A 144,179-nucleotide genomic window follows, 5' to 3' on the forward strand; every position below is an offset into this window, starting at 1 on the left:
CTCCCCCGGTTCACTCACTCCCCCGCTTCACTCACTCCCCCGGTTCACTCACTGCCCCGGTTCACTCACTCCCCCGGTTCACTCACTCCCCCGGTTCACTCACTCCCCCGCTTCACTCACTCCCCCGCTTCACTCACTCCCCCGCTTCACTCACTCCCCCGGTTCACTCACTCCCCCGGTTCACTCACTCCCCCGGTTCACTCACTTCCCCGGTTCACTCACTCCCCTGGTTCACTCACTCTCCTGGTTCACTCACTCCCCTGGTTCACTCACTCTCCAGGTTCACTCACTCCCCTGATTTACTCACTCCCCTAATTTACTCACTCCCCTAATTTACTCACTCTCCTGGTTCACTCACTCTCCTGATTCACTCTCTCTCCTGGTTCACTCACTCCCCTGGTTTACTCACTCTCCTTGTTCACTAACTCCATTGGTTCACTCACTCTCCTGGTTCATTCACTCCTCTAGTTCACTCACTCCACTGGTTCACTCACTCCCCTGGTTCACTCACTCCCCTGGCTCACTCACTCCCCTGGCTCACTCACTCCCCTGGCTCACTCACTTTCCTGGTTCACTAACTCCCCTGGTTCACTCATTCTCCTGGTTCACTCACTCCCATGGTTCACTCACTCCCCTGGTTCACTCCCTCCCCTTGTTCACTCACTCTCCTGGTGCACTCACTCTCCTGGTTTACTCACTCCCCTGTTTTACTCACTCATCCTGGTTCTCTCACTCCCCTGATTTATTCACTCTCCTGGTTCACTCACTCTCCTGGTTCACTCACTCTCCTGGTTCACTCACTCTCCTGGTTCACCCACTCTCCTGGTTCACTCACTCTCCTGGTTCACTCACTCCCCTGGTTCACTCACTCCCCTGGTTCACTCACTCTCCTGGTTCGCTCACTCTCCTGGTTCACTCACTCCCCTGGTTCACTCACTCTCCTGGTTCACTCACTCTCCTGGTTCACTCACTCTCCTGTTTCACTCACTCCCCTGGTTTACACTCTCTCCTGGTTTACTCGCTCCCCTGGTTTACTCACTCTCCTGGTTTACTCGCTCCCCTGGTTTACTCACTCCCCCGGTTCACTCACTCCCCCGGTTCACTCACTTCCCCGGTTCACTCACTTCCCCGGTTCACTCACTCCCCTGGTTCACTCACTCCCCCGGTTCACTCACTCCCCCGGTTCACTCACTCCCCCGGTTCACTCCCTCCCCCGGTTCACTCACTCCCCCGGTTCACTCACTCCCCCGGTTCACTCACTTCCCCGGTTCACTCACTCTCCTGGTTCACTTACTCCCCTGGTTCACTCACTCTCCAGGTTCACTCACTCCCCTGATTTACTCACTCCCCTGATTTACTCACTCCCCTAATTTATTCACTCCCCTAATTTACTCACTCTCCTGGTTCACTCACTCTCCTGATTCACTCTCTCTCCTGGTTCACTCACTCCCCTGGTTTACTCACTCTCCTTGTTCACTAACTCCATTGGTTCACTCACTCTCCTGGTTCATTCACTCCTCTAGTTCACTCACTCCACTGGTTCACTCACTCCCCTGGTTCACTCACTCCCCTGGCTCACTCACTCCCCTGGTTCACTCACTCCTCTGGTTCACTCATTCTCCTGGTTCACTCACTCCCATGGTTCACTCACTCCCCTGGTTCACTCCCTCCCCTTGTTCACTCACTCTCCTGGTGCACTCACTCTCCTGGTTTACTCACTCCCCTGGTTTACTCACTCATCCTGGTTCTCTCACTCCCCAGGTTTATTCACACTCCTGGTTCACTCACTCTCCTGGTTCACTCACTCTCCTGGTTCACTCACTCTCCTGGTTCACTCACTGTCCTGGTTCACCCACTCTCCTGGTTCACCCACTCTCCTGGTTCACTCACTCCCCTGGTTCACTCACTCCCCTGGTTCACTCACTCTCCTGGTTTACTCACTCTCCTGGTTCACTCACTCCCCTGGTTCACTCACTCTCCTGGTTCACTCACTCTCCTGGTTCACTCACTCTCCTGGTTCACTCACTCTCCTGGTTCACTCACTCTCCTGTTTCACTCACTCCCCTGGTTTACACACTCTCCTGGTTTACTCGCTCCCCTGGTTTACTCACTCTCCTGGTTTACTCGCTCCCCTGGTTTTCTCACTCTCCTGGTTTGCTCACTCCGCTGGTTCGCTCACTCCCCTGATTCACTCACTCTCCTGGGTTACTCACTCCCCTGATTCACTCACTCTCCTGGGTTACTCACTCCACGGGTTTACTCACTCCCCTGGTTCACTCACTCCCCTGATTCACTCACTCTCCTGGTTCACTCACTCCCCTGGTTCACTCACTCCCCTGGTTCACTCACTCCCCTTGTTCACTCACTCCCCTGGTTCACTCACTCCCCTGGTTCACTCACACCCCTGGTTCACTCACTCCCCTGGTTCACTCACTCTCCTGGTTTACTCACTCTCCTGATTCACTCACTCCCCTGGTTCACTCACTCTCCTGGTTCACTCACTCTCCTGGTTCACTCACTCTGCTGGTTCACTCACTCTGCTGGTTCACTCACTCTCCTGGTTCACTCACTCCCCTGGTTTACTCACTCTCCTGGTTTACTCGCTCCCCTGGTTTACTCGCTCTCCTGGTTGTGAGGCAGCATGGTTTTGTGAAGGGGAGGCCATGTCTCACTAACTTGATAGAGTTTTTCGAAGAGTTCACAAAGATGATTGATGCAGGTAGAGCAGTGAATGTTGTCTATATGGACTTCAGTAAGGCCTTTGACAAGGTCTCTCATGGAAGACTGACACAAAAGTTGAAGTCACACGGGATCCGGCGTGAGCTGGCAAGGTGGATACAGAACTGGCAAGGTCATAGAAGGGAGAGAGTAGCAATGGAAGGGTGCTTTTCTAATTGGAGGACTGTGACTAGTTGTGTTCCACAGGGATCTGTGCTGGAACCTTTGCTGTTCATCGTATATATAAATGATTTGGAGGAAAATGTAACTGGTCTGATTAGTAAGTTTGCAGATGACACAATGGTTGGTGGAGTTGCAGATAGTTATGAGGACTGTCAGAGGATACAGAAGGAGTTAGATCGATTGGCAGCTTGGGCGGAGAGATGACAGTTGGAGTTTAATCCAGACAAATGTGAGGTAATGCATTTTGGAAGGACTAATGCAGGTCGGGAATATTCAGTGAATGGTAGAACCCTCAAGAGTATTGAAAGTCAAAGAGATCCAGCAGTACAGGTCCACAAGTCATTGAAAGGGGCAACACAGGTGGAGAGTTGTCAAGAAGGCATACGGCATGTCTGCGTTCATTGGCCGGGGCATTGAGTACAAGAATTGGTAAGTCATGTTGCAGTTGTAAAGAACCTTAGGCCACACTTGGAGTTCAGTGTTCAATTCTGGTCGCCACACTACCAGAAGTATGTGGAGGCTTTAGAGAGGGTGCAGTAGAGATTTACCAGGATGGTGCCTGGTATGGAGGACATTTGCAATGAGGAGCGGTTGAATAAACTCGGTTTGTTCTCACTGGAACGGCGGAGGTTGAGGGGCGACCTGTTAGAGGTCTATAAATTTATGAGGGGCATAGTCAGAGGCTTTTCCTCAGGGTAGAGGGGTCCATTACTAGAGGGCATAGGTTTAAGGTGCGAGGGTCAAAGTTTAGAGTCGATGTACGAGGCAAGTGTTTTTACACAGAGCACAGTGGGTGCCTGGAACTCGCTGTCGGAGGACGTGGTGGAAGCAGGTACGATATTGACATTTAAGGGGCATCTTGACAAATACATGAATAGGATGGGAATAGAGGTATACGGACCCAGGAAGTGTTGAAGGTTGTAGTTTAGTCGGGCAGCATGGTTGGCACGGGCTTGGAGGGCCGAAGGGCCTGTTACTGTGCTGTACTTTTCTTTGTTCTCCTTTCGATTGACACACTTCTCTGGTATCACCATTCTCATGATTCACACAATCTTCTGATGAATACACTCCCTGCTTTATACATTCCCCTGTTGTACACACTGCCCTGGTTTACACACTCTCTGGTTTACAAACTCTCAGGTTTACATAATTTTTAGTGTGCACATTCTCATGGTTTTGCACACTCTCCTGGTTTACACTCACTAATTTTAAACACTCTCCTGGATGGAAACTCCCCTGGTTGTAAACATTCCTCTGATTTCCTGGTGCCCGGATTGTGGAAGTGCCTCCCCTCCACACAGAAAGTCCAGCTCTATGAGTTCATCCTTATCCTTGTTTCTCTGTCACACTCTCTATTTTTCTTGTCTTTCTCTCTCATTTTCAATATGTCATCAGGAGTGTTGTGGACACAGTGATAACACGTGTAACACTGGTCCTCACTGTGAACACTGGACACAGTGATAACACGTGTAACACTGGCCCTCACTGTGAACACTGGACACAGCGATAACACGTGTAACACTGGCACTCACTGTGAACACTGGACACAGTGATAACACGTGTAACACTGGCCCTCACTGTGAACACAGCTGCCGTGTTGTGGGTGAGTCGGTCACTGTCCCACCTCCACACAGAAGGTTCGGCTCTGTGAGTCAATCTTTATTTTTAAAATTTGCTGTTGGGATCAGAATGGTCAGAATGTGTGTGTCTCTGTGAAAATCTCCACTCTCAGAGGGGGTGGGATTATGCTTTAACTGGGTGTCCCTGCTTGTTGAGTTTGGGGTTCAGTGTTACCCGGCAGTGCAGGAGGATCACATCAAGCAGGAAAATCTCCACTGATAGAGAGGAGATCAATTGTATTTTCACCTTCACGAAAGGTGGGCCATCAATGAATTTAGATTTTAAAATATGACTGGCTGCTGCCGGGTATTTAGGTAAACAGAAAACTCAGAGAATTGATCAGTAAGTGAGATGAAAATCTATAATTAAGACACGGATTGGGAACAAGTGTTGAGAAGAGGGAGAATTCTGCCCTGGGAAATGTCATTTCCAGACCTTGTGTGTGGATGTGAATATTGTGGAAGAGAGAGTGTGTGAAAGGGGCGGGCCAAACAGGAGAAACCAACTGTGTTTGTGTGTCCGCTCTGACCAGGAGATCTCCCAATCCCTCTGGGACTAAATGGAAATATTTTTCATTCCAACAATCCCCCTGTTCCCCTCCTACTTTTCCAAGTTGGATTTCAGGGCAGTTTCGATGCTGCTTTCCAGATTTCTGTGGAAAGGTTGGGAAAATGAGAGCGATCGGGTGAGAGAGCGGGAACAGTGCATCAGTAAAACGGGTTTAAATGCAAAATGGAGCCTTCAAATCGCGTGAAACCTTTTCGACAGCAAACATGAGAGTGTGAGAGACAGGAAGGAATTATCCTGGGACACTGTGGAGCTGGAATTTGAGTGGAATTGGAGAGTTTGGGACGAGAGAAAAACACAGAGAGGCAGCAGCAGCCTGGAGCTGAGAGCAGGTTGTCTCCGCCCCGTCCGCTCGCTGCCTTTAAGTTGCTCAGTGCCGCCACCAGAGGCTTCATTTCTCACCCACATTGACGGAGAGATTTTGTGCAGAGTCTCGGACATGAGCGATAGTGCAGCCGCCGAAACGGCTCCTCCAGCCGCCGCCCCAGTCAAGGCTGTCAAGAAGCAGAAGGCGGTTCCCCGGAAGAAACAAGAAGGTCCCGGGCTGGGCGAGCTGATCCTCCAGATTGTGGCGGAAAGCGGCGATCGCAAGGGGATTTCCTTACAGGCCATAAAGAAGGCGCTGCGGAGCAAAGGGGTCGATGTGGATAAACGGGGGGCCCAGATCAAGCAAAGTGTCAGGAGGAGTTTGGACAACGGCAGCTTGGCTCAGGTCAAGGGCACGGGCGCCTCCGGCTCCTTCAAGATCGTTAAGAAGACAACCGGGGGGAAAGTGAGAAAGACCGGAGCAGGCAAGAAACCTTCAGTGAAGAAAACAGCAGCCAAGAAATCTCCCAAGAAACCAGCAGCCAAGAAATCTCCCAAGAAACCAGCAGCCAAGAAATCTCCCAAGAAACCAGCAGCCAAGAAATCTCCCAAGAAACCAGCAGCCAAGAAATCTCCCAAGAAACCAGCAGCCAAGAAATCTCCCAAGAAACCAGCAGCCAAGAAGGCGGCAACTCCCAAAAAGAGCGCGAAGAAAGCAGCCCCGAAGAAAAAGTCAGCTGTGAAAAAGACCACGGGCAGAATAAATCCGACCCAATCGAGGGCCAAGCCCAAAGTCAAATCAGCAACGGCTAAGAAACCAGCAAAGAAGTGAAAGAAGGCGAGCAAATTGTAAACCTCTGAACCCAAAGGCTCTTCTCAGAGCCACCCACATCTCTCAGGAAAGAGCTGATCCCCCGACCAATGAATCGCTGTCCCGGTGCTGGGAGCAGATTTCAGACAGAAATGTCAATCCAGTATTGCCGCTCACTCGCTGACATGCTCTGCACCGGGCCTCTCCCCCCACTCTGCACTAAAACACAGGGATGTTGCTGCCTCTTCCTAACCGCGGATGTGTCCGGGGGAACAGTCACAGTTTGTGTTAGTTTCATCATTCACAGATTCAGGGGAGAGTCTGTAAAAGAGTTAACATGGCGAAGAAATCCCACCTCATAACTTAAACACTTTATATCAGCTGGAAGGAATGTTAGTAAATCCCCAACCCGTCTGGGAGAGGAGTTGTGTGGGGATGGAATAGGAGCTGGGGTTGAAATAGGAGCAGATAGTTGGGCTGGTTCTAGAAAGGAGTGAACTTAGGCGGGAATATTACTGACAAGTCTGGATTTAATAGATCTGCGTTTCTAACTAGCTGCTATCTGATGTTGCAGTTTGTACGTGTTGTTCAGCGCCCTCTTTTCACTTCTGTTTGGAATATAAAATGTGGGTTGGAGCAGGCAGGAGGCGGAGCTGGATGATCAAAGACATTTCACTGCTCTGTCTGTCACTCAGTCCGCTCCCGCCTCTCTCTCTCAGTCAGGTCGGGGCGGGCTGTATAATAAAGGAAAGAGCAGCAGCTCGTCTCATTCAGCAACGATTTGACTGAACAAGCATCATGTCTGGCAGAGGGAAAGGAGGCAAAGGACTGGGTAAAGGCGGAGCAAAGCGGCACCGCAAAGTGCTTCGTGATAACATCCAGGGCATCACCAAACCAGCAATCCGCCGCCTGGCTCGCCGTGGCGGCGTCAAGCGCATCTCGGGTTTGATCTAGGAGGAGACTCGCGGGGTGCTGAAGGTTTTCCTGGAGAATGTGATCAGGGACGCGGTCACCTACACTGAACACGCCAAGCGCAAGACCGTCACCGCCATGGATGTGGTTTACGCTCTCAAACGCCAGGGCCGCACTCTCTATGGATTCGGCGGCTGAGAAAATCAATTTGACAATTTAACAAAATCCAAAGGCTCTTTTAAGAGCCGCCCAAATCCTCACATTGAGACCACTGACCTGAGAATGGCAGCAGCATAACTCATCGAGCTGCTTTAGCGACTCATAGCTTGGAAACCTCGATTTCCTGTTAAAACGGGTGGCGTTAGAGCAGGAAATCCTTTCCGAGCATTGATTTCTGTTTTCACTCTTTTTAAGAGCCGGTGCAGATTCGATGGGCCGAATGGTCTGCAGTATAAATTTTATAATTCGGCGACATAGTTGTACAGTCTGAAACACGAAACCATTCTCCGAGGTCAAACCTGTAACCGCGCACAATGAACACTGACATTGATCAGAGACACTATTTACATAACTGATCTGTAAACACCGCCTCCTCCATCCATCTCCCCCAGAACAGTCGCTGAACGAATCAGCCAATTTTCCCTTTAATACCTATCGCTCTTTGCATTGAAAGAACCGATATCGCTGATCAGATAAAAATGAGACAGAATTCCGCCCCTCAATACGAGACAAAAATGGGGCCAGGAATCATTGAGACGTTTTTCACATTTACAACTTGAGATTGAGTTTTGATTTTTTTCGGTTTTGTCAAATATCCGTTCCTGGTCCCTGTGAAATTGGCGGGCTTTTTGAAATTGATGGGGTGTCAGTTGCTGGTCCACCAATCAGGGCCCTGATATTCTTCCCAATCATCGCTCTTTTCAAACTTGTCCACGGGATCGGGCTGCATCCAATGAGGAGAAGTGGGCGGTCACGATAATGTCTTAAATAGGCAGCGAGAGAGCGGCGCCAGCATTCTCAGCGTGTGCGTTTCCCCCAGTTTCACATCATGGCCAGGACCAAGCAGACAGCGCGCAAATCGACCGGAGGCAAAGCTCCTCGCAAACAGCTGGCTACCAAAGCGGCCCGCAAGAGCGCTCCAGCCACGGGCGGAGTGAAGAAGCCCCATCGCTACAGACCCGGCACTGTGGCTCTGAGGGAGATCCGCCGCTACCAGAAATCCACCGAGCTGCTGATCCGCAAACTGCCCTTCCAGCGCCTGGTGCGAGAGATCGCTCAGGACTTCAAGACAGACCTGCGCTTCCAGAGCTCCGCCGTCATGGCCCTGCAGGAGGCCAGCGAGGCTTACCTGGTGGGGCTCTTTGAGGACACCAACCTGTGCGCCATCCACGCCAAGCGAGTCACCATCATGCCCAAAGACATCCAGCTGGCCCGCCGCATCCGCGGGGAACGCGCCTAAAACTCGGCTTCAGCACCAACAGCAACAAAGGCTCTTTTAAGGGCCACCAAGTCTGTCAGGAAGGGAGCTTCACCCCCCAATACTCATTTGACGTGATTTCGAATATAAGCATGGGCTTTAGGAAGCTTTATTGAAATCACATACCAGAATTAATAGCATGGAATGAACATCGCTTATTGTCACTAGTAGGTTTCAAATAAAGTTACTGTGAAAAGACCACATTCCGCCGCCTGTTCGGGGACGCTGGAAGGGAAGCAGCAGAACAAAATCTATAGTGTCAAAAAATAATTCGCTCTTTTTCAGATCAAGTGAGTGGCTCTGAAAAGAGCCTTTGTGTTATTAGATTAAAGAATGGTCGCTTCACTTCTTGCCGGCGCCAGCGCTGGTTTTCTTGGGCAGCAGCACGGCCTGGATATTAGGCAGCACCCCGCCCTGAGCGATGGTCACCCCTCCCAGCAGCTTGTTGAGCTCCTCGTCGTTGCGGACGGCCAGCTGCAGGTGCCTGGGGATGATGCGGGTCTTCTTGTTGTCCCGGGCCGCGTTGCCGGCCAGCTCGAGGATTTCAGCGGTCAGATACTCGAGCACAGCAGCCAGATAGACCGGGGCTCCGGCCCCCACACGCTGGGCATAGTTGCCCTTTCTCAGGTGCCTGTGAACACGGCCTACCGGGAACTGCAGTCCAGCCCGGGAGGAGCGAGACTTGGCCTTGGCCCGAGCTTTCCCGCCGGTCTTTCCTCTTCCAGACATTGTCACAGTCTCACAAACACTTTCACACAGAATGAGGAAACCCGCCCACATTCACTTCTCTTATAGCTTCAGGAGGAGTGGCGGTGCACACATTGCTGATTGGTTATCTGAACAACATTGCGGAGTCTGCTTCAACGTGACCAATCAGATATCTGTTTGAAGCACCAATCAGGGGGATCCCGGGTAATGAGGTCGGAAAGTTTGGGCGCCAAATGTTCAGATTCCAACCGAAGATTGATTTCAAAGCTTAAAAGAGCGCGAAAAGATTTAGAAAAGAGAAAATTGAATAGGGACCGTAAAAAATGTGAATACATCGATGAATTTTGAGTGTAAGAATGTTGGATTCTCTCTCTATCCCTAGACCACAGTTTCTCTTCATCTGTCAGTTTCTGATTTCGTGCTTTCTCTGTAACTGACAACAAACCCAAAATAAATTAAAGCAAAATAATGCGTTGTTGCAAATGTGAATTAAGGAGAACGTGCTGGATAAACTCAGCATGTCCGGGGGCATCTTTGTAAACGTTTTGAATCTGCAGAACGTGGATTTAGATCCGAAACTGTCTTCAAAAATTTTTACAATTTGCAGTCCAGTCGGGTTTAATCTGGCTGCTGTTTAAAACGCTCTCAGTCGCCGACAGAATGTCAAATATACGGCCAAGTGAAAATTTTATAATTTGTTTCCATATTGTATACTGCTTCCTCAGTGGTAAAAGTGGAGTGAGCAATTTGGAGCTCGTGTCAGTATTGAAATGGAGTTTTCCCACACCACTGGTGTGCTCTCAATAAACTGATCGATTATTGAGTAAACCTGAACATAAATGGAAAGGGAGGTTTTTCGGAACCTGAACACAAATTGAAAGGGAGGTTTTGGCGTTCTATTGTCTCTCCAAATCTAGCGACAGGGACCGAATATGACCAAGTCAGAAACCAAAGACACACAGCGTCACCGAGCAGTCACAAAATGATGGGACTTTATTATCAAGGCACGAAGGATGTTATGTTCCAGTGAAACGGTATTTGAACGGATTTGGCTATTCTTAAACTGATACTTGAAAATATGATAGTTTGGCTGCTTTGCAGAAATTGTGGGTGGCTCTTAAAAGAGCCGTTGGGTTTTGATGAGTTTGAGAACAGTTTTACTTGGAGCTGGTGTACTTGGTCACCGCCTTTGTCCCTTCCGACACGGCGTGCTTGGCCAGTTCGCCGGGCAGCAGCAGGCGCACGGCGGTCTGGATCTCCCGGGAGCTGATGGTGCTGCGCTTGTTGTAATGGGCCAGGCGGGAAGCCTCACCCGCGATGCGCTCGAAAATATCGTTGACGAAGGAGTTCATGATGCTCATGGCCTTGGAGGAGATGCCGGTGTCGGGGTGAACCTGCTTCATCACTTTGTAGATGTAGATGGAGTAACTCTCCTTTCTGGCTCGTCTCCTCTTCTTGTTGCCCTTCACTGGTACCTTCTTCTGGGTTTTCTTAGCGCCCTTCTTGGGAGCTGGAGCTTTCTTGTCCTCAGCCATGGTCAGAGCAAACTGCAGACACACAATAACTGAGAATTGCCACACAACTGTTCTTTTCTCGACTAACTCAGTGAACTATGTTAATGAAGGATGGGTGAGAGACCAAGTCACCATTGGTGAATTTAGAATGCTGAGACATCTACGAGCATCTGATTGGTTGTTTCAGGTACCCTATTAGAGCAACTGCCCCGCCCATCCACAAACTTCTGTGGCCAGTCAGATTCCGCTAATTGACACATTGCTCTGACTCTGGGCCTCCCTCTGCCGGCAGCAGCACATTCTCTCTTCTGGTAATAACACGTCACTCTCCAGGGGCTGTCCCGGGTGCCGGCTATACCGCGCATGCGTGCCCACTCAGCCCGATCAGGCGGTGCGCATGCGCGGTACACAGCGGGCCGGACCGCCTCCTCCTGACGTCACCGGGCTGTCCAAGGGCAGCTTCTTTGAAGCAACAGCAGGTTGAAGCGGCGCCAGAGAGCAGATCCTCCATTTTGTAGCTGGCAGCTGTGAAGAATTGAAAATGGACGGTTTTGTAATAATGAAGAGAGGGTCAGAGACACAAACAGGCCCGGATCACACATCTAAATCTGTGGGAGAGAGTCGCTAAGGAGAGTCCACAGCAACACAAAGCAGAGCTGGGGTGAGCTCCACGGCCTCTGCTCAACAACCCATTAAGAAGAAGCTGGAAACAGGAACACAGCAGAATAAAGGTGATATTTGAAGGTATGTCTTTATAAATTGTGCCAATGCAAATCAGGATCTCCTCTGGCTGATTTGTTTGCTGATGAAACGTGGAAGCTCTCTATGTCTTACCTTGCAGACATCTTTTCAATTCTAAACACACTGAACCGCAAATTGTCAGGGAAGGAGGATGATTGCTTTTGGCGCTGTGAAGAATTTGATGCTTTCCAAAAGTCATTGAACGTTAGGCAACTGCGCGTAGAAAGCCAAACCTACTACATGTTCCCCACACTGCAATGACATCTCGAAGAAAACGGTTAGGATGGGAACTGTCGATAGACTGGCTGCGCTGAACAACAGTTTATATCGCTATTTTCCAGAGGAGAAGTTTCAGATTTTGAGAGAGAATTAGTTGGTGAAAACTCCCTTTGAGTTCGAGACCCCAGACTCAATTTACTGACTTATAGCTGACTCCAAATGTACAAACTGAGCTTCTGCACCTTACCTGTGACAGCACATTAAAAATAAGGCACAACTCCATGAGGTTTTCAGAGTTCCAGCGTAGCGTCTCCGAGGAGTACCCAGTACGGAGTAAAGCAAACATTCTTTTGCTATTCCACATCACAAGGATCTACATGTTCAAGGTTGGATTTTTCATCCTCAAAAGGATGAAGACAGCACACAGGAACCAGCTGAACTCTGCACCTGATACATGCACTGCCCTCTCCTCTAAACCTGATTGGAAAGAGATCATAAGGACCAAGCAAGTTCACCTACTGGATTAAAGGTAAGAGAACATAGTGGGTCACGGAGGTCAGCTGGTGTGGGTCCCAAAGGCTGGCCAGCATGGGTCCCAAGGGATAGCCGGTTGGTTAAAATGGGTCGCAGGTAAAAACGGTTTAAAAGTACTGCTCTGTAAAATTCTGCTGATTCAGTTCATCCACTTTTCCTTCATTTACCAGGACTAACTGATCTAATGTCATTGATGCAGTACATATGTTACAGATAAGAACATTTATAACTGAAGCAGAATGGAAAAGGCAGTTTCAGACATCAGGACAAGACCAGGTCTCATACTACAAGAAGAGACCTGAGCAATGAAACATTATAAGAATTATTATTGGTAAACATGCAGTTACTGAAGAAGAATTTTAAAATCCAGCTTTGTCAGTATGTCATGGTGCTCATTACAGAGAAAGTGCTGCAAACTGCTCCGAACTGTTTGTCAACAATTCAAGTGGAGACTGGAGAAGCTTTCAACTGGAGCTGGAGCTGAGTTCATAGATTTCACCGAGTCTACAGTGGCCATTCGGCCCATCAAGTCTGCAACGGCCCTTGGAAAGAGCATATTAATAATAATAGATTGTCACAAGTAGGCTTCAATGAAGTTACTGTGAAAAGCCCCAGTCGCCACATTCCGGCCCCTGTTCGGGGAGGCCGGCACGGGAATTGAACCCACGCTGCTGGACGTGTTCTGCATTACAAGCCAGCTGCTTAGCCCACTGTGCTAAACCAGCCCTCCCCAACTACCTAAGCTCACACCTGAACCCTAGCCCCACACCTCCACCCTCCCCGGAAATCTTCCGGTCAGGCCGTGTTTTTCCTGCGGGCCGAGCAAGCGGTCTACCGTGTCCTGGAAAGGGGGCTCACAGTGGGTGGGGCACACGTGGTGGTGGACCCACTGGAGGCCACCGCCGAATGTGTCGCTCCTTCAAACGTCCCGCTCTACCTCCCCACCGAGCTCCTCCTCCCCCATCTCAACTTCCTGCGGGAGGTCGGGTCCGGGGTGGCGCCGCTGACACTCGGCCTGCGGGACACTTCCCTCTGTCATGAATACTCCTTCCGGCATCAGGGTTTTGTCTGCCTGACCCGGGAGGAGGTCATGGAGGGAGGATTTGTGGCTCCCCACCAAGGGAAGGACCATAAAGTGATCTGGTCTGCGGATGGCATGCGGTGCCATGCCTGAAGTGGGCTGGGGCATATTCGCCGGAACTGCCCCACCCTAACGGCCACTGCCAACAACATCTCCACGGCGGCCATGGCAGGCACTGCCCCCCTCTCCTCTACCACCTCTGTCTGCCCAGCAGCCGGCCCCTGACAACACCTCGGCTGTTGGCGGCCTAAAAAGGCCAAACGGAAGACGGCGCGATGGTCGGACCGGGCCCACCCACACCTTGGCCCCATCACGAGTACTGACCCCGTGCCCGTCCCAACCAACACAGAGGCCGCAGCCTCACCTCGCGATGCCGCCGCCACCTCACAACAACATGAGGGGCCTGGAGAGACCAACACACGGGCTCCGGAGGGCGGTGGGGACCCTGTGTACAGTCCCGAGCTGGATGCTGTTCCGGCCCCACCACAGTCCCAGGGGCTCGGCGATGCGGAGGGGGGGGGGGCATTGCAGAGGGTGGGGGGGGTTGCTGCCGAGGGCCTTCCAGCAGTAGTGGCCCCGCAGCAACACCAGCTTGCCCACCGCAAGCGCCAGCGGCCTGGGTTGGAGGTGGTGGTGGATCTTGCTACCCCCTCCCCAGGCGAGCGGGGTTGGGTATCTCCTGTGTTTATTTCCATCACCCTGATGGGCAGCACGGTAGCATAGTGGTTAGCACAATTGCTTCACAGCTCCAGGGTCCCAGGTTCAATTCCCGGCTTGGGTCACTGTCTGTGTGGAGTCTGCACGTTCTCCCCGTGTGTGCGTGGGTTTCCTCCGGGTGCTCCGGTTTCCTCCCACAGTCCAAAGATGTGCAGGTTAGGTGGGTTGGCCGTGCTAAATTGCCCTTAGTGTCCAAAATTGCCCTTAGTGTTGGGTGGGGTTACTGGGTCATGGGGATAGGGTGGAGGTGTGAGCTTGGTAGGGTGCTCTTTCAAAGAGCCGGTGCAGACTCGATGGGCCGAATGGTCTCCTTCTGCACTGTAAAGTCTATGATAATCTATGATAATCTATGAAAAAGAAGGCCAAAGCAGCCGCTGATGTGACCGAGCTGCCGTCGTCCCCCGAGCAGGGAGGCCTGGGGGCGGGCGGAGACGTGACCCCCCAAATGATTGTTCTGCCCGGTGCAGTTTTACTCCCCGAATACCTTTTGTTCATCGCTGGGGACCTGCGGCAGTCATCAGAGCCCCTATATCTTCGGGTCGTGGGCGGGCGACGGCGAGGAAGGCTCCCTGCTCACAAGGCCCAAGCAGACGATGCGAAGGAGCCCAGGATCCATCCCGGAGCTGTTCCAGGGGGTCTTTCCGAGGGCCCGGCATCGATGGCGGGGTCGGTGTCGCCACGGACTCTGAATCGAGGGGGGGGGGGAGCCTGCGAGGAACCCGCCTGAGGGTGATCCTGGGGGTGGGATCGACTCGGACCATGGGGAGCAGCGACAGGCTGTTCTGTTCCTCGGGGGACTCCTAAGGGAGTAGAGGGGGCAACAACCCTCTACTCCCTCTGAGCAGAGTTATGGGTGATTGGTGAAGGACACACGCTACAACTGACTTGGAGGTAACCATAGCCAGTCTCAACATCCACGGCACATCACCGTTTCCAGTGCTTCTCTGTCCTCCGGGACGCAAAGTATGGGGTGTGCTTTCTGCAAGAAACCCACGCCATTCCGGAGGACAAAGCTAAGTGAACCCTGGAGTGGCAAGGGGGAGTCTTCATGGGTCACTTGGCCCCACGTTCGGGCGGGGTGGCTATCTTGATGATTTCCCATTTTCAGCCAGAGATCTTGAGGGTCAAGGAGCCAGTGCCAGGCCGTCTGTTGCATTTAACGGTCCTCGACGGGGACGTGGTGCGTCACTTTGTGAATGTATACGCTCCCTGGCCGGGCCGCAGCAAACGACTTTCTTTGACAAAGTGTCCACTCTTCTTGGCACCATTCCTGTGGGCGAGTGCATCATCCTTGGAGGGGATTTCAATTGCACCCTCCAGGACAAGGACCGTGGTAGAGTCCAGTGCAGCACGCAGGCGGTGATGAAGTTAAGGGACCTGGTCAGGTCCTTCGACTTGGTGGGCGCCTGGAGAACTCTCCATCCTGAATCGCAGGTGGACACATTTGTGGGCCCTCTGTTGGGAGCGTCCAGAATCGACCGTCTTTACATTTCTAGGAGGTTCTTGCCCAGTGTTCAGACGGCCTCTGTGGAGCAGGTGCTGTGCTCGGATGACCACCTGGTGTGGGCGGGGCTCGGCCAGCTCCGCGCTCAGGCACGGTCCGCGTACTGGCACTTTAACAACCTGCTGCTGGAGGACAAGAGGTTCCTGGAATCGCTTTGCCGTTTCTGGGCCGGCTGGAGAAAGAAGCAGGGTGGCTTCCCCTCCTTGAGGCTATGGTGGGACTTGGGCAAGACTCATGTCCGCGCCTTCTGTCAGGGGTACACGAAGCGGTCGATGCCGGGGCGGAAATACATGATCGCCAAATTGGCTGAAGAAGTCTTCCATCTGGAGTCACGTCTCCCTCAGCCGGATGAGGACCCGGCCCTGGGGCTGCTGTACAGGGAGAAGACGGGCGTGCTGCGGGGCCTGCAACTTGTCGGGTCCCACGGCGCGTATGTGAGGTCACGGATCAGTTTGTGACAGACATGGACCGTGGCTCCCCCTTCTACTCGCTGGAAAGAGGATGCAGGGCCAGTCGGCCGACGACGGTCCCTCGTCTCGGATCCGGAGGGGGTCAGGACCCTAATCAGGGACATTTATCCTGACCTCTATACTCCGGATCCGTGCAGCGAGGACGCTTGCAGAGTTCTGTGGGAGGACCTGCCGCAGGTCGGCCCGGAGGGCGTCGGGGTCTCGACCAAACCGTCAATCATCAAGACCGGCGCCCTCGACAGCAAGACCCCAGGGCTGGACGGGCTGACCGCGGAGTTCTTCAGTGCATGCTGGGACGTCCTGGGGAGCGACTATGCGGGGGTCCTGGGGAATGTATCGTGACCGGGGAGATGCCCCTTTCGTGGCGCAGGGCCGTTGTTGCCCTGCTGCCCAAGAAAGGGGATTTCCGCCGACCCAAACACAGGCGAGCGGTCTCCCTCCTCAGCACGGACTACAAAATAATTGCCACGGTCATGTCTTTGCGCCGTGGCCCTGTGCTGGACCACATGATCCACCCTGACAGTCCCACACCGTCCCGGACCGCACCATTTACCATGATCCACCCTGACAGTCCCACACCGTCACGGACCGCACCATTTACCATGATCCACCCTGACAGTCCCACACCGTCCCGGACCGCACCATTTACCATAATATCCATCTGGTCCGGGACATCCATCATTCCCAGATGACTGGGATGTTGAGCGCCTACCTGTCTCTTGACCAGGAGAGGGCGTTCGACAGGGTGGGGCACGATTATTTGCTCGGGCCTCTGCGAGCCTTCTGGTTCAGGACGCACTTTGTCGCCCGGATCCGATTACTGTACGCTGCCTCGGAGTGTCTGATTAAGGTTAACCTGTCCCTGACGGCGCCCCTTCGCTTTGGGAGAGGAGTGCGTCAGGGCTGCCCCTTGCCCGGCCAACTTTATTCTCTCTGCGTGGAGCCTTTCCTGCGCCTCCTGCGGAAGAGGTTGTCGGGGCTGGTTCTGCGTGAGCTGGGCATGGCGGTGGTCGTTTTGGCTTACGCTGATGATGTGCTGCTCATGTTCATTGACCCCGGTGACCTGCGAAGGATGCGAGAGTGCCAGGCTGTGTACTCCGCCGCATCTTCTGCTGGGATCAACCGGGCTAAATGTTCCGGACTCCTGGTCGGTCCGTGGCAGATGGACCCCTCCCAGAGGAGCTCAGGCCCTTCAGTTGGAGCCGGACCAACATCCTCTACTTGGACCAACATCCTCGACTTGAGAGTCTATCTTTGCCCAGCAAAGGAAGCCTGGCCGGCGAACTGGCAGGAGTTGGAGACCAAGGTCACCGCTCGCCTGGGTCGCTGGACAGGACTGCTCCGAGTGATGTCCTACAGGGGTCGAGTTCTCATCATAAACCAGCTGATAGCCTCCATGTTGTGGTACTGGCTGGTCACTTTGACCCCTCCCCCTGACTTTGTCACAGGCATCCAGAGAACTCTGATTCGGTTCTTCTGGGAAAATGTATTGCACTGGGTCGCTGCGGAGGTCTGGAGTCTCCCGCTTACGGAGGGCGGTCAGGCGCTGGTGTGCCTTCGCATCCAGATCACGACTTTACGCCTTCAGACTCTGCAGCGATACCTGTACATTGAGCCTCCTCCACGATGGTGTGCCTTGGCGACATATTTCTTCTGCCAGGTGCACGGCCTGAACTACGATGTTGACCAGCAAGGTCTTCAGAATTCTTTGTTGGCGCTGCCCGTCTTGTACCAGGACCGTCTCAAAGTCAGGAACAGGGTCCCCACGTGCCACAGCTCTCCGCTGTCAGGAGTAGTGGCTCTCATAAGGGAGCTGCTGCTCAGGAATCCGCACCTCAGCCAATATCCATTCCGGTGGCTGGCGGAGCGGAGGGCTGTGGATGCCGGGGTGACCAGGATCTGGGATGTGCAGGGTGGCAGAGGAGTGGACTGGATGACGCCCTACGAGCTCTCCGAGCGCGGTGCTGTGTCCATCCAGCACGCGGCCAAGCCCATCCGAGGCCTCAAAACGGTCGTGCTCGGCCCCTTGGACTCGAGACGGCGCAGTTGTGCGGTGGCATCCCGTCTGAGCGGACCCCTGCTCGGACGGAATGCCACGTTGGTCCCAGGCCCCGGAACCCCTTTCAGGCGCCGGTACCCCACAACCCCAGTCGCTTCATGTCGACACCCCCCGTGCCTTTTCGTACCGCGCAGATGTGTTTCCTGTCCGGCCTGCTGCTGCACACCTTCCACCTCCTTGCCCTCGCCCGCCATCCGGACACGGCTTGGCGTGCCTTGCTGCTGTCCGGCAGCGGAGGTCCCAACTGGAGGTCCCTCTACGGAGGCGTCTTCCCTATAAGACTTGGGGACCTGGGGTGGAGGGTGCTGCACAAGGCAGTGTCGTGCAACCATCGGTTAAATCGCCACACGGCCTCCCCAGAGACCTGCCACTTTTGCGGCCTGGTGGAGTCTGTGGAGCATGTGTTTGTTGTCTGTCTTAGGCTGCACTCCTTTTTCAGTTTTTTGACGATATTGTTGTTGAGGTTTTCTTTGCACTTAAGCCCCACGCTCCTGATCGATGGACATCTGGTGTGGGAAGGTGGGGAAGCGGGGAAGGCAGAGGACCCCCTTGTGAACCTGCTCCTGTTCCTGGCCACACTTGCCATTAATAGGTCCAGGCAGCGGGCGACCGAGGGGGTCGTCCGGCCTGACGGTCTGCCCCTCCTCCGCAGCCTCGTTCGCGGCCGGGTGTCCCTGGAGTGAGAGCTTGTGGTGACCACGAGCACACTTGAGGCCTTCCGTGCTCGGTGGCCGCCGTAGGGGTTGGACTGCCCCATCAACCCTGATTTTCACACTTTAATTTAACGGGTTTTGTTCCGTTTCCTTTCTGATTCCTTTTTGGGCTCTGCTCCAGTTGCTTTCTTTTTGGAGCACCCCCGGTTTGCTTTTGTCCCTCAGTTCATTTTTGTTCTTTTACTTTAGTTGTCTCGCCGTGCAGCACTACAGAATAGTCGGTGGATGCAGGGTTTTAATCCTGCTGCGTGGAGATAAATGCAGCAGGTCATCACTCAAGGGAAAAAAACACAAGAAAAAAAAAACCAACACAAAAATATTATGACAGTTGTTAAACCCGATAAAACCCCCACACACACTGCCCCCAACACGGGCTCGATAGGAGGTTTTGCTCTATATGTGATGACAGTGAAATGAGGAATATTCCCATTGGTTCTCAATGCGGAATTGCTGCGGGGATCTGCGCACGCCCGGCGTAACCCCGCCCCCTGCCTGTCGTCACTGAGGGTGAGAGCGCATGTGCAGCCCCTCCAGCCCAGGAACAGCGTTCTCATTGCAGCAGCACATCCATCTGGGAGTGTGAGCAAAGAGGCTCAGAGATCATTACTGACTCGGGGGGGAGTTCAGGGAGAATCGGGGGCTGTTTGCAAGAGGCGCAGCGGAGCACAATCTTGTTCCGGGACTTGGAGTGAGCGGGGGGGGGGAGGGAGAGCTCTTCCTGGGCCTGGCTTATTGTCTGATTCTGGGTTCGGATTTGGAGAGTATTTTCTTTATTTTACTGATTATCAATTTAAAGAATAGATTGATCTATCATTGGCCTCATCTGACCCTGATTTACAAGAGATATGTTATCTTCCGCCCAGTTCAACAGATGAAGAGATGAGTTCCAAGATGATGATTCCTCAGCAAAATGTATGTGTCGCCGTCTCCTTCTAACTGACTGTAAGTACAATATTAATCCAACATTGCAGAGACACAGACACATCAGCTCCACCGTCACAGAGAAAAGAAGCAGTCACACTCACATTGACCTCAAGTCCCAGATAAACATGCCCAATCCAACAGTGATACACGAGAGGGCAGGTGGGATAATTTTCCACAATTCACCCCCCCGCCATATCATGGAACGTTCGATCAACTTGTTGTGATAATAGCTTTTCGTAAAGTAATCAGTATAGAATTAATTAGGTACAGATTCAGCAATGTGTAAGTATCCATTTGCACTTTTTTGTAACTTTGTTGGATTAAAATGTATCAGAAGCACTTTAATCTCACAAGTTGTGAACCTTTGGTGCAAGTAAAAAGTCAGATAGTACAGCTGATTTAAAAATACAGAATTATTCGTAAGTTTCTACTGAGACAAGTCAGAAAACAAGATATTGGGGGAATGTCCAATTCACATAACGAGCATGTCTTTCGGGACTTGTGGGAGGAAACCGGAGCATCCGGAGGAAACCCACACAGACACAGGGAAAATGTGCAGACTCTGCACAGGCAGCGACCCAAGCGGGAATCAAACCTTGGAACCTGGCACTGTGAAGCAATCCCCTGATTTACACAATCCCCTGGTTTACACCACGCTAGTTTCACACACTCCCCTGGTTTACATGCTCTTCTGGTTTCACACTCATCTGGTTTGAGCACTCAACTGCTGTACACTCTCCTCATTTTACACACACTCTTGTTGTGCATCCTCCCCTGGTTCCATACACTCCCCTGGTTTATACACTCCATTGGGATACACACTCCCCGGCTTTACCCACTCCCCGGCTTTACCCACTCCCCGGCTTTACCCACTCCCCGGCTCGATACACCCCCCGGCTCGATACACCCCCCTGCTTGATACACCCCCCCCTGCTTGATACACCCCCCCCTGCTTGATACACCCCCCCCTGCTTGATACACCCCCCCCTGCTTGATACACCCCCCCTGCTTGATACACCCCCCCTGCTTGATACACCCCCCCTGCTTGATACACCCCCCCTGCTTGATACACCCCCCCTGCTTGATACACCCCCCCTGCTTGATACACCCCCCCCCTGCTTGATACCCCCCCCTGCTTGATACCCCCCCCCTGCTTGATACCCCCCCCCTGCTTGATACCCCCCCCCTGCTTGATACACCCCCCCTGCTTGATACACCCCCCCTGCTTGATACACCCCCCCTGCTTGATACACCCCCCCTGCTTGATACACCCCCCCTGCTTGATACACCCCCCCTGCTTGATACACCCCCCCTGCTTGATACACCCCCCCTGCTTGATACACCCCCCCTGCTTGATACACCCCCCCTGCTTGATACACCCCCCCTGCTTGATACACCCCCCCTGCTTGATACACCCCCCCTGCTTGATACACCCCCCCTGCTTGATACACCCCCCCTGCTTGATACACCCCCCCTGCTTGATACACCCCCCCTGCTTGATACACCCCCCCTGCTTGATACACCCCCCCTGCTTGATACACCCCCCCTGCTTGATACACCCCCCCTGCTTGATACACCCCCCCTGCTTGATACACCCCCCCTGCTTGATACACCCCCCCTGCTTGATACACCCCCCCTGCTTGATACACCCCCCCTGCTTGATACACCCCCCCTGCTTGATACACCCCCCCTGCTTGATACACCCCCCCTGCTTGATACACCCCCCCTGCTTGATACACCCCCCCTGCTTGATACACCCCCCCTGCTTGATACACCCCCCCTGCTTGATACACCCCCCCTGCTTGATACACCCCCCCTGCTTGATACACCCCCCCTGCTTGATACACCCCCCCTGCTTGATACACCCCCCCTGCTTGATACACCCCCCCTGCTTGATACACCCCCCCTGCTTGATACACCCCCCCTGCTTGATACACCCCCCCTGCTTGATACACCCCCCCTGCTTGATACACCCCCCCTGCTTGATACACCCCCCCTGCTTGATACACCCCCCCTGCTTGATACACCCCCCCTGCTTGATACACCCCCCCTGCTTGATACACCCCCCCTGCTTGATACACCCCCCCTGCTTGATACACCCCCCCTGCTTGATACACCCCCCCTGCTTGATACACCCCCCCTGCTTGATACATCCCCCCGGCTTGATACACCCCCCGGCTTTCTGCACTCCCCGGCGTTCTGTACTCCCCTGCTTCGTACACTCCCCTGCTTCGTACATCCCCCTGGTTGATACATCCCACTGCTTTGTACAGCCCCCTGCTTTGTACAGCCCCCTGCTTTGTACGCTCCCCTGCTTTGTACGCTCCCCTGCTTTGTACGCTCCCCTGCTTTGTACGCTCCCCTGCTTTACACCCCCCCCTGCTTTACACCCCCCCCCTGCTTTACACCCCCCCTGCTTTACACCCCCCCTGCTTTACACCCCCCCCTGCTTTACACCCCCCCCTGCTTTACACCCCCCCCTGCTTTACACCCCCCCCTGCTTTACACCCCCCCTGCTTTACACCCCCCCCCCTGCTTTACACCCCCCCCCCTGCTTTACACCCCCCCCCCTGCTTTACACCCCCCCCCCTGCTTTACACCCCCCCCCCTGCTTTACACCCCCCCCCCCTGCTTTACACCCCCCCCCCCGCTTTACACCCCCCCCCCGCTTTACACCCCCCCCCCCCGCTTTACACCCCCCCCTGCTTTACACCCCCCCCCCCTGCTTTACACCCCCCCCCCTGCTTTACACCCCCCCCCCTGCTTTACACCCCCCCCCCTGCTTTACACCCCCCCCCCTGCTTTACACCCCCCCCCCTGCTTTACACCCCCCCCCCTGCTTTACACCCCCCCCCCTGCTTTACACCCCCCCCCTGCTTTACACGCCCCCCCTGCTTTACACCCCCCCCCTGCTTTACACACTCCCCTGCTTTATACATCCCCCTGCTTTATACACTCCCCTGATTTATACACCCCCCTGCTTTATACATCCCCTGCTTTATACATCCCCCTGCTTTGTATATCATAGAATTTACAGTGCAGAAGGAGGCCATTCGGCCCATCGAGTCTGCACCGGCTCTTGGAAAGAGCACCCCACCCAAGGTCCACACCTCCACCCCATCCCCATAACCCAGTAACCCCACCCAACCCTAAGGGCACTTTTGAACACTAAGGGCGATTTATCATGGCCAATCCACTTAACCTGCACATCTTTGGACTGTGGGAGGAAACCGGAGCACCCGGAGGAAACCCACGCACACACGGGGAGGATGTGCAGACTCCGCACAGACAGTGACCCAAGCCGGAATCGAACCTGGGACCCTGGAGCTGTGAAGCAATTGTGCTATCCACAATGCTACCATGCTGCCCCCTGCTTTATGCACTCCCATGCTTCATGCTCTCCCCTGCGTGATACACTCCCCTGCGTGATACACTCCCCTGCGTGATACACTCCCCTGCGTGATACACTCCCCTGCGTGATACACTCCCCTGCGTGATACACTCCCCTGCGTGATACACTCCCCTGCGTGATACACTCCCCTGCGTGATACACTCCCCTGCGTGATACACTCCCCTGCGTGATACACTCCCCTGCGTGATACACTCCCCTGCGTGATACACTCCCCTGCGTGATACACTCCCCTGCGTGATACACTCCCCTGCGTGATACACTCCCCTGCGTGATACACTCCCCTGCGTGATACACTCCCCTGCGTGATACACTCCCCTGCGTGATACACTCCCCTGCGTGATACACTCCCCTGCGTGATACACTCCCCTGCGTGATACACTCCCCTGCGTGATACACTCCCCTGCGTGATACACTCCCCTGCGTGATACACTCCCCTGCGTGATACACTCCCCTGCGTGATACACTCCCCTGCGTGATACACTCCCCTGCGTGATACACTCCCCTGCGTGATACACTCCCCTGCGTGATACACTCCCCTGCGTGATACACTCCCCTGCGTGATACACTCCCCTGCGTGATACACTCCCCTGCGTGATACACTCCCCTGCGTGATACACTCCCCTGCGTGATACACTCCCCTGCGTGATACACTCCCCTGCGTGATACACTCCCCTGCGTGATACACTCCCCTGCGTGATACACTCCCCTGCGTGATACACTCCCCTGCGTGATACACTCCCCTGCGTGATACACTCCCCTGCGTGATACACTCCCCTGCGTGATACACTCCCCTGCGTGATACACTCCCCTGCGTGATACACTCCCCTGCGTGATACACTCCCCTGCGTGATACACTCCCCTGCGTGATACACTCCCCTGCGTGATACACTCCCCTGCGTGATACACTCCCCTGCGTGATACACTCCCCTGCGTGATACACTCCCCTGCGTGATACACTCCCCTGCGTGATACACTCCCCTGCGTGATACACTCCCCTGCGTGATACACTCCCCTGCGTGATACACTCCCCTGCGTGATACACTCCCCTGCGTGATACACTCCCCTGCGTGATACACTCCCCTGCGTGATACACTCCCCTGCGTGATACACTCCCCTGCGTGATACACTCCCCTGCGTGATACACTCCCCTGCGTGATACACTCCCCTGCGTGATACACTCCCCTGCGTGATACACTCCCCTGCGTGATACACTCCCCTGCGTGATACACTCCCCTGCGTGATACACTCCCCTGCGTGATACACTCCCCTGCGTGATACACTCCCCTGCGTGATACACTCCCCTGCGTGATACACTCCCCTGCGTGATACACTCCCCTGCGTGATACACTCCCCTGCGTGATACACTCCCCTGCGTGATACACTCCCCTGCGTGATACACTCCCCTGCGTGATACACTCCCCTGCGTGATACACTCCCCTGCGTGATACACTCCCCTGCGTGATACACTCCCCTGCGTGATACACTCCCCTGCGTGATACACTCCCCTGCGTGATACACTCCCCTGCGTGATACACTCCCCTGCGTGATACACTCCCCTGCGTGATACACTCCCCTGCGTGATACACTCCCCTGCGTGATACACTCCCCTGCGTGATACACTCCCCTGCGTGATACACTCCCCTGCGTGATACACTCCCCTGCGTGATACACTCCCCTGCGTGATACACTCCCCTGCGTGATACACTCCCCTGCGTGATACACTCCCCTGCGTGATACACTCCCCTGCGTGATACACTCCCCTGCGTGATACACTCCCCTGCGTGATACACTCCCCTGCGTGATACACTCCCCTGCGTGATACACTCCCCTGCGTGATACACTCCCCTGCGTGATACACTCCCCTGCGTGATACACTCCCCTGCGTGATACACTCCCCTGCGTGATACACTCCCCTGCGTGATACACTCCCCTGCGTGATACACTCCCCTGCGTGATACACTCCCCTGCGTGATACACTCCCCTGCGTGATACACTCCCCTGCGTGATACACTCCCCTGCGTGATACACTCCCCTGCGTGATACACTCCCCTGCGTGATACACTCCCCTGCGTGATACACTCCCCTGCGTGATACACTCCCCTGCGTGATACACTCCCCTGCGTGATACACTCCCCTGCGTGATACACTCCCCTGCGTGATACACTCCCCTGCGTGATACACTCCCCTGCGTGATACACTCCCCTGCGTGATACACTCCCCTGCGTGATACACTCCCCTGCGTGATACACTCCCCTGCGTGATACACTCCCCTGCGTGATACACTCCCCTGCGTGATACACTCCCCTGCGTGATACACTCCCCTGCGTGATACACTCCCCTGCGTGATACACTCCCCTGCGTGATACACTCCCCTGCGTGATACACTCCCCTGCGTGATACACTCCCCTGCGTGATACACTCCCCTGCGTGATACACTCCCCTGCGTGATACACTCCCCTGCGTGATACACTCCCCTGCGTGATACACTCCCCTGCGTGATACACTCCCCTGCGTGATACACTCCCCTGCGTGATACACTCCCCTGCGTGATACACTCCCCTGCGTGATACACTCCCCTGCGTGATACACTCCCCTGCGTGATACACTCCCCTGCGTGATACACTCCCCTGCGTGATACACTCCCCTGCGTGATACACTCCCCTGCGTGATACACTCCCCTGCGTGATACACTCCCCTGCGTGATACACTCCCCTGCGTGATACACTCCCCTGCGTGATACACTCCCCTGCGTGATACACTCCCCTGCGTGATACACTCCCCTGCGTGATACACTCCCCTGCGTGATACACTCCCCTGCGTGATACACTCCCCTGCGTGATACACTCCCCTGCGTGATACACTCCCCTGCGTGATACACTCCCCTGCGTGATACACTCCCCTGCGTGATACACTCCCCTGCGTGATACACTCCCCTGCGTGATACACTCCCCTGCGTGATACACTCCCCTGCGTGATACACTCCCCTGCGTGATACACTCCCCTGCGTGATACACTCCCCTGCGTGATACACTCCCCTGCGTGATACACTCCCCTGCGTGATACACTCCCCTGCGTGATACACTCCCCTGCGTGATACACTCCCCTGCGTGATACACTCCCCTGCGTGATACACTCCCCTGCGTGATACACTCCCCTGCGTGATACACTCCCCTGCGTGATACACTCCCCTGCGTGATACACTCCCCTGCGTGATACACTCCCCTGCGTGATACACTCCCCTGCGTGATACACTCCCCTGCGTGATACACTCCCCTGCGTGATACACTCCCCTGCGTGATACACTCCCCTGCGTGATACACTCCCCTGCGTGATACACTCCCCTGCGTGATACACTCCCCTGCGTGATACACTCCCCTGCGTGATACACTCCCCTGCGTGATACACTCCCCTGCGTGATACACTCCCCTGCGTGATACACTCCCCTGCGTGATACACTCCCCTGCGTGATACACTCCCCTGCGTGATACACTCCCCTGCGTGATACACTCCCCTGCGTGATACACTCCCCTGCGTGATACACTCCCCTGCGTGATACACTCCCCTGCGTGATACACTCCCCTGCGTGATACACTCCCCTGCGTGATACACTCCCCTGCGTGATACACTCCCCTGCGTGATACACTCCCCTGCGTGATACACTCCCCTGCGTGATACACTCCCCTGCGTGATACACTCCCCTGCGTGATACACTCCCCTGCGTGATACACTCCCCTGCGTGATACACTCCCCTGCGTGATACACTCCCCTGCGTGATACACTCCCCTGCGTGATACACTCCCCTGCGTGATACACTCCCCTGCGTGATACACTCCCCTGCGTGATACACTCCCCTGCGTGATACACTCCCCTGCGTGATACACTCCCCTGCGTGATACACTCCCCTGCGTGATACACTCCCCTGCGTGATACACTCCCCTGCGTGATACACTCCCCTGCGTGATACACTCCCCTGCGTGATACACTCCCCTGCGTGATACACTCCCCTGCGTGATACACTCCCCTGCGTGATACACTCCCCTGCGTGATACACTCCCCTGCGTGATACACTCCCCTGCGTGATACACTCCCCTGCGTGATACACTCCCCTGCGTGATACACTCCCCTGCGTGATACACTCCCCTGCGTGATACACTCCCCTGCGTGATACACTCCCCTGCGTGATACACTCCCCTGCGTGATACACTCCCCTGCGTGATACACTCCCCTGCGTGATACACTCCCCTGCGTGATACACTCCCCTGCGTGATACACTCCCCTGCGTGATACACTCCCCTGCGTGATACACTCCCCTGCGTGATACACTCCCCTGCGTGATACACTCCCCTGCGTGATACACTCCCCTGCGTGATACACTCCCCTGCGTGATACACTCCCCTGCGTGATACACTCCCCTGCGTGATACACTCCCCTGCGTGATACACTCCCCTGCGTGATACACTCCCCTGCGTGATACACTCCCCTGCGTGATACACTCCCCTGCGTGATACACTCCCCTGCGTGATACACTCCCCTGCGTGATACACTCCCCTGCGTGATACACTCCCCTGCGTGATACACTCCCCTGCGTGATACACTCCCCTGCGTGATACACTCCCCTGCGTGATACACTCCCCTGCGTGATACACTCCCCTGCGTGATACACTCCCCTGCGTGATACACTCCCCTGCGTGATACACTCCCCTGCGTGATACACTCCCCTGCGTGATACACTCCCCTGCGTGATACACTCCCCTGCGTGATACACTCCCCTGCGTGATACACTCCCCTGCGTGATACACTCCCCTGCGTGATACACTCCCCTGCGTGATACACTCCCCTGCGTGATACACTCCCCTGCGTGATACACTCCCCTGCGTGATACACTCCCCTGCGTGATACACTCCCCTGCGTGATACACTCCCCTGCGTGATACACTCCCCTGCGTGATACACTCCCCTGCGTGATACACTCCCCTGCGTGATACACTCCCCTGCGTGATACACTCCCCTGCGTGATACACTCCCCTGCGTGATACACTCCCCTGCGTGATACACTCCCCTGCGTGATACACTCCCCTGCGTGATACACTCCCCTGCGTGATACACTCCCCTGCGTGATACACTCCCCTGCGTGATACACTCCCCTGCGTGATACACTCCCCTGCGTGATACACTCCCCTGCGTGATACACTCCCCTGCGTGATACACTCCCCTGCGTGATACACTCCCCTGCGTGATACACTCCCCTGCGTGATACACTCCCCTGCGTGATACACTCCCCTGCGTGATACACTCCCCTGCGTGATACACTCCCCTGCGTGATACACTCCCCTGCGTGATACACTCCCCTGCGTGATACACTCCCCTGCGTGATACACTCCCCTGCGTGATACACTCCCCTGCGTGATACACTCCCCTGCGTGATACACTCCCCTGCGTGATACACTCCCCTGCGTGATACACTCCCCTGCGTGATACACTCCCCTGCGTGATACACTCCCCTGCGTGATACACTCCCCTGCGTGATACACTCCCCTGCGTGATACACTCCCCTGCGTGATACACTCCCCTGCGTGATACACTCCCCTGCGTGATACACTCCCCTGCGTGATACACTCCCCTGCGTGATACACTCCCCTGCGTGATACACTCCCCTGCGTGATACACTCCCCTGCGTGATACACTCCCCTGCGTGATACACTCCCCTGCGTGATACACTCCCCTGCGTGATACACTCCCCTGCGTGATACACTCCCCTGCGTGATACACTCCCCTGCGTGATACACTCCCCTGCGTGATACACTCCCCTGCGTGATACACTCCCCTGCGTGATACACTCCCCTGCGTGATACACTCCCCTGCGTGATACACTCCCCTGCGTGATACACTCCCCTGCGTGATACACTCCCCTGCGTGATACTGCGTGATACACTCCCCTGCGTGATACACTCCCCTGCGTGATACACTCCCCTGCGTGATACACTCCCCTGCGTGATACACTCCCCTGCGTGATACACTCCCCTGCGTGATACACTCCCCTGCGTGATACACTCCCCTGCGTGATACACTCCCCTGCGTGATACACTCCCCTGCGTGATACACTCCCCTGCGTGATACACTCCCCTGCGTGATACACTCCCCTGCGTGATACACTCCCCTGCGTGATACACTCCCCTGCGTGATACACTCCCCTGCGTGATACACTCCCCTGCGTGATACACTCCCCTGCGTGATACACTCCCCTGCGTGATACACTCCCCTGCGTGATACACTCCCCTGCGTGATACACTCCCCTGCGTGATACACTCCCCTGCGTGATACACTCCCCTGCGTGATACACTCCCCTGCGTGATACACTCCCCTGCGTGATACACTCCCCTGCGTGATACACTCCCCTGCGTGATACACTCCCCTGCGTGATACACTCCCCTGCGTGATACACTCCCCTGCGTGATACACTCCCCTGCGTGATACACTCCCCTGCGTGATACACTCCCCTGCGTGATACACTCCCCTGCGTGATACACTCCCCTGCGTGATACACTCCCCTGCGTGATACACTCCCCTGCGTGATACACTCCCCTGCGTGATACACTCCCCTGCGTGATACACTCCCCTGCGTGATACACTCCCCTGCGTGATACACTCCCCTGCGTGATACACTCCCCTGCGTGATACACTCCCCTGCGTGATACACTCCCCTGCGTGATACACTCCCCTGCGTGATACACTCCCCTGCGTGATACACTCCCCTGCGTGATACACTCCCCTGCGTGATACACTCCCCTGCGTGATACACTCCCCTGCGTGATACACTCCCCTGCGTGATACACTCCCCTGCGTGATACACTCCCCTGCGTGATACACTCCCCTGCGTGATACACTCCCCTGCGTGATACACTCCCCTGCGTGATACACTCCCCTGCGTGATACACTCCCCTGCGTGATACACTCCCCTGCGTGATACACTCCCCTGCGTGATACACTCCCCTGCGTGATACACTCCCCTGCGTGATACACTCCCCTGCGTGATACACTCCCCTGCGTGATACACTCCCCTGCGTGATACACTCCCCTGCGTGATACACTCCCCTGCGTGATACACTCCCCTGCGTGATACACTCCCCTGCGTGATACACTCCCCTGCGTGATACACTCCCCTGCGTGATACACTCCCCTGCGTGATACACTCCCCTGCGTGATACACTCCCCTGCGTGATACACTCCCCTGCGTGATACACTCCCCTGCGTGATACACTCCCCTGCGTGATACACTCCCCTGCGTGATACACTCCCCTGCGTGATACACTCCCCTGCGTGATACACTCCCCTGCGTGATACACTCCCCTGCGTGATACACTCCCCTGCGTGATACACTCCCCTGCGTGATACACTCCCCTGCGTGATACACTCCCCTGCGTGATACACTCCCCTGCGTGATACACTCCCCTGCGTGATACACTCCCCTGCGTGATACACTCCCCTGCGTGATACACTCCCCTGCGTGATACACTCCCCTGCGTGATACACTCCCCTGCGTGATACACTCCCCTGCGTGATACACTCCCCTGCGTGATACACTCCCCTGCGTGATACACTCCCCTGCGTGATACACTCCCCTGCGTGATACACTCCCCTGCGTGATACACTCCCCTGCGTGATACACTCCCCTGCGTGATACACTCCCCTGCGTGATACACTCCCCTGCGTGATACACTCCCCTGCGTGATACACTCCCCTGCGTGATACACTCCCCTGCGTGATACACTCCCCTGCGTGATACACTCCCCTGCGTGATACACTCCCCTGCGTGATACACTCCCCTGCGTGATACACTCCCCTGCGTGATACACTCCCCTGCGTGATACACTCCCCTGCGTGATACACTCCCCTGCGTGATACACTCCCCTGCGTGATACACTCCCCTGCGTGATACACTCCCCTGCGTGATACACTCCCCTGCGTGATACACTCCCCTGCGTGATACACTCCCCTGCGTGATACACTCCCCTGCGTGATACACTCCCCTGCGTGATACACTCCCCTGCGTGATACACTCCCCTGCGTGATACACTCCCCTGCGTGATACACTCCCCTGCGTGATACACTCCCCTGCGTGATACACTCCCCTGCGTGATACACTCCCCTGCGTGATACACTCCCCTGCGTGATACACTCCCCTGCGTGATACACTCCCCTGCGTGATACACTCCCCTGCGTGATACACTCCCCTGCGTGATACACTCCCCTGCGTGATACACTCCCCTGCGTGATACACTCCCCTGCGTGATACACTCCCCTGCGTGATACACTCCCCTGCGTGATACACTCCCCTGCGTGATACACTCCCCTGCGTGATACACTCCCCTGCGTGATACACTCCCCTGCGTGATACACTCCCCTGCGTGATACACTCCCCTGCGTGATACACTCCCCTGCGTGATACACTCCCCTGCGTGATACACTCCCCTGCGTGATACACTCCCCTGCGTGATACACTCCCCTGCGTGATACACTCCCCTGCGTGATACACTCCCCTGCGTGATACACTCCCCTGCGTGATACACTCCCCTGCGTGATACACTCCCCTGCGTGATACACTCCCCTGCGTGATACACTCCCCTGCGTGATACACTCCCCTGCGTGATACACTCCCCTGCGTGATACACTCCCCTGCGTGATACACTCCCCTGCGTGATACACTCCCCTGCGTGATACACTCCCCTGCGTGATACACTCCCCTGCGTGATACACTCCCCTGCGTGATACACTCCCCTGCGTGATACACTCCCCTGCGTGATACACTCCCCTGCGTGATACACTCCCCTGCGTGATACACTCCCCTGCGTGATACACTCCCCTGCGTGATACACTCCCCTGCGTGATACACTCCCCTGCGTGATACACTCCCCTGCGTGATACACTCCCCTGCGTGATACACTCCCCTGCGTGATACACTCCCCTGCGTGATACACTCCCCTGCGTGATACACTCCCCTGCGTGATACACTCCCCTGCGTGATACACTCCCCTGCGTGATACACTCCCCTGCGTGATACACTCCCCTGCGTGATACACTCCCCTGCGTGATACACTCCCCTGCGTGATACACTCCCCTGCGTGATACACTCCCCTGCGTGATACACTCCCCTGCGTGATACACTCCCCTGCGTGATACACTCCCCTGCGTGATACACTCCCCTGCGTGATACACTCCCCTGCGTGATACACTCCCCTGCGTGATACACTCCCCTGCGTGATACACTCCCCTGCGTGATACACTCCCCTGCGTGATACACTCCCCTGCGTGATACACTCCCCTGCGTGATACACTCCCCTGCGTGATACACTCCCCTGCGTGATACACTCCCCTGCGTGATACACTCCCCTGCGTGATACACTCCCCTGCGTGATACACTCCCCTGCGTGATACACTCCCCTGCGTGATACACTCCCCTGCGTGATACACTCCCCTGCGTGATACACTCCCCTGCGTGATACACTCCCCTGCGTGATACACTCCCCTGCGTGATACACTCCCCTGCGTGATACACTCCCCTGCGTGATACACTCCCCTGCGTGATACACTCCCCTGCGTGATACACTCCCCTGCGTGATACACTCCCCTGCGTGATACACTCCCCTGCGTGATACACTCCCCTGCGTGATACACTCCCCTGCGTGATACACTCCCCTGCGTGATACACTCCCCTGCGTGATACACTCCCCTGCGTGATACACTCCCCTGCGTGATACACTCCCCTGCGTGATACACTCCCCTGCGTGATACACTCCCCTGCGTGATACACTCCCCTGCGTGATACACTCCCCTGCGTGATACACTCCCCTGCGTGATACACTCCCCTGCGTGATACACTCCCCTGCGTGATACACTCCCCTGCGTGATACACTCCCCTGCGTGATACACTCCCCTGCGTGATACACTCCCCTGCGTGATACACTCCCCTGCGTGATACACTCCCCTGCGTGATACACTCCCCTGCGTGATACACTCCCCTGCGTGATACACTCCCCTGCGTGATACACTCCCCTGCGTGATACACTCCCCTGCGTGATACACTCCCCTGCGTGATACACTCCCCTGCGTGATACACTCCCCTGCGTGATACACTCCCCTGCGTGATACACTCCCCTGCGTGATACACTCCCCTGCGTGATACACTCCCCTGCGTGATACACTCCCCTGCGTGATACACTCCCCTGCGTGATACACTCCCCTGCGTGATACACTCCCCTGCGTGATACACTCCCCTGCGTGATACACTCCCCTGCGTGATACACTCCCCTGCGTGATACACTCCCCTGCGTGATACACTCCCCTGCGTGATACACTCCCCTGCGTGATACACTCCCCTGCGTGATACACTCCCCTGCGTGATACACTCCCCTGCGTGATACACTCCCCTGCGTGATACACTCCCCTGCGTGATACACTCCCCTGCGTGATACACTCCCCTGCGTGATACACTCCCCTGCGTGATACACTCCCCTGCGTGATACACTCCCCTGCGTGATACACTCCCCTGCGTGATACACTCCCCTGCGTGATACACTCCCCTGCGTGATACACTCCCCTGCGTGATACACTCCCCTGCGTGATACACTCCCCTGCGTGATACACTCCCCTGCGTGATACACTCCCCTGCGTGATACACTCCCCTGCGTGATACACTCCCCTGCGTGATACACTCCCCTGCGTGATACACTCCCCTGCGTGATACACTCCCCTGCGTGATACACTCCCCTGCGTGATACACTCCCCTGCGTGATACACTCCCCTGCGTGATACACTCCCCTGCGTGATACACTCCCCTGCGTGATACACTCCCCTGCGTGATACACTCCCCTGCGTGATACACTCCCCTGCGTGATACACTCCCCTGCGTGATACACTCCCCTGCGTGATACACTCCCCTGCGTGATACACTCCCCTGCGTGATACACTCCCCTGCGTGATACACTCCCCTGCGTGATACACTCCCCTGCGTGATACACTCCCCTGCGTGATACACTCCCCTGCGTGATACACTCCCCTGCGTGATACACTCCCCTGCGTGATACACTCCCCTGCGTGATACACTCCCCTGCGTGATACACTCCCCTGCGTGATACACTCCCCTGCGTGATACACTCCCCTGCGTGATACACTCCCCTGCGTGATACACTCCCCTGCGTGATACACTCCCCTGCGTGATACACTCCCCTGCGTGATACACTCCCCTGCGTGATACACTCCCCTGCGTGATACACTCCCCTGCGTGATACACTCCCCTGCGTGATACACTCCCCTGCGTGATACACTCCCCTGCGTGATACACTCCCCTGCGTGATACACTCCCCTGCGTGATACACTCCCCTGCGTGATACACTCCCCTGCGTGATACACTCCCCTGCGTGATACACTCCCCTGCGTGATACACTCCCCTGCGTGATACACTCCCCTGCGTGATACACTCCCCTGCGTGATACACTCCCCTGCGTGATACACTCCCCTGCGTGATACACTCCCCTGCGTGATACACTCCCCTGCGTGATACACTCCCCTGCGTGATACACTCCCCTGCGTGATACACTCCCCTGCGTGATACACTCCCCTGCGTGATACACTCCCCTGCGTGATACACTCCCCTGCGTGATACACTCCCCTGCGTGATACACTCCCCTGCGTGATACACTCCCCTGCGTGATACACTCCCCTGCGTGATACACTCCCCTGCGTGATACACTCCCCTGCGTGATACACTCCCCTGCGTGATACACTCCCCTGCGTGATACACTCCCCTGCGTGATACACTCCCCTGCGTGATACACTCCCCTGCGTGATACACTCCCCTGCGTGATACACTCCCCTGCGTGATACACTCCCCTGCGTGATACACTCCCCTGCGTGATACACCCCCCTGCGTGATACACCCCCCTGCGTGATACACCCCCCTGCGTGATACACCCCCCTGCGTGATACACCCCCCTGCGTGATACACCCCCCTGCGTGATACACCCCCCTGCGTGATACACCCCCCTGCGTGATACACCCCCCTGCGTGATACACCCCCCTGCGTGATACACCCCCCTGCGTGATACACCCCCCTGCGTGATACACCCCCCTGCGTGATACACCCCCCTGCGTGATACACCCCCCTGCGTGATACACCCCCCTGCGTGATACACCCCCCTGCGTGATACACCCCCCTGCGTGATACACCCCCCTGCGTGATACACCCCCCTGCGTGATACACCCCCCTGCGTGATACACCCCCCTGCGTGATACACCCCCCTGCGTGATACACCCCCCTGCGTGATACACCCCCCTGCGTGATACACCCCCCTGCGTGATACACCCCCCTGCGTGATACACCCCCCTGCGTGATACACCCCCCTGCGTGATACACCCCCCTGCGTGATACACCCCCCTGCGTGATACACCCCCCTGCGTGATACACCCCCCTGCGTGATACACCCCCCTGCGTGATACACCCCCCTGCGTGATACACCCCCCTGCGTGATACACCCCCCTGCGTGATACACCCCCCTGCGTGATACACCCCCCTGCGTGATACACCCCCCTGCGTGATACACCCCCCTGCGTGATACACCCCCCTGCGTGATACACCCCCCTGCGTGATACACCCCCCTGCGTGATACACCCCCCAGGATCACCCTGACCCTAAACCCCCAGCCGAACCCGAGATACACCCCCGATACACCCTGCGTGATACACCCCCCTGCGTGATACACCCCCTGCGACCCCTGATACACCCCCTGCGTGATACACCCCCCTGCGTGATACACCCCCCTGCGTGATACACCCCCCTGCGTGATACACCCCTGCGTGATACACCCCCCTGCGTGATACACCCCCCTGCGTGATACACCCCCCTGCGTGATACACCCCCCTGCGTGATACACCCCCCTGCGTGATACACCCCCCTGCGTGATACACCCCCCTGCGTGATACACCCCCCTGCGTGATACACCCCCCTGCGTGATACACCCCCCTGCGTGATACACCCCCCTGCGTGATACACCCCCCTGCGTGATACACCCCCCTGCGTGATACACCCCCCTGCGTGATACACCCCCCTGCGTGATACACCCCCCTGCGTGATACACCCCCCTGCGTGATACACCCCCCTGCGTGATACACCCCCCCTGCGTGATACACCCCCCTGCGTGATACACCCCCCTGCGTGATACACCCCCCTGCGTGATACACCCCCCTGCGTGATACACCCCCCTGCGTGATACACCCCCCTGCGTGATACACCCCCCTGCGTGATACACCCCCCTGCGTGATACACCCCCCTGCGTGATACACCCCCCTGCGTGATACACCCCCCTGCGTGATACACCCCCCTGCGTGATACACCCCCCTGCGTGATACACCCCCCTGCGTGATACACCCCCCTGCGTGATACACCCCCCTGCGTGATACACCCCCCTGCGTGATACACCCCCCTGCGTGATACACCCCCCTGCGTGATACACCCCCCTGCGTGATACACCCCCCTGCGTGATACACCCCCCTGCGTGATACACCCCCCTGCGTGATACACCCCCCTGCGTGATACACCCCCCTGCGTGATACACCCCCCTGCGTGATACACCCCCCTGCGTGATACACCCCCCTGCGTGATACACCCCCCTGCGTGATACACCCCCCTGCGTGATACACCCCCCTGCGTGATACACCCCCCTGCGTGATACACCCCCCTGCGTGATACACCCCCCTGCGTGATACACCCCCCTGCGTGATACACCCCCCTGCGTGATACACCCCCCTGCGTGATACACCCCCCTGCGTGATACACCCCCCTGCGTGATACACCCCCCTGCGTGATACACCCCCCTGCGTGATACACCCCCCTGCGTGATACACCCCCCTGCGTGATACACCCCCCTGCGTGATACACCCCCCTGCGTGATACACCCCCCTGCGTGATACACCCCCCTGCGTGATACACCCCCCTGCGTGATACACCCCCCTGCGTGATACACCCCCCTGCGTGATACACCCCCCTGCGTGATACACCCCCCTGCGTGATACACCCCCCTGCGTGATACACCCCCCTGCGTGATACACCCCCCTGCGTGATACACCCCCCTGCGTGATACACCCCCCTGCGTGATACACCCCCCTGCGTGATACACCCCCCTGCGTGATACACCCCCCTGCGTGATACACCCCCCTGCGTGATACACCCCCCTGCGTGATACACCCCCCTGCGTGATACACCCCCCTGCTTTGTATATCATAGAATTTACAGTGCAGAAGGAGGCCATTCGGCCCATCGAGTCTGCACCGGCTCTTGGAAAGAGCACCCCACCCAAGGTCCACACCTCCACCCCATCCCCATAACCCAGTAACCCCACCCAACCCTAAGGGCACTTTTGAACACTAAGGGCGATTTATCATGGCCAATCCACCTAACCTGCACATCTTTGGACTGTGGGAGGAAACCGGAGCACCCGGAGGAAACCCACGCACACACGGGGAGGATGTGCAGACTCCGCACAGACAGTGACCCAAGCCGGAATCGAACCTGGGACCCTGGAGCTGTGAAGCAATTGTGCTATCCACAATGCTACCATGCTGCCCCCTGCTTTATGCACTCCCATGCTTAATTCATCCCCCTGCTTCATACACTCCCCTGCTTTATACATCCTCCTGCTTGATACATCCCACTGCTTGATGCACTCCCCTGGTTTATACACTCCCCTGGTTTATACTCTCCCCTGCTTGATACACACCCCTGCTTTATACACACCCCTGCTTTATACACACCCCTGCTTTATACACACCCCTGCTTTATACATCCCCCTGCTTTGGAGATCCCCCTGCTTTATGCACTCCCATGCTTAATACATCCCCCTGATTTACACACTCCCCTGCTTCATACATCCCCCTGCTTCATACACTCCCCTGCTTTGTACGCTCCCCTGCTTTGTACGCTCCCCTGCTTTGTACGCTCCCCTGCTATGTACGCTCCCCTGCTATGTACGCTCCCCTGCTTTGTACGCTCCCCTGCTTTGTACGCTCCCCTGCTTTGTACGCTCCCCTGCTTTGTACGCTCCCCTGCTTTGTACGCTCCCCTGCTTTGTACGCTCCCCTGCTTTGTACGCTCCCCTGCTTTGTACGCTCCCCTGCTTTGTACGCTCCCCTGCTTTGTACGCTCCCCTGCTTTGTACGCCCCCCTGCTTTGTACGCCCCCCTGCTTTGTACGCCCCCCTGCTTTGTACGCCCCCCTGCTTTGTACGCCCCCCTGCTTTGTACGCCCCCCTGCTTTGTACGCCCCCCTGCTTTGTACGCCCCCCTGCTTTGTACGCCCCCCTGCTTTGTACGCCCCCCTGCTTTGTACGCCCCCCTGCTTTGTACGCCCCCCTGCTTTGTACGCCCCCCTGCTTTGTACGCCCCCCTGCTTTGTACGCCCCCCTGCTTTGTACGCCCCCCTGCTTTGTACGCCCCCCTGCTTTGTACGCCCCCCTGCTTTGTACGCCCCCCTGCTTTGTACGCCCCCCTGCTTTGTACGCCCCCTGCTTTGTACGCCCCCCTGCTTTGTACGCCCCCCTGCTTTGTACGCCCCCCTGCTTTGTACGCCCCCCTGCTTTGTACGCCCCCCTGCTTTGTACGCCCCCCTGCTTTGTACGCCCCCTTGCTTTGTACGCCCCCTTGCTTTGTACGCCCCCCTGCTTTGTACGCCCCCCTGCTTTGTACGCCCCCCTGCTTTGTACGCCCCCCTGCTTTGTACGCCCCCCTGCTTTGTACGCTCCCCTGCTTTGTACGCTCCCCTGCTTTGTACGCTCCCCTGCTTTGTACGCTCCCCTGCTTTGTACGCTCCCCTGCTTTGTACGCTCCCCTGCTTTGTACGCTCCCCTGCTTTGTACGCTCCCCTGCTTTGTACGCTCCCCTGCTTTGTACGCTCCCCTGCTTTGTACGCTCCCCTGCTTTGTACGCTCCCCTGCTTTGTACGCTCCCCTGCTTTGTACGCTCCCCTGCTTTGTACGCTCCCCTGCTTTGTACGCTCCCCTGCTTTGTACGCTCCCCTGCTTTGTACGCTCCCCTGCTTTGTACGCTCCCCTGCTTTGTACGCTCCCCTGCTTTGTACGCTCCCCTGCTTTGTACGCTCCCCTGCTTTGTACGCTCCCCTGCTTTGTACGCTCCCCTGCTTTATACGCTCCCCAGCTTTATACACCCCCCTGCTTTATACACCCCCCTGCTGTATACACCCCCCTGCTGTATACACCCCCCTGCTGTATACACCCCCCTGCTGTATACACGCCCCTGCTGTATACACCCCCCTGCTGTATACACCCCCCTGCTGTATACACCCCCCTGCTTTATATATCCCCCTGTTTTATACAAACAAACAAAGAACAAAGAAATGTACAGCACAGGAACAGGCCCTTCGGCCCCCCAAGCCCGTGCCTACCATGCTGCTCGACTAAACTACAATCTTCTACACTTCCTGGGTCCGTATACCTCTATTCCCATCCTATTCATGTATTTGTCAAGATGCCCCTTAAATGTCACTATCGTCCCTGCTTCCACCACCTCCTCCGGTAGCGAGTTCCAGGCACCCACTACCCTCTGCGTAAAAAACTTGCCTCGTACATCTGCTCTAAACCTTGCCCCTCTCACCTTATACCTATGCCCCCTAGTAATTGACCCCTCTACCCTGGGGAAAAGCCTCTGACTATCCACTCTGTCTATGCCCCTCATAAATTTGTAGACCTCAATCAGGTCTCCCCTCAACCTCCTTCGTTCCAGTGAGAACAAACCGAGTTTATTCAACCGCTCCTCATAGCTAATGCCCTCCATACCAGGCAACATTCTGGTAAATCTCTTCTGCACCCTCTCTAAAGCCTCCACATCCTTCTGGTGGTGTGGCGACCAGAATTGAACACTATACTCCAAGTGTGGCCTAACTAAGGTTCTATACAGCTGCAACATGACTTGCCAATTCTTATACTCAATGCCCCGGCCAATGAAGGCAAGCATGCCGTATGCCTTCTTGACTACCTTCTCCACCTGTGTTGCCCCTTTCAATGACCTGTGGACCTGTACTCCTAGATCTCTTTGACTTTCAATACTCTTGAGTGTTCTACCATTCACTGTATATTCCCTACCTGCATTAGACCTTCCAAAATGCATTACTTCACATTTGTCCGGATTAAACTCCATCTGCCATCTCTCCGCCGAAGTCTCCAAACAATCTAAATCCTGCTGTATCCTCCGACAGTCCTCATCGCTATCCGCAATTCCACCAACCTTTGTGTCATCTGCAAACTTACTAATCAGACCAGTTACATTTTCCTCCAAATCATTTATATATACTACAAAGAGCAAAGGTCCCAGCACTGATCCCTGTGGAACACCACTGGTCACAGCCCTCCAATTAGAAAAGCATCCTTCCATTGCGACTCTCTGCCTTCTATGGCCTAGCCAGTTCTGTATCCACCTTGCCAGCTCACCCCTGATCCCGTGTGACTTCACCTTTTGTACTAGTCTACCATGAGGGACCTTGTCAAAGGCCTTACTGAAGTCCATATAGACAGCATCCACTGCCCTACCTGCATCAATCATCTTAGTGACTTCCTCGAAAAACTCTATCAAGTTAGTGAGACACGACCTTCCCTTCACAAAACCGTGCTGCCTCTCACTAATACGTCCATTTGCTTCCAAATGGGAGTAGATCCTGTCTCGAAGAATTCTCTCCAGTAATTTCCCTACCACTGAAGTAAGGCTCACCGGTTTGTAGTTCCCGGGATTATCCTTGCTACCCTTCTTAAACAGAGGAACAACATTGGCTATTCTCCAGTCCTCCGGGACATCCCATGAAGACAGCGAGGATCCAAAGGTTTCTGTCAAGGCCTCAGCAATTTCTTCTCCAGCCTCCTTCAGTATTCTGGGGTAGATCCCATCAGGCCCTGGGGACTTATCTACCATAATATTTTTTAAGACACCCAACACCTCGTCTTTTTGGATCTCAATGTGACCCAGGCTATCTACACACCCTTCTCCAGACTCAACATCTACCAATTTCTTCTCTTTGGTGAATACTGATGCAAAGTATTCATTTAGTACCTCGCCCATTTCCTATGGCTCCACACATAGATTCCCTTGCCTATCCTTCAGTGGGCCAACCCTTTCCCTGGCTACCCTCTTGCTTTTTATGTACGTGTAAAAAGCCTTGGGATTTTTCTTAACCCTATTTGCCAATGACTTTTCGTGACCCCTTCTAGCCCTCCTGACTCCTTGCTTAAGTTCCTTCCTACTTTCCTTATATTCCACGCAGGCTTCGTCTGTTCCCAGCCTTTTAGCCCTGATAAATGCCTCCTTTTTCTTTTTGACGAGGCCTACAATATCTCTCGTTCTCCAAGGTTCCCGAAAATTGCCGTATTTATCCTTCTTCCTCACAGGAACATGCCGGTCCTGAATTCCTTTCAACTGCCACTTGAAAGCCTCCCACATGTCAGATGTTGATTTGCCCTCAAACATCCGCCCCCAATCTATGTTCTTCAGTTCCCGCCTAATATTGTTATAATTAGCCTTCCCCCAATTTAGCACATTCATCCTAGGACCACTCTTATCCTTGTCCACCAGTACTTTAAAACTTACTGAATTGTGGTCACTGTTACTGAAATGCTCCCCTACTGAAACATCTACCACCTGGCCGGGCTCATTCCCCAATACCAGGTCCAGTACCGTCCCTTCCCTAGTTGGACTGTCTACATATTGTTTTAAGAAGCCCTCCTGGATGCTCCTTCCAAACTCCGCCCCGTCTAAGCCACTGGCACTAAGTGAGTCCCAGTCAATATTGAGGAAGTTGAAGTCTCCCATCACCACAACCCTGTTGTTTTTACTCTTTTCCAAAATCTGTCTACCTATCTGCTCCTCTATCTCCCGCTGGCTGTTGGGAGGCCTGTAGTAAACCGCCAACATTGTGACTGCACCCTTCTTATTCCTGATCTCTACCCATATAGCCTCACTGCCCTCTGAGGTGTCCTCCCGCAGTACAGCTGTGATATTCTCCCGAACCAGTAGCGCAACTCCGCCTCCCCTTTTACATCCCCCTCTATCCCGCCTGAAACATCTAAATCCTGGAACGTTTAGCTGCCAATCCTGCCCTTCCCTCAACCAGGACTCTGTAATGGCAACAACATGATAGTTCCAAGTACTAATCCAAGCTCTAAGTTCATCTGCCTTACCCGTAATACTTCTTGCATTAAAACATATGCACTTCAGGCCACCAGACCCGCTGTGTTCAGCAACTTCTCCCTGTCTGCTCTGCCTCAGAGCCACACTGTCCCTATTCCCTAGTTCTCCCTCAATGCTCTCACCTTCTGACCTATTGCTCCCGTGCCCACCCCCCTGCCATACTAGTTTAAACCCTCCCGTGTGACACTAGCAAACCTCGCGGCCAGGATATTTATGCCTCTCCGGTTTAGATGCAACCCGTCCTTCTTATACAGGTCACACCTGCCCCGGAAGAGCTCCCAGTGGTCCAGATAACGGAAATCCTCCCTCCTACACCAGCTGTTTAGCCACGTGTTTAGCTGCTCTATCTTCCTATTTCTAGCCTCACTGGCACGTGGCACAGGGAGTAATCCCGAGATTACAACCCTCGAGGTCCTGTCTTTTAACTTTCTGCCTAGCTCCCTGAACGCCTGCTGCAGGACCTCATGCCCCTTCCTGCCTATGTCGTTAGTACCAATATGTACAACGACCTCTGCCTGTTTGCCCTCCCCCTTCAGGATGCCCTCTACCCGTTCGGAGACATCCTGGACCCTGGTACCAGGGAGGCAACATACCATCCTGGAGTCTCTTTCACGTCCACAGAAGCGCCTATCTGTGCCCCTGACTATAGAGTCCCCCATTACTATTACTCTTCTGCGCTTTGACCCTCCCTTCTGAACATCAGAGCCAGCCGTGGTGCCACTGCTCTGGCTGCTGCTGTTTTCCCCTGATAGGCTATCCCCCCCGACAGTATCCAAAGGGGTATACCTGTTCGAGAGGGGGACAACCACAGGGGATTCCTGCACTGACTGCCTGCCCTTTCTGGTGGTCACCCATTTCTCTGCCTGCATCTTGGGTGTGACCACATTTACATAACTGCGATCTATGACACTTTCCGCCACCTGCATGCTCCAAAGTGCATCCAATTGCTGCTCCAACCAAACCATGCGGTCTGTGAGGAGCTCCAGTTGGGTGCACTTTCTGCAGATGAAGCCATCCGGGACGCTGGAAGCCTCCCGGACCTGCCACATCTCACAGTCAGAGCACTGCACCCCTCTAACTGACATTGCGTCACATAATTAAAATTAAAATTTTTATTTCTTTTTTAATATTTTTTTTAATTTCAAAGTTACTGTTAACTATCTGTTTCCTAGCACTAGATTTCTAATAGAAATGCGAAAGCTAAATATAGTATTCTCCGATCTCTGGCTTAGATATCCCTCTAAATTATAATTAAGTAATTATGTTTAATTAGTTACCAATGCTTAATTTTTTTAATTTAGTGTAGATTCTTAACCAGCCACTCAGGCCACAGCTTTTCTGTGATGTCACTTCAGTTTCCCCCCGACACACACAATTTGAAAAAGGTATAAAAGTAAAAATGAGTAAAAATCACTTACTTACCTTGTTACCTTCTGAGTGTCTTAGATGTTCTCAGGTTCTCTCCCTGACAGAGACTGCTCCTCCTCCTCCGAACACTCCCCTGCTTTGTTCATCCCCTGCTTTATACATCCCCCTGCATTATGCACTCCCCTGCTTTATGCACTCCCCTGCTTTATACATCCCCCTGCTTTATACATCCCGCTGCTTCATGCACTTCCCTGCTTCATGCACTTCCCTGCTTTATACACCCCCCTGCGTTATACACCCCCCTGCGTTATACACTCCCCTGCGTGATACACTCCCCTGCGTGATACACTCCCCTGCGTGATACACTCCCCTGCGTGATACACTCCCCTGCGTGATACACTCCCCTGCGTGATACACTCCCCTGCGTGATACACTCCCCTGCGTGATACACTCCCCTGCGTGATACACTCCCCTGCGTGATACACTCCCCTGCGTGATACACTCCCCTGCGTGATACACTCCCCTGCGTCATACACTCCCCTGCGTCATACACTCCCCTGCGTCATACACTCCCCTGCGTCATACATCCACCTGCTTCATACATCCCCCTGCTTGATACACCCCCCTGCTTGATACACCCCCCTGCTTGATACACCCCCCTGCTTGATACACCCCCCTGCTTGATACACCCCCCTGCTTGATACACCCCCCTGCTTGATACACCCCCCTGCTTGATACACCCCCCTGCTTGATACACCCCCCTGCTTGATACACCCCCCTGCTTGATACACCCCCCTGCTTGATACACCCCCCTGCTTGATACACCCCCCTGCTTGATACACCCCCCTGCTTGATACACCCCCCTGCTTGATACACCCCCCTGCTTGATACACCCCCCTGCTTGATACACCCCCCTGCTTGATACACCCCCCTGCTTGATACACCCCCCTGCTTGATACACCCCCCTGCTTGATACACCCCCCTGCTTGATACACCCCCCTGCTTGATACACCCCCCTGCTTGATACACCCCCCCTGCTTGATACACCCCCCCTGCTTGATACACCCCCCCTGCTTGATACACCCCCCCTGCTTGATACACCCCCCCTGCTTGATACACCCCCCCTGCTTGATACACCCCCCCTGCTTGATACACCCCCCCTGCTTGATACACCCCCCTGCTTGATACACCCCCCTGCTTGATGCACCCCCCTGCTTGATGCACCCCTCTGCTTGATGCACCCCTCTGCTTGATGCAACCCTTTGCTTGATGCACCCCCCTGCTTGATGCACCCCCCTGCTTGATGCACCCCCCTGCTTGATGCACCCCCCTGCTTGATGCACTCCCTGCTTGATGCACCCCCCTGCTTGATGCACCCCCCTGCTTGATGCACCCCCCTGCTTGATGCTCCCCCCTGCTTGACGCACCCCCCTGCTTGACGCACCCCCCTGCTTGACGCACCCCCCTGCTTGACGCACCCCCCTGCTTGACGCACCCCCCTGCTTGACGCACCCCCCTGCTTTTTCCACTCCCCTGCTTTATACACTTCCCTGCTTTATACACTCCCCTGCTTTATACACTCCCTTGCTTTATACACTCCCCTGCTTTATACACTCCCCTGCTTTATACACTCCCCTGCTTTATACACTCCCCTGCTTTATACACTCCCCTGCTTTATACACTCCCCTGCTTTATACACTCCCCTGCTTTATACACTCCCCTGCTTTATGCACCCCCCTGCTTTATGCACCCCCCTGCTTTATGCACCCCCCTGCTTTGTACTCCCCCCTGCTTTGTACATCCCCTGCTTTGTACATCCCCTGCTTTGTACATCCCCTGCTTTGTACATCCCCTGCTTTGTACATCCCCTGCTTTGTACATCCCCTGCTTTGTACATCCCCTGCTTTGTACATCCCCTGCTTTGTTCACCCCCCTGCTTAATACGCTCCCCTGCTATATACACTCCCCTGCTTTATACCCCCCCCTGCTTTATACCCCCCCCTGCTTTATACACTCCCCTGCTTTATACACTCCCCTGCTTTATACCCCCCCCTGCTTTATACACTCCCCTGCTTTATACCCCCCCCTGCTTTATACCCCCCCTGCTTTATACCCCCCCCCCTGCTTTATACACTCCCCTGCTTTATACACTCCCCTGCTTTATACCCCCCCCTGCTTTATACTCTGCCCTGCTTTATGCACCCCCCTGCTTAGTACATCCTCTGCTTTATACATCCCCCTGCTTTATACACTTCCCTGCTTTATACACTTCCCTGCTTTATACACTCCCCTGCTTTATACACCCCCCTGCTTTATACACCCCCCTGCTTTATACACCCCCCTGCTTTATACACCCCCCTGCTTTATACACCCCCCTGCTTTGTACACCCCCCTGCTTTGTACACCCCCCTGCTTTGTACACCCCCCTGCTTTGTACACCCCCCTGCTTTATACACCCCCCTGCTTTATACACCCCCCTGCTTTATACACCCCCCTGCTTTGTACACCCCCCTGCTTTGTACACCCACCTGCTTTGTACACCCACCTGCTTTGTACACCCACCTGCTTTGTACACCCACCTGCTTTGTACACCCCCCTGCTTTGTACACCCCCCTGCTTGATGCACCCCCCTGCTTGATGCACCCCCCTGCTTGATGCACCCCCCTGCTTGATGCACCCCCCTGCTTGATGCACCCCCCTGCTTGATGCACCCCCCTGCTTGATGCACCCCCCTGCTTGATGCACCCCCCTGCTTGATGCACCCCCCTGCTTGATGCACCCCCCTGCTTGATGCACCCCCCTGCTTGATGCACCCCCCTGCTTGGTACACCCCCCTGCTATATACACTCCCCTGCGATATACACTCCCCTGCTATATACACTCCCCTGGTATATACACTCCCCTGCTTTATACAACCCCCTGCTTTATACAACCCCCTGCTTTATACAACCCCCTGCTTTATACACCCCCCTGCTTTATACACCCCCCTGCTTTATACACCCCCCTGCTTTATACACCCCCCTGCTTTATACACCCCCCTGCTTTATACACCCCCCTGCTTTGTACACCCCCCTGCTTTGTACACCCCCCTGCTTTATACACCCCCCTGCTTTGTACACCCCCCTGCTTTATACACCCCCCTGCTTTATACATCCCCCTGCTTTATACATCCCCCTGCTTTATACATCCCCCTGCTTTATACATCCCCCTGCTTTATGCATCCCCCTGTTTCATGCATCTCCCTGCTTCATGCACCTCCCTGCTACATACATCCCCCTGCTTTATACACCTCCCTGCTTTATACACCTCCCTGCTTTACACACCTCCCTGCTTTACACACCCTCCTGCTTTACACACACCCCTGCTTTATACACCCCCCTGCTTTATACACCCCCCTGCTTTATACACCCCCCTGCTTTATACACCCCCCTGCTTTATACACCCCCCTGCTTTATACACCCCCCTGCTTTATACACCCCCCTGCTTTATGCACCCCCCTGCTTTATGCACTCCCCTGCTTTATACACCCCCCTGCTTTATACACCCCCCTGCTTTATACACCCCTCTGCTTTATACACCCCTCTGCTTCTTACAATCCCATGCTTTGTACACCCCCCGGCTTTGTACACTCCTCTGCTTTATACCCCCCCCCCCTGCTTTATACACCCCCCCCCCTGCTTTATACACCCCCCCCCCCTGCTTTATACACCCCCCTGCTTTATACACCCCCCTGCTTTATACACCCCCCTGCTTTATACACTCCCCTGCTTTATACACACCCCTGCTTTGTACACCCCCCTGCTTTGTACACCCCCCTGCTCGGTACACCCCCCTGCTCGGTACACCCCCCTGCTCGGTACACCCCCCTGCTCGGTACACCCCCCTGCTCGGTACACCCCCCTGCTCGGTACACCCCCCTGCTCGGTACACCCCCCTGCTCGGTACACCCCCCTGCTCGGTACACCCCCCTGCTCGGTACACCCCCCTGCTCGGTACACCCCCCTGCATTATGCACTCCCCTGCTTTATGCACTCCACTGCCTTATACACTCCCCTGCTTTATGCACTCCCCTGCTTTATGCACTCCACTGCCTTATACACCCCCCTGCTTTACACGCTCCCCTGCTTTATACTCTGCCCTGCTTTGTACATCCCCCTGCTTTATAGATCTTGCTTTATACACATCCCTGCTTTATACTTCCCCCTGCTTTATGCACTCCCCTGAGTTATGCACTCCCCTGCTTGATACATCCCCCTGCTTTATACATCCACCTGCGTTATACATCCCCCTGCTTTATACACTCCCCTGCTTTATACACCCCCCAGCTTTATACACCCCCCAGCTTTATACACCCCCCAGCTTTATACACCCCCCAGCTTTATACACTCCCCTGGTTTATGCACCCCCCTGCTTGATGCACCCCCCTGCTTGATGCACCCCCCTGCTTTATACATCCCCTGCTTTATACACCCCCCAGCTTTATACACCCCCCAGCTTTATACACCCCCCTGCTTTATACACTCCCCTGGTTTATGCACCCCCCTGCTTGATACACCCCCCTGCTTGATGCACCCCCCTGCTTGATACACCCCCCTGCTTTGTACATCCCCCTGCTTTGTATACTCCCCTGCTTTGTACAGCCCCCTGCTTTGTACACCCCCCTGCTTTATACTCTCCCCTGCTTTATACACCCCCCTGCTTTATACACCCCCTGCTTTATGCACCCCCCTGCTTTATGCACCCCCCTGCTTTATGCACCCCCCTGCTTTATACACCCCCCTGCTTTATGCACCCCCCTGCTTTATGCACCCCCCTGCTTTATGCACCCCCCTGCTTTATGCACCCCCCTGCTTTATGCACCCCCCTGCTTTATGCACCCCCCTGCTTTATGCACCCCCCTGCTTTATGCACCCCCCTGCTTTATGCACCCCCCTGCTTTATACACCCCCTGCTTTATACACCTCCTGCTTTATACACCCCCTGCTTTATACACACCCTGCTTTATACACCCCCCCGCTTTATACACCCCCCGCTTTATACAGCCCCTGCTTTATACACCCCCCGCTTTATACACCCCCCGCTTTAAACACCCTCCGCTTTAAACACCCCCCGCTTTAAACACCCCCCGCTTTATACACCCCCCGCTTTATACACCTCCCGCTTTATACACCCCCCGCTTTATACACCCCCCGCTTTATACACCCCCCACTTTATACCCCCTCCGCTTTATACCCCCCCGCTTTATACCCCCCCGCTTTAAACCCCCCCGCTTTAAACCCCCCCGCTTTAAACCCCCCCGCTTTATACCCCCCCGCTTTATACACCCCCCGCTTTATACACCCCCCGCTTTATACACCCCCCGCTTTATACACCCCCCGCTTTATACACCCCCCGCTTTATACACCCCCCGCTTTATACACCCCCCGCTTTATACACCCCCCGCTTTATACACCCCCCGCTTTATACACCCCCCGCTTTATACACCCCCCGCTTTATACACCCCCCGCTTTATACACCCCCCGCTTTATACACCCCCCGCTTTATACACCCCCCGCTTTATACACCCCCCGCTTTATACACCCCCCGCTTTATACACCCTCCGCTTTATACACTCCCCTGCTTTATACATCCCCCTGCTTTATACACTTCCCTGCTTGATACATCCACCTGCTTTATTGGCAAATAGGGTTAAGGAAAATCCCAAGGCTTTTTACACGTACATAAAAAGCAAGAGGGTAGCCAGGGAAAGGGTTGGCCCACTGAAGGATAGGCAAGGGAATCTATGTGTGGAGCCAGAGGAAATGGGCGAGGTACTGAATGAATACTTTGTATCAGTATTCACCAAAGAGAAGGAATTGGTAGATGTTGATTCTGGAGAAGGGGGTGTAGATAGCCTGGGTCACATTGTCATCCAAAAAGAAGAGGTGTTGGGTGTCTTAAAAAATATTAAGGTAGATAAGTCCCCAGGGCCTGATGGGATCTACCCCAGAATACTGAAGGAGGCTGGAGAGGAAATTGCTGAGGCCTTGACAGAAATCTTTGGATCCTCGCTGTCTTCAGGGGATGTCCCGGAGGACTGGAGAATAGCCAATGTTGTTCCTCTGTTTAAGAAGGGTAGCAAGGATAATCCCGGGAACTACAGGCCGGTGAGCCTTACTTCAGTGGTAGGGAAATTACTGGAGAGAATTCTTCGAGACAGGATCTACTCCCATTTGGAAGCAAATGGACGTATTAGTGAGAGGCAGCACGGTTTTGTGAAGGGGAGGTTGTGTCTCACTAACTTGATAGAGTTTTTCGAGGAGGTCACTAAGATGATTGATGCAGGTAGGGCAGTAGATGTTGTCTATATGGACTTCAGTAAGGCCTTTGACAAGGTCCCTCATGGTAGACTAGTACAAAAGGTGAAGTCACACGGGATCAGGGGTGAACTGGCAAGGTGGATACAGAACTGGCTCGGCCATAGAAGGCAGAGGGTAGCAATGGAGGGATGCTTTTCTAATTGGAGGGCTGTGACCAGTGGTGTTCCACAGGGATCAGTGCTGGGACCTTTGCTCTTTGTAGTATATATAAATGATTTGGAGGAAAATGTAACTGGTCTGATTAGTAAGTTTGCAGACGACACAAAGGTTGGTGGAATTGCGGATAGCGATGAGGACTGTCGGAGGATACAGCAGGATTTAGATTGTCTGGAGACTTGGGCGGAGAGATGGCAGATGGAGTTTAATCCGGACAAATGTGAGGTAATGCATTTTGGAAGGGCTAATGCAGGTAGGGAATATACAGTGAATGGTAGAACCCTCAAGAGTATTGAAAGTCAAAGAGATCTAGGAGTACAGGTCCACAGGTCATTGAAAGGGGCAACACAGGTGGAGAAGGTAGTCAAGAAGGCATACGGCATGCTTGCCTTCATTGGCCGGGGCATTGAGTATAAGAATTGGCAAGTCATGTTGCAGCTGTATAGAACCTTAGTTAGGCCACACTTGGAGTATAGTGTTCAATTCTGGTCGCCACACTACCAGAAGGATGTGGAGGCTTTAGAGAGGGTGCAGAAGAGATTTACCAGAATGTTGCCTGGTATGGAGGGCATAAGCTATGAGGAGCGATTGAATAAACTCGGTTTGTTCTCACTGGAACGAAGGAGGTTGAGGGGAGACCTGATAGAGGTATACAAAATTATGAGGGGCATAGACAGAGTGGATAGTCAGAGGCTTTTCCCCAGGGTAGAGGGGTCAATTACTAGGGGGCATAGGTTTAAGGTGAGAGGGGCAAGGTTTAGAGTAGATGTACGAGGCAAGTTTTTTACGCAGAGGGTAGTGGGTGCCTGGAACTCACTACCGGAGGAGGTAGTGGAAGCAGGGACGATAGGGACATTTAAGTGGCATCTTGACAAATATATGAATAGGATGGGAATAGAAGGATACGGACCCAGGAAGTGTAGAAGATTGTAGTTTAGTCGGGCAGTATGGTCGGCACGGGCCTGGAGGGCCGAAGGGCCTGTTCCTGTGCTGTACATTTCTTTGTTCTTTGTTCTTTATACACCCCTCTGCTTTATACAATCCCTTGCTTTGTACACCCCCCTGCTTTATACATCCCCCTGATTGATACATCCCCCTGTATTATGCATCCCCCTGCTTCATGCATCCCCCTGCTTCATGCATCCCCCTGCTTCATGCATCCCCCTGCTTCATGCATCCCCCTGCTTCATGCACTTCCCTGCTTCATGCACCCCCCTGCTTTATGCACTCCCCTGCTTTATACATCCGCCTGCTTTATACTGCCCCCTGCTTTATACACCCCCCTGCTTTATACACTCCTCTGCTTTGTACATCCCCTGCTTTATACACCCCCCTGCTTTATACACCCCCCTGCTTTATACACCCCCCTGCTTTATACACCCCCCTGCTTTATACACCCCCCTGCTTTATACACTCCCCTGCTTTATACACTCCCCTGCTTTATACACCCCCCTGCTTTGTACACCCCCCTGCTTGGTGCACCCCCCCCTGCTTGGTGCACTCCCCCCTGCTTGGTGCACTCCCCCCTGCTTGGTGCACCTACCCTGCTTGGTGCACCCACCCTGCTTGGTGCACCCACCCTGCTTGGTGCACCCCCCCTGCTTGGTGCACCCCCCCCCTGCTTGGTGCCCCCCCCCCTGCTTGGTGCCCCCCCCCCTGCTTGGTGCCCCCCCCTGCTTGGTGCACCCCCCCTTGCTTGGTGCACCCTCCCTTCTTGGTGCACCCCCCCCTGCTTGGCGCACCCCCCTGCTTGATACACCCCCCTGCTTAATAAACCCCCCTGCTTGGTGCACCCCCCTGCTTGGTGCACCCCCCTGCTTGGTGCACCCTCCTGCTTTGTGCACCCCCCCCCGCTTGGTGCACCCCCCCCCCGCTTGGTGCACCCCCCTGCTTGGTGCACCCCCCTGCTTGGTGCACCCCCCTGCTTGGTGCACCCCCCTGCTTGGTGCACCCCCCTGCTTGGTGCACCCCCCTGCTTGGTGCACCCCCCTGCTTGGTGCACCCCCCTGCTTGGTACATGCCCCTGCTTGGTACACGCCCCTGCTTGGTACACCCCCCTGCTTGGTACACCCCCCTGCTTTGTACACCCCCCTGCTTTATACACCCCCCTGCTTTATACACTCCCCTGCTTTATACACTCCCCTGCTTTATACACTCCCCTGCTTTATACACTCCCCTGCTTTATACTCTCCCCTGCGTGATACATCCACCTGCTTCATATATCCCCCTGCTTCATGCACTCCCCTGCTTTATACACCCCCCTGCTTTATACACCCCCCTGCTTGATATATCTCCCTGCTTTATACACTCCCCTGCTTTGTACATCCCGTGCTTTATACACTCCCCTGCTTTATACCCCCCCCTGCTTTATACACCCCCCTGCTTTATACACTCCCCTGCTTTGTACATCCCCTGCTTTACACACTCCCCTGCTTTACACACTCCCCTGCTTTACACACTCCCCTGCTTTAAACCGCCCCTTGCTTTATACCCCCCCCTGCTTTGTACATCCCCCTGCTTTGTGCACCCCCCTGCTTATTACGCTCCCCTGCTATATACACTCCCCTACTTTATACCCCCCTGCTTTATACTCTGCCCTGCTTTGTACCTCCCCCTGCATTATACATCCTCCTGCTTTACACACTCCTCTGCTTTATACACTCCCCTGCTTTATACTTCCCCCTGCTTTATGCACTCCCCTGGTTTATGCACTCCCCTGCTTTCTCCTTCCCCCTGCTTTATGCACTTCCCTGCTTCATACATCCCCCTGCTTTACACACTCCTCTGCTTGATACACCCCCCTGCTTGATACACCCCCCTGCTTGATACACCCCCCTGCTTGATACACCCCCCTGCTTGATACACCCCCCTGCTTGATACACCCCCCTGCTTGATACACCCCCCTGCTTGATACACCCCCCTGCTTGATACACCCCCCTGCTTGATACACCCCCCTGCTTGATACACCCCCCTGCTTGATACACCCCCCTGCTTGATACACCCCCCTGCTTGATACACCCCCCTGCTTGAAAAACCCCCTGCTTGAAAAACCCCCTGCTTGATAAACCCCCCTGCTTGATAGCACCCCCTGCTTGATGCACCCCCCTGCTTGATGCACCCCCCTGCTTGATGCACCCCCCTGCTTGATGCACCCCCCTGCTTGATGCACCCCCCTGCTTGATGCACCCCCCTGCTTGATGCACCCCCCTGCTTGATGCACCCCCCTGCTTGATGCACCCCCCTGCTTGATGCACCCCCCTGCTTGATGCACCCCCCTGCTTGATGCACCCCCCTGCTTGATGCACCCCCCTGCTTGATGCACCCCCCTGCTTGATGCACCCCCCTGCTTGATGCACCCCCCTGCTTGATGCACCCCCCTGCTTGATGCACCCCCCTGCTTGATGCACCCCCCTGCTTGATGCACCCCCCTGCTTGATGCACCCCCCTGCTTGATGCACCCCCCTGCTTGATGCACCCCCCTGCTTGATGCACCCCCCTGCTTGATGCACCCCCCTGCTTGATGCACCCCCCTGCTTGATGCACCCCCCTGCTTGATGCACCCCCCTGCTTGATGCACCCCCCTGCTTGATGCACCCCCCTGCTTGATGCACCCCCCTGCTTGATGCACCCCCCTGCTTGATGCACCCCCCTGCTTGATGCACCCCCCTGCTTGATGCACCCCCCTGCTTGATGCACCCCCCTGCTTGATGCACCCCCCTGCTTGATGCACCCCCCTGCTTGATGCACCCCCCTGCTTGATGCACCCCCCTGCTTGATGCACCCCCCTGCTTGATGCACCCCCCTGCTTGATGCACCCCCCTGCTTGATGCACCCCCCTGCTTGATGCACCCCCCTGCTTGATGCACCCCCCTGCTTGATGCACCCCCCTGCTTGATGCACCCCCCTGCTTGATGCACCCCCCTGCTTGATGCACCCCCCTGCTTGATGCACCCCCCTGCTTGATGCACCCCCCTGCTTGATGCACCCCCCTGCTTGATGCACCCCCCTGCTTGATGCATCCCCCTGCTTGATGCATCCCCCTGCTTGGTACACTCCCCTGCTTGGTACACTCCCCTGCTTGGTACACTCCCCTACTTTGTACACTCCCCTGCTTGAACCACTTTCAATCGTTTAGAAGCTCCACTGGTTTCCACACTTTCTTGTTGCGCACATCCGTCTGTTTTCACACTTTCAAAAAACAAAAAAAATTGCCGTTCGTTTTCATTTATTGTCCAGAAACAAAGGCTTCTTCTTCGCTTTCTCTAATAACAGTCTGTCGCCATCTGGCTCAGCAAACAATCTTCCCTATTCCCCCCCCACCCAGCTCGCCTCCCACTGACCCCCCCCCCCACCCAGCTCCCCTCTCCCTGAACCCCCCCCCCCCCGCCCAGCTCCCCTCCCCCTGACCCCCCCCCCCCGGCCAGCTCCCCTCTCCCTGACCCCCCCCACCCAGCTCCCCTCTCCCTGACCCCCCCCCACCCACCCAGCTCCCCTCTCCCTGACCCCCCCCCCGCCCAGCTCCCCTCTGCCTGACCCCCCCCACCCAGCTCCCCTCTCCCTGACCCCCCCCACCCAGCTCCCCTCTCCCTGACCCCCCCACCCAGCTCCCCTCTCCCTGACCCCCCCCACCCAGCTCCCCTCTCCCTGACCCCCCCCACCCAGCTCCCCTCTCCCTGACCCCCCCCCACCCAGCTCCCCTCTCCCTGACCCCCCCGCCCAGCTCCCCTCTCGCTGACCCCCCCCCCACCCACCCAGCTCCCCTCTCCCTGACCCCCCCCCACCCACCCAGCTCCCCTCTCCCTGACCCCCCCCCCCCCGGCCAGCTCCCCTCTCCCTGACCCCCCCCCCCCCCCCTGCCCCGATTGTCTCCTTTTTTAAAATAATTGATTTAAAATACAGTTTTTTCCACGTTGTGGATACAGGTACATACCTGACAAAGCAAAACACAGGCTCCAGGAAATATACCCGGATGGGAGGGGTCTTTTCTCACCCCTCTTCTTTCCTTTTCGCCGATTTATCTAACTGGGCTATTGCTCGTCTCCCCGTCCCGTTTTTTTTTTTGAGTTCCCTCACCGTGCTGTGGTTGCTCCTACTGTCGTCTTCCCCTGTGCCCCCCCCCCTCCCCCCGTTATTGTTTCCTTATCCATTTCTCCTTCTGGCTCCCCCTTTTTTGTTCTCCCACCTCACTCCATTCCCCCTTCTTCACTGCTGCCCCCATTCTTTCTTGCTGGCTGCCTTTTGTTACATCACCTTCCCCTCCACCCCGGTCCTCCCTCGGTTTCCTCTTTCTGTCTCGTCCTGGCTATTTCTCCCGGGCTACTCGCTATTTATTCATGTGTTGGCCACAAACCGGTCTCGGAGCAGTCGGGTGAATGGCTCCCATGTTTTGTGGAAGCGCTCTTCCGACCAAGGATGGTGAATTTGATATTCTCCATTTGGAGAAATTCCGATCGGCCGGGAAGCCAGTCTACAGTTTTAGGTGGTGCTGCTGATCGCCAGCCGAGCAAAATTCTACGGCGGCCGATCAGGGAGGTAAAGGCATCCGCCCTCCTCCCCATGAAGAGATCTGGCTGGTCTGATACCCCAGAGACTGCCACTTTCGGGCATGTCTTCACTCTCATCCCTCACACTTTGGACATTGCCTCGAAGAAGGCTGTCCAGTACCCACCAAGTCTGGGGCAAGACCAGAACATGTGGGCGTGGTTGGCCAGGCCTCCTTGGCAGGGGTCACACCTATCCTCCACCTCTGGGAAGAACCTGATCATTCGGGTTCTGGTCAAGTGGGCTCTGTGTACCACTTTTAGCTGCGTTAGGTTGAGCCTCGGAGGGAGAGTTGACCCTGTGCAGTGCGTCGCTCCAGAATCCCCACCCTATTTCGAACCCCAAGTCTCCCTCCCATTTCCTCCTTGTCGTGTCCAGTTCGGTGTCGGTCCTCTCTAGCAGTTGTTCGTACATGTCACTACAGTTCCCTCTGCCTAGGATGTCTGCGCCCAGTAGCTCTTCCAATAGTCTCTGTCGTGGTGGTCGTGGTTATGTCCTTGTCTCCTTCCTTTAGGAAGTTTTGTTGCTGCAGGTATCTGAGTTTGTTGCCTTTAGCTGGTTGGAATCGCTGCGTCAGTTCTTCCAGTGTTGTGACCCTACCGTCAGTGTATAGGTCCCTGACTGTCAATGTCCCCCACATCCTGTCTCCACCTTTTGAAGGTGGCGTCGGTGAGTGCTGGTGTGTACCTGTGGTTATTGCAGATGGGGGCTTTGTCGGATATTTTGGTCAGTCCGAATTGCTGCCGTAGTTGGTTCCACGTCTGGAGGGTGGCTATCACCACTGGGCTGCTGGAGTGTTTCTTGGGAGAGCCGCCTTGGCGAGGGCCCGGGGGGAGGTCCCCTTGAGGGGGTCTCCTCTGCGTGCATCCACTCGGCTTCTGCCTCCTTTGTCCATCCCATCTCTCTTGGATTGGATTGGATTTGTTTATTGTCACGTGTACCGAGGTACAGTGCAAAGTACATGAGAAGCAAAGGGAATAAAAGAAAATACATAATTGGGCAACATAACATATACAATGTAACTACATAAGCACTGGCATCGGATGAAGCATACAGGGTGTAGTGTTAATGAAGTCAGTCCATAAGAGGGTCATTTAGGAGTCTGGTGACAGTGGGGAAGAAGCTGTTTTTGAGTCTGTTTGTGCGTGTTCTCAGACTTCTGTATCTCCTGCCCGATGGAAGAAGTTGGAAGAATGAGTAAGCCGGGTGGGAGGGATCTTTGATTATACTGCCCGCTTTCCCCAGGCAGCAGGAGGTGTAGATGGAGTCAATGGATGGGAGGCAGGTTTGTGTGATGGACTGGACGGTGTTCACAACTCTCTGAAGTTTCTTGCGGTCCTGGGCCGAGCAGTTGCCATACCAGGCTGTGATGCAGCCTGATAGGATGCTTTCTATGGTGCATCTGTAAAAGTTGGTAAGGGTTAATGTGGACATGCCGAATTTCCTTAGTTTCCTGAGGAAGTATAGGCGCTGTTGTGCTTTCTTGGTGGTGGTGTCGACGTGGGTGGACTACGACAGATTTTTGGAGATGTGCACCCCTAGGAATTTCAAACTGCTAACCATCTCCACCTCGGCCCCGTTGATGCTGACAGGGGTGTGTACAGTACTTTGCTTCCTGAAGTCAATTATCAGCTCTTTAGTTTTGCTGGTATTGAGGGAGAGATTGTTGTCGCGACACCACTCCACTAGGTTCTCTATTTCCCTCCTGTATTCGTACTCGTCGTTATTCGAGATCCGGCCCGCTATGGTCGTATCGTCAGCAAACTTGTAGATGGAGCTGGAACCAAGTTTTGCCATGCAGTCGTGTGTGTACAGGGAGTAGAGTAGGGTTCTAAGTGCGCAGCCTTGTGGGGCGCCGGTGTTGAGGACTATTGTGGAGGAGGTGTTGTTGTTCATTCTTACTGATTGTGGTCTGTTGGTAAGAAAATCGAGGATCCAGTTGCAGAGTGGGGAGCCAAGTCCTAGGTTTTGGAGCTTTGATATGAGGTTGGCTGGCATTATGGTGTTGAAGGCGGAGCTGTATTCAATAAATAGGAGTCTAATGTCGGAGTCCTTGTTTTCGAGATGCTCTAGGGATGAGTGTAGGGCCAGGGAAATGGTGTCTGATGTGGACCGGTTGCAGCGGTAAGCGAATTGCAGTGGATCAAGGCGTTCTGGGAGTATGGAGGTGATGCGCTTCATGATCAACCTCTCGAAGCACTTCATTACGACTGAAGTCAGGGCCACTGGTCGGTAGTCATTGAGGCACGTTGCCTGGTTCTTCTTTGGTACCGGTATGATCATAGAATCATAGAAGTTTACAGCATGGAAACAGGCCCTTCGGCCCAACCAGTCCATGCCGCCCAGTTTTTTACCATTAAGCTAGTCCCAGTTGCCCGCACTTGGCCCATAACCCTCTATACCCATCTTACCCATGTAACCATCTAAATGCTTTTTGAAAGACACAATTGTACCAGCTTCTACTACTACCTCTGGCAGCCCATTCCAGACACTCACTACCCTCTGAGTGAAGAAATTGCCCCTCTGGGCCCTTCTGAATCTCTCCCCTCTCACCTTAAACCTATGCCCTCTAGTTTTAGACTCCCCTACCTTTGGGAAAAGATGTTGACTATCTACCTTATCTATGCCCCTCATTATTTTATAGACCTCTATAAGATCACCCCTAAGCCTCCTACGCTCCAGGGAAAAAAGTCCCAGTCTATCCAGCCTCTCCTTATAACTCAAACCATCAAGTCCCGGCAACATCCTAGTAAATCTTTTCTGCACTCTTTCTAGTTTAATAATATCCTTTCTATAATAGGGTGACCAGAACTGCACACAGTATTCCAAGTGTGGCCGTACCAATGTCTTGTACAACTTCAACAAGACGTCCCAACCCTATATTCAATGTTCTGACCAATGAAACCAAGCATGCCGAATGCCTTCTTCACCACCCTGTCCACCTGCGACTCCACCTTCAAGGAGCTATGAACCTGTACTCCTAGATCTCTTTGTTCTATAACTCTCCCCAACGCCATACCATTAACTGAGTAGGTCCTGGCCTGATTCGATCTGCCAAAATGCATCACCTCACATTTATCTAAATTAAACTCCATCTGCCATTCGTCGGCCCACTGGCCTAATTGATCAAGATCCCGTTGCAATCCTAGATAACCTTCTTCACTATCCACTATGCCACCAATCTTGGTGTCATCTGCAAACTTACTGACCATGCCTCCTAAATTCTCATCCAAATCATTAATATAAATCACAAATAACAGTGGACCCAGCACCGATCCCTGAGGCACACCACTGGTCACAGGCCTCCAGTTTGAAAAACAACCCTCTACAACCACCCTCTGCCTTCTGTCGTCCAGCCAATTTTGAATCCAATTGGCAACCTCACCCTGGATCCCGTGAGCTTTAACCTTCTGCAACAACCTACCATGCGGTACCTTGTCAAAGGCTTTGCTAAAGTCCATGTAGACAACGTCTACTGCACTACCCTCATCTACCTTCTTGGTCACTCCCTCAAAAAACTCAATCAAATTTGTGAGACATGATTTTCCACGCACAAAGCCATGCTGACTGCCCCGAATCAGTCCTTGCCTCTCTAAATGCTTGTAGATCCTGTCTCTCAGAATACCTTCTAGCAACTTACCTACTACAGACGTTAGGCTCACCGGTCTGTAGTTCCCAGGCTTTTCCCTGCTGCCCTTCTTAAACAAGGGCACAACATTCGCCACTCTCCAATCTTCAGGCACCTCACCTGTGGCTGCCGATGATTCAAATATCTCGGTTAGGGGACCCGCAATTTCCTCCCTAGCCTCCCACAACATCCTGGGATACATTTCATCAGGTCCCGGGGATTTATCTACCTTGATGCGCTTTAAGACTTCCAGCACCTCCTCCTCTGTAATATGCACACTTCTCAAGACATCACTATTTATTTCCCTTAGTTTCCTAACATCCATGCCTTTCTCCACCGTGAATACCGATGAGAAATATTCATTCAGGATCTCACCCAACTCTTGTGGCTCTGCACATAAATGCCCTTGTTGATCCTTAAGAGGCCCTACTCTGTCCCTAGTTACTCTTTTCCCCTTTATGTATCTGTAGAATCTCTTTGGATTCTCCCTTGCATTATTTGCCAAAGCAATTTCATGTCCCCTTTTTGCCCTCCTGATTTCCCTCTTAACTCTATTTCGACAATCTCTATACTCTTCAAGGGATCCACTTGATCCCAGTTGCTTATGTACGTCATATGCCTCCTTCTTCTTTTTGACCAGAGTCTCAATATCTCGAGTCATCCAGGGTTCCCTACTTCTACCAGCCTTGCCCTTCACTCTAAAGGGAATGTGCTTACCCTGCACCCTGGTTAACACATTTTTAAAAGCCTCCCATTTACCAGCCGTCCCTTTGTCTGCCAATAGTCTCCCCCAATCTACCTCTGCAAGTTCCTGTCTGATACCATCAAAATTGGCCTTGCCCCAATTAAGAATTTTAACTCTTGGGCCAGACCTATCATTCTCCATAGCTATCTTAAAACTAATGGAATTATGGTCACTTGTCCCAAAGTGATCCCTCACTAGCACTTCTATCACTTGCCCTTCCTTATTTCCCAAGACGAGGTCAAGTTTTGCCCCCTCTCTAGTCGGTCCATCCACATACTGAATGAGAAATTCCTCCTGAATACACTCAACAAATTTCCCTCCATCCAAGCCTCTAATGCTATGACTGTCCCAGTCAATGTTGGGAAAGTTAAAGTCCCCTACTACTACCACCCTATTATTCTTGCAGCTATCTGTAATCTCCTTACATATTTGCTCCTCAATTTCCCGCTGACTATTTGGGGGCCTGTAGTACAGTCCTACCAAGGTGATCTCTCCCTTCTTATTTTTCAGTTCCACCCATATAGACTCAGTGGGCGAACCCTCGGATATATCCCCTCTAAGTACTGCCGTGATGTTCTCCCTAATCAAAAACGCCACTCCCCCTCCTCTCTTACCTCCTGTTCTATCCTTTCTATAGCATCTGTAGCCCGGAACATTGAGCTGCCAGTCCTGCCCCTCCCTTAGCCATGTTTCAGTCATAGCTATAATATCCCAGTCCCATGTGCCCGTCCATGCCCTGAGTTCATCCACTTTGCCCGTCAGGCCCCTTGCATTGAAATAAATGCAGTTTAATGTAGACCTTCCTTGCTCTCTGCCCTGCTTTCTCTGGTCATGCTTTACACACTCTCCCTTCCTGCCTTTTGTTTCTGTCCCCACTGACTTCCTACATCGGTTCCCATCCCCCTGGCACATTAGTTTAAACCCTCCCCAACTGCACTAGCAAACACCCCCCCGAGAACATTGGTTCCGGTCCCACCCAGATGCAGACCGTCCGATTTGTACAGGTCCCACCTCCCCCAGAATCGGTCCCAATGTCCCAGGAATTTGAAACCCTCCCTCTTGCACCATCTCTCAAGCCACGTATTCATCCTAGCTATCCTGTCATTCCTCTACTCTGACTATCACGTGGCACTGGTAGCAATCCTGAGATTACTACCTTTGAGGTCCTACTTTTTAGTTTAACTCCTAACTCCCTAAATTCAGCTTGTAGGACCTCATCCCGTTTTTTACCTATATCGTTGGTGCCTATATGCACCACGACAGCTGGCTGTTCACCCTCCCCCTCCAGAATGCCCTGCAGCCGCTCCGAGACATCCTTGACCCTTGCACCAGGGAGGCAACATACCAACCTGGATTCTCGTTTGCGTCCGCAGAAACGCCTGTCTATTCCCCTTACGATTGAATCCCCTATCACTATAGCTCTGCCACTCTTTTTCCCGCCCTTCTGTGCAGCAGAGCCAGCCACGGTGCCATGAACCTGGCTGCTGCCACCTTCCCCTGGTGAGCCATCTCCCCCAACAGTTTCCAAAACGGTAAATCTGTTTTGGAGGGAGATGACCGCAGGGGATCCCTGCACTGCCTTACTACTCTTCCTCTGTCTGTTGGTCACCCTTTCCCTATCTGCCTCAGTAATTTTAATCTGCGGCGTGACCAACTCACTGAATGTGCTTTCCACAACTTCCTCAGCATCGCGGATGCTCCAAAGTGAGTCCATCCGCAGCTCCAGAGCCGTCAAGCGGTCTAACAGGAGCTGCAGTTGGACACACTTCTTGCAGATGAAGGAGTCAGGGACACCAGAAGGGTCCCTGACTTGCCACATCTCACAAGAGGAGCATGACACGGGTCTGAGCTCTCCTGCCATGACTTAAACCTGAAGTTAAATTTGAACTACACTACACAGCTAGGAGAAAGTCAAAGAGAGAGAAATCACTTACCAGTTACAAGCCAAACACTTACCTGCTGGCTGTGATGTAGTTGCTCCAGAGACTCCCTCACAGGTCTGCTTCTCTGCACCTCCTTCAGGTGAGCACCAAATTCCCTTAACTAGTTAATTACTTTACTTAATTAACTTGATTTATTTATTTATTTATTTATTTTTTTGTCACTCCCCTCTTACCCGAACTCAGCCTTACCCAAACTCAGATACACTCTGTTTGCCTTCAGCACTCTGTTTCTATAGGCACTTCAGCCACACCCTTTGTATCCTTCCTGATTTACAGTCAGCCAATAGGCCTGCTCCCAAAACTGATCTCTCTCCCGAACAGCTGACCTGCAAGGTAAGGAAGTGGTTATGCAGTACTTACCTCACCCACAGCGCGCCCTTTTAAACTGTCCCCTCTGCCTCGCAGCTCCCGCGCTTTTTGAAACTCCCGCGCTGTTTCCAAGATCCTGGCTCCCTCTCTCTCCCGAACAGCTGACCTGCAAGGTAAGGAAGTGGTTATGCAGTACTTACCTCACCCACAGCGCGCCCTTTTAAACTGTCCCCTCTGCCTCGCAGCTCCCGCGCTTTTTGAAACTCCCGCGCTGTTTCCAAGATCCTGGCTCCCTCTCTCTCCCGAACAGCTGACCTGCAAGGTAAGGAAGTGGTTATGCAGTACTTACCTCACCCACAGCGCGCCCTTTTAAACTGTCCCCTCTGCCTCGCAGCTCCCGCGCTTTTTGAAACTCCCGCGCTGTTTCCAAGATCCTGGCTCCCTCTCTCTCCCGAACAGCTGACCTGCAAGGTAAGGAAGTGGTTATGCAGTACTTACCTCACCCACAGCGCGCCCTTTTAAACTGTCCCCTCTGCCTCGCAGCTCCCGCGCTTTTTGAAACTCCCGCGCTGTTTCCAAGATCCTGGCTCCCTCTCTCTCCCGAACAGCTGACCTGCAAGGTAAGGAAGTGGTTATGCAGTACTTACCTCACCCACAGCGCGCCCTTTTAAACTGTCCCCTCTGCCTCGCAGCTCCCGCGCTTTTTGAAACTCCCGCGCTGTTTCCAAGATCCTGGCTCCCTCTCTCTCCCGAACAGCTGACCTGCAAGGTAAGGAAGTGGTTATGCAGTACTTACCTCACCCACAGCGCGCCCTTTTAAACTGTCCCCTCTGCCTCGCAGCTCCCGCGCTTTTTGAAACTCCCGCGCTGTTTCCAAGATCCTGGCTCCCTCTCTCTCCCGAACAGCTGACCTGCAAGGTAAGGAAGTGGTTATGCAGTACTTACCTCACCCACAGCGCGCCCTTTTAAACTGTCCCCTCTGCCTCGCAGCTCCCGCGCTTTTTGAAACTCCCGCGCTGTTTCCAAGATCCTGGCTCCCTCTCTCTCCCGAACAGCTGACCTGCAAGGTAAGGAAGTGGTTATGCAGTACTTACCTCACCCACAGCGCGCCCTTTTAAACTGTCCCCTCTGCCTCGCAGCTCCCGCGCTTTTTGAAACTCCCGCGCTGTTTCCAAGGTCCTGGCTCCCTCTCTCTCCCGAACAGCTGACCTGCAAGGTAAGGAAGTGGTTATGCAGTACTTACCTCACCCACAGCGCGCCCTTTTAAACTGTCCCCTCTGCCTCGCAGCTCCCGCGCTTTTTGAAACTCCCGCGCTGTTTCCAAGGTCCTGGCTCCCTCTCTCTCCCGAACAGCTGACCTGCAAGGTAAGGAAGTGGTTATGCAGAAGATGGTGGTCTTCTTGAAGCAGGTGGGGACCTCGGAGTGGAGTAGGGACAGGTTAAAGATGTCCGTGAATACCTCTGCCAGCTGCTCCATGCAGGCTCGGAGTGCACGACCAGGGATCCCGTCTGGGCCCGTCGCCTTCCGAGGGTTCACTTTCAGGAAGGCCAATCTGACTTCGGAAGCTGGGATGGTGGGTATGGGTGAATTAAGGGCTGCTGGGGCACTCGCCAGCGGATTGTTGGTTACCTGCTCGAACCGAGCATAGAATGCATTAAGTTCATCGGGGAGGGGTGCGCTGCTGCCAGAGATACTGTTCGGCTTCGCTTTGTAGCCCGTTATATTGTTTAGTTCTTGCCACAGCCGCCGAGAGTCTGTCTGACTCTAGCTTGGTTTGATCTTCTCTCTTGGCATTCCGGATGGCTTTGCGGAGCTCGTACCTGGATTTCTTGTATAGGTCAGGGCCGTCTACCTTGAACGCCTCAGATCTGTCCTTCAGTAGGGAGTCAGTCTCGCGATTGAGCCATGGTTTCCGGTTGGGGAACGCACGTACTGCTTTCTTTGGCACGCAGTCGTCCACACATTTGCTGATGAAGTTTGTGACGGTGGTGACACACTCATTTAAGTTGGGCGCTGAGTTCTTAAATATGGACCAGTCCACTGTCTCTAAGCAGTCACATAAGAGCTCTTCTGTCTCCTCGGACCAGCACTGCACAACCTTCTTAGCTGGATTCTCCCGCTTGAGTTTCTGCTTGTATGCCGGGAGAAGGAGCACCGTCTTATGGTCTGATTTCCCAAAGTGCGGTCGGGGGATGGAACGGTAGGCGCCCTTGATTTTTGAGTAGCAGTGGTCAAGAGTGTTGTCACCTCTGGTTGGACAGGAGATGTGCTGGTGAAATTTTGGCAGTACACTCTTGAGGTTGGCCTTGTTGAAGTCTGCGGCCACGATGAACAAGGCCTCCGGGTGTTCTGTTTCGTAGTTGTTTATTACTGTGTATAGTTCGTCCAGCGCCTTCCTCACTACTGCCTGGGGTGGGATGCAGACCGCTGTGATAATGGCTGAAGTGAACTCACGTGGAAGATAATATGGGCGGCACTTCACGGTCAGGTATTCCAGGTCTGGGAGCAGTAGGTCGCCAGAGTCGTCACATCCAAGCACCAGGAGGCATTGATGAGGAGGCAAACCCCTCCACCCTTCGCTTTGCCTGATGATGCGGTCCACCCGGTGAATTGTGAAGCCTTCAGGTTGTATGGCACAGTCCGGTGAGGCGGGGGTGAGCCATGTCTCTGTGATACAGAGCACACAGCAGTCTCTTACTTCCCTCTGAGAGGTAAGTCTGGTGTTAAGTTCATCCAGCTTGTTTTCGATCGCTTGGACGTTTGCCAGGAGTATGCTGGGGAGAGGGGTCTTGAAACCGCGTTGCTTCAGTCTAACCTGCAGACCGCCGCGTTTCCCTCGCTTCCTCGGTCGGCGGCTGCTGCTGGATGATCCTGGGATCCGATGGCAGATGTCAGTTCTTGTGGAAAGTAGGTGGTCGCGTCTGGCGGGGTCCAGGGTGCTGGCGGGTACCAGGGCGCTGTTTACGTAACTGGGGTCGCGTCTGGCAGGGTCCCGGGCACTGGTTGAGGTAGAGGGGTTGCAAGGGGGGGCATGTTTGCGATCCGGATGGGTCCCGGCCTTCTGCGGGCACGGGAATACCTTGCAGCGCTTTTGGATCCTCGCGCGGGGTCTCTGCCATTTTGGGAGTCCTGGGTCGTGGGCAGGGGCTTCCTGAGGCAGGTTCGGCTGGGTCCCTTGGTCTGTTCCCTCCCTGGGCGCTCCTGCGGTCGGATCTTGAAGTGGGCCCGTTCGGGCCTCCACGTGGATTTTTCTTTCTTCCATCACCAGGTAGGTCGGGTTGTTGGGCGGGCTTCTCCACATCGGGTCGCTGGGCGGGTCTCTGGGGGTCGCGTTGGGCCGGGTCTTGCCGTCGGGAGTCGGGTCGGGAGCTCCGGGGACTGGGCAAGGCGATCCGGGGGCTGGCGTTGGTAGTTAGGCCGTGTTTGGAGCTCCGAGGTCCGGGTCGGCTCCAAATCGAGGTCGGGGCTTCACTTCTGGTTTGGGCCCGATCTTCCTGGTCGCGGAGGTCAGGTCGGGTCGGGTCAAAAGGTCTCCAAGGGCTTCGGAGGATGTTCAAGCCTGCAAGAGAAGATAAAAAAGAGAGGATAGTAATAATGTTAGTTTTAGAATTAATTTTTAAAAGATTAGAACGAGTATAAGTTAAGTAAAAAGTGAATCTGTTTGGGAGAGCTCGCAGAGAGTTGCCTCGCTATGGCGCCATCTTGGTAAAAGATGCCGCTGTCGCTGCCCAGTGTTAGAATTGAAGGTTTGGGAGGGCTAGCACTCCCCTGGATTTTGGTTTCTGTAGGACCTTCTTTGTGATCCTAGCATTCTTTTCCCCCAATACAAACGCCATGATTAACTTGTCCAGTGAGTTAAAAAAAAGCCTTGGGGATATAGATTGGGATCAATCTGAATAGGAAGAGGTACCTGGGCAGTACGTTCATTTTGATTGTCTGTACTCTCCCCAACAGGGAGAGTGGGAGTGTGTTCCATCTCTGCAGGTCCTTTTTGACTTCCTCTGCGAGACTGGTCAGGTTCTATTTGTCGATCCCCGTCCAACGATGAGCGATTAGGATCCCCAGGTAGTGGAATTTGTGTTGGGATTGTTTAAACAGCAGTCCCACCAGTGCTGCCCCTCCCCCTTGCGGGTTCACCGGGAAAATCTCACTTTTGCTCATATTGTGTTTCATCGGCCGAGACGGCACCAATCTCTTTCAGGAGGGCAATGATTCCTTTCATGCTGCTTTGTGGGACCGAGATGTAGAGGAGCAGGCCATCTGCAAAGAGTGAGACTCTATGCTCTCTGCCTCCTCTTCGGATCCCTCTCCAGTTCTTTGCTGTTCTGTGAGCGATCGCTAATTAGTCGATCGCTGGAACGAACAGCAGCTGTAACAGCGGGCATCCCTGCCTTGTGCCCTTGTGGAGCTGGAAGTACTGGGAGCTGGTGTTGCTTCGCCATACGCTCGCCATTGGAGCGTTGTACAGGAGCTCCACCCAGGAGGTGAACCCTGATCCGAGCCCAAACTGCTCCAGCACCTCTATAAGGTACTTCCACTCGACTCTGTCGAAGGCCTTTTCTGCATCCAGGGAAACGATCACCTCAGGTGCTCTGACCCCAGATGGGATCATGATCACGTTCAGCAGGTGCCTGATGTTCGATGTTAGCTGTCTACCTCTGACAAAGCCCGTTTGATCCTCTGCGACCACCTCTGGTACGCAGTCTTCCACTCTTTTGGCGAGGATCTTGGCCAATATTTTGGAGTCTACTTTTCGTAGCAAAATGGGTCTGTATGAAACTTATTCAGTCGGGTCTTTCTTAGGTATTAGCGAGATTGAGGCTTGTGCTAGCATAGGTGGCAGTGTGCCCCTTGCCAGCGAGTCTGTGAACATCTTCCTCCGGTGTGGGGCCAGTGCTGTCACAAATGTTTCGTAGAAGTCCGCCCGGAACCTGCCTGCATGGAGCTTATACTCTCCATGATCTCTCCCAGTTCTAGCGGTGCTCCCAGGCCCCATTTTCTGTCCTCCCCCACGACTGGCATGTCTAGTCTATCAAGGAACTGTTTCATCCCTGAGCCCCCTGTTGGGGGCTCTGAGGTGTACAGTCGCCAGTCAAAGTCCTCGAAGGTCTTGTTAACCTTGTTTGGGTCTGTTTCTAGTGTGCCTCTGTTGTCCCTAATTTGCGCGATCACTCTGGTGGCTGCCTGCTTTCTCAGCTGGTGTGCCAACAGGCGGCTGGCTTTGTCCCTGTTTTTTTATAGGGGTCCCCGTGCCTGGCGGAGTTGGTGCACTGCTTTCCTCGTGGAGAGCAGGTCAAAGTCCATTTGTAGCTTTTTCCTTTCCGCCAAGAGCTCTGCTGTTGAGGCCTAGCCGCTCTCTCCTCTCTCTCCCTTTGCGCTTTAAAGGCAATAATTTCCCCAATTTTGTTTTTAAATTTAGAGTACCCAATTCATTTTTATTTATTTTTTTCCAATTAAGGGGCAATTTAGTGTGGCCAATCCACCTAACTTGCACATCTTTGGGTTGTGGGGGCGAAGCCCACACAAACACGGGTAGAATGTGCAAACTCCACACACAGTGACCGAGAGCCGAGATCAAACCTGGGACCTCGGCGCAGTGAGGCAGCAGTGCTAACCCACTGCGCCACCGTTCTGCCCAATTTCCCCTCTAATCACGGACTTCATCGTCTCCCAGAACGTGGAGGATGAGACCTCTACCAATCTTGTTTGTCGTATACTCTGCTCTGGCCTGTGATACCCTCTCACTGAAGTCCTTGTCGGCCAATAGGGCAGTGTCCAACCTCCTTGTGGGGCATTGGGTAGTGCCCGTCCCCAACCTCACTTCCATATAATGTGGAGCGTGATGGGAGATTACGATTGCGGAGTACTCTGCCTTGACCAGCCCTGGGAGCACCGATTTTCCAACCACAAAGAAGTCAATCCTCGAGTATACGTTGTGGACTGAGGAGAAGAAGTAGAACTCCTTCTCCCCTGGGTGGGTGATCCTCCATGTGTCCACCACCCTCTTCTGCCCCATGAAGCGACCGGGTTTCTTCTCTATGTTCAAGGTCTTCCCTGCTCTGGGGTTTGACCTGTCTGTCCTTGGGTCCTGGACACAGTTAACGTCCCCCCACCCCCCACCATGATCAGTCGGTGCGTCGCTATGTAGGATATTTCTGCCATGGTCTTTTTCATGAATTTTACGTTGTCCCAGTTGGGAGCAGGCCGCACAGGAAACCCATCTGCGCGGTACGAAAAGGCACGGGGGGTGTTTCCGTGTGGCGGCTGGGGTTGTGGGGTACCGGCGGCCGGAGGAGGTTCCGGGGCCTGAGACCAACATGGAATTCCGTCTCAGCAGGGGTCCGCTCAGACGGGATGCCACCACACAACTGCGCCGTCTCGAGTCCAAGGGGCCGAGCACAACCGTTTTGAGGCCTCGGATGGGCTTGGCCGCGTGCTGGATGGACACAGCACCGCGCTCGGCGAGCTCGTAGGGCGTCATTCAGTCCACTCCTCTGCCACCCTGCACGTCCCCGATCCTGGTCACCCCGACATCCACAGCCCTCCGCTCCACCAGCCACCGGAATGGATATTGGCGGAGGTGCGGATTCCTGAGCAGCGGCTCCCTTACGAGAGCCACTACTCCTGACAGCGGAGAGCTGTGGCACGTGGGGACCCTGTTCCTGACTTTGAGAAGGTCCTGGTACAAGACGGGCAGCGCCAACAAAGAATTCTGAAGACCTTGCTGGTCACCGAACAGGAGCTGCACATCGTAGTTCAGGCCGTGCACCTGGGGGAAGAAATACTTCGCCCGGGCACACCATCGTGGAGAAGGCTCAACGTCCAGGTATCGCTGCAGAGTCTGAAGGCGTAAAGTCATGATCTGGATGCGAAGGCACACCAGCGCCTGATCGCCCTCCGCAAGCGGGAGACTCAAGACCTCCTCAGCGACCCAGTGCAATCCATTGTCCCAGAAGAACCGAATCAGAGTTCTCTGGATGCCTGTGACAAAGACAGGGAGAGGGGTCAAAGTGACCAGCCGGTACCACAACATGGAGGCTATCAGCTGGTTTGTGATGAGAACTCGACCCCTGTAGGACATCACTCAGATGAGTCTTGTCCAGCGTCCCAGGCGAGCGGTGATCTTGGTCGCCAACTCCTGCCAGTTCGCCGGCCAGGCTTCCTCTGCCGGGCAAAGATAGACTCCCAAGTCGAGGATGTTGGTCCAAGTAGAGGATGTTGGTCCGGCTTCAGCTGAAGGGCCTGAGCTCCTCTGGGAGGGGGTCCATCTGCCATGGACCGACCAGGAGTCCGGAACATTTAGCCCGGTTGATCCCAGCAGAAGATGCTGTGGAGTACACAGCCTGGCACTCTCACATCCTCCGAAGGTCACCGGGGTCAGTGAACATGAGCAGCACATCATCAGCGTAAGCCGAAAGGACCACCGTGTTGCTCTGTTTATCTGGTTATAAATATGGCGGTCAATATGGTCGCCTTCCTTAATCCTAATTACGTTTACTTTAGAGTCGCCAGGTATCTCTCGATACCGCCACAAGGTTCAAACCCGAATACTGATCAAAGAGCCAATACACCAGTTAGTTAGTTCAAAGTCAATACTATATATTTACACACACCGTAAGATCTACTCATGCACAACAGTACTACAAACTAAACTATTTCTAACGCTAACGCCTGTACTGAACTTCGGGTGCCCACTTTGTCAGAGGAACAATGGCCGTTGTTCGGATCTGAGGCTGTTGGGTTTGAAGATACACAGGAGAACAGCGAAGGTCGTCCGTCTGGTAGCGAGCGTTGACCTTGAACTTACTTGCTTCTGTTGATGCTGGTGGATGGGTCTCTGTGCGTTGAGAGCCAAGTCCAAGAGAGTGAATCTCTCCTGGGGGTTCCTTCTTATCCTTGGAGGGGCTCCGCGCGCTTTTAGGTGGGTCGTAAACTTGGTCCCAATTAATTGGGCCGCTTCTCGATCACTGTTATCGATCTTGACCAATAAAGGGGTGGGTGCCCTGATGGCTGGGCGTGTCTCAGGTGGCCGTTGGCCTTGCTTTGTTTGTGCTTTTCGGTTGGGGAACTGGCGCCGGGATGTCTGCAATAGTATCGGTGACCTGAGTGTCATTCCTTTGTTTCCCAGAGATGGGCCATCAATATGCTAATCGATCCATAGTTTCAATTCCGTCTGGGAGCTGTTTCCCAAATATCCATTCAGGCTCTGTGCCTGCTTGTTTTCTAGCATTGTCCACAGTTCCCTATATTCTTTGCGAGCGTCCATTTTGTATTCTGGAAGTGGCCATCCCAGATGGCTACAACTGCCATGCCCGGCTCGCACAGAACCAGCCCCGACAACCTCCTCCGCAGGAAAGGCTCCACGCAGAGAGAATAAAGTTGGGCAGCCCTGACGCACTCCTCTCCCAAAGCGAAGGGGCGCCGTCAGGGACAGGTTAACCTTAATCAGACACTCCGAGGCAGCGTACAGTAATCGGATCCGGGCGACAAAGTGCATCCTGAACCAGATAGCTCGCAGAGGCCCGAGCAAATATTCGTGCCCCACCCTGTCGAACGCCCTCTCCTGGTCAAGAGACAGGAAGGCGCTCAACATCCCAGTCGTCTGGGAATGATGGATGTCCCGGACCAGATGGATATTATGGTAAATGGTGCGGCCCGGGACGGTGTGGGACTGTCAGGGTGGATCATGGTAAATGGTGCGGTCCGGGACGGTGTGGGACTGTCAGGGTGGATCATGGTAAATGGTGCGGTCCGGGACGGTGTGGGACTGTCAGGGTGGATCATGGTAAATGGTGCGGTCCGGGACGGTGTGGGACTGTCAGGGTGGATCATGGTAAATGGTGCGGTCCGGGACGGTGTGGGACTGTCAGGGTGGATCATGTGGTCCAGCACAGGGCCACGGTGCATAGACATGACCTTGGCAAATATTTTGTAGTCCGTGCTGAGGAGGGAGACCGTTCGCCAGTTTTTGGGTCGGCGGAGATCCCCTTTCTTGGGCAGCAGGGCAATAGCGGCCCAGCGCCACGAAAGGGGCATCTCCCCGGTCACGATACATTCCCCAGGACCCCTGCGTAGTCGCCCCCCCAGGACATCCCAGCATGCACTGAAGAACTCCACGGTCAGCCCGTCCAGCCCTGGGGTCTTGCCCCTTGACAAGCTGTCGAGGGCGCCGGTCTTGATGATTGACGGTTTGGTCGAGCCTCCCGACTCCCTCCGGGCTGACCTGCGGCAGGTCCTCCCACAGAACTCTGCAAGCGTCCTCGCTGCACGGATCCAGAGTATAGAGGTCAGAATAAAAGTCCCTAATTGGGGTCCTGACCCCCTCCGGATCCGAGACGAGGGACCGTCGTCGGCCGACTGGCCCTGCATCCTCTTTCCAGCGAGTAGAAGGGGGAGCCACGGTCCATGTCTGTCACAAACTGATCCGTGACCTCACGTACGTGCCGTGGGACCCGACAAGTTGCAGGTCCCGCAGCACGCCCGTCTTCTCCCTGTACACCAGCCCCAGGGCCGGGTCCTCATCGGGCTGAGCGAGACGTGACTCAAGTTCGAAGACCTCTTCAGCCAATTTGGCGATCGTGGATTTCCGCCCCGCCGTCGACCGCTTCTTGTCCCTCTGACAGACGGCGCGGATATGAGTCTTGCCCAAGTCCCACCATAGCCTCAAGGAGGGGAAGGCACCCCACTTCTTTCTCCAGCCAGCCCAGAAAAGGCGAATCCAGTCCAGGAACCGCTTGTCCTCCAGCAGCAGGTTGTTAAAGTGCCAGTACGCGGATCGCGCCTGAGCGCGGAGCTGGCCGAGCCCCGCCCACACCAGGTGGTCATCCGAGCACAGCACCTGCTCCACAGAGGCCGTTGGAACGCTGGGCAAGTACGTCCTAGAATTGTAAAGACGGTCGATTCTGGACGCTCCCAACAGAGGGCCCACAAATGTGTCCACCTGCGATTCAGGATGGAGAGTTCTCCAGGCGCTCACCAAGTCGAAGGACCTGACCAGGTCCCTTAACTTCACCACCGCCTGCGTGCTGCACTGGACTCTACCACGGTCCTTGTCCTGGAGGGTGCAATTGAAATCCCCTCCAAGGATGATGCACTCGCCCACAGGAATGGTGCCAAGAAGAGTGGACACTTTGTCAAAGAAAATCGTTTGCTGCGGCCCGGCCAGGGAGCGTATACATTCACAAAGTGACGCACCACGTCCCCGTCGAGGACCCTTAAATGCAACAGACGGCCTGGCACTGGCTCCTTGACCCTCCAGCTCTCTGGCTGAAAATGTGGAGCCAGCAAGATAGCCACCCCGCCCGAACATGGGGCCAAGTGACTCATGAAGACTCCCCCTTGCCACTCCAGGGTCCACTTAGCTTTGTCCCCCGGAATGGCGTGTGTTTCTTGCAGGAAGCACATCCCGTACTTTGCGTCCCGGAGGACAGAGAAGCACTGGAAACGGTGATGCGCGTCCCTGCTGCTGTGGATGTTGAGTCTGGCTATGGTTACCTCCAAGTCAGTTGTAGCGCGTGTCCTTCACCAATCACCCATAACTCTGCTCAGAGGGACTAGAGGGTTGTCGCCCCCTCCACCCGCTCAGGAGCCCCCCGAGGAACAGAACAGCCTGTCGCTGCTCCCCCTGGTCCGAGTCGATCCCACCCCCAGGATCACCCTCGGGCGGGTTCCTCGCAGTCTCCCCCCCTCGATTCAGAGGCCGTGGCGACACCGACCCCGCCGCCGATGCCGGGCCCTCGGAGAGACCCGGAAAGACCCCGGGAACAGTTCCGGGTTGGATCCTGGGCTCCTTGGCATCGTCTGCTTGGGCCTTGTGAGCGGGGAGCCTTCCTCGCCGTCGCCCACCCACGACCCGAAGATATAGGGCCTCTGGTGGCTGCTGCAGGCCCCTGGACGGGCACGGGGTCAGTACTCGTGATGGGGCCAAGGTGTGGATGGATTCGGTCTGACTGTCACGCCGTCTTCCGTTTGGCCTTTTTAGGCTGCCTCTGGTCTATTGGAGTCTCCCTCTCCCCCGCCAGCAGCCGCGGTGTTGTCAGGGGCCGGCTGCTGGGCAGACGAAGAGGTGGTAGAGGAGAGGGGGGCAGTGCCAGCCACGGCCGACCTGGAGATGGTGTTGGCAGCGGCCGTTAGGGTGGGGCAGTTCAGGTGAATATGCCCCAGCCCTCTTCAGGCATGGCACCGCAGACCAGATCACTTTATGGTCCTTCCCTTGGTGGGGAACCACAAAACCTCCCAGCGTGACCTCCTCCCGGGTCAGGCGGGCAAAAGCCTGACGCTCCGAGTATACATGACGGAGGGAAGGGTCCCGAGGCCAAGTGTCAGCGGCGCCACCCCGGACCTGACCTCCCCCAGGAGGTTGAGATGGGGGAGGAGGAGACACGTTCGGCGATGGCCTCCAGCGGGTGCACGGCCATGTGTGTCCCACCCACTGTGAGCCCCTTTCCAGGACACGGTGGACCGCCTGCTCGGCCCGCAGGAAAAACACGGCTTTGCCGTACATCCAGGAGGCGGCTACGATGGCCAAGAGGCCGATGACCTCGGCCATCGCACGAGTTAATGCCTCGATGGCCATGGTGGGGTGGGCATAACATTTGACTCCAAGTTGCCGCGTTAGTAAGCGGAAGGGCGAGGGGGCCGCCGAGGGTCGAGAAGCTGTCGCCCCCGCATAGGTTCTTGGCCGCCCTGCCCCCGGCAGAGTGGAGGATGCCGCTGGGGTACTGACCATGCCCACACTTGGTACGGCACAGCCATGTAACTGAAATCAGAGTGCTGGGGGAAGGACGTGGCACAACAACAGCAGGTGCCACAGGTGAAGGTGCTGCAGGGCAACAGCAGATAGTCACTGTAAACGGGCAGCGTTCTTCAGACCCGGAGGGGCCTAAAGCAAAGTGGCAACTGCCACACACCCGCCACAGGGGGTGAAAGAAGTGGGCGGACGCCGCTCTTCAGCCCTGTGGGGGCCCAAGACAAAGTCCTTCGTCTTCACAGCAGCCCCAGGCGGTCCCACTCCCACTTCACCCCGGGAGGGGGAATAGCACCAGGCCCCAGGTGGTCCTACCTCAGGCAGAGGGGTGGGAGGACAGAGGTCAGGGCCTTCACCCAGGGAGGGGGCACAGCAACAGTCCCCAGGTGGTCCCACTCTCTCCTGCAGCAGCAAAACATTTCATTGATTGACTTCATTTTCACCCCTTTCCAATTTGAAATTGAATTTGGTTTATACACTATACTGGCTCACACAGTCCGCTGGTTGACACATTTCAGTGGCTTTGGACAATTGTCTGGTCTTGGACAGTCCGCTGGTTTTAAATACTCCCCTGATTTCCACACTCCCTGGTTTACCCACACCACTGATGTAGTCACTCCCCTGGTTTCCAATTTGTAATTGAATATGATTTGAACACTCCCCTGGTTTACACAGTCAACTGAGTCACACGTTCTCCCCATGTTTCCTCTGGGTGCTCCGGTTTCCTCCCAGTCCAAAGATGCGCAGGTTATGTGGATTGGCTATGCTAAATTGTCCTTCGTGTCCAAAAAAGGTGAGGGAAGGTTTCCGGGGAGAGGATTGAGGTGTGAGCTTAGGTAGTTGTGGGGCTGGTTTAGCACAGTGAGCTAAACAGCTGGCTTGTAATGCAGAACAAGGCCAGCAGCGTGGGTTCAATTCCCGTGCCGGCCTCCCCGAACAGGCGCCGAAATGTGGCTACGAGGGGTTTTTCAGTAAGTTAATTGAAGCCGACTTGTGACAATAAGCAATTATTATTATTATTAGTTTGCTCTTTCCAAGGGCCATTGCAGACTCGATGGGCCGAATGGGCACCTTCTGCTCTGTAAATGCTCGGAAATCTATGAACTCTGCTCCAGTTGAAAGCTTCTCCAGTCCCCACTTGAATAGTTGACATCCAGTTCTGAGCAGCTTGCAGCACTTTCTCTGTAAGGTGCACCATGACATACTGCCAAACCTGGATTTTAAAATTCTTCTTCAGTTTCTTCTTCCGTTACTGCATGTTTACCAATAATAATTCTTATAATATGTCATTGCTCAGGTCTCTTGTTGCATGAGACCTGGTCTCGTCCTGATGTCTGAAACTGCCTTTTCCATTCTGCTTAAGGTATGAATGTTCTTATCTGTAACATATGTACTACATCAATGACATTAGTATGAACTTCATCAAGCACCGATACTGTCTATGGCACAGTGATGGAGCTGGATTTTGCTGACATTTTTTGTATAATTGAAAAATACATTCCAGCTGTAATACATTGAGAATATCTTTAATACCTGCGATCCAGTTCATGTATTCCAAGAAGTTTTCATAGTAAACTTACACACATCGATTAGGAGCTGCCAGATGTGTACAACTATCATATTCATTTTAAAGCCACGCAGAATACACGGGCAAAATGCTGGAGTTAAAATAAATCATTCTCTGCCAGAATCTGAGCATTATGGAATAGTGTAATAAACAAAAAATGTTTATTACAGATGATTCCGTACATATGGATTGTAAACAGACAGGTGGCCCATAAACCCACAGCAGGGTTTTATTTCAGTCAGGTTTTTCTCAATGTTGTTGTCACTGCTCTTCTCACATTTTATCCAAAAACATTCGCAGCAATGTTCAAATGAGCCCCAGTTGTAAATCAAACATTCTGGATTCTACTTCCGGATGAAGGGCGGGATTAATAAACATCAGTTAGTCCTGGTAAATGAAGGGTAAATGAATGAACTGAATCAGCAGTATTTTACAGAGCAGTACTTTTAAACTGTTTTTACCTGCGACCCAATTTAACCAACCGGCCATCCTTTGGGACCCATGCTGGCCAGCCTTTGGGACCCACACCAGCTGACCTCCGCGACCCACTATGTTCTCTTATCTTTAATGCAGCAGGTGAGCTTGCTTGGTCCATATGATCTCACTCCAATCAGGTTTAGAGGCGAGGGCAGTGCGTGTATCAGGTGCAGAGTTCAGCTGGTTCCTTTGTGCTGTCTTCATCCTTTTGAGGATGAAAAATCCAACCTTGAACATGTAGATCCTTGTGATGTGTAATAGCAAAAGAATGCTTGTTTTACTCCGTACTGGGTACTCCTCGGAGACGCTACGCTGGAACTCTGAAAACCTCATGGGAGTTGTGCCGTATTATTAATGTGCTGTCACAGGTAAGGTGCAGAAGCTCAGTTTGTACATTTGGAGTCAGCTATAAATCAGTAAATTGAGTCTGGGGTCTCGAACTCAAAGGGAGTTTTCACCAACTAATTCTCTCTCAAAATCTGAAACTTCTCCTCTGGAAAATAGCGATATAAACTGTTGTTCAGCGCAGCCAGTCTATCGACAGTTCCCTTCCTAACCGTTTTCTTCGAGATGTCATTGCAGTGTGGGGAACATGTAGTAGGTTTGGCTTTCTACATGCAGTTTCCTAACGTTCAATGACTTTTGGAAAGCATCAAATTCTTCACAGCGCCAAAAGCAATCATCCTCCTTCCCTGACAATTTGCGGTTCAGTGTGTTTAGAATTGAAAAGATGTCTGCAAGGTAAGACATAGAGAGCTTCCACGTTTCATCAGCAAACAAATCAGCCAGAGGAGATCCTGATTTGCATTGGCACAATTTATAAAGACATACCTTCAAATATCACCTTTATTCTGCTGTGTTCCTGTTTCCAGCTTCTTCTTAATGGGTTGTTGAGCAGAGGCCGTGGAGCTCACCCCAGCTCTGCTTTGTGTTGCTGTGGACTCTCCTCAGCGACTCTCTCCCACAGATTTAGATGTGTGACCCGGGCCTGTTTGTGTCTCTGACCCTCTCTTCCTTATTACAAAACCGTCCATTTTCAATTCTTCACAGCTGCCAGCTACAAAATGGAGGATCTGCTCTCTGGCGCCGCTTCAACCTGCTGTTGCTTCAAAGAAGCTGCCCTTGGACAGCCCGGTGACGTCAGGAGGAGGCGGTCCGGCCCGCTGTGTACCGCGCATGCGCACCGCCTGATCGGGCTGAGTGGGCACGCATGCGCGGTATAGCCGGCACCCGGGACAGTCCCTGGAGAGTGACGTGTTATTACCAGCAGAGAGAATGTGCTGCTGCCGGCAGAGGGAGGCCCAGAGTCAGAGCAATGTGTCAATTAGGGGAATCTGACTGGCCACAGACGTTTGTGGATGGGAGGGGGGGTGGGGGGGCAGATGCTGCAATTGGTTACCTGAACCAACCAAACAGATGCAAATAAACGTCACAGCATTCTAAATTCACCAATGGTGACTTGGTTTCTCACCCATCATTCATTAACATCGGTAAGTGAGTTACAAACAAAGAAAAGCACAGGAACAGGCCCTTCGGACCTCCAAGCCCGTGCCGACCATGCTGCCCGTCTAATCTAAAATCTACACTTTCTGGGTCCGAATCCCTCTATTCCCTTCCTATTCATGTATTTGTCCATATGCCTCTTAAATGTCATTATCGTCCGTACTTCCACCACCTCCTCCGGTAGCGCGTTCCAGGCACCCACTACCCTCTGTGTAAAAAAACTTGCCTCGTACATCTCATCTAAACCTTGCCCCTCGCACCTTAAACCGATGCCCCCTCGTAATTGTCCCCTCTACCCTGGGGAAAAGCCTCTGAGTATCCATTCTGTCCATGCCCCTCATAATTTTGTAGACCTCTCAGGTCGCCCCCAACCTCTGTCGTTCCAGTGAGAACAAACCGAGTTTACTCAACTGCTCCTCATAGCTAATGCGAGTTATTCTGGAAAAGAGCAGGTGTGTGGCAGTTCTCAGTTATTGTGTGTCTGCAGTTTGCTCTGACCATGGTTGAAGACAAGAAAGCTCCAGCTCCCAAGAAGGGCGCTAAGAAAACCCAGAAGAAGGTACCAGTGAAGGGCAACAAGAAGAGGAGACGAGCCAGGAAGGAGAGTTACTCCATCCACATGAACAAAGTGATGAAGCAGGTTCACCCCGACACCGGCATCTCCTCCAAGGCCATGAGCATCATGAACTCCTTCGTCAACGATATTTTCGAGCCTGGCCCATTACAACAAGCGCAGCACCATCATGAACTCCTTCGTCAACGATACTTCCCGCCTGGCCCATTACAACAAGCGCAGCACCATCAGCTCCCGGGAGATCCAGACCGCTGTGAGCCTGCTGCTGCCCGGGGAACTAGCCAAGCACGCCATGTCAGAAGGGACAAAGGCGGTGACCAAGTACACCAGCTCCAAGTAAAACTGTTCTCAAACTCATCAAAACCCAACGGCTCTTTTAAGAGCCACCCACAATTTCTGGAAAGCAGCCAAACCATCGTTTTAAAATTATTATTAGATTATGAATAGCCAAATCGGTTCAAATAGTGTTTCACTGGAACATAACATCCTGGGTGATGTCCAGTTATCGCCTGGTCGATCTTCGTGCCTTGAAAATAAGTCTCCTCATTTAGTGACTGCTCGGTGTCCCTGTGTCTTTGGTTTCTGACTTGGTCATATTCGGTCCCTGTCGCTAGATTTGGAGAGACAATAGAACTTCAAAACCTCCCTTTCAATTTGTGTTCAGGTTTCCAAAAACCTCCCTTTCTCTTTCAGGCTTCCTCAATAATCGATCAGTTTATTGAGAGCACACCAGTGTTGTGGGGAAACTCCATTTCAATACTGACACGAGCTCCAAATTGCTCACTCCACTGTTAACACTGAAGTAGTCTACAATATGGATTTTTTTTTAATAAGGTTTGTAGTTGGCTGTAAATTAGACATTCTGTCTGCGGCTGAGAGCGTTTTAAACAGCAGCCAGATTAAACTCGATTGGACTCCAGATTGTAAAAATCTGTGGAGACAGTTTCGGATTAAATGCCCCTTTTATAAATCCGAAACGTTTCCACAGATTCTCCCAGACATGCTGAGTTTATCCAGCATTTCTCTTCAATTCACATTTGCAGCATCCACATTATTTTGCTTTAAATCATTTTGGGTTTGTTCTGTTAGAGAGAAAACCCGAAATGAGAAACTGACAGATAAAAGGGAAACTGTAGATTACGGAGAGAGAATCCAACAATCTTATACTCAGTGATTTAGTCTCGTTTTTACGGTCCCTGTTCAATTTTCTCTGTTTTATCTTTTCGCGCTCTTTTAAGCTTTGAAATAAATATTCGGTTGGAATCTGAACATTTGGCGCCCAAACTTTCCGCCCTCAGCACCGTGGAGTCTCCTGATTGGTGCTTCAAACAGACATCTGATTGGTCAGTTTGTGCCAGGCGCCACAATGTTGTTCAGATAACCAATCAGCAATGTGTGCACCGCCACTCCTCCTGAAGCGAAGTGAATGTGGGGGTGCTGCCTAATATCCAGGCCGTGCTGCTGCCCAAGAAAAGCAGCGCTGGCGCCGGCAAGAAGTGAAGCGACCATTCTTTAATCTAATAACACAAAGGCTCTTTTCAGAGCCACTCACTTTATCAGAAAAAGAGCAAATTGTTTTGTGTCACTCAGATTCTGTTCTGCTACTTAATGTGGAGATGTTTCTGCAATAACTATCTGGGTTAATGTATGTGACTCGTTTCTTACTCGGAGCCATGAGAGACGAGAGAAACTCCATTGGAATGAAGCGTTAATTGTAACTTGGAGGCATTGGAATCAGTAACAGGAGGTCGCAGCTTTTATTTGTCGATTGAGCGGCTCTGAACCAGCGCTGGGACCGGGAAGAATCCAATAACCCAAAGGCTCTTTCAGAGCCACCCACTCCCTCCGGACAAGGGCGACCTGTTGTCCATTCGCTTAATTCTCTCACTAAAGCTTCCGAATGCAGGGATACTGCCGATGATCATATTCTAAATCACCGCATCTCAACTGGGGGATTAGATGTTGAAGCTCTTTTCCTGACAGACTTGGTGGCTCTTAAAAGAGCCTTTGTTGTTGGTGGTGCTGATTCCGGGCTTTAGGCGCGTTCCCCGCGGATGCGGCGGGCCAGCTGGATGTCTTTGGGCATGATGGTGACTCGCTTGGCGTGGATGGCGCACAGGTTGGTGTCCTCAAAGAGCCCCACCAGGTAAGCCTCGCTGGCCTCCTGCAGGGCCATGACGGCGGAGCTCTGGAAGCGCAGGTCTGTCTTGAAGTCCTGAGCGATCTCTCGCACCAGGCGCTGGAAGGGCAGTTTGCGGATCAGCAGCTCGGTGGATTTCTGGTAGCGGCGGATCTCCCTCAGAGCAACAGTGCCGGGTCTGTAGCGATGGGGCTTCTTCACTCCGCCCGTGGCTGGAGCGCTCTTGCGGGCCGCTTTGGTAGCCAGCTGTTTGCGAGGAGCTTTGCCTCCGGTCGATTTGCGCGCTGTCTGCTTGGTCCTGGCCATGATGTGAAACTGGGGGAAACGCACACGCTGAGAATGCTGGCGCCGCTCTCTCGCTGCCTATTTAAGACATTATAGTGACCGCCCACTTCTCCTCATTGGATGCAGCCCGATCCCGTGGACAAGTTTGAAAAGAGCGATGAGCGGCAAGGATATCAGGGCCCTGATTGGTGGACCTGCAACTGACACCCCATCAATTTCAAAAAGCCCGCCAATTTCACAGAGACCAGGAACGGATATTCGAGAAAACTGAAAAACTCAATCTCAAGTTGTAAATATCAAAAACTTCTCAATGATTCCTGGTCCCATTTTTGTCTCAGATTCGACCCACTGCCTGAGCACCCGGATTAAATTTAGATTCACTCCCTGATTGTTCTACAACAGACTGGGATAAAGCTCCTATTGAGGGGCGGAATTCTGTCTCATTTTTATCTGATCAGCGATATCGGTTCTTTCAATGCAAAGAGCGATAGGTATTAAAGGGAAAATTGGCTGATTCGTTCAGCGACTGTTCTGGGGGAGATGGATGGAGGAGGCGGTGTTTACAGATCAGTTATGTAAACCGAGCTTCTGATCAAATTCTGACGCTGAACATTCATGTCCGAAAGTAGATTAATAAAATCCAGCAGGTACAATTTCACAGGGACAAGTAACGGATATTTGAGAAAATCAATCGCAAATTGGAAACATAAAAAACTTCTCGATGATTCCTGGTCCCTTTTTTGTCACATTCGATGAATAAAACTGTGCAGGTATTCATTCCCGCTCTCGTTACAATGTCAGTGTTCACTATGTGCGGTTACAGGTTTGACTTTGGAGAAAGGTTTTGTTTCAGACGGTACAGCACATCAATGTCGCCTTATAATGTGAAAAGAGAAATCAGTGATAGGAAAGGAGTTCCTGTTATAACAGTACAAACTTTAACAAAATCGTGGTATCTCATTTATGACGCGTGAAACCAAGTCCTTACATTCCTTTATTATCCAGTCCGCCCCGACCTGACTGAGTCAGGGGGAGAGGCGGGGAGCGGACTGAGTGACAGACAGAGCAGTGAAATGTCTTTGATCATCCAGCTCCTCCTCCTGCCTGCTCCAACCCACATTTTATATTCCAAACAGAAGTGAAAAGAGGGCGCTGAACAACACGTACAAACTGCAACATCATACAGCAGCTTGTTAGAAACGCGGATCTATTAAATGCAGACTTGTCAGTAATATTCCCGCCTCAGTTCACTCCTTTCTAGAACCAGCCGAACTATCTGCTCCTATTTCAACTCCAGCTCCGATTCCATCCCCACACAACTCCTCTCCCAGACGGGTTGGGAATTTTACTAACATCCCTTCCAGCTGATATAAAGTGTTTATGTTGTGAGGCGGGATTTCTCCGCCCTGTTACCTCTTTTACAGACTCTCCCCTGAATCTGTGAATAATGAAACTAACACAAACTGTGACTGTTCCCCCGGACACATCCCTGTGTTTTAGTGCAGTGGGGGGAGAGGCCCGGTGCAGAGCATGTCAGCGAGTGAGCGGCAATACTGGATTGACATTTCTGTCTGAAATCTGCTCCCAGCACCGGGACAGCGATTCATTGGTCGGGGGATCAGCGCTTTCCTGAGAGATGTGGGTGGCTCTGAGAAGAGCCTTTGGGTTCAGAGGTTTACAATTTGCTCGCCTTCTTTCACTTCTTTGCTGGTTTCTTAGCCGTTGCTGATTTCACTTTGGGCTTGGCCCTCGATTGGGTCGGATTTATTCTGCCCGTGGTCTTTTTCACAAGTGACTTTTTCTTCGGGGCTGCTTTCTTCGCGCTCTTTTGGGGAGTTGCCGCCTTCTTGGCTGCTGGTTTCTTGGGAGATTTCTTGGCTGCTGGTTTCTTGGGAGATTTCTTGGCTGCTGGTTTCTTGGGAGATTTCTTGGCTGCTGGTTTTTTGAGAGATTTCTTGGCTGCTGGTTTCTTGGGAGATTTCTTGGCTGCTGGTTTTTTGAGAGATTTCTTGGCTGCTGTTTTCTTCACTGAAGGTTTCTCGCCTGCTCCGGTCTGTCTCACTTTCCCCCCGGTTGTCTTCTTAACGATCTTGAAGGAGCCGGAGGCGCCCGTGCCCTTGACCTGAGCCAAGCTGCCGTTGTCCACACTCCTCCTGACACTTTGCTTGATCTGGGCCCCCCGTTTATCCACATCGACCCCTTTGCTCCGCAGCGCCTTCTTTATGGCCTGTAAGGAAGCCCCCTTGCGATCGCCGCTTTCCGCCACAATCTGGAGGATCAGCTCGCCCAGCCCCGGACCTTCTTGTTTCTTCCGGGGAACCGCCTTCTGCTTCTTGACAGCCTTGACTGGGGCGGCTGGAGGAGCCGTTTCGGCGGCTGCACTATCGCTCATGTCCGGAACTCTGCACAAAATCTCTCCGTCAATGTGGGTGAGAAATGAAGCCTCTGGTGGCGGCACTGAGCAACTTAAAGGCAGCGAGCGGACGGGGCGGAGACAACCTGCTCTCAGCTCCAGGCTGCTGCTGCCTGTCTGTGTTTTTCTCTCGTCCCAAACTCTCCAATTCCACTCAAATTCCAGCTCCACAGTGTCCCAGGATAATTCCTTCCTGTCTCTCACACTCTCATGTTTGCTGTAGAAAAGGTTTCACGCGATTTGAAGGCTCCATTTTGCATTTAAACCCGTTTTACTGATGCACTGTTCGCGCTCTCTCACCCGATCGCCCTCATTTTCCCAACCTTTCCACAGAAATCTGGAAAGCAGCATCGAAACTGCCCTGAAATCCAACTTGGAAAAGTAGGAGGGGAACAGGGGGATTGTTGGAATGAAAAATATTTCCATTTAGTCCCAGAGGGATTGGGAGATCTCCTGGTCAGAGCGGACACACAAACACAGTTGGTTTCTCCTGTTTGGCCCGCCCCTTTCACACACTCTCTCTTCCACAATATTCACATCCACACATAAGGTTTGGAAATGACATTTCCCAGGGCAGAATTCTCCCTCTTCTCAACAAACAAAGAAATGTACAGCACAGGAACAGGCCCTTCGGCCCTCCAAGCCCGTGCCGACCATGCTGCCCGACTAAACTACAATCTTCTACACTTCCTGGGTCCGTATCCTTCTATTCCCATCCTATTCATATATTTGTCAAGATGCCCCTTAAATGTCCCTATCGTCCCTGCTTCCACTACCTCCTCCGGTAGCGAGTTTCAGGCACCCACTGTGCTCTGTGTAAAAACACTTGCCTCGTACATCTACTCTAAACCTTGCCCCTCTCACCTTAAACCTATGCCCCCTAGTAATTAACCCCTCTACCCTGGGGAAAAGCCTCTGACTATCCACTCTGTCTATGCCCCTCATAATTTTGTATACCTCTATCAGGTCTCCCCTCAACCTCCTTCGTTCCAGTGAAAACAAACCGAGTTTATTCAATCGTTCCCCATAGCTAATGCCCTCCATACCAGGCAACATTCTGGTAAATCTCTTCTGCACCCTCTCTAAAGCCTCCACATCCTTCTGGTAGTGTGGCGACCAGAATTGAACACTATACTCCAAGTGTGGCCTAACTAAGGTTCTATACAGCTGCAACATGACTTGCCAATTCTTATACTCAATGCCCCGGCCAATGAAGGCAAGCATGCCGTATGCCTTCTTGACTACCTTCTCCACCTGTGTTGCCCCTTTCAATGACCTGTGGACCTGTACTCCTAGATCTCTTTGACTTTCAATACTCTTGAGGGTTCTACCATTCACTGTATATTCCCTACCTGCATTAGACCTTCCAAAATGCATTACCTCACATTTGTCCGGATTAAACTCCATCTGCCATCTCTCCGCCCAAGTCTCCAGACAATCTAAATCCTGCTGTATCCTCCGACAGTCCTCATCGCTATCCGCAATTCCACCAACGTTTGTGTCGTCTGCAAACTTACTAATCAGACCAGTTACATTTTCCTCCAAATCATTTATATATACTACAAAGAGCAAAGGTCCCAGCACTGATCCCTGTGGAACACCACTGGTCACAGCCCTCCAATTAGAAAAGCATCCCTCCATTGCTACTCTCTGCCTTATATGGCCTAGCCAGTTCTGTATCCACCTTGCCAGCTCACCCCTGATCCCGTGTGACTTCACCTTTTGTACTAGTCTACCATGAGGGACCTTGTCAAAGGCCTTACTGAAGTCCATATAGACAACATCTACTGCCCTACCTGCATCAATCATCTTAGTGACCTCCTCGAAAAACTCTATCAAGTTAGTGAGACACGACCTTCCATTCACAAAACCATGCTGCCTCTCTCTAATACGTCCATTTGCTTCCAAATGGGAGTAGATCCTGTCTCGAAGAATTCTCTCCAGTAATTTCCCTACCACTGAAGTAAGGCTCACCGGCCTGTAGTTCCTGGGATTATCCTTGCTACCCTTCTTCAACAGAGGAACAACATTGTCTATTCTCAAGTCCTCCGGGACATCCCCTGAAGACAGCGAGGATCCAAAGATTTCTGTCAAGGCCTCAGCAATTTCCTCTCCAGCCTCCTTCAGTATTCTGGGGTAGATCCCATCAGGCCCTGGGGACTTACCTACCTTAATAGTTTTTAAGACACCCAACACCTCGTCTTTTTGGATCACAATGTGACCCAGGCTATCTACACCCCCTTCTCCAGAACACTTGTTCCCAATCCGTGTCTTAATTACTGTTCAACTCTCTGAATTTTCTGCTCCCTATTTTCTGTTTACCTAAATACCCGGCAGCAGCCAGTCATATTTTAAAATCTAAATTCATTGATGACAAACCTCCCTTGAAGGTGAAAATACAATTGATCTCCTCTCTCTCAGTGGAGATTTTCCTGCTTGATGTGATCCTCCTGCACTGCCGGTAACACTGAACCGCAAACTCAACAAGCAGGGACCCCCAGTTAACGAATAATCCCACCCCCTCTGAGAGTGGAGATTTTCACAGTGACACAGATTCTGACCATTCTGATCCAAACAGCAAATTTTAAAAATAAAGATGATCTGATAGACCAGGACTTCCTGTGTGGAGGAGGGACAGTGACCGTTTCACCCACAACACGGAAGCTGTGTTCACAGTGAGGGCCAGTGTTACAGGTGTTATCACTGTGTCCAGTGTTCACAATGAGGGCCAGTGTTACACGTGTTATCACTGTGTCCAGTGTTCACAGCGAGTGCCAGTGTTACACGTGTTATCACTGTGTCCAGTGTTCACAGTGAGGGCCAGTGTTACACGTGTTATCACTGTGTCCAGTGTTCACAGCGAGTGCCAGTGTTACACGTGTTATCATTGTGTCCAGTGATCATAGTGAGGGCCAGTGTTACACGTGTTATCACTGCGTCCAGTGTTCACAGTGAGAGCCAGTGTTACATGTGTTATCACCATGTCCAGTGTTCACAGTGAGGGTCAGTGTTATCACTGTGTCCAGTATTGACAGTGAGGGCCAGTGTTACACGTGTTATCACTGTGTCCACAACACACCGAATGACAGATTGAAAATGAGAGACAGAGAAAAATAGAGCGAGCGACATAGTAACGCAGCAATGTGGAGCGGGAGAGAGGGAGTGAGATACTCATATTGAAGTAGACAGATATTGAGGACAGAGACACATAAAGGAAACTAGAGAGAAACAGAGAGAGAGAGAACAATGGAACGAGTGGCACATAACACAGAGATGTAGAGCGGAAGAGAGGGAGTGAGATAATCATATTGAAGGAGAGAGACATTGAGACACTTAGACAGAGACAGAAAGGGAAGGAGAGAGAGACAGAGTGAGAGACAGAGAGAGAGAGACAGGGGGAGAGACAGAGAGAGGGACAGAGAGAGGGACACACAGTGAGACAAAGAGAGAGAGACACAGAGAGATAGAGAGTGCATAAGTCTGCAGCTCCTAATCGATGCGTATATGTTTAATCTGAAGGGAAATAAAGTAAAGCGAAGATCCGGAACACATGGAACATGGACACAGAGGCTGTTGAAAGATAATGGACAACCGTTTTCATCTCGGTTGGAACTTAACATTCATGCTCAATTATTTATCATGAAAACTTCTTAAAATTTGTGAACTGGAGTCATAAACATTAAATATATTCTCAACCTGACACAAAAGCAAATCAGTTTTCTATTATTCAAAACCCCAGCACAATCCAGCTCCATCACTGTGCCATAGACACTCTCGGTTCTTGATGAAGTTCATACTAATGTCATTGATGTAGCCCAGATGTTACAGATGAGAACATTCATAACTTAAGCAGAATGAAAAAGGCAGCTTCAGACATCAGGACCAGGTCTCATGCTTCAAGAAGAGACCTAAGCAATGACACACATTATAAGAAGTATGATTGGTAAACATGCAGACTTCTATATTAGACAAACTGAATAAGAATTTTAAAATCCAGCTTTGACAATATGTCATGGTGCCTATTGCAGAGAAAGTGCAGTAAGCTGCTCAGAACAGGATGTCAGTTATTCAAGTGGAGACTGGAGAAGTTTACAACTGGAGCTGAATTCTTTGACAAGAGTATTAGATTTGTTCAGAGATTGTGTTGAGCATGGGAGCTCAATAAGGAAGCTTTTAATGTTTCCCCCCAGTACAATATGTCCCACACCAACACAAGGAGATACCTTGATACATTTGGTATTGAAATATTGAGTCAGATGTGCTTCATTTTCTAACGGAAAGAGTGGAATTCAATCAAAACTATCATAATATAATGGAATTATGTAAACTGGGAATGTGTAAAGCTGGGAATTTGGTACAACCAGAGGAGAGTGTAAAGCCAGGGGTGTAAGTGTGTTAATGAGGGGAGTGTGGAAAATGAGGTGATTGTGCAATATCGATGTCTGTAAACCTGGAGGCTGTGAAATCAGGGGTGTGTTTGAGTGGATTGTGACAAAGAAGGAAAACACAATGTGGGCATGTATAAATCAGTGGCGTTTAAATCCAGGAGTGTGTAAAATTAGTGTGAGTGTAAACCAGGAGTGTGGGCATATCAAATAGTGTGTAAACCTGTGCACAAAAGTAGGTGAATGTGCAAAACAAGGTAAGTGTGGAAAGCCACACATAACAAATGAGTAGATAAAGCAGGTAGTGTGTCAGCCAGGGAAGTGTACGCACACAGGGGAGTGTATGGATCCAATGGAGTATACACTGTGTAAAGCAAGAAGTGTGCAAAACCAGTGGATGGTTTAAACCAGTTGAGTGTGTGAAATCAGGGGAGCGGCAAACCAGGGGAGTGTGTAAACCAGGGTGGTGTGTAACATCTTCGCTGTATCCAAACCCGTAGTGTGGGTAAATCAGGGGAGTGTAAACCAGGGTGTGTGTAAAATCTTTGCTGTATCCAAACCCATAGAGTGTGTAAACCAGGGGAGTGTGTAAACCAGGGTGTGTGTAAAATCTTTGCTGTATCCAAACTGATAGAGTGTGTAAATCAGGGGAGTGTGTAAATCAGGGTGTGTGTAAATCAGGGGAGTGTGTAAATCAGGGGAGTGTGTAAATCAGGGGGGGTGTAAAGCCAGTGGATTGTTTAAATCAGACGAGTGTGTGAAACCAGAGGAGAGTTAAACCACAAGAGTGTGGAAACCTGGGGAATGTGTAATTAGGGCAGTGTGTAAATCAGGGGAGTGTGTAATACAGGAGAGTGTGGAAACAGGGCAGTGTGCAAACCGGGGGAGGGGGGTTGTAACCAAATAATGTGCAATTCGAGGCTGCGTATAAATCGGGCGAGTGTGTAAAAGATGGTGCTTGGGAAAACTGCCGTGAACCAGGAAAGTGAGCAAACCAGGAGAGTGAGTAAAACAGGGGAGTAAGTGAACCAGGAGTGTGAGTGAACCAGGAGAGTGAGTAAAACAGGGGACTGAGTAAACCAGGGGAGTGAGTGAACGAGGAGAGTGAGTAAAACAGGGGAGTGAGTGAACCAGGAGAGTGAGTAAAACAGGGGAGTGAGTAAAACAGGGGAGTGAGTAAACCAGGAGAGTGAGTAAACCAGGGGAGTGAGTAAACCAGGGGAGTGAGTAAACCACGGGAGTGAGTAAACCAGGGGAGCGAGTAAACCAGGAGAGTGAGTGAACCAGGAGAGTGAATTATCCAGAGGAGTGAGTGAACCAGGAGAGTGAGTGAATCAGGAGAGTGAGGAAAACAGGGCAGTGAGTAAACCAGGGGAGTGAGTGAACCAGGGGAGTGAGTGAACCAGGAGAGTGAGTGAACCAGGAGAGTGAGTGCACCAGGAGAGTGAGTGCACCAGGAGAGTGAGTGAACCAGGGGAGTGAGTGAACCAGGGAAGTGACTGAACCAGGAGAGTGAGTGAACCAGGAGAGTGATTAAACCAGGGGAGTGAGTGAACCAGGAGAGTGAGTGAACCAGGAGAGTGAGTAAAACAGGGGAGTGAGTAAAACAGGGGAGTGAGTAAACCAGGGGAGTGAGTGAACGAGGAGAGTGAGTAAAACAGGGGAGTGAGTAAAACAGGGGAGTGAGTGAACCAGGAGAGTGAGTAAAACAGGGGAGTGAGTAAAACAGGGGAGTGAGTAAACCAGGGGAGTGAGTGAACCAGGAGAGTGAGTAAACCAGGGGAGTGAGTAAACCAGGGGAGTGAGTAAACCAGGGGAGCGAGTAAACCAGGAGAGTGAGAGAACCAGGGGAGTGAGTGAACCAGGAGAGTGAGTGGACCCGGAGAGTGAGTGGACCAGGGGTGTGAGTGAACCAGGGGAGTGAGTGAACCAGGGGAGTGAGTGGACCAGGAGAGTGAGTGAACCAGGGGAGTGAGTGAACCAGGGGAGTGAGTGAACCAGGAGAGTGAGTGAACCAGGAGAGTGAGTGCAGCAGGAGAGTGAGTGAACCAGGAGAGTGAGTGAAGCAGGAGAGTGAGTGAACCAGGAGAGTGAGTGAACCAGGAGAGTGAGTGAACCCGGGGAGTGAGTAAACCAGGAGAGTGAGTGAACCAGGAGAGTGAGTGAACCAGGAGAGTGAGTGACCCAGGGGAGTGAGTGGACCAGGGGAGTGAGTAAACCAGGGGAGTGAGTAAACCAGGAGAGTGAGTAAACCAGGGGAGTGAGTAAACCAGGGGAGTGAGTAAACCAGGGGAGTGAGTAAACCAGGGGAGTGAGTAAACCAACGGAGTGAGTAAACCAGGAGAGCGAGTGAACCAGGAGAGTTAATTATCCAGGGGAGTGAGTAAACCAGGGGAGTGAGTGAACCAGGAGAGTGAGTGAACCAGGGGAGCGAGTAAACCAGGAGAGCGAGTAAACCAGGGGAGTGAGTAAACCAGGGGAGTGAGTAAACCAGCGGAGTGAGTAAACCAGCGGAGTGAGTAAACCAGGAGAGTGAGTAAACCAGGGGAGTGAGTAAACCAGGGGAGTGAGTAAAACAGGGGAGTGAGTAAACCAACGGAGTGAGTAAACCAGGAGAGCGAGTGAACCAGGAGAGTTAATTATCCAGGGGAGTGAGCAAACCAGGGGAGTGAGTGAACCAGGAGAGTGAGTGAACCCGGGGAGTGAGTAAACCAGGAGAGTGAGTGAACCAGGAGAGTGAGTGAACCAGGAGAGTGAGTGACCCAGGGGAGTGAGTGGACCAGGGGAGTGAGTAAACCAGGAGAGTGAGTAAACCAGGGGAGTGAGTAAACCAGGGGAGTGAGTAAACCAGGGGAGTGAGTAAACCAGGGGAGTGAGTAAACCAACGGAGTGAGTAAACCAGGAGAGCGAGTGAACCAGGAGAGTTAATTATCCAGGGGAGTGAGTAAACCAGGGGAGTGAGTGAACCAGGAGAGTGAGTGAACCAGGGGAGCGAGTAAACCAGGGGAGTGAGTAAACCAGGGGAGTGAGTAAACCAGGGGAGTGAGTAAACCAGCGGAGTGAGTAAACCAGCGGAGTGAGTAAACCAGGAGAGTGAGTAAACCAGGGGAGTGAGTAAACCAGGGGAGTGAGTAAACCAGGGGAGTGAGTAAACCAGGGGAGTGAGTAAACCAACGGAGTGAGTAAACCAGGAGAGCGAGTGAACCAGGAGAGTTAATTATCCAGGGGAGTGAGTAAACCAGGGGAGTGAGTGAACCAGGAGAGTGAGTGAACCAGGGGAGCGAGTAAACCAGGAGAGCGAGTAAACCAGGAGAGCGAGTAAACCAGGGGAGTGAGTAAACCAGGGGAGTGAGTAAACCAGCGGAGTGAGTAAACCAGCGGAGTGAGTAAACCAGGGGAGCGAGTAAACCAGGAGAGCGAGTGAACCAGGAGAGTTAATTATCCAGGGGAGTGAGTGAACCAGGAGAGCGAGTAAACCAGGGGAGTGAACCAGGGGAGTGAATGAACCAGGGGACTGAGTGAACCAGGGGAGTGAGTGAACCAGGAGAGTGAGTAAACCGGGAGAGTGAGTGCAGCAGGAGAGTGAGTGAACCAGGAGAGTGAGTGAAGCAGGAGAGTGAGTGAACCAGGGGAGTGAGTGAACCAGGGGAGTGAGTGAACCAGGAGAGTGAGTGAACCAGGGGAGTGAGTGAACCAGGGGAGTGAGTGAACCAGGGGAGTGAGTGAACCAGGAGAGTGAGTGAACCAGGAGAGTGAGTGAACCAGGGGAGTGAGTGAACCAGGGGAGTGAGTGAACCAGGGGAGTGAGTGAACCAGGGGGGTGAGTGAACCAGGGGGGTGAGTGAACCAGGAGGGTGAGTGAACCAGGGCAGTGAGTGAACCGGGGGAGTGAGTGAACCGGGGGAGTGAGTGAACCGGGGGAGTGAGTGAACCAGGGGGGTGAGTGAACCAGGGTGGTGAGTGAACCAGGGTGGTGAGTGAACCAGGGGAGTGAGTGAACCAGGAGGGTGAGTGAACCAGGAGGGTGAGTGAACCAGGGCCGTGAGTGAACCGGGGGAGTGAGTGAACCGGCGGAGAGAGTGAACCGGGGGAGTGAGTGAACCGGGGGAGTGATTGAACCGGGGGAGTGATTGAACCGGGGGAGTGAGTGCACCGGGGGGGTGAGTGCACCGGGGGAGTGAGTGAACCGGGGGAGTGAGTGAACCGGGGGAGTGAGTGAACCAGGGGAGTGAGTGAACCAGGGGAGTGAGTGAACCTGGAGAGTGAGTAAACCTGGAGAGCGAGTGAACCAGGGGAGTGAATACATTTGGAGGGGGAACATTGGTTTCACTGCTGCCTCACTGTGCCAGGGATCCTGGTTCAATTCCAGCGTTGGGTGACTGTCTGTGTGGAGTTTGCATATTCTGCCTGTGTCTGTGTAGATTTCCTCCGGGTGCTCTGTTTTTCTCCCACAAGCCAAAGATGTGCAGGTTAGATGGATTGGCGATGCTGAATTACCGCTTTGTATCCAAGGGTGTGTAGATTACGTAGGGATACAGATTTATGGTGGTCGGGTGGGGAGTGGTCCTAGGTGGGCTGCTCTTTCTGAGTGTCGGTGCAGACTCGATGGGCCAGATTGCCTCCTTCTGCACTGTGGTAATTCTATGGTTCAGTGGAAAATTAAGTAAATCAGTGGAAAGGTAGTTTGCAGAAAGTGTGAGTTTGAGGGGCTGAGTGACAGTGTAATAACAAACAAGCTGCAGGCAATGACTGCAAATTGAATCTCTCATTGGGACAAGCACGCAGCTACAAAAGGTGATTGGTTGAGCCCGAGGGCGCAGGGCCATTTGCAGCCACACACACAGTCCCCCAACAAGGGCTCTATCGGAGGTTTTGCTCCACATGTGATGACTATGAAATGGGGAATGTTCCCATTGAGTCTCAATGCGGAATTGCTGCGGGGATGTGCGCATGCCCGGTGTAACCCCGCCCCTGCTAGTCGCGATGTGGAGATGCCGGCGTTGGACTGGGGTGAGCACAGTACGAAGTCTTACAACACCAGGTTAAAGTCCAACAGGTTTGTTTCGATGTCACTAGCTTTCGGAGCGCTGCTCCTTCCTCAGGTGAATGAAGAGGTATGTTCCAGAAACATATATATATATAGACAGATTCAAAGATGCCAGACAATGCTTCAAATGCGAGCATTAGCAGGTGATTAAATCTTTACAGATCCAGAGATGGGGTAACCCCAGGTTAAGGAGGTGTGAATTGTGTCAAGCCAGGACTGTTGGTAGGATTTTGCAGGCCAGGTGGTGGGGGATGAATGTAATACCTGGGATTCATGTCGCATTACATTCATCCCCAAACATCTGGCCTGCGAAATCCTACCAACTGTCCTGGTTTGAGACAATTCACACCTCCTTAACCTGGGGTTACCCCATCTCTGGATCTGTAAAGATTTAATCACCTGCTAATGGTCACATTCCAAGCATTGTCTGGCATCTTTGAATCTGTCTCTACATATATTTCTGGAACATACCTCTTCATTCACCTGAAGAAGGAGCAGAGCTCCGAAAGCTAGTGACATCGAAACAAACCTGTTGGACTTTAACCTGGTGTTGTCAGACTTCTTACTGTGCTCACCCCAGTCCAACGCCGGCATCTCCACATCATTCTGAGATTGGGAGCGCATGCGCAGCCCCTCCCCCACACACTCCATTTGGTCAGTGAGTGGAATGGCTTTGTTGAAACTGAGTTAAATGTCAATGTCAGGGCCCAGGTCAGCGAGGAAACAGCGTTCTCATTGCAGCAGCACATCCATTTGGGAGTGTGAGCAAAGAGGCTCAGAGATCATTACTGACTCGGGGGGAGTTCAGGGAGAATCGGGGGCTGTTTGCAAGAGGCTTAGCGGAGCACGATCTTGTTCCGGGACTTGGAGTGAGCAGGGGGAAGGGAGAGCTCTTTCTGGGCCTGGCTTATTTGTCTGATTCTGGGTTAGGATTTGGAGAGTATTTTCTTTCTTTTACTGATTGGGGGCAGCAAGGTAGCATAGTGGTTAGCACGGCTGCTTCGCTGCTCTATGGTACCAGGTTCAATTTCCAGGCTTGTGTTGCTATCTGCGGAGTCTGCACGCTCTCCCCGTATCTGCGTGGGTTTCCTCCGGGTGCTCCGGTTTCCTCCCACAGTCCTAAGATGTGCAGGTTAGGTGGATTGGCCCGAATAAATTGCACTTAGTGTCCAAAAAGGTTAGGTGGGGTTACTGGGTTAGGGTGGAGGCATGGGTTACTGGGTTAGGGTGGAGGCATGGATTTCTGGGTTAGGGTGGAGGCGTGAGATGCTCTTGACAAAGATGGACCCGATGGACCAAATGGCCTCCTTCTGCACTGTAAATTCTGTGATTATCAGTTGAAAGAATAGATTGATTTATCATTGGCCTCATTTGACCCTGATTTACAAGAGATATGCTTTCTTCCCCCTAGTTCAACAGATGAAGAGATGAGTTCCAAGAACAAGATGATGATTCCTCAGCAAAATGTATGTGTCGCCGTCTCCTTCTTACTGACAGTAAGTACAATATTAATCCAACATTGCAGAGACACAGACACAACATCAACTCCACCGTCACAGAGAAAAGAAGCAGTCAGACTCACATTGACCTCAAGTCCCAGATAAACACACTCGCACGACTGTCACACACACTTACACTCTCTCTCACACACAGATGTTCCCTCTCACACACACTCACAGACTCTCTCTCACACACACTCAGTCACTCTCACTCACACACATACCAGTCACTGAGCAGTAAGCAGTTAAATAAGTTTTATATATCACAGATACATAGTGAGGGTAAAACTCACAAACACCTGTAAGAGGAAAATATGTGTTATATATCACAGATACATAGTAAGGGTAAAACACACACACACCTGTAAGAGTAAAATATGTGTTATATATCACAGATACATAGTGAGGGTAAAACTCACATTCTCTCACTTACACACTCTCACTCACCAGTACCTGCGCAGTAAGCAGTAAAAGCTGTTATACATCACAGAGAGACAGCGACAATAAACACACACACACTCACTCATATACTCACACACACACTCCCAAACACACTGTCTCACTCACACACACACTCCCAAACACACTGTCTCACTCACATACACACTCCCAAACACACTGTCTCACTCACACACACACTCCCAAACACACTGTCTCACTCACAAACACACTCCCAAACACACTGTCTCACTCACACACACACTCCCAAACACACTGTCTCACTCACACACACACTCCCAAACACACTGTCTCACTCACACACACTCCCAAACACACTGTCTCACTCACACACACACTCCCAAACACACTGTCTCACTCACACACACACTCCCAAACACACTGTCTCACTCACACACACACTCCCAAACACTGTTGCACTCACACACACACTCCCAAACACACTGTCTCACTCACAAACACACTCCCAAACACACTGTCTCACCCACACACACACTGCCAAACACACTGTCTCACTCCCAAACACACTCCCAAACACTGTCTCACTCACACACACACTCCCAAACACACTGTCTCACTCACACACACACTCCCAAACACACTGTCTCACTCACACGCACACTCCCAAACACACTGTCTCACTCACACACACACTCCCAAACACACTGTCTCACTCACACACACACTCCCAAACACTGTCTCACTCACACACACACTCCCAAACACTGTCTCACTCACAAACACACTCCCAAACACACTGTCTCACTCACACACACACTCCCAAACACACTGGCTCACTCCCACACACACTCCCAAACACACTGTCTCACTCCCAAACACACTGTCTCACTCACACACACACTCCCAAACACTGTCTCACTCACAAACACACTCCCAAACACACTGTCTCACTCACACACACACTCCCAAACACACTGGCTCACTCACACACACACTCCCAAACACACTGGCTCACTCCCACACACACTCCCAAACACACTGTCTCACTCCCAAACACACTCCCAAACACACTGTCTCACTCACACACACACTCCCAAACACACTGTCTCACTCATACACACACTGTCTCACTCACACACACACTCCCAAACACACTGTCTCACCCCAAAAACACTGTCTCACTCCCAAACACACTCCCAAACACACTGTCTCACTCACAAACACACTCCCAAACACAGTCTCACTCACACACACACTCCCAAACACACTGTCTCACTCACACACACACTCCCAAACACACTGTCTCACTCATACACACACTATCTCACTCACACACACACTCCCAAACACACTGTCTCACCCCAAAAACACTGTCTCACTCCCAAACACACTCCCAAACACACTGTCTCACTCACAAACACACTCCCAAACACACTCCCTCACTCACACACACACTCCCAAACACACTGTCTCACTCACACACACACTCCCAAACACACTGTCTCACTCACACACACACTCCCAAACACACTGGCTCACTCCCACACACACTCCCAAACACACTGTCTCACTCACAAACACACTCACACACACACTGTCTCACTCACACACACACTCCCAAACACACTTTCTCACTCACAAACACACTCCCAAACACACTGTCTCACTCACACACACACTGTCTCACTCCCAAACACACTCCCAAACACACTGACTCACTCACACACACACTCCCAAACACACTGTCTCACTCACACACACACTCCCAAACACACTGTCTCACTCACACACACACTCCCAAACACACTGTCTCACTCACACACACACTCCCAAACACACTGTCTCACTCACACACACACTCCCAAACACACTGCCTCACTCACACACACACTCCCAAACACACTGCCTCACTCACACACACACTCCCAAACACACTGTCTCACTCACACACACACTCCCAAACACACTGTCTCACTCACACACACACTGCCAAACACACTGTCTCACTCACAAACACACTCCCAAACACACTGTCTCACTCACACACTCACTGTCTCACTCACACACCCACACAGCAGTAAGCAGTAAAATATTCATTATATATCACAGAGAGACAGTGAGGTTAACACATACACACAGATATGACTCTATCTTATAATAATCTTTATTGTCACAAGTAGGCTTACATTAACACTGCAATGAAGTTTCTGTGAAAAGCCCCAAGTCGCCACATTCTGGCGCCTGTTTAGGTACAGGGAGGGAGAATTCAGAATGTCCAAATTACCTAACAGCTCGTCTTTCGGGACAATCGACCTATGAGTGTGTGTAGTAACCTCTGTGATAGTAACCACTATCTCTCTGTGATATATATTGAATATTCTACTGCTTATTGCTCAGTTACTGGTGTGTGAGAGAGAGTGTGAGTGTGTTTACCCTCACTGTCTCTGTGCTATATAACTCGTATTTCACTCTCTCTCACACATTCTCTCTCACACACACTCATACACTCTCTCATTCACACACACACACCAGTAACTGAGTGGTAAATTATGCTTTATCTTTCACAGAGGGACAATGAGAGACAGTGTGACACACACTCTCTATTTCTCTGGCAAACACTAACTCTCACACACACTCACTCTCTCACACTCCTAGTCCCTCTCTCTCAGACTGCCTCACACATGGACACACCAGTCACTGAGCAGTAAGCAGTTCAATATGTGTTATATATCGCAGAGGGACAGTGAGGGTAAAACACACTCTCGCCACTCTCACACTTAAGTAACTGAGCAGTAAGCAGTAAAATATATTATATATGATAGCCAGACAGTGAGGATAAACACACTCGCACACCAGTAACTGAGCAGTAAAATATGTGTGAAATATCACAGAGACAATGAAGGTAAAACACACACACACTCACGCAGACTATTTCTCACACTCGTACACTCTTGCAGACATAGTGACACATTCCCTCGCACACACTTCCTCACACACACTCACATATTCACAAACTTTGATATTCACACACTCTTTGACACAACAGTAACTGAGCAGTACACAGTAAAATATGCATCATATATCACAGAGACCGTGATGGTAAAACACACTCTCTCTCTCTCACACAGACACACCCCAGTAACAGAGCAGCAAGAGTTAAATATGTGTTACATATCAAAGAGTGACAATGTAAAATACAGAGGCTCACTCGCTCACACACGCACTCTCTCACACACCCACTCTCTCTCTCACAAACGCACTCTCACACACACCCACTCTCTCACAAACACACTCACACACACATCCACTCTCTCTCTCTCTCACACACCAACTCTCTCACTCACACACACATCCACCCACTCTCTCTCACACACACCCACTCTCTCACACACCCACTCTCTCTCACACACCCACTCTCTCTCACACACACACTCTCTCATACACACCGACTCTCTCTCACACACACACACACTCTCTCACATGCACCCACTCTCTCTCACACACAACCACTCTCTCTCGCACACCCACTCTCTCTCACACACCCACTCTCTCTCACACACCCACTCTCTCTCACACACACCCACTCTCTCTCACACACCCACTCTCTTTCACACGCACCCACTCTCTCTCACACACACCCACTCTCTCTCACACACACACTCTCTCTCACACACACACTCTCTCTCTCACACACACACTCTCTCTCACACACAACCACTCTCTCGCACACACCCACTCTCTCTCGCACACACCCACTCTCTCTCTCTCACACACACACCCACTCTCTCTCTCACACAGAGCCACTCTCTCTCACACCCACCCACTCTCTCTCACACACACCCACTCTCTCTCACACACACACAGTCTCTCTCTCACACACACACTCTCTCTCTCACACACACACTCTCTCACTCTCACACACAACCACTCTCTCTCACACACACCCACTCTCTCTCACACACACCCACCATTTCCACTCGCCTTTAATGTGACAGGTGAGCCTGCTTGGTCCCCACGATCTCACTTGCTTTGTTATTCAATGTTACATTTCTGATAATGACTCCAGCTGATGATTTAAGATCTCACTGCATCCGTTGAAAAAAATACAGAGGTTTGTCCTGGAACTCGCCCTGCTTACTCTTCAAATGTCTTTGACATTTTGAGGGTTTTAAACTTTCACTTGCCAGTAATTCCCGACATGTAAAACCCATGAAATTTGACTCCTGATTGCAGTGGCACAATTTATAAACCCACCCCTCAAATACTCATCATTGTGCTGCTTTGTTCCTGTTTTCAGCTTCTTCATGGGTTGTTCACCAGAGGCCCTGGAGTTCACTCCAGCACTGCTGGCAGCTGCAAAATGGAGGAATCTCACTCGCGCCCAGAACACGTGATGTCAGTGTACGGGGCGTGTGACCTGCTCGCTGGCGCCGCCTCCGGTGGGAGGATTCCAGAATTTGCTGAACAAAACTGGCCCGGGACAACGCACTGACATCAGGAGGAGCCAGTCCAACTTGCTGGGCTCCAGGACTGCGCACTGCTTGATAAGAGACGCATGCGCGGAATGGCCGACAATCTCAAACGTCCATCATGGTTGGCATTTGTAAACACTAGACGTGACCATTCGCCATTCCTTCCGCGATCTGGATAACTACCACCCTCCTGAAACCTTCCTGAGATCCACCCACAGGTCACGACCCTGAGCTTGAAAACCCCGGGCCTATGCTATCCTTGTCTCTATTAGCCGAGGCACAGAGTTTAAGAAAAGGCAGGTTATGCTGGAACTGTATAAAACATTGGTTAGGCCTTAGCTAGAGTAATACTCACACTCACACTGTATCAGAGAGTGAGTAAATCCCACACACACACTGTATCAGAGAGCGAGTAAATCCCACACTCACACACTGTATCAGAGAGTGAGTAAATCCCACACTCACACACTGTATCAGAGAGTGAGTAAATCCCACACTCACACTGTATCAGAGAGTGAGTAAATCCCACACTCTCACACTGTATCAGAGTGAGTAAATCCCACACTCACGCACTGTATCAGAGTGTGAGTAAATCCCGCACACACTGTATCAGAGAGTGAGTAAATCCCACACTCGCACACTGTATCAGAGTGAATAAATCCCACACTCACACATTATATCAGACAGTGAGTAAATCCCATACTCACACTGTATCAGAGAGTGAGTAAATCCCACACTGTATCAGAGAGTGAGTAAATCCCACACTCACACACTGTATCAGAGAGTGAGTAAATCCAACACACACACTGTATCAGAGAGTGAGTAAATCCCACACTCACACACTGTATCAGAGAGTGAGTAAATCCAACACTCACACACTGTATCAGAGTGAGTAAATCCCACACTCACACTGTATCAGAGAGTGAGTAAATCCCACACTCACACTGTATCAGAGAGTGAGTAAATCCCACACACTCACATATTACAAGGCACTCACAGTTCCTGAAGGAATCCCACAGTCTCTCTGTGCTGAAGGGTCCCTCTCACCGACAGCCAGGTACTTTTCCCGGTGGATCTTTACACACTGACAAACTGGGACTGGAGACATTCTTTCTGAAATGTATTTCCTGTTTGTAATATGATTGTAATTTGAGGTTTATGATTGGTGCAAAATCCTAATTCTGATTGGTCTGTTTTTTTATCCAGTCAAATAAACAGAATATAACTGGCTGTCCTCATTCTTACAATGTCCAATCACAATCATTCCTTTCCCCATTCCTCATTAGCATAGATGTGAGGCTCTGTCTATTTAATCAGCGCTCGGAAGAGGTTCGCTTTATTTCTGGGTGAAATTGACGATGGCTGACGAGAAGAAACCGACATCGAAACCAGCTTCCAAGAAGGGAGCCAAGAAAGTCATTAAGAAACCGGCAGTAAAGGGCGGCAAGAAGCGGCGAAGGTCGAGGAAGGAGAGTTACTCCATCTACATCTACAAAGTGATGAAGCAGGTTCACCCCGACACCGGCATCTCCTCCAAGGCCATGAGCATCATGAACTCGTTCGTCAACGATATTTTCGAGCGCATCGCGGGTGAGGCTTCCCGCCTGGCCCATTACAACAAGCGCAGCACCATCAGCTCCCGGGAGATCCAGACCGCCGTGCGCCTGCTGCTGCCCGGGGAACTGGCCAAGCACGCCGTGTCGGAAGGGACAAAGGCGGTGACCAAGTACACCAGCTCCAAGTAAAACTGTTCTCAAACTCATCAAAACCCAACGGCTCTTTTAAGAGCCACCCACAATTTCTGGAAAGCTGCCAAACCATCGTTTTTTTTATTATTATTAGACTATGAATAGCCAAATCGGTTCAAATAGGGTTTCACTGGAACATAACATCCTGGGTGATGTCGTTATCGCCCGGTCGATCTTCGTGCCTTGAAAATAAGTCTCATCATTTAGTGACTGCTCGGTGTCCCTGTGTGTCTTTGGTTTCTGACTTGGTCATATTCGGTCCCTGTCGCTAGATTTGGAGAGACAATAGAACTCCAAAACCTCCCTTTCAATTTGTGTTCAGGTTTCCAAAAACCTCCCTATCTATTTCAGGCTTCCTCAATAATCGATCAGTTTATTGAGAGCACACCAGTGTTGTGGGAAAACTCAATTTCAATACTGACACGAGCTCCAAATTGCTCACTCCACTTTTAACACTGAAGTAGTCTACAATATGGAATTTTTAAAATAAGGTTTGTAGTTGGCTGTGAATTAGACATTCTGTCTGCGGCTGAGAGCGTTTTAAACAGCAGCCAGATTAAACTCGATTGGACTCCAGATTGTAAAAATATGTGGAGACAGTTTCGGATTAAATGCCCCTTTTATAAATCCGAAACTTTTCCACAGATTCTCCCAGACATGCTGAGTTTATCCAGCATTTCTCTTCAATTCACGTTTGCAGCATCCACATTTACTCCACTTTTAACACTGAGGAAGCGGGAGCAGTCTACAATGGGAACAAATGTTATAGTTTGCAGATGGCTATAAAATAGACACTGCCGACGGCTGAAAGCGTTTTAAACAGCAGCCGGATTAAACCTGTGGAGACAGTTAACGTTTCGGATCTAAACGTCCCTTCTACAGATCTGAAACGTTTCTCTCCACAGATTCTCCCAGATATGCTGAGTTTATCCAGCATTTTCTCATTAATTCACATTTGCGGCATCCGCATTATTTTGCTTTAATTTATTTTGGGTTTGTTCTGTTAGAGAGAAAACCCGAAATCAGAAACTGACAGATAAAGGGAAACTAGACTCGGGAAAGAGAGAAAATCCAACAATCTTATACTCAAAACTCAAATGATTTATTCACATGTTTTACGGTCCCTGTTCAATTTATCTCTTTTATCTTTTCGCGCTCTTTTAAGCTTTGAAATAAATATTCGGTTGGAATCTGAACATTTGGCGCCCAAACTTTCCGCCCTCAGCACCGTGGAGTCTCCTGATTGGTGCTTCAAACAGACATCTGATTGGTCAGTTTGTGCCAGGCTCCACAATGTTGTTCAGATAACCAATCAGCAATGTGTGCACCGCCATTCCTCCTGAAGCTATAAGAGAAGTGAATGTGGGCGGGTTTCCTCATTCTGTGTGAAAGTGTTTGTGAGATTGTGACAATGTCTGGAAGAGGAAAGACCGGCGGTAAAGCTCGGGCCAAGGCCAAGTCTCGCTCCTCCCGGGCTGGACTGCAGTTCCCGGTGGGCCGTGTTCACAGGCACCTGAGAAAGGGCAACTATGCCCAGCGTGTGGGGGCCGGAGCCCCGGTCTATCTGGCTGCTGTGCTCGAGTATCTGACCGCTGAAATCCTCGAGCTGGCCGGCAACGCGGCCCGGGATAACAAGAAGACCCGCATCATCCCCAGGCACCTGCAGCTGGCCGTCCGCAACGACGAGGAGCTCAACAAGCTGCTGGGAGGGGTGACCATCGCTCAGGGCGGGGTGCTGCCTAATATCCAGGCCGTGCTGCTGCCCAAGAAAAGCAGCGCTGGCGCCGGCAAGAAGTGAAGCGACCATTCTTTAATCTAATAACACAAAGGCTCTTTTCAGAGCCACTCACTTGATCTGAAAAAGGGTGACCTGTTCTCGATCTGCTTAGTGCCGTGTTTGTGAGAATTTCCCAGAGGCTTCCGGCTGGAATGAGCTTCCCCTGTATTGTTGGTATTTACCGGGGGACGGCAGTTTTTAGCCGGCAGGCTTTCCTAAACTGACCATTTATGGGCAATGGGTCTGCGGGGTTTCAGAATTCATTCCCGCTCCCATTACAATGTCAGTGTTCACTACGTGCGGTTACAGGTCTGACTTCGGAGAAAGCTTTTGTGATTCAGACTCTCCAGCAGATTCATGTCGCCTTGTAATGTGAAAAGAGAGATCAACGAGAGGAAATATTGGTTTATTTTGCCTCCTTACTCGTAAACCTGCTCGGTACATTATTGCTGCTGCCATTCTCAGGTCAGTGCTCTCAACGTGAGGATTTGGGCGGCTCTGAAAAGAGCCTTTGGGTTTTGTTAAATTGTCAAATTGATTTTCTCAGCCGCCGAATCCATAGAGAGTGCGGCCCTGGCGTTTGAGAGCGTAAACCACATCCATGGCGGTGACGGTCTTGCGCTTGGCGTGTTCAGTGTAGGTGACGGCGTCCCTGATCACATTCTCCAGGAAAACCTTCAGCACCCCGCGAGTCTCCTCATAGATCAAACCCGAGATGCGCTTGACGCCGCCACGGCGAGCCAGGCGGCGGATTGCTGGTTTGGTGATGCCCTGGATGTTATCACGAAGCACTTTGCGGTGCCGCTTTGCTCCGCCTTTGCCCAGTCCTTTGCCTCCTTTCCCTCTGCCAGACATGATGCTTGTTCAGTCAAATCGCTGCCGAATGAGAGACGAGCTGCTGCTCTTTCCTTTATTATACAGCCCGCCCCGACCTGACTGAGAAAGAGAGGCGGGGAGCAGACTGAGTGACAGACAGAGCAGTGAAATGTATTTGATCATCCAGCTCCTCCTCCTGCCTGCTCCAACCCACATTTTATATTCCAAACAGAAGTGAAAAGAGCGCGCTGAACAACACGTACAAACTGCAACATGATGGGCTGCACAGTGGTCAGCACTGCTGCCTCACAGCGCCAGGGACCCTGGTTCACTCTGACCCTGACATTCTGTGTCTGTGTGGGTTTCCTCCCACAGTCAAAGATACGCAGGTTCGGTGGATTTGCCATGCTAAATTAGCCCTTTGTGTCTCCGTGTGTGTGTTAGGTGGAGTTGCGAGGGAGTGGGCCTGGGTAGGTTTGCTCTTTCAGAGAGTCGCTGTGGACTCGATGGACTGAATGGCCTCCTGCACTGTCGTAATTATATGGGAAGGATCTCGGTGTTGCTGGACGTGGCGCAGGTCTGGCCCATTCCCCAGTCCTGCGCGCAGCAGTCACCCGAGCCACCATCAAGTTCATCTGGAGATCACAGGGACCCATATACAAACAGAAGGGACAGCATGTACAAATCTCTGGATAATGGAGGGAGAAACATACACAAGGCTGGCCTCCCCCTGATGTCCACCTTTGTGTGTGGCTACATCAAGCTGTGCGTGGATCCCCAGTACACAAACACCAAGTGTCACTACGTACTGAGGTTCTACCTGTCCCCGGTGTTACGAACGATGGGTCTGGCCTCATTGCCGCAGGATGCTCTGGTAGTTGGACCATATCGTAACACTTGTCCCTCATGGAAACATTTGTTCAGGAAAACACCTTTGACCACAAGGCAATCAAGCAGTGGTCTGCACGTAATGTCCTCGAGGCCCTTCGGGAAAAAGAGATGGTGGATCATGTCAGATGGTTCCCCTGAGCGGACTCTCAGAGGCATCTGGCAGATCATCTCATCACCAGAACTTTCAAACAAGCACCAAGCCCCAGCTTGGCTGGTGGTGAGCAGGGCTCTCCCGGGAGATCCTTGCTGCACTCCCGAAGTCTCAACGCCGTCACACGCTGCCCTCGAAGTGGCTGGGGGAGGGTGGGGGGCGCGAAATGGTCACTCGCCTCCATGTGGAATGTGCCTTTCCAAATAAGGTCTGGAGAGTGAAAGTTCATGGATGACACCAAGGTTGGTGGGAGTGGCAGAGAGTGTTGAGGATAGTCAGAGGATACAGCAGGACATACATAGGATGGAGACTTGGGCAGAGAAATGGCAAATGGAGTTTAATCTGGACAAACGGGAGGTAATGCATTTTGGTAGGTTTAACATAGAGGGGAAATATACCGTAAGTGGCAAAATTCTTAGGAATACAGAAAGTCGGAGAGATCTGGGCACGCAGGTCCACAGATCTTTGAAGGCGGCAACGGAAGTGGACAAGGTTGTCAACAAAGCAGACGGAATGCCAGCTTTCATTGGACGGGGCATTAAGTATAAAAACTGGCAAGTTATGCTACAGCTGTACAGTACCTTGGTAAGGACGCACTTGGAATATTGTGCACAATTCTGGTCGCCACCTTACCAGAAGGCTGTGCAGGCTTTGGAGAGGATGCAGAGGAGGTTTATCAGGCTGTTGCCTGGTCTGGAAAGTGAGCTTTATGGAGAGGCTGAATAGACTCGGACTGTTTTCATTAGAAAGACGGAGGTGTGATCTGATAAAGGCCGACCAAATTATGAGCGGCATGGACAGAGTGAATGGGCAGGCAATCTTTCCCAGGGTGGAGGGGCCAGTCACCAGGGGGCATAGATTTAAGGTGCACAGGGTAAAGTTTACAGAGGATGTGCGAGGCAGGTTTTTTACGCAGACAGTGGGGAGAGCATTGCCAGGGGAGGTTGTGGAAGCAGCTACATTATGGCGGTCAAAAATCATCTTGACAAACACATGGATCGGATGGGTAGAGAGGGATACGGCACAAGGAAGTGCTGAGGGTTTTGGCAAAGTTTGGTATCATGACCGGTACAGGTTTGGACGGCCGAAGGTCCTGCTCCTGTGCTGTATTGTTCTTCGTTTAAGAGATGCAGTGGGATTTGTCCAGGTTCAGCCCGAGCAGCTCTGTGACACAGGATTCTGTGCTCTACGGGCTATTCCCAGGGGGGGACACTGAGACAAACATCAACTGCTGCTGGAGGATCATAAACTCGGTGAAAGACTCTCTTTGGTCTGCCCGTAACCTGTTGATCTTCCAGGGTAAAGAATTGGCCTCGACTGAGTGTTGCAGTCTGGCACATTCCAAAGTCCAGGACTCCGTGCTGAGGGACGCACTCAAGCTTGGGGTACCCGGCACCAAGGCTCAATGGAGAAAGGCCACTGTGATGTGGAAAGGCCACTGTGTAAGTTTTTGCAGCAAATGTACACCAAGAGGCTGGTAACCGGGTAAAACCCCGGGTCTGTGTGAGTAACACTAAAGAGGGGCTGGTAACTGTGTAAAATCCACCTCGTATGTGTGATTAACACTAAATGTTTAAAATTATTGAAGCTTTACAGGGTGGAACATGACTGATGTAAATATTTTGAGAAGAATTGTAATGTAAATATTGAAATGTGTGTAATGTCCTCATTATCCAACTGAAGAAATTCAAGTAAATCTGGAGCTCTGGAGAAAATGTAAATATTATTGTACGAAACGATGTTATTGTGATGACAATTTGAAATGTTTGACCATGTTTATTTCAAGGGATTTTATAAATGAAGTATATTTTTGAAAATAAATTGTGTGCTTCTATGAAAAATGAAGTCAGTCAGTGAAATGGTAGTTTGCAGAAAGTGTGAGTTTGAGGGGCTGAGTGACAGTGTAATAACAAACAAGCTGCAGGCAATGACTGCAAATTGAACATCTCATTGGGACAAACAGACAGCTACAAAGGTGATTGGTTGAGCCCGAGGGCGCAGGGCCATTTGCAGCCACACACACAGTCCCCCCAACACGGGCTCTCTCGGATGTTTTGCTCTCTATGCGATGACAGTGAAATGGGGAATTGATTCTCAACGCGGAATTGCTGGGGGATCTGCGCATGCCCGGCGTAACCGCTTGCATGTCGTCATTCAGATATTTAGAGCGCATGCGCAGCCCTTCTCCCGCACACTCCATTTGGTCAGTGAGTGGAATCGCTTTGTTGAAACTGAGTGAAATGTCAATGTCAGGGCCCAGGTCAGCGAGGAAACAGCGTTCTCATTGCAGCAGCACCTCCATCTGGGAGTGTGAGCAAAGAGGCTCAGAGATCATTACTGACTCGGGGGGTGTTCAGGGAAAATCGGGCGCTGTTTTGCAAGAGGCGCAGCGGAGCACGATCTTGTTCCGGGACTTGGAGTGAACGGGGGGGGGGGGGGGGGGGGGCGGGGGGAGGGAGAGCTCTTTCAGGGCCTGGCTTATTTGTCTGATTCTGGGCTAGGATTTGGAGAGTATTTTCTTTATTTTACTGATTATCAGTTGAAAGAATAGATTGATCTATCATTGGCCTCATCTGACCCTAACTTACAAGAATTTTTTTTTTCTTCTTCCTCGTTCAACAGATGAAAAGATGAGTTCCAAGATGATGATGATGATTCCTCAGCAACGTGAATGTACAGCCGTCTCCTTCTAACTGACTGTAAGTACAATATTAATCCAACATTGCAGAGACACAGACACAACATCAGCTCCACCGTCACAGAGCAGAAGCAGTCAGATTCGCAGAGACCTCAAGTCCCAGATGAACATGTCCAATCCAACAGTCCTCATTATCCAATTGAAGAAATTCAAGTAAATCTGGACTTCTGGAGAAAATGTAAATATTATTTACAGATACACGAGAGGACAGGTGGGATAATTTTCCACAATTCACCCCTACTCTCTCATGGAATGTTGGATCAACTTTTGACAACAGCGTTTCATCTGTAAAGTAATCAGTATAGTATTAATTAGGCTATAGATTCAGCAATCAATGTGCAAGTATCCATTGGCACTTTTTAAAAAACTTTCTTAGTTTAAAATATATCAGAAGCAAAGCACTTGAATAAGGCATTAACAGAAAAATGATGCATTTACATTGTTCTCCAAAGGGACACTTATCAAATTGTCAGGCCATCCTTTCATCTCACAAGTTGTGAACCTTTGGTACAAGTAAAAGGTCGGATAGTACAGCTTATTGAAAAGTGCAGAAATAATCATAAACTTCTACCGAGATACCTCCCAAAACAAAATATAAAATTCCCATCCAAATATCTCACACAATCTCAGATATAATGGTACAGTGTCATTCTCATGAAACAGACATGGAAATAGATCATTTAACATATCAATGTTAGCACTAAAAGTAATAATGGAGGATGAATACTGAACAGAATGTTCACCCTTAACTCACAAAACAGATATTGACAAGTACAGAAAACACAGTAAAATCTTGCACATCAGAGAGGTGGACAGACTGAGATTACCTGTCCTCTCGTGTATCTGTAAATAATATTACAGATAGAGATTAAACCCAGAATCCCATAACAGAGACAGACAGCTACAAATGCAAGCACAGAGACAGAGTGTTAGTGAGTCAAATTAAGTTTCCCCCTAACACTTGACCTATAACAAAGACAGACAGCTACCGTGGAATACACACTCACACATTCAGACACCAACAACTGAGCAAGAAGCAGTAAAATATGCCATATATCATAAATAGACAGTGAGGGTAAAACACACACTTGCGTTTTCTCATGCACATGCTCACTCACAAGTAACTTAGCAGGAAGCACTATATATGCAGTGTATATCACAGGGAGTCTGAGGGTGAAACACACACACACCAATAACTGAGCATTAAGCAGTAAAATATGTCATATATCGCACACATAAACAGAGAGGTTTATACACACTCACTCACACTCTGTCTCTCATACACTCACACACATCCATGCACTGTCTCTCCCACACACTCACAAATCAATAACTGAGCAGTAATCAAGAATATATTAATTGTATATCACAGAGACTGTGAGGTTAATACACACTCACTCACACTCTCTCTCTCACACACACATTCTCCCTCTCTCACACACACACACCAGTCACTGAGCAGTAATCAATTAAATATGCAATATATACCACAGAGATACAGTGAGGGTAAAACATGCACTCACTCTCTCACTCACACTCTCACTCAGTCACACAGCAGTAACTTTGCAGTAAGCTGTAAAATATGTGAGTGTGTGTGCTTTACCCTCACTGTCTCTCTATGATGTATAACACATTTTACAGCTTACTGCTCAGTTACTGCTGTGTGACTGAGTGAGAGAGTATGAGTGAGAGAGTGTGAGTGAGAGAGTGAGTGCATGTTTTACCATCGCTGTATCTCTGTGGTATATATTGCATATTTAATTGATTATTGCTCAGTGACTGGAGTGTGTGTGTGTGTGTGTGAGAGGGAGAGAGTGTGTGTGTGTGCTGTGAGCAGTAAAATATTTGTTATAAATCAGAGAGAATCAGTGAGGGTCTTTTTCTTTTTAATCATTGAATTTACAGTGCAGAAGGAGGCCATTCAGCCCATCGAGTCTGTACCGGCTCTTGGAAAGAGCATCCTACTTAATCCCACACCTCCACCCTATCCCCATAACCCAGTAACCCCACCCAACACTAAGGGAAATTTTGGACACTAAGGGCAATTTATCATGGCCAATCCACCTAACCTGCACATTTTTGGATTTTGGGAGGAAACCGGAGCACCCGGAGAAAACCCACGCACATACGGGGAGGATGTGCAGACTCCGCACAGACAGTGACCCAAGCCGGAATCGAACCTGAGACCCTGGAGCTGTGAAGCAATTGTGCTATCCACAATGCTACCGTGCTGCCCTTTTTAAGAAACAGATAGATTTAGCACTCAGGACGAAGTGTATCAAAGGAGATGGGGGGGCGGGGGGGAGGGGGTAAAACACTCTCTCTCATAGAAACCCTACAGTGCAGAAGGAGGCCATTCAACCCATCGAGTCTGCATTGACCTTTTGAATGAGCAGGCTACCCGAAGACCAATCTCCCACGATCTCGTTGTAACCCTACCGAGGGACAGTTTAGCCTATTGAACCAACCTAACCTGCACATCTTTGGACTGTGGGAGGAAACTGGAGCACCCGGAGGAAACCCAAACTCCGCACAGACAGGCGCCTGAGGTCAGAATCAAACCCAGCCTCTGGTGCTGTGAGGCAGCAGTGCTAACCACTGTGCCACCCTGCTGCCCATCAGCAGCACATCCACTTTTCACCCTGTTGCTCTCACACACATTCACCATCCCTCACACATACTCACAGACTCACCCTCTCACACACACTCTCACACACCAGGAATTGAGCCATAAGCAGTAAAATATGTGTAATACATCACAGAGACGGTGAGGATAAAACTTACACTCAATCTCTCTCACACAGACACTGGCACTCACACACACCATTAACTGAGCAGTACGCTGTAAAATATGTGTCTATATCATAGAGAGACAGTGAGGATAAAAATCTCACCCACACTCCCTCCATCTCACACACACTATCTCACTCATGCTCTCCCACACACACACACATTAATTGAGCAGTTAGCTGTAAAATATTTGTTATATAATCACAGAAAAACACACACTCGCACACTGTCACACACACGCTATCTCTCACACACAGATGCTCCCTCTCTCATACACACGCACAGACTCTCTTTCACACACACTCAGTCACTCTCACTCACACACATACCGGTGGTAAGCAGTTAAATATGTCTAACACATTAACACAACAATAACTGAGCAGTAAGATATGTTTTATTTCATAGAAACACTGAGCATAAAACTCACACTTTCACTCACACACTCTCACTCACCAGCAACAGTGGCACAATAATCATTAAATATCAACTCTGTCTCTCTCTCCTCTCTCTCACTCTCTCTCACACACACCCATTCACTCTCACACACCAGTAACTGAGCAGTAAGTATTAAAATATGTGATATATATATCATCGAGAGACATTAAGGATAAAACTCGCACACACTCTCTCTCACACGCCAGCAACTGAACAGTAAGAATAAACACACACACAGTCACTAATATACTCACACACTCTCGCTCACACACCCACACACCAGTAACTGAACAGTAAGCAGTAAAATATTCATTATATATTGCAGAGAGACATTGAGGTTAATATGACTCTATCTTCTAATAATCTTTATTGTCACAAGTAGGCTTCCATTAACACGGCAATGAAGTTCCTGTGAAAATCCCCTAGTCGCCACATTCTGACACCTGTTTGGGTACACGGAGGGAGAATTCAGAATGTCCAAATTACCTAACAGCACATCTTTTGGGACTATCTATCCATGAGTGCGTGTAGTAACCTCACTGTCTCTCTGTGATATATAATGAATAGTCTTGTGCTTCCTGCTCAGTTACAGGTCTGTGTGTGTGAGAGATAGTGAGTGTTGAGAGTGAGAGTGTGTCTTTACCCTCACTGACACTTTATGCTATATAACTCATATTTACTTCTCTCACACACATTCTGTCTCTCACACACTCATACGCTATCTCATTCACACACTCACACCAGTAACTGAGCGGAAAAATATGCATTATCTATCGCGGAGAGACAGTGCCGGTAAAACACACTCTCACTCTATTTCTCTTGCAAACACTAACTCTCCCACACACTCACGCTCTCTCTCTCTCACTCTTGCTGCTTCTTTCGCAGACTCTCTCTCACACACACACATACACACCAGTCACTGAGCAGTAAGCAGTTAAATATGCGTTTTATATCGCAGAGGGTCAGTGGGGGTAAAACACACATTCGCACATCAGTAACTGAGCAGTAAAATATGTGTTTTTTATCACCGAGACAATGAAGGTAAAACACACACACAGTCACACAGACTATTTCTCCCACTCAGACACTCCCAAACACACAGTGACACATTCTCTCACACACACTCTCATATTCACATACTCTCATACTCACACACTCTCATATTCACACACTCTCACAACAGTAACTGAGCAGGGAGCAGTAAAATATGCATCATATATCACAGAGACAGTGATGGTCAAACACATTCTCACCACACACCCCAGTAACTGAGCAGCAACAGCAAAATATGTGTTATATATCAAAGAGAGACAATGAGGGTTAAATACACATAGGCTCACTCGCTCGCTCACCCGCTCTCTCTCCCGCACACCCGCTCTCTCTCATGCACACCCGCTCTCTCTCACGCACACCCGCTCTCTCTCACGCACACCCGCTCTCTCTCACGCCCACACGCTCTCTCTCACGCACACCTGCTCTCTCTCACGCACACCCACTCTCTCTCACGCACACCCGCTCTCTCTCTCGCACACCCGCTCTCTCTCACACACACCCACTCTCTCTCACGCACAACCACTCTCTCTCACGCACAACCACTCTCTCTCATGCACAACCACTCTCTCTCACGCACACCCACTCTCTCTCACGCACAACCACTCTCTCTCTCACACACCCGCTCTCTCACACACCCGCTCTCTCTCTCACGCACACCCGCTCTCTCTCTCACGCACACCCGCTCTCTCTCACGCACACCCGCTCTCTCTCACACACTCGCTCTCTCTCTCACACACCCGCTCTCTCTCACGCACACCCGCTCTCTCTCACACACACCCACTCTCTCTCACGCACAACCACTCTCTCTCACGCACAACCACTCTCTCTCTCACACACCCGCTCTCTCACACACCCGCTCTCTCTCTCACCCACACCCGCTCTCTCTCACGCACACCCGCTCTCTCTCACGCACACCCGCTCTCTCTCACGCACACCCGCTCTCTCTCACGCACACCCGCTCTCTCTCACGCACACCCGCTCTCTCTCACGCACACCCGCTCTCTCTCACGCACACCCGCTCTCTCTCACGCCCACACGCTCTCTCTCACGCACACCTGATCTCTCTCACGCACACCTGATCTCTCTCACGCATACCCGCTCTCTCTCACGCATACCCGCTCTCTCTCACGCACACCCGCTCTCTCTCTCGCACACCCGCTTTCTCTCTCGCACACCCGCTCTCTCTCACACACACCCACTCTCTCTCACGCACAACCACTCTCTCTCACGCACAACCACTCTCTCTCACGCACAACCACTCTCTCTCACGCACACCCACTCTCTCTCACGCACAACCACTCTCTCTCTCACACACCCGCTCTCTCTCACGCACACCCGCTCTCTCTCACGCACACCCGCTCTCTCTCACGCACACCCGCTCTCTCTCATGCACACCCGCTCTCTCTCACGCACACCCGCTCTCTCTCACGCACACCCGCTCTCTCTCACGCACACCCGCTCTCTCTCTCACACACCCGCTCTCTCTCTCACACACCCGCTCTCTCTCTCACACACCCGCTCTCTCTCTCGCACACCCGCTCTCTCTCACGCACACCCGCTCTCCTCATGCACACCCGCTCTCTCTCTCATGCACACCCGCTCTCTCTCATGCACACCCAGTCTGAAACATATCAATGACTGAGCAGCAGACACTAATATATGCATTATATACCACAGAGACAGTGAGGAGAAAACTGATACCCACACACACACTTCTGCTCACACTCTCTCGCTCACACACACACCGGTAACAGAATATTACAATGTGTTAGACATGACTGAGAGATCTCACACACACCAGTAAGTATCATATATCACCGAGAAACAATGAGGGCAAATCACAACTTCACACTCTCATACAGACACTATCTCTCACACACACCAGTCACTGGGCAGTAAGCAGTTAAATATGCATTGTATGTCTCAGGGGGAGAGTGAGGGTAAAACACACTCTCGCCACTCTCACATACTCACACACTCCAGCAACTGATCAGTGAGCAGCAAAGTATGTTGTATATGATAGACAGACAGTGAGGATAAAACACACACTCGCACACTCTCCAACACCTGTTACTGAGCAGTAAAATATGTTATATATCACAGAGATGATGTGGAGATGCCACCGTTGGACTAGGGTGAGCACAGTAAGAAGTCTTACAACACCAGGTTAAAGTCCAAAAGGTTTGTTTCGAAGCACCACCTGTGGGACTTGAACCTGGTGTTGTTAGAACATAGAACAGTACAGCACAGAACAGGCCCTTCGGCCCTCGATGTTGTGCCGGGCTTTGTCCGAAACCAAAATCAAGCTATCCCACTGCCTGTCATTCTGGTGTGCTCCATGTGCCTATCCAATAACCGCTTGAAAGTTCCTAAATGTCCGACTCCACTATCACAGCAGGCAGTCCATTCCACACTCTAACCACTCTCTGAGTAAAGAAACTACCTCGGACATCCCTCCTATATCTCCCACCCCAAACCTTATAGTTATGCCCCCTTGTAACAGCTACATCCACCCGAGGAAATAGTCTCTGAACGTCCGCTCTATCTATCCCCCTCATCATCTTTCAACCTCTATTAAGTCGCCTCTCATCCTCCTTCGCTCCTATGAGAAAAGCTCTAGATCCATCAACCTTTCCTCATAAACCTACCCTCCAATCCAGGCAGTATCCTGGTAAATCTCCTCTGCACCCTTTCCAATACTTCCACATCCTTCCTATAATGAGGTGACCAGAACTGCACACAATACTCTAAATGTGGTCTCATCAGGGTCCTGTACAGTTGCAGCATAACCCAACGGCTCTTAAACTCAAGCCCCCTTTTAATAAAAACTAACACACTATAGGTCATTTTCACGGCTCTGTCCACTTGAGTGGCAACCTTCAGAGATCTGTGGACATGAACCCCAAGACCTCTCTGTTCCTTCACATTCCTCAGAACCCTGCCGTTGACCCTGTAATCCGCATTCAAATTTGTCCGACCAAAATGAATCACCTCGCACTTAGCAGGGGTTAAACTCCATCTGCCATTTTTCGGCTGAGCTCTGCATCATATCAATGTCTCTTTGCAGCCTACAACAGCCCTCCTCCTCATCCACTACTCCACCAATCTTGGTGTCATCAGCAAATTTACTGACCCACCCTTCAGCCCCCTCCTCCAAGTCATTTATTAAAATCACAAATAGCATAGCCCCTCTCTTCGGTGAATACTGAAGAAAAGTATTCATTCAACGCCTCTCCTGTCTCTTCTGATGCCACACAGAAATTTCCACTACTGTCCTTGACCGGCCCTAACCTCACCCTGGTCATTCTTTTATTTCTCACATAAGAGTAAAAAGCCTTGTGATTTTCCTTGATCCGACCCGCCAAGGACTTCTCATGCCCCCTCCTAGCTCTCCTAAGCTCTTTTTTAAGCTAGTTCCTTGCTACCTTCTAACCCTCAAGCAACCCTACTGAACCTTGTTTTCTCATCCTTACATACGCTTCCTTTTTCCTCTTGACAAGACATTCAACCTCTTTTGTGAACCATGGTCCCCTCTCACGGCCATTTGCTCCCTGCCAGACAGGGACATACCTATCAAGGACACGCAGTATTTGTTCCTTGACCAAGCTCCACTTTTCATTTGTGCTTTTCCCTGACAGTTTCTGTTCCCATCTTATGCTTCCTAATTCTTGCCTAATCACATCATCATGAACCCTCCCACAATTATTTTATTTTATTTTAAAACATTTTTATTGAAGGTTTTCATAAAATATCAATAACAAAATGAAAAAGAAACCCACCAGGGTAAAGTACAAAACACAGTCCAGAAAAACAACCCTCCATATCCCCCTCCCCCCTGTACATGAATAATATTACATACATAATCAGGTATGTTCCAGAAACATATATACAGACAGATTCAAAGATGCCAGACAATCTTTACAGATCCAGAGATGGGGTAAGCCCAGGTAAAAGGGGTTTGAATTGTGTCACAATTCACTTGACACAATTCACACCTCTTTAACCTGGGGTTACCCCATCTCTCGATCTGTAAAGATTTAATGAAATGAAAAAAAATGAAATGAAAATCGCTTATTGTCGCAAGTAGGCTTCAATTAAGTTATTGTGAAAAACCCCTAGTCGCCACATTCCGGCGCCTGTTCGGGGAGGCTGGTACGGGATCATCTGCTAATGCTCACATTCCAAGCATTGTCTGGCATCTTTGAATTTGTCTATATATATGTTTCTGGAACATACCTCTACATTCACCTGAGGAAGGTGCAGCGCTCCGAAAGCTAGTGACATCGAAACAAACCTGTTGGACTTTAACCTGGTGTTGTAAATCCCTCTGTGGTGAAGGGTCCCTCTCACCGACAGCCAGGTCACTTTCCCCGGTCGATCTTTACACACTGACAAACTGGGACTGGAGACATTCTTTCTGAAATGTATTTCCTGTTTGTAGTAAGCTGGTTTCTGATTGGTGGAAAATCCTAAATCCGATTGGACTGTTGTTATATCCAATCAAATGAACAGAACATAACTGGCTGTCCTCATTCTCACAATGTCCAATCACAATCATTCCTTTCCCCATTCCTCATTAGCATAGAAGTGAGGCTCTGTCTATTTAATCAGCGCTCGGAAGGGGTTTGCTTTATTTCTGGGTGAAATTGACGATGGCTGACGAGAAGAAACCAACATCGAAACCAGCTTCCAAGAAGGGAGCCAAGAAAGTCATTAAGAAACCTGCAGTAAAGGGCGGCAAGAAGCGGCGAAGGTCGAGGAAGGAGAGTTACTCCATCTACATCTACAAAGTGATGAAGCAGGTTCACCCCGACACCGGCATCTCCTCCAAGGCCATGAGCATCATGAATTCGTTCGTCAGCGATATTTTCGAGCGCATCGCGGGTGAGGCTTCCCGCCTGGCCCATTACAACAAGCGCCGTACCATTAGCTCCCGGGAGATCCAGACCGCCGTGCGCCTGCTGCTGCCCGGGGAACTGGCCAAGCACGCCGTGTCGGAAGGGACAAAGGCGGTGACCAAGTACACCAGCTCCAAGTAAAACTCCACAATGGACTGAAAACCACCCCAAACACAACGGCTCTTTTAAGAGCCACCCACAATCTCTGTGAAAAAGCTGCACCATCTTTTCCCGCATTGACTTGATGAGAAATCTCTTTGTGGGGGAGAGAGATTTGTCCCGTTCCAGAATGTTGTGAATGTGGCTTCATACCCGCCCGTCACAGACAGTTTCACACAGAAGAGAATCAAACTGAATTGAGAGCCGATTTTAAACGCAGTCTGGCATTTGTGACGGACAATGAGGAGAAACACAATTTCAGGAGGGAATTATTTAAATTTAATGATAACTATATTCAGAGTTTAACAACTGGTGAGTTAAACTCAAAAGGAAATTACTATTTTTTCTCTCGGGTGATGTGTTTCCCGCTCTCGGGACACAGTAAAGGCGGGAATGAAGAGGTTATTTTCGCGCTGATCTGTTTATTCCGCAGTTTTCCCAGGGACGGAATCATCGAGATTTGAGCACACACAGGACCTGAGTCCAATGTAACGCTTTAAGATCTGCCTCTCCCCGGCCCTCCCTATTCTCCGGACACAAAGCTGCCTGTTCCACCGGCTGGATAGAGTCGGGGATTCTCTCCACACTTCCCAGTGTAACATTCCCGGCCGCTTTCAGGAGAGGCTCAGAAATCAGCCCTTTCCCTCTGTCCCTGTGAAGCCTGTGTGAAGGAGTTGGTTGGTAATCTCTGTTTCTGCTTTTGCAGTGAGCTGAGATTTGCTCCGTTTTAAATTGCTGAACGGGGTCTTATTACCGCCGGTTACAGATAAGAGATTGACAAATTAAAACTGTTCCGAAAATAGCGCCCGGATTCTGGGATGGAAAAATCAATAAACAGATCACCAAGTGTGAGATTCAAATAGTTTCCTGAACATGGAGCCGTTCCGTTATTTGGGATTTTCCTGCACTGAAATTGGCGGGAGTTTCGAATTTGAAAATGTCAGCCAATCAAAACCTCCACATTCTTCTCCCTGGCCTGTGATTGGTTAATTGTTGACTGTACTTGAGTTTTAAAATATAATTTGTTTCCACAGACAAAAACCAGAATATTCTGAAGATGAATAAATGTGATGTTTCCTCCACACAAGTTACAGGGAAGAGTGTCGCCAGCTCCTTCCCACACACAATCCGTACATTGTCACTGACAGAGCAAAGAGACACAGACAGATCATCAGTTCCACAGTCTCAGGCAGCAGAAACAGTTCCAGAGACACATTTTCAACCCATCAATCAAACAGCAGGAGAGACAGACGCTGTGTCCATGTCACCCTAACTCAGTTCCACTGACAAGAGGCCCCATAAATCCCAGTGCAAATTCTCACCCATTCTCATCATCACTGTATCAATGGAGCAGCTTAGTGAAATAATCAATATCAGAGACAACTGACACATGGATTCCGGTTTAGAATTACACAATTAACCGTAATAATGTACTCTGAGATTCGAGTGAAATACCAGCCACACCACTCACATCAGGGGTGGCTGTACTAATCCTCAGACTGTGTCCTCACAAATACATTAGCTGCAAACACAAATATCAGGTGCATTCTCAGATTGAGATATGCTGAAAGCGACAAAGATACAAACTCTGATTCTCGTTTAAAACTCACCTAATTTATGAAAATAAAAGATGCAATATAATTTCGCTGACTATGAACTGAGCTGTAACTTGCAAACTATTGCAAAATCCTCACTCACTCTGTTCCGGATGGAAGATACTGCAGCAATTCCAGACTGTGGTCCATTTTATATTCATGTCAAAATTCTGACTCAGAATCAGACTGAGTCTCACAGATCAAATCAATGTGTACAGCCTGAGTTAAACTTCCAGAGCAATCCAGTATCAGGTTGAAGGTTACATTATCTTTCACAATTGTGTTCTGATATTAAATGCTGGTCCAAAACTATCACGCATTGTTTGCTTCAAACCTCCCACAGCAATGGTTTCTTTCTGTGCTGGAAATTTACGTGGAATGAATGCAAATTTATAAACTGTCCCAGTGATTGAAAGGTCACATCCTGAACCGCATCCTCCCACTGAGTCACAGAGCCTGACAGGTACAGGATAATCCTCAAACACATGTTCAGACTAAGATCCATCATGACACTGAGTCCTGGAGCATGACAGATTCAGAATTATTCTCAAACGGTTGTTCAGAGTAAGATGCTGAAAGACACTGTACTCACTCATAAATAGCAATCACTAAAAGCAATCAGACTCAACAATTGTACCTCTGAGAGATTTAGAAATGGTTAAAAGACTCTCAGAGAGGAAACAATAATGACATACAATCACATGTATACACACAGTGTACAGACCCACACACATTATACACAGAGTTGCACACACACAGATACACAAACATACACACACAGGTATATACACGTGTAAACACACAGTACACAGAGTCACATGCATTATACACACACAGTTGTACACACCCGCAAACACAGGTATACAGACACAGGCACATAAACATTCACACATATTCTCAGATACACACACATATATAGAAACACGCATGTACAGGCAGAGATATACACAGAGACAGATACATTACATCAGAGAAATAAAATTAATCCAGCTACAGTGAAGTAACAGAGATATAGTTCTAATACAGGATGGTGAGTGGCTGGAGTAGAGCCTCCAGGTCGCGGTGTCGCTATGTGTCGGCCGCCCTTGTAGTATATATAAATGATTTGGAGGAACATGTAACTGGTCTGATTAGTAAGTTTGCAGACGACACAAAGGCTGGTGGAATTGCGGATAGCGATGAGGACTGTCAGAGGATACAGCAGGGTTTAGATTGTTTGGAGACTTGGGTGGAGAGATGGCAGATGGAGTTTAATCCGGACAAATGTGAGGTAATGCATTTTGGAAGGTCTAATGCAGGTAGGGAATATACAGTGAATGGTAGAACACTCAAGTGTATTGAAAGTCAAAGAGATCTAGGAGTACAGGTCCACAGGTCATTGAAAGGGCCACCACAGATGGAGAAGGTAGTCAAGAAGGCATACGGCATGTTTGCCTTCATTGGCCGGGGCGTTGAGTATAAGAATTGGCAAGTCATGTTGCAGCTGTATAGAACCTTAGTTAGGCCACACTTGGAGTATAGTGTTCAATTCTGGTCGCCACACTACCAGAAGGATGTGGAGGCTTTAGAGAGGGTGCAGAAGAGATTTACCAGAATGTTGCCTGGTATGGAGGGCATTAGCTATGAGGAGCGGTTGAATAAACTCGGTTTGTTCTCACTGGAACGAAGGAGGTTGAGGGAGACCTGATAGAGGTCTACAAAATTATGAGGGGCATAGACAGAGTGGATAGTCAGAGGCTTTTCCCCAGGGTCGAGGGGTCAATTACTAGGGGGCATAGGTTTATGGTGAGAGGGGCAAGGTTTAGAGTAGATGTACGAGGCAAGTGGGTGCCTGGAACTCGCTACCAGTGGAGGTGGTGGAAGCAGGGATGATAGTGACATTTAAGGACATCTTGACAAATACATGAATAGGATGGGAATGGAGGGATCCGGACAGTGTAGAAGATTGTAGTTTAGTCGGGCAGCATGGTCGGCACGGGCTTGGAGGGCCGAAGGGCCTGCTCCTGTGCTGTACATTTCTTTGTTCTTTGTTCACTCTAGATGGTGGTGGATGTGGGTTTGGAAGGTGTTGCCAAAGGAGCCTTGGTGACTTCCTGCATTGAATCCTGTAGCTGGTATACACGCTGCCACTCTGCATCAGTGGTGGAGCGAGTGAGTGTTTATGGATGGGGTGCCGATCAAGCAGGATGCCTTGTCCTAGATGGTGTCAAACCTATTCAGTGTTGTTGAAATTGCAACTATTAAAGGAAATGGAAATTATTCCAATACATTCCTGATTTATGCTGTGTCGACAGGGTTTGGGGAGTCAGGGAGTGAGTGCCTCGCCACAGGAGTCCGAGTCTTTGGCTTGCCTTCTAGCCACAGTATTTATATGAACAGTTCAGTTTCTGCCCAATGACAATCAGTCAGATGTTGGCAGTGGGGTTTCAGTGATGGGAATTCCGGTGAATGTCAAGGGGCGATGGTTAGATTCTCACTTATTAGAGATGGTCTTTGCTTGGAACTTTTCAGCCCAAGCCTGGATATTGTCCAGGTTGCTGCCTTTGGACATGGACTGTTTCATTAACAGAGGAGTTGTGAATGGTGCTGAACATTCTGCAATCATGGAAAGCCTGTGTGTTTGCAGCATTTACAGCGTGTGTCCCTGTGGGAGTAAATGCCATTTCAGACATTGGTTGCACAAATTAAGTGTTTGCTGGAACCCCCTTCCAGCCGAGTAAAAACCCGTTTCCTGGAAGGAAATGTCAGATATACTTGTGGCGAGAAGCTAAATGTTTCTTTTTACTGTAACGGAAAGTATAAAAAACAACTAGCAGAGAATGGTTTCGATCCATCGACCTCTGGGTTATGGGCCCAGCACGCTTCCGCTGCGCCACTCTGCTCTAATGGTTATCATTGCGTTGAAGCGACACAATTCCTCACTTCGGCAGTGTTGTTCATCAGGACCACTTGTGCTCGACAGCGCACCCTGGCGGCACAATTCCACTGTGTAACTCACCAACAATTGAACACACACACACACGCAGCAGCTGGACACTGTCACCTTACACAAGATAACACACAAGCTTCGACTGACTGATCATATATAGAAAGTGTTCCCATTAAGTTCCAGTGTTCTCTGTCTTCAGGTGACGGCCCGGAGGACTGGAGAATAGCCAATGTTGTTCCTTTGTTTAAGAATGGGAGCAAGGATAATGCAGGGACCTACAGGCCGGTGAGCCTTACGTCAGTGGTCGGGAAATTACTAGAGAGAATTCTTCAAGACAGGATCTACTCCCATTTGGAAGCAAATGGACGTATTAGAGAGAGGCAGCACGGTTTTGTGAAGGGGAGGTCGTGTCGCACTAACTTGATAGAGTTTTTGGAAGATGATTGATGCAGGGAGGGCAGTGGATGTTGTCTATATGGACTTCAGTAAAGCATTTGACAAGGTCCCTCATGGCAGACTGGTACAAAAGGTGAAGTCACATGGGATCAGGGGTGAGCTGGCAAGATGGATACAGACCTGGCTAGGTCATAGAAGGCAGAGAGTAGCAATGGAAGGATGCTTTTCTAATTGGAGCGCTGTGACTAGTGGTGTTCCGCAGGGTTCAGTGCTGGGACGTTTGCTGTTCGTCGCATATATAAATGATTTGGAGGAAAATGTAATGGGTCTGATTAGTAAGTTTGCAGACGACAAAAAGGTTGGTGGAATTGCGGATAGCGATGAGGACTGTCAGAGGATACAGCAGGATTTAGATCGTTTTGAGACTTGGGTGGAGAGATGGCAGATGGAGTTTAATCCACAGGTCATTGAAAGGGGCAACACAGGTAGAGAAGGTAGTCAAGAAGGCATACGGCATGCTTGCCTTCATTGGCCGGGGCATTGACTATAAGAATTGGCAAGTCATGTTGCAGCTGTATAAGACCTTAGTTAGGCCACACTTGGAGTATAGTGTTCAATTCTGGTCGCCACACTATCAGAAGGATGCGGAGGCTTTAGAGAGGGTGCAGAAGAAGAAATTTGCCAGGATGTTGCCTGGTATGGAGGGCATTAGCTATGAGGAGCAGTTAAATAAATTTGGTTTGTTCTCACTGGAACGACGGAGGTTGAGGGGTGACCTGAAAGAGGTCTACAAAATTATGAGTGGCATAGACAGAGTGGATAGTCAGAGGCTTTTTCCCAGGGTAGAGGGGTCAATTACTGGGGGACATAGGTTTAAGGTGTGAGGGGCAAGGTTTACAGGAGATGTACGAGGCAGGTTTTTTACACAGAGGGTAGTGGGTGCCTGGAACTCGCTGCCAGATGAGGTGGTGGAAGCAGGGGCGATAGTGACATTTAAGGGCATCTTGACAAATACATGAATAGGATGGGAATATAGGGATACGGACCCAGGAAGACTAGAAGATTTTAGCTCAGATGGACAGCATGGTCGGCACAGGCTTGGAGGGCCGAAGGGCCTGTTCCTCTGCTGTACTTTTCTTTGTCTTTGTTCTTTGTTGTAAAATCTCCCCTCTTTCCTCTTGTGTAACTGTGTTATCTGCATCTTCACTCTGTTATTGAAAGGTCTTCCCTGATGTTAATTAAACTGCTTTCCGATATTTAAGTATATTCTCTCCCGCTGAACTGTGATTTCTACTGTGGAACCGAGATCTCTACTGTGTAACTGCTCTCTACTGTGGAATATGATCTCTGCTGTGGACTGTGCTCTGCTGGGGATCGGCGACCTCTCCTGTGGAAATGTGCTCTCTGCTGTGTTACTGTGCTCTCTGCTGTGTTACTGTGTTCTCTGCTGTGTTACTGTGTTCTCTGCTGTGGGACTGTGTTCTCTGCCGTGAACTGTGCGCTCTGCTGTGGGACTGTGTTCTCTGCCGTGAACTGTGCGCTCTGCTGAGAAACTGCGATCTCTCCAGTGGAAATGTACTCTCTGCTGTGAAACTGTGCTCTCTGCTGAGGAAACGTGGACCAGATGTGATGCAGCTGAGGATGCTGAGTGATGTAACGTGGACATGGTGAAGTTACTGGCCAGAAACTTCCGAATTCTATTTTTGTTTTTAATGGACAGCTACAATCCACGTGTTTATTCTAGGACACAACAATGAATAAAAATGCATCAGTGCTGAGCAGATTCTAACATCCCACACCTCCAGTTTGTTCTTATTGAGAACCCCGTCCTCGATGGAAGCTTTTGCTCTCCGGATCACACCACCGCCTCCTGGGAATACAGCAGCGATACCTCCAAGATCTGATCTGTAACAGAATCACAGAACAATAGTGTCCCCTTGTGACTGAGGGGAACAGGTGCTCCCTATCCGCCCTGTCTATATCTAACATAATCTTGTACACCTCGATGAGATCACCCCTCAATCATCTCTGTTCCCGCGAGAGAGAGAAAACAAGCCTATCCACCTCTCTTCATATCCTAAATGCTCCATCCCAAGCAACATCCTGCTGAATCACCTCTGCACCCCATCCAGTGCAGTCACATATTTCCTAGAATGTGGTGACCAGAATTGCACACGGTACTCCAGCTGTGACCTCCCCAACATTCTATACAACTCCACCATGACCTCTCTGCTTTTGTAATCCATGCCCCGAATGATAAAGACAAGTATCTCAAATGTCTTTTCCACCACCCTATTAACCTGCCCTTCTGCCTTCAGAGATCTCTGGACAAATACTCCAAGGTCCGTTTGTTCCTCAGGACTTCCCAGTGTCAGGCCATTCACATTAATCCAATAGTAATAATATAATATTCTTTATTGTCACAAATAGGCTTATATTAACACTACAATGAAGTTAATGCGAAAACCCCCTACCAAATGATCACATCTAAATTTTCAGCGTTAAATTCCATCAGCCACTTTTCTGCCCATTTGACCATCCCGTCTGTATCTTCCTGTAACTCAAGACACTCAACCGCACTGTGAGCTTGAAACTCAGTGAAAGGATTTCACCCTCCTCTCGGAATCTGATCACCACCTCAATCCCAACATTCAGCTTGGGTGGGCAGACAAGACAACGTCCTTCCCGCCGCCCCCCAGCACAGACTGGATAATATCCCAAACTCGTATCCTGCTATTGTCACATTGCTCCACCACCTTGGTCTCTTCACAAAACGCTAGGAATCTCAGACCAATTCTTCAGACCTTTGATTCTCTCTTCAAACAACATCTTGTCCCTGATTAAGTCCATCCTGGGAAGAGGGGCTCCGTATTCCGAGTTCCTCTGCGTACATCCGGTTGCTGTTGATGGACCAAAAGAGGTCTCAAGCCTGAAAGAAAACCTCTCTCACAGCCCTGTGAGCGTGTCTCCATTAGACGGTGCAGTCAACACCTGCAGAGTAGATAACAATGGAGAGAAGTGTGAGCAATTTCAGCGTCACAATTCTGTGGAAATAGAGCATTCAAAATATAATATTACTGAAAATACTGAACTGATCCTCTGGGAGTAGGACTCAAGTCAAAGGGGAAAATCCAGTGGATTTCTAGTGGAAAGATTTAACAACTGGATGATGGCAGCTGAAATCAGTCCTTGCGTTACAATCTCTGTAGATATTCTACTGAATTGAAACCTGCAAAAGGCATATTTTCCGACAAGAAATCCAACACATTTCCCCCTGTTGTGGAGGAAGTTCTCAATCGCACAGGTGGTCAAACGGAATGAGGCTGGGCTGGGATTTGAGTCCAGATTTTTCTTCAGTGAACAGACACTTTACCGGACGAAGCTACAGAGTCTGAGGATGTTCAGCTAATCACAAGGGAATGCTGGAAATACTGTACGGATCTGTAGAATCTGTGAAAAGAGAAATAGTTACCATTTCAGATCCTGACCTTTCGTTGGAACGACCTGTTTCTCTCTCCACAGATGCTGCCGGATCAACTGAATATTTCCAGCATTTTCTGTCTTTGTTTCAGATTTGCAGCATCCACAGTATTTTGGTTTTGGGTCAAAGGACATTGAGTTGCCTTTCCTGCTCTGAGGGTTATTGCAGGTCTCTCTGGCTGTGATTGTCGCTGATTCGGCCAAACATTTACAATCTATCATTAATTGACCGCGAGAATGGGCGGTGAGGGGATTCTGGAACCGCTGCAAGTCCATATGGTGTATGGACACACACAGTGCTGTTAGGGAGGGGTTCCAGGTTTGGATGGTGCCTCGCGGATGAAAAGTCAATTTCAGGAGTGGGATTCGAGCCCTGACCTCCAGAGGAGACTGCGACCTGCGCTCGGTCATCCTGACGTATTCGAAAGGTTAGGTGCGTTTGGGCCGAAATCTGGTGCTCTTTCCGAGGGTCGCTACCGGTTCCATGGGCCGAATGGCCTCCGTCTGCACTGGAGGCATTCTATGATTACTGAAATAGGGTGAAAATGGCAGCATCCAGGACACAAGGACAAGTTAAGGTCTCAGGCCAGAGTAAGTGTCCTATGTAATGACACATAGAATGTACATTTATTGTGGACTGGTGCCATCTCCTGGCTGAACGGGAGCCGTGCGACACGGACACTTTCATTCAGGAGCATTTTAAATTGGAGTGAAATAACTTACGCAAAGTCAGTATTTGTTACGAAACAGTAAATCAAACTGATCTAAAGAACCAAAAGGATACGTTATAATCAGTGAGTGATGGTGGTATAGTGGTGAGCATAGCTGCCTTCCAAGCAGTTGACCCGGGTTCGATTCCCGGCCATCGCAATAATAAATTGGGAATTTTTGCACCTCTTTGTGAGTTTCAAACTGAGGAAGAGAAAGTTTCTCACTCGGAATTTAGTGGCAAGTACAGCGAGGAGTGAAATAATATGGACAGTGTTCGACTATTCACTGCCCAAGCCCTCCGACAAAAGCTAAAAATCACACCAACTTCCCTTCAGCCTCATGAAGTGGACCAAACAGAGACACAACAGACACGTTACAGACGAGGATGGGATTTGAAGCCACGTGTACAGAGCACAATGGATTATTGTGCATCACCTTAACCACGTGGTACAGCTGCTTTATTTTCAGGGCCCTTTAGTATCCCTCAATCGAACTTCCTTGGATTTCTTTCGCACGGTTGGGTGTAAATAAAACATAAATCTATGAGGAGAAACGCTCAGTTCTTGCGCTTGGGCTTGTGGCGCAACGGTAGCGCGTCTGACTCCAGATCAGAAGGTTGCGTGTTCAAATCACGTCAGGCTCAGGAAGTTTTTCTGCCGCTGATTCCAGGAATGTCTCTCTGTGGGAATGTTCCCGAAATGACTCCGTTCAAAGCCACAATTTGTCCGAATATTTCAGATTTACCCGCTCAGTTTATATTTTTGAGCAGTTTTATCAAACATTCGGATAGCTCAGTCGGTAGAGCATGGGACTCTACCTCCCAGGGTCGAGGGTTCGAGCCGCACGTTGGCCGCTTCCATATTATTATCTGAGAATATTGAACCAACTGTGCTAACCATTGTGCTACCGTGCTGCCCAAACAGTTGGTTCAATCTCACTGCTCGTGGGTGACGAGAACTACTGGGCAGTTAAAAACAAGGATGTCGCTCTTTTTCGGATGGAGATGAGGAAATCTCTCCCTCTCAGAGAGTTGTGCGACTTTGGAACTCTGCCTCAGAAGGCCGCGGAAGAGGGACATTGATTATGTTTAAGGCGGAGATGGGGAAATTCTTGTTCAGCAAATAAATCAAAGGTTTATCGGGGTTGCATACAACCATTGCATTCAGCCAGCTACCTGGGTGCACAAGCGTGCGGTTTTTTATTTGATATATCAGTTCCACACCATGGTGAAACGGTGTTAAAATGTCGTTTTCATTTCTTCACGTGTTCTCCACTGATATATTCGCTGCAATAACTTCTCTGGGCTCACAGCACGGTAGCACGAGTGGCTAGCACTGTGGCTTCACAGCGCCAGGGTACCAGGTTCGATTCACTGCCTGTGCGGAGTCTGCACGTTCTGCCCGTGTCTGCGTGGGTTTCCTCCGGGTGCTCCGGATTCCTCCCACAGTGCAAAGACGTGGTTTAGGTGGATTGGCCAAATTGCCCTTAGTGCCCATACGGGACCAGTCTTTATAAATAGAAGCGTCATCCCGGCCCTGGGTCACTGCCCGTCTGGAGTTTGCTCATTCTTCCCATGTGTGCGTGGGTTTCACCCCCACAACCCAAAGATGTGCAAGGTATGTGGATTGGCACGCTAAATTGGCCCTTAATTGGAAAAAAATAATTGGGTACTCTAAATTTATACAGAACTAAATAAATAAATAGAACCGCCGAGGACAAAGGCAAGGCCGCTATGGGGATTCTTCATAAAATCCTGCAACAGAAATAGACAATGTTGGATAACTCGGCTGGTCTGGCAGCATCTGTGGAGAGAGAAACAGAGTTACAGTTTCCAGTCCAGTCTAACCCTGCTTCCCATTCTCTGTTTCCCGCTCCACAGATGCTGCCAGGTCTGCTGAGATTTACCAGCTCTGGGCGACTGACATGGACACGGTGGGCGGAATGGCCGTACCCTGTGCTGGAACCATTCTATGATTCTATAATTCTCAGCTGTCCTCGTAATTGAAACATTCTATGTCTGTATAATTCTGGTGAATCTGCATTGCCGCCGCTACATTAAAGTTCTGAATACATTTTTGGACTCCCCTCATTCCCTCCTCCAGCAGATTTTTGCCGGGTGAATATCCTGATTCCCTAAACTCCTCATTCTCTCGAAAAATGAAATGTCGCTTGGCTTTGACACTACCCAATAGACAGAGTGGTTCCGACCTCACTACCCGATCAATGCATCTCAATCGGAACAAGACTGAATTTTAATTCTCGCGCTTCCAACACAAGTCGATGCAATCCGGCCTCACAACTTGGACTGGACTGTCACATCAGTGATTGCAGATACTTTGGAAAAATGAGTCCCACTGGGAGAAAGCAGGATGGAAAATCGACAATGATGCGTTTCGAACCCACGCACGGAGAGCTCAATGGAATAGCAATGCGTCCCCTGAACCACTCGGCCACCTCATCCAGCAAGAGCGTTGGTCAAATCAAAGGTTTATCAGGTACAAACAGCCATTGTATTCAGCCAGCTGCGTGGATGCTGTTTTTACTTGAGGATCAATTCAGAATCCCACACCATGATCAAACGACCTTTAAATACCCTGTCCGTTTCTTCACGTGTTCTGCTCTGATATATTCGCTGCAATAACTTCCCTGGAGCTCAAACCTCCTCCCGATTTCAGTCAATGACACCATCCGGGTTTTTGAACCCGGGACCTCTGGCATTTTATCGCAGCTGAGAATCAATGTCAATGTCAGGAGTGGGATTGAACTCTCGTCATCAGAGGAGACTGACACTTGATGTATCCAAACGGTTCTCGGGGATTGGGCCGTGTTGGGGTGCTCTTTCCGAGGGTCGGTGCAGACTGGATGGGCCGAATGGTCTCCTTCTGCACTGGAGGCATTCTATGATTACTTAACCAGGGTGCAAACGGCAGCATCAGGACACAAGGACAAGGTGAGGTCTCAGGCCAGAGCAAGAGTCCTATGTAATGACACACAGAACATCAGAAGTAAAAACATTTATTGTGGACTGGTGCCATCTCCTGGCTGAACGGGAGCCGTGCGACACGGACACTATCATTCAGGAGCATTTTAAATTGGAGTGAAATAACAGAAACATAGTAAGACGTTGTTTACGAAACAAAGCAAAGCATCAAAAGGACTCAACATTCGGCAGTAAGTGATGGGGGGATACTGGGGAGCATCGCTGCCTTCCAAGCAGTTGATCCGGGGTCGATTCCCGACCATCGCAATAATAATTTGGTCGGAGGCGTTTGTGTGATTTCGTGTGTTTCGAGCTGAGGAAGAGAGCTGGAGAAAGTGAGGTGGCTGGAGGCAGGAATCTCCGCTTGTTCGAAATTGTCTGGTTGGATTGTTCACATCCGTCCGATTGGCGAAACTGTGATCTCGGTTTCTGTAGTGGTTTATTATTGGATATTGTTCTCTATAGAATTTACAGCGCAGAAGGAGGCCATTCGGCCCATCGAGTCTTCACCGGCTCTTGGAAAGAGCACCCTACCCAAGCCCACCCCACCCTATCCCCATAACCCAATAACCCCACTCAACCAACACTAAGGGCAATTTATCATGGCCAATCCACCTAACCTGCACATCTTTGGACTGTGGGAGGAAACCGGAGCACCCGGAGGAAACCCACGCAGACACGGGGAGAATGTGCAGACTCCGCACAGACAGTGACCCAGCTGGGAATCGAACCTGGGACCCTGGAACTGTGAACCTGATGAATGTGATATAAAATAGTTAGTTTAAATATATTAGTTACAGTAATGTAGATGTAGGCCAGTCTAATCCTAGTGAGTTCACAGACAAAGGATTTCAGAAAGCATGGCACGAAAGGGGGAGGTGTGTCTGGTGGAGGAGGAGAAAAGGATGCTGGGTAACAAGAGATCCAGGGTTAAGGAATGAGAAGTGAGCCAATTAGGATGTATTGCCAGGTCAGGAGGGGTATAGGATGACCAATGGGAATCTGTATGTGAAACTTGATGTCATTTGAATGTATTTGTAGAGATTCCTTTGTCTCCAATAGCACTCGATTCGGAAGACCCAGGAGGCAGCTTGTGTTCTGGGTTTGTGTGATGCGATTCAGACTTGCAAGTTGGTTAAAAATGAATAATACTATGCCTACAAATCCATCTCGAGTTTTATTGAGGCCAGACTGACGGGTAAAGAACTCAATGTTTTGTCATTTGGTGCCGGAAACCCGGGATTTCTCCAGACGGTTAGCGACCAACTGCGAAATCAGAATTAGACTGATTTTCGACAAGGATAGTGAAACGGGCCCACAATGTGTGTAGCTGTAAAATGACACACATTGGTTTTCCCCTCTTCTCATGGTCTGATTTGTCTGGTCACTCGCGTTTGGTACGGAAAGATCGTCTCGATGAAATCAAAGGTCAGTCTGGGGATTAGAAAATTGAACTGATGGGACATCTGGCAAGATGGTTTAGTTCCACGAGAGTGTTTTTGAAACTATCGTTCATTAAGCTAAAATTGTATCCTTGGACTGTAGTGGCGAGAAAAGATACATTTTAAAACAAACTGGATGCTGCATGTTAGTTAAAGCAGAAGTCTCTCAAAGGGTTAACGGCAGCTTGAGATAGCTGGCAGCTTGTGGTGTAATTGGATACCTTTCTTTCGAGTCAGTGAAACTCCAGCAAAGTTGCAGCTTGTGGTGAAATTGGATACCTTTCTTTCGAGTCAGTGAAACTCCAGCAAAGTTGCAGCTTGTGGTGTAATTGGATACCTTTCTTTCGAATCAGTGAAACTCCAGCAAAGTTACGTTTTGAAGTAATTAAAAGGTAAAGGAAACCAGTGGATTTCCCCACCTCTTTGACATAAGTTAATTATTTTAGCAAGCAATTGATTGAAATTGCCAGAATCTTAAGTTTGAATTACTTGAAATAATGTTGATCTCATTTTATTTGTGAATTAATAGAAACTTAAAGAAACTCACTGACACCATTTAAAAAAGTGTAAATCTGGAGATGACAGTTGACTTTGCTCCGGTATAAATCACCGCAGCTAACTGCATCCTCATTGATTGCAGCCAACATTTTTGTGAATGTAAGCTGTAATGTTGGCTGAAGCTGCCCCCACCATAAACTTAAATTAAACTAATTAATTAATTAGTGATGGCTGGTCAGGTGATGTGCTTGAGTTGCTTGATGTGGGAGCTGGCAGATCCCATTGCGAGCTGCAGCGACCACATCTGCAGTAAGTGTTGGCTGCTCGAAGAGCTCTGGCTCAGGGTTGATGAGCTGGAGTCTGAGCTTTAAACACTGAGGCACATCCGGGAGGGGGAGACTTACCTGACACTGTGTTTCAGAAGGCAGTCACACCTGTCAGAGTAAGTAGTTTAAATCCTGCTAGTGGCCAGGGACAGCAGGGTGTGACTGCAAGTCAGGCAGGTAAAGGTAACCAGCAGTCAGGAACTCAGGAGCCTCAGCCCTTGACTCTGTCCAACAGGTATGAGGCACTTGCTCCCTGTGTGGATGGCGAACAGGGTTGCAGGAAGGATGAGTCAGCTGACCAAGGCACCATGGTTCAGCAGGCCATTCAAGGGGAGGGAGTAAATAGGCAAGTTGTAGTTGTAGGGGATTCTATTATCAGGGGGATAGATAATATCCTTTGTGAGCAGCATAAAGAGTCCCGCATGGTATGTTGCCTGCCCGGTGCTAGGGTGCGGGACACCTCTGACCGGCTTGAAAGGATACTGGAGAGGGAGGGGGAGGATCCAATTGTTGTGGTCCATGTCGGTACCAACAACATAGGCAAGTCTAGGAAAGAGGACCTGTTTAGAGATTATAAAGAGCCAGGATTCAAATTAAAAAACAGGTCCTCAAAGGTCATAATCTCCGGATTACTGCCCGAGCCACGTGCAAATTGGCATAGGGAGGCAAGAATAAGGGAAGTTAACACGTGGCTGAAAGAGTGGTGTGGGAATGAGGGGTTCCTTTTCATGGGACACTGGCATCAGTTTTGGGACAGGGGGGTCCTATACCGTTGGGATGGTCTCCACCTGAACCGAGCTGGGACCAGTGTTCTGGCAAAAAGAGTAAATAGGGTGGTCAATAGGACTTTAAACTAAAGATTGGCGGGGAAGGGAAAGTCAGGGAACCAAGCGGTGACATAATCAGTGGGAAGCGTAGCTGCTTAGGAATACAAAAAAGCACGAAAAGACAGAACTCAGGAGAGGTTACAATAGTCCGCATCCCACAAAATATGACACAGTGTCTGGAAAGGCTCAGTAAACCAAGGTCCACCACACTAAGAAAACAAAAAGGGACGGTCAATAGAGAATTAAATGTGCTATATTTAAATGCGCGCAGTGTATGGAACAAGGTAGATGAGCTTGTGGCCCAGATTGTGACTGGCAGGTATGATGTGGTAGGCATCACAGAGACATGGTTGCAGGGGGTTCAGGACTGGCATTTAAACATCCAGGGATTCACAACCTATCGAAAAGACAGAGATGTGGGCAGAGGGGGCGGGGTTGCCTTGTTAATTAGGAATGCAATTAAATCAATAGCACTAAACGACATGGGGTTGGATGATGTGGAGTCTGTGTGGGTAGAGGTGAGGAACCACAAAGGCAAAAAAACCATAATGGGAGTTATGTACAGGCCTCCTAACAGTGGTCAGGACCAGGGGCACAAGATGCACCACGAAATAGAAAGTGCATGTCAGAAAGGCAAGGTCACAGTGATCATGGGGGACTTTAATATGCAGGTGGACTGGGTAAATAATACTGCCAGTGGACCCAAGGAAAGGGAATTCATTGAATGTTTACAGGAGGGCTTTTTGGAACAGCTTGTGATGGAGCACACGAGGGAACAGGCCATTCTGGACTTAGTGTTATGTAATGAGCCAGACTTGATTACAGATCTTAAAGTAAGGGAGCACTTAGGAGGCAGTGATCATAATATGGTCGAATTCAATCTCCAATTTGAAAGAAAGAAGGTAGAATCAGATGTAAAGGTGTTACAGTTAAATAAAGGTAACTACAGGGGCATTGAGGAGGAACTGACGAAAATCGACTGGGAGCAGAGCCTAGTGGGAAAGACAGTACAACAGCAATGGCAGGAGTTTCTGGGAGTAATTGAGGACACAGTACAGAGGTTCATCCCAAAGAAAAGAAAGGTTATCAGAGGGGGGATTAGGCAGCCATGGCTGACAAAGGAAGTTAGGGAATGCATCAAAGCAAAAGAGGAAGCCTTTAATGTGGCAAAGAGTAGTGGGAAGTCAGAAGATTGGGAAGACTACAAAAACAAACAGAGGATAACAAAGAGATAGATAAGGAAAGAGAAGATCAAATTTGAAGGTAGGCTAGCCAGTATAAAAGTTTCTTTCAATACATTAAAAACAAATGGGAGGCAAAAGTTGACATTGGGCCGCTCCAAAATGACGCTGGTAATTTTGTGATCGGAGACAAGGAAATGGCCGAGGAACTGAATAAGTACTTTGTGTCAGTCTTCACAGTAGAAGACATGAGTAATATCCCAACAATTCCGGAGAGTCAGGGGACAGAGTTGAATATGGTAGCCATTACAAAGGAGAAAGTGCTAGAGAAACTAAGAGGTCTAAAAATTGATAAATCTCCGGGCCCAGATGGGCTACATCCTAGAGTTCGAAAGGAGATAGCTGAAGAAATAGTGGAGGCGTTGGTGATGATGTTTCAAAAGTCACTGGAGTCAGGGAAAGTCCCAGAGGATTGGAAAATCGCTGATGTAACCCCCCTGTTCAAGAAGGGAACAAGGAAAAAGATGGAAAATTATAGGCCAATTAGCCTAACCTCGGTTGTTGGCAAGATTCTAGAATCCATTGTTAAGGATGAGATTTCTAAATTCTTGGAAGTGCAGGGTCGGATTAGGACAAGTCAGCATGGATTTAGTAAGGGGAGGTCGTGCCTGACAAACCTGTTAGAGTTCTTTGAAGACATAACAAATAGGTTAGACCAAGGAGAGCCAATGGATGTTATCTATCTTGACTTCCAAAAGGCCTTTGATAAGGTGCCTCACGGGAGACTGCTGAGTAAAATAAGGGCCCATGGTATTTGAGGCAAGGTACTAACATAGATTGACGATTGGCTGTCAGGCAGAAGGCAGAGAGTTGGGATTAAAGGTTCTTTTTCGGAATGGCAACCGGTGATGAGTGGTGTCCCGCAGGGTTCAGTGTTGGGACCACAGCTGTTCTCTTTATATATTAACGATCTAGAAGACGGGACTCGGGGCATTCTGGCTAAGGTTGCCGATGATACAAAGATAGGTGGAGGGGCAGGTAGTATGGAGGAGGTGGGGAGGCTTCAGAAAGATTTAGACAGTTTAGGAGAGTGGTCCAAGAAATGGCTGATGAAATTCAACGTGGGCATGTGCGAGGTCTTGCACTTTGGAAAAAAGAATAGAGGAGTGGACTATTTTCTAAATGGTTACAAAATTCATAATGCTGAAGTGCAAAGGGGCTTGGGAGTCCTAGTCCAGGATTCTCTAAAGGTAAACTTGCAGGTTGAGTCCGTAATTAAGAAAGCAAATGCAATGTTGTCATTCATCTCAAGAGGCTTGGAATATAAAAGCAGGGATGTACTTCTGAAGCTTTATAAAGCATTAGTTAGTCCCCATTTAGAATACTGTGAGCAATTTTGGGCCCCACACCTCAGGAAGGACATACTGGCACTGGAGCGGGTCCAGCTGAGATTCACACGGATGTTCCCAGGAATGGTAGGCCTAACATACGATGAACGTCTGAGGATCCTGGGATTATATTCATTGGAGTTTAGGAGGTTGAGGGGAGATCTTATAGAAACTTACAAGATAATGAATGGCTTAGATAGGGCGGACGTAGGGAAGTTGTTTCCATTAGCAGGGGAGACTAGGACCCGGGGGCACAGCCTGAGAATAAAAGGGACTCACTTTAGAACAGAGATGAGGAGAAATGTCTTCAGCCAGAGAGTGGTGGGTCTGTGGAATTCATTGCCACAGAGGACGGTGGAGGTCGGGACGTTGAGTGTCTTTAAGACAGAAGTTGATAAATTCTTGATTTCTCGAGGAATTAAGGGCTATGGAGAGAGAGCCGGTAAATGGAGTTGAAATCAGCTATGAATGAATGGTGGAGTGGACTCGATGGGCCGAATGGCCTTACTTCCACTCCTATGTCTTATGGTCTTATGGTAAGAAAAACCTGTTAAAAGAAAAAATGTTAAGATAAAGAATTAATTAAGTTGTAAAAGTTATACAAGTTTGTGTTAAGCAAATCGTAAATTCAGTTCTGAGTTGAGATCAGAGCTAAGCTTGCAGGTTGCAGTAATTCAATTTGAATTTTCAAACATTTTAAGTTTTAAAAGAACACTGTTAAAACCTTTTAAATAATTTTGCCAAGTAGCAGAAATTGCCATTCGTCATAAATAGGCAAATAATTTTTTTTTAAAAACAAAGATAGCCAAAGTATGAAAGCTAAAGAGTTAATTAGATTATGGAGACAATATTGTCAACATGAGAGGGATAAGATCATGTTTTTAAATTGGCAAGAAAATGCTCTGAAAATGGGGATTCCAATAAGTGAAAGGGGGAATCAGAAAACTCTGGAGATCTTGAAAAAGGAGTGTGCATTCAAAAAACGCGCAAGTAAAGAGAGGGTGGACTCGAGAAAAAAAATTAGCTACGTAGTTCAATGACTGTCCTTGCATTGTCAGAAGCAGTTGAGCACCTAGAAAATCGGACCATGTCGGGTAGAGACCCGATTGCACCAGTAGCATTGTCAGCACTAAGTCAGGAACCAGCAAGGTATCATAATTTATATCCAGTCACTGCTCCCCAGATTAAAATCATGTCAGCCTCTCCAGCCCCTTTGGTTGATAGCTTGCGTCCTAATTCAGCATCTTCACCGTCTGTAAGAGAAGGGGAGCTGTGTTCAACAAGCCCAGTTAGCGTCTATGACACGATCTCGGACAATGAGAGAGAGGCCTGATCATATCCAGAAACAATCACGCATACCACCTAGATCCCTTCAGACCGATATGGTAGGACAGAAAAGTATGAGAACAAAGAAAGAGGATGGGAATGGTTCTGAGAAGCTGCAGCTCCCCGTAGCCGCAGGGAAGGACGTCGAAGTCTTTGAAGAGCCAGAGGAATCCGCTAGAGCGCCACCTAGTGAGACTCTGAGACAGTTGCCGATTAGGAAAATACCAAACCCTGATGCTGTAACGGCGGCCGCCCAGCCACGATAGTCGTTTATTTCCCATGGAGACCCAGTGTGATGATGGCTATTCTGGCTGCAATCCCAGACAGGAAGAAATCTCCTGCTGCTTTCGTGGATTCTCTGAGAACTACCATCTCCGTTTATCAAGCTGATTCGAGGGACATCTGGGCCCTAGTCCAGCAGGGTTTAACCCAAGCAGAGTACAGCAATCATCTCAATCACGTGAATTATGCTAGCCACGCCGCACATCAGCAAGCCCATGCTTTGGACGATGATAGACGGGCACAAATCCTGAATGCATTGAATGTCACATTACAAAAGCCCATAAACATTTCTGCTATCTTAGACCCCAAACCTAAAAAGACTGAAGAGCCAGAGGAATTTCTGGAACGATTTAATGAAATCTACCGTGGGCAATCAGGCAACTTGCCGTACCAAAATGGTCAGAATTCCCCTCAATATTGTGCTATGTTAATGCATTGCCTAGCACCTTCCGTGGCTGCTGCCGTGAAATGTAATAACATGAATTATTCAGAGAATGACCCTTCTCAGATGGCCAGGGCAGTCAGATGTTATTGGAAGGAGGGTGTAGGCCAGGAAGGATGCTCAGTTACAAACTAAAGATGCATGGCATTGAGGGTAAAGTGGTAGCATGGGTAGAGGATTGGTTAACTAACAGAAAGCAGAGATTGGGGATAAATGGGTGTTTCTCTGGTTGGCAACCTGTAACTAGTGGGGTCCCTCAAGGGTCAGTGTTGGGCCCGCAGTTGTTCACAATTTACAGAGACGATTTGGAGTTGGGGACCAAGTGCAATGTGTCAAAGTTTGCAGACGACACTAAGATGAGTGGTAAAGCAAAAAGGGCAGAGGATACCGGAAGTCTGCAGAAGGATTTGGATAGGTTAGGTGAATGGGCTACGGTCTGGCAGATGGAATTCAATGTTGCCAAGTGTGAGGCTATCCATTTTGGGAGGAATAACAGCAGAATGGATTATTATTTAAACGGTAAGATGTTAAAACATGCTGCTCTGCAGAGGGACCTGGGTGTGCTGGTGCACGAGTCGCAAAAAGTTGGTGTGCAGGTGCAACAGGTGACTAAGAAGGCTAATCGAGTTTTGTCTTTCATTGCTAGAGGGATGGAGTTCAAGACTAGTGAGGTTATGCTGCAATTGTATAGGGTGTTGCTGAGGCCGCATCTGGAGTATTGTGTTCAGTTTTGGTCTCCTTACCTGAGAAAGGACATATTGGCACTGGAGGGAGTGCAGAGGAGATTCAATAGGTTGATCCCAGAGTTGAAGGGATTAGATTATGATGAGAGATTGAGTAAACTGGGACTGTACTCATTGGAGTTTAGAACAATGCGGGGGGATCTAATTGAGACATATAAAATTATGAAGGGAATAGATAGGATAGATGTGGGCAGGTTGTTTCCACTGGTCGGGGAAAGCAGAACTAGGGGGCATAGCCTCAAAATAAGGGGAGGTAGATTTAGGACGGAGTGTAGGAGGAACTTCTTCACCCAAAGGGTTGTGAATCTCTGGAATTCCTTGCAAAGTGAAGCAGTTGAGGCTCCTTCTTTAAACGTTTTTAAGAAAAAGATAGATGCCTTTCTAAAGAATAAAGGGATTCGGTGATATGGTGTATGGGCCGGAGAGTGGAGCTGAGTCCACAAAGATCAGCCATGATCTCAATAAATGGCGGAGCAGGCTCGAGGGGCCAGATGGCCTACTCCTGTTCCTAGTTCTTATGTTCTTATTAAGACTGAGTATGCAATGAAAAAGGATGATCTGAGACCCCAACCAGCGGCAGATACGGTGGCTTACCAGCTGGAACCCCAAGATTGTGACCTTGGGTGGGTGGATGAACATGGGGTAGGATATCAAACCCACCCAAGTGGACCCTCAGCTCCTCTGTATGGCCCAACGTATGCACCAACAGCTTCACAACTGCTGCCCCCTCTGAGGGGCCATTGGTCTACTGGGAAAAGAGGACGGGGCAGATATAGAGGGAACAATACATGTCTTAATTGCGGCCGTGCAGAACACTGGCAACAGGAATGCCCCTTTAAAAGACGGGCAGCAGAAGGAGACTACCCGACCCAAAGGAGGGGGTACCAACCAAGGGGAGGACAGACGAGGTACACTGACTCACTGACTTCTCCCAGGCAATCCTTTTCCCAACCAAAGATTGACTAGCTAATTTAGTCATAAGGGCTCTCCAATCGGACAGGGAACCTATTATTTCTCTGCAGATAGGAGATCAACACTGCCCATTTGTAATCGACACTGGAGAAGCCATGTCTTCGGTGCAATCAGAACTTCGACTACCACTATCCGACCACAGCCAGCATTTGTCGAGGTTTCAAGGACAGGTGTGCGAGTATCCTATTTCTGAACCTGTGACAGCCACTTATGATAATAAGTCTGCGGATCATCAGTTTGTGGTGACTACTGGATTGTACTGTAACTTGTTGGCCCGAGATTTACTGTGTATCTTCCAGCTACAGCTAGAGTGCAGAGACGAAGGGGTAACGGTTCAATCATGGAGGATGAGACAACAGTGCTATATTTCTATCACTCCCCAGTGGTGGACGTTAGACATTGAACATTCACTGCACCACGTTACCCTGGTCTATGACAGAACTGGAAAAAACAGGGAGTTGGAGGACAAATACCAGCCGTTAATTGGGACCGAATGGCCAGTCAAGGTTACAGCCACAGTCACGACAAAAGAAGGTACAGCCGATTTTGTTACGATACCACCACATTTATGGCCACAGTCAGCTTCTGTGGGCCCTCATATTACACGTCAGGTCCACGACCAGTACCATGCCAATGATCTGGGGCCTATGGTAAGGAGGACAATGGATCATTCAGGTCCAACAGAGTACGCACTTCAAGTCACGCCAGACGGCACTTACATAAAATATTTTGAGGTCCCTGAAACGATTAACACTCGACTACAGCAAACCCACAGCTCTGGAAGAATAGGCGATTCCTTATCTGGGCCGGCACGGGAATATCCCACCGGGGTTTAGTTAATGACCTACTGCAGGCCCTCCTTATGCCCGCGGATATTTCCGACCCCAGTTGACGTTGGTAATGAACAAGCAGAGTGTGCAGCGTGGACAGCTGCGCAAATTCAGCAAGTGATGGTGCCTAAAATGTTAAGTCAGACTGAACATAAGAACATAAGAACTAGGAGCAGGAGCTAGCCCCTGGCCCCTCGTGCCTGCTCCACCATTCAATGAGATCATGGTTGATCTTTTGTGGACTCAGCTCCACTTTCCGGCCCGAACACCATAACCCTGAATCCCTTTATTCTTCAAAAACCTATCTAGGGCAGCACGGTAGCATTGTGGATAGCACAAGTGCTTCACAGCTCCAAGGTCCCAGGTTCGATTCCCAGCTTGGGTCACTGTCTGTGCGGAGTCTGCACATTTTCCCCGTGTGTGCATGGGTTTCCTCCGGGTGCTCTGGTTTCCTCCCGCAGCCCAAAGATGTGCAGGTTAGGTGGGTTGGCCATGATAAGCTGCCTTCAGTGTCCAAAATTCAATGTTTTGTCAAAGCAATTCCACTATGCTACCGTGCTGCCCTTACCTTGTCCTTATTACCCCTCTGTGGGGTATTCCTGGAAGTTATTATATAAACATTTCCCCTTCGCTATGTTAAAGGAATTGGAAACATTGGAAAACTCCTGGTTCTATCTTTATCAAATGATATGACTGTGTTAATAAAACATAACCCATTTCTGTCAGTGGAGATGTGATATTGGCACCAATAAAACTCACACACCACAGCAGATATTGTCTGTTTGCCTCAGAGAGAGTCAATTGAAGTGTTTCCCGATTTCGTTACTTTGAGCTTCACAGTGATGTGAAATGACAAATGTCCGGATCACACTGGAAGCAACACTTTGATACTAATTTACTGAAAAGAAAAGGCGGATGCACGGTGATAGCGACATGTTTACTTTTGGTGTGAGTGAGAATATAAATAGCAGAGGTTGGTTTATGGGTTATGGGCCCAGCACGCCTCCGCTGCGCCACTCCGCTCCTTAGGTCCGCCGTGTTCGCAATTACTGCTCTGAGGCAGCCAGATAACTATTTTTTTTAAACGAAAACCCAAGTGTTGTGAAGCTCACTTTGGCTGGACAGTAACACGGAACTTCAGCACGGCTGTAACAGACAGAGGAAGACACACAGAAAAGCAGGAAGAGATTACCAGGACACACACACACAATGACACACAGAAGAGGTGCAATGCAAACCAGCAAGATACTGAGATGGACAAACTGGTTATTTAGGAAAACGGGGTTTTCTGTTGTACAAAGATAGGCAATTAAATGTATTTCTGCTGCGTAACTGTGCTCTCTGCTATGTAACTGAGCTCTCTGCTGTGTAACTGAGCTCTCTGCTGTGTAATTGTGCTCTCTGCTGCGTAACTGAGCTCTCTGCTGAGTAACTGTGCTCTCTGCTGTGTAACTGAGCTCTCTGCTGAGTAACAGTGCTCTCTGCTGTGTAACTACGCACTCTGCTGTGTAACTGAGCTTTCTGCTGTGTAACTGCGCTCTCTGCTGTGTAACTGCGCTCTCTGCTGTGTAACAGTGCTTTCTGCTGTGTAACTGAGCTTTCTGCTGTGTAACTCCGCTCTCTGCTGCGTAACTGTGCTCTCTGCTGAGTAACTGCATTCTCTGCTGTGTAACTGAGCTCTCTGCTGAGTCACTGCGCTCTCTGCTGTGTAACTGAGCTCTCTGCTGAGTAACTGCGCTCTCTGCTGAGTAACTGCGCTCTCTGCTGTGTAACAGTGCTTTCTGCTGTGTAACTGTGCTCTCTGCTGCGTAACTGTGCCCTCTGCTGTGTAACTGTGCTTTCTGCTGTGTAACTGTGCTCTCTGCTGTGTAACTGTGCCCTCTGCTGCGTAACTGTGCTCTCTGCTGCGTAACTGTGCTCTCTGCTGAGTAACTGCATTCTCTGCTGTGTAACTGAGCTCTCTGCTGAGTAACTGTGCTGTCTGCTGTGTAACTGAGCTCTCTGCTGAGTAACTGCGCTCTCTGCTGTGTAACTGAGCTCTCTGATGTGTAACTTAGCTCTCTGCTGTGTAACTGAGCTCTCTGCTGAGTAACTGCGCTCTCTGCTGTGTAACTGAGCTCTCTGCTGTGTAACAGTGCTTTCTGCTGTGTAACTGAGCTCTCTGCTGAGTAACTGTGCTCTCTGCTGTGTAACTGAGCTCTCTGCTGTGTAACAGTGCTGTCTGCTGTGTAACTGTGCTCTCTGCTGAGTAACTGCGCTCTCTGCTGTGTAACAGTGCTTTCTGCTGTGTAACTGAGCTCTCTGCTGAGTAACTGTGCTCTCTGCTGTGTAACTGAGCTCTCTGCTGAGTAACTGCGCTCTCTGCTGTGTAACTGAGCTCACTGCTGAGTAACTGCGCTCTCGGCTGTGTAATTGTGCTCTCTGCTGTGTAACTGAGCTCTCTGCTGTGTAACTGTGCTCTCTGCTGTGTAACTGAGCTCTCTGCTGAGTAACTGCACTCTCTGCTGTGTAACTGAGCTCTCTGCTGAGTAACTGCACTCTCTGCTGCGTAACTGTGCTCTCTGCTGTGTAACTGCGCTCTCTGCTGTGTAACTGAGCTCTCTGCTGAGTAACTGCGCTCTCTGCTGTATAATTGTGCTCTCTGCTGCGTAACTGTGCTCTCTGCTGTGAAACTGAGCTCTCTGTTGAGTAACTGCTCTCTCTGCTGTATAATTGTGCTCTCTGCTGTGTAACTGTCCTCTATGTCCTGGAACCGTGACTGTGCCGGTGACAGATCTTCACTGTGGTTGGGTCAAATCCTGTTGTGTAAATATGTTCCCAGTTGTGGAAATGTGATCCGTCTGAATCAGAACCTTTCTCCGCCATTACTGAGACGAAATTTCAATTCCAGATTTATCAAATCTTGTCATGAAAGATTAGTTCAGGCCTCTAGATTCCCAGTCCAGGGACAGAACCTTGTATTCCTGTTATCAAAACAGTTCGGTCAGCTCAACATTCTGAGATGGAAGCGCCCAATATGGGGCTTGAACCCAATATGAAACAATATAGGGCTTGAATCCACGACCGTGGGATTAAATGTCCGATGCTCTACCGACTGAGCTAGCCGGGCTACTGTCAGAAATATTATTATCCCTCTTCCTGAGGAGATTATAATTTGCTAAGCAGCGAACCTTGTGTCAAACCGTTTACTAAAATTCCGATTAATTCTTCGGTCACAGTGGCTGGGAGCAGGGCTCGAACCTGCTGGGGAAGTCCAACACCTTAACCACTCGACCATCGCAGCTCGGTTCGATCGGTCATTCATTAAACATTATAAAACATACAAAACATTATAAAACCGGCCAGGAATCACTCCAGGAAGTTCTTGCATTCCTGCGATGGACGGTGCCCCGGTGTTTATGTGAGGAGCGGTTGAATCTACCTTACAATTGACCATTGGATTTGGGGAGAAGCCTTGAGAGACTCGAAAATCCCAGTTCCCGAAACGCACAATTCCACTGATTCAATTGTTTACGGAAGAAAATCAGTTACTTTGGAAATATCCTAGAAGTTCATTTTTGCTTCACATGGAACAGCACCGAACTTCCCAGTCCAGATCCAAATTAAAGCAATTCAATCACAGAAACTGGCAGCACAGAAGGAGGCCTGTGCAGACCGAATGGTCACGTGACTACGTGTTCCGCATCTAAAATGATCAGGTGTTCTCCCCGGATCGCGCTCAGAGCACAAGCCTGGGGCAGCTGCTCAAACTGTAAATAAATTATTTTTTGTTACACGTCTTTGGTCGCCAGTACAAAGAACAAAGAACAAAGAAATGTACAGCACAGGAACAGGCCCTTCGGCCCTCCAAGCCCGTGCCGACCATACTGCCCGACTAAACTACAATCTTCTACACTTCCTGGGTCCGTATCCTTCTATTCCCATCCTATTCATATATTTGTCAAGATGCCCCTTAAATGTCCCTATCGCCCCTGCTTCCACTACCTCCTCCAGTAGCGAGTTCCAGGCACCCACTACCCTCTGCGTAAAAAACTTGCCTCGTACATCTACTCTAAACCTTGCCCCTCTCACCTTAAACCTATGCCCCCTAGTAATTGACCCCTCTACCCTGGGGAAAAGCCTCTGACTATCCACTCTGTCTATGCCCCTCATAATTTTGTATACCTCTATCAGGTCGCCCCTCAACCTCCTTCGTTCCAGTGAGAACAAACCGAGTTTATTCAATCGCTCCTCATAGGTTATGCCCTCCATACCAGGCAACATTCTGGTAAATCTCTTCTGCACCCTCTCTAAAGCCTCCACATCCTTCTGGTAGTGTGGCGACCAGAATTGAACACTATACTCCAAGTGTGGCCTAACTAAGGTTCTATACAGCTGCAACATGACTTGCCAATTCAAATACTCAATGCCCCGGCCAATGAAGGCAAGCATGCCGTATGCCTTCTTGACTACCTTCTCCACCTGTGTTGCCCCTTTCAATGACCTGTGGACCTGTACTCCTAGATCTCTTTGACTTTCAATACTCTTGAGGGTTCTACCATTCACTGTATATTCACTACCTGCATTAGCCCTTCCAAAATGCATTACCTCACATTTGTCCGGATTAAACTCCATCTGCCATCTCTCCGCCCAAGTCTCCAGACAATCTAAATCCTGCTGTATCCTCAGGCAGTCCTCATCGCTATCCGCAATTCCACCAACCTTTGTGTCGTCTGCAAACTTACTAATCAGACCAGTTACATTTTCCTCCAAATCATTTATATATACTACAAACAGCAAAGGTCCCAGCACTGATCCCTGTGGAACACCACTGGTCACAGCCCTCCAATTAGAAAAGCATCCGTCCATTGCTACCCTCTGCCTTCTATGGTAGTCTTTGAGAGATCAGAATTTCTCCATGGTGTCAGGAGTGGGCAGTATGGCACAAGCGCTTCGCCACCTAAACTCGCTGCTGTCATAGAATCAGAGAATCCCTACTGTGCAAATGAAGACCGTTCGGCACAACGAGTATGTACTGACCCTCCGAAAGCTCACGCACCTGCCCTCTACTGGAATATTGGTCCGATGGAGCAACTCTGGCCCCCATTCCAACCCCTGAAATCCGTCCCTCCCCTCTCATGAGTGGGTGCAGGATTGGAGGGTCAGTGCAGACTCGATGGGCCGAATAGCCCCCTTCTGCATTTTACTGCTTTCGACGGAAACAGATATGATCACAGTATTTATTCACATGGGATAAACATTGGCTCGCACGCCACTGGCGGTGGCCGCATGGCCTAATGGATAAGGCGTCTGACTTCGATGAATTTAATGATGATATTAGAAGATTGCAGGTTCGAGTCCTGTCGCGGACGTTTTATAAAGAAATCCGGTGGAATTTGCTGACAGCCGAATTTTCCCTCCTCAGCTCATAGT

At 51.1% G+C, this 144,179-nt stretch overlaps 1 protein-coding gene and 3 non-coding genes across 4 annotated transcripts; 3 read left to right on the forward strand and 1 right to left on the reverse strand.

Annotated features, from left to right (window-relative positions):
• The first annotated feature begins 11,249 nt into the window (after positions 1–11,249).
• On the forward strand, positions 11,250–100,816 carry LOC140400043 (histone H2B-like). The gene is made up of 3 exons (XM_072489528.1): positions 11,250–12,305; positions 94,024–94,108; positions 98,829–100,816. The coding sequence occupies exon 3, from the start codon at positions 100,362–100,364 to the stop codon at positions 100,746–100,748; it is 387 nt and encodes a 128-aa protein (XP_072345629.1). The 5' UTR covers positions 11,250–12,305; positions 94,024–94,108; positions 98,829–100,361; the 3' UTR covers positions 100,749–100,816.
• A 20,008-nt stretch (positions 100,817–120,824) lies between these two features.
• Positions 120,825–120,896, reverse strand: trnam-cau (transfer RNA methionine (anticodon CAU)). The gene has a single exon. It is a non-coding gene; the product is annotated as a tRNA-Met (tRNA).
• A 4,721-nt stretch (positions 120,897–125,617) lies between these two features.
• Positions 125,618–125,689, forward strand: trnag-ucc (transfer RNA glycine (anticodon UCC)). The gene has a single exon. It is a non-coding gene; the product is annotated as a tRNA-Gly (tRNA).
• A 412-nt stretch (positions 125,690–126,101) lies between these two features.
• trnaw-cca (transfer RNA tryptophan (anticodon CCA)) lies at positions 126,102–126,173 on the forward strand. The gene has a single exon. It is a non-coding gene; the product is annotated as a tRNA-Trp (tRNA).
• The last annotated feature ends 18,006 nt before the right edge of the window (positions 126,174–144,179 follow it).

The sequence above is a fragment of the Scyliorhinus torazame genome, chromosome 24, assembly GCF_047496885.1.
Source record: "Scyliorhinus torazame isolate Kashiwa2021f chromosome 24, sScyTor2.1, whole genome shotgun sequence".
NCBI lineage: Eukaryota > Metazoa > Chordata > Chondrichthyes > Carcharhiniformes > Scyliorhinidae > Scyliorhinus > Scyliorhinus torazame.

Bases quoted from the DNA above. Each gene is read 5' to 3' on its own strand.
- LOC140400043 (XM_072489528.1), top strand. From the start codon at position 100,362: ATGGCTGACGAGAAGAAACCGACATCGAAACCAGCTTCCAAGAAGGGA.